General features: G+C 40.6%; 4 protein-coding genes across 6 annotated transcripts; 2 read left to right on the top strand and 2 right to left on the bottom strand.

Annotated features, from left to right (window-relative positions):
- Positions 1-22,586: 22,586 nt before the first annotated feature.
- DYNC1LI1 (dynein cytoplasmic 1 light intermediate chain 1) lies at positions 22,587-48,180 on the top strand. Its single transcript, XM_071429433.1, has 13 exons — positions 22,587-22,810; positions 23,097-23,170; positions 33,818-33,934; positions 35,455-35,685; positions 38,792-38,961; positions 40,099-40,192; positions 41,851-41,986; positions 42,366-42,477; positions 43,868-43,927; positions 44,054-44,098; positions 44,629-44,749; positions 44,918-45,076; positions 47,226-48,180. The coding sequence occupies exons 1-13, from the start codon at positions 22,644-22,646 to the stop codon at positions 47,336-47,338; spliced, it is 1,599 nt and encodes a 532-aa protein (XP_071285534.1). The 5' UTR covers positions 22,587-22,643; the 3' UTR covers positions 47,339-48,180.
- A 6,763-nt stretch (positions 48,181-54,943) lies between these two features.
- Positions 54,944-62,740, top strand: CMTM6 (CKLF like MARVEL transmembrane domain containing 6). The gene is made up of 4 exons (XM_071429432.1): positions 54,944-55,544; positions 60,372-60,548; positions 61,490-61,585; positions 62,575-62,740. Exons 1-4 carry the CDS (start codon positions 55,083-55,085, stop codon positions 62,728-62,730), a joined length of 891 nt encoding a protein of 296 aa, XP_071285533.1. The 5' UTR covers positions 54,944-55,082; the 3' UTR covers positions 62,731-62,740.
- An 11,556-nt stretch (positions 62,741-74,296) lies between these two features.
- CMTM7 (CKLF like MARVEL transmembrane domain containing 7) lies at positions 74,297-101,047 on the bottom strand. 2 transcript variants are annotated; one of them, XM_071429431.1, is made up of 5 exons: positions 100,831-101,047; positions 81,779-81,952; positions 78,896-78,994; positions 77,734-77,815; positions 74,297-77,376 (listed from the first exon to the last, which is right to left on the bottom strand). In XM_071429431.1, exons 1-5 carry the CDS (start codon positions 100,990-100,992, stop codon positions 77,363-77,365), a joined length of 531 nt encoding a protein of 176 aa, XP_071285532.1. In that variant the 5' UTR covers positions 100,993-101,047; the 3' UTR covers positions 74,297-77,362. The 2 variants fall into 2 exon arrangements, with proteins under 2 accessions (XP_071285532.1, XP_071285531.1); XM_071429430.1 differs by lacking the exons at positions 74,297-77,376; positions 77,734-77,815 and having other exon boundaries at positions 78,080-78,994.
- Positions 101,048-104,386: 3,339 nt separating this feature from the next.
- Positions 104,387-140,014, bottom strand: CMTM8 (CKLF like MARVEL transmembrane domain containing 8). Of its 2 annotated transcripts, none has more exons than XM_071429952.1 (4): positions 139,642-140,014; positions 111,997-112,170; positions 108,032-108,148; positions 104,387-105,420 (listed from the first exon to the last, which is right to left on the bottom strand). In XM_071429952.1, exons 1-4 carry the CDS (start codon positions 139,810-139,812, stop codon positions 105,337-105,339), a joined length of 546 nt encoding a protein of 181 aa, XP_071286053.1. In that variant the 5' UTR covers positions 139,813-140,014; the 3' UTR covers positions 104,387-105,336. The 2 variants fall into 2 exon arrangements, with proteins under 2 accessions (XP_071286053.1, XP_071286054.1); XM_071429953.1 differs by having other exon boundaries at positions 112,015-112,170.
- Between the last annotated feature and the right edge of the window lie 4,059 nt (positions 140,015-144,073).

Raw genomic sequence — 144,073 nt, 5'->3', positions numbered from 1 at the left:
TGGCAACAGAATACACACCCCCAGCCACATCTTGCAGCCTGAGACAATCCATCATGCCATAATTTTACCACAGGACTTGTTTACCTGAGAGGTACTTACAACAAGCTTTGGTATAACTTCCATCATCTTTTTGCCATGTCTGTGGCTTGTAGTTCCAAAATAATTTCTCTTTTTCCATTTCTAGGGGGCAGACAAAGCAATTTTTATCAGCTGGACTTTTTTTTTTAGAATGGATTATTTTTAAAAGGAACTTAAATAAAATCTCTTCTTATTAATACTCAGTTGCTTATGTGTGTGGAGGTTACTGAAGGAAAGAAAGAGACCTGCCCTTTATTACAATTCAAACACGCAGTCATGCAATCAAAAATGTTGACATTTTTCCTTCAAAAATATTGTGGTAGTGTCACTACTTTCCTGTAAGGAAAGAGGAGCAGGTTCCTTGCATAATTGTTTCTTATATTATACTATTGTTTCTATGTTATACGAGTTTCTTGTATCATTTGCATGCTGCTTGGGATCTCTGGTCTCAGGGAGGCAGGCACGCCATCTGCTGTGGAAGATACAGAATAAAATCAAATACCATTTGTGAGAATAAAAAAAGTGTATGGGGAAAAAAAATACCCACTCCTAAAATATTACCTGTCCTGGAATTTTGTCTTTTCAGGAATGAAATTACCACAATTCAGGCTTTTAAAACAAATCTAATTCTGAAGAAAATAAACATGATACAGAGATGGGCATTTTTCTAAGTTTCTTTTGTCCATTTCTAGGTTAAATTGTTAGAAGTCCAAAGGAGCCAACTGTAACTTGTAATTTCAAGGACAGTGGGGGAAGTGTCAGGATAAAACCTATCTGCTCTCAGACAGAGTAGTCTCAGCATCTCATTCCTGCCTTGTACACTACCTTCCTTTAGCAGACTAGATTAAGTAGAAGTGGACCTGGGTTTTCTCTCTGCTTTTGGCCTCAAAAAGCAAACTTTTCAAGGCTCTCTTTCAAGTCCTTGGAAACCCAAACAACAGCAATACAGCAATCTCCTAGCCAGCCTTACAGCTGTAATGAGATGTAGATAACCTCTCCACTGATCATACCAGCAAGACCTGCCTAGCAGAGGAGAAAACCGGGATTTGTGGCATCCCCAATCACTGCCAGAAGAGATTTCTCTCACTATGGAAGAGAGAAAAGAGTATGGGCAGCTCCAAAGGGACCTGTGAAAATTACAGGTTTTTGCCAGATTCCACAGTATGAAAATCTCAGCAGCACTTTGTCTGCCTAGTATATTCTGAAAGAGAATTTAATAGAAGAAATTCTTTCTATGTTATTATTAAAGCTCCCTCTCCTTTGCCACTCTAGTTTAAAAGCCATTACCCCCCTAGGTGGCACTGTCCAATAAAACAAGGCATGTTTAAACATGGAATGATCATTAAGAATGAGTCATTAAGGTTGGAAAAGACATTCACGATCAACCTGTGGCCAAACACCACCATGTAAGTAATCCATAGCACTTAGTGCCACATCCAGTCATTTCTTGAACACTTCCAAGGATGGTGACTCCAGCACCAGGAGCAACAGGTTGTACCAATGCTTGACAACCCTTTCAGTGACAAAATACTTCCTGATGTCCAACTTGAACCTCCACTGGTGCAGCTTGAGGCCATTTTCTCTTGCCCTGTCACTGGGCCTGGGAGAAGAGGCTGACCTCCACCTGGCTACACCCTCCTTTCAGGGGATTGTAGAGAGCAATAAGGTCCTGCCTGAGCCTTCTCTTCTCCAGGCTAAACACTCCCAGCTTCTTCAACTGCTCCTCATAGCACTTCTGCTCCAGACTCTTCATAAGCTTTGTTGCCTTTCTCTGGACACGCTCCAGCACTTCGATGTCTTTCTTGCAGTGAGGGGGCAAAGACTAAACACAGAACCTGAGGTGCTGAGTACAGGGGGACAATCACTGCTCTGGTCCTGCTGGCCACACTAATTCTTTTACAGGCCAGGATGCCACTGGCCTTCTTGGCCACCTGGCAACACTGCTGGCTCATGTTCATCTGGATGTCAACCAACAAACACCCCCACATCCCTTTCTGCTGGGTCTGTGGAATTCTTGTTTACAATGTAAACTAGTGTAAGTATGTTGAATGTAGCTATTAGTCTCAGCTTGGTAATCCTCTTTTTCTGAATCTGTCTCTCAAAGTCAATAAAACGTGCTGCTGTGAATCTCATTTAGATACAGTGTTTTTACTTTCAGAATGCTATGGAATATATTTTCCTGGAAAATTATTGCATATTGCACGTAGTTGTTCTGTCAGCACTCAGTGATAAACCAGCAGAGGCTGTGCTTACTTTAGCAAGTCATTCAGAGCAGCAGGAGCAGATTGACAGCTGTAAACTGCAGGGGCTGAGGTTCCTCACAGCTCCAGTATATTCTCACACAGAAGTTATTCTGCATCTGGTGGGAATTGGCCCAGTACAGCACATCATCATCATCACCTATTTTGAAACTCCCTGAAAAAATGCTCTCACAAAACTTCCTTGACCATGGGACCTCTAAGAAGCACCAAGTTCCCCTCTCACCTGTCTCCTGTAATATGTTTCACACCTGTCTCCACCATGTACATAAAAATTCTACAGGCAGAAGGAAGCCCTCTTTTCTCACTCCTCCAGGTTCTGAGTGACACTGTTTTGCTTGTTTCATATCCTGCTCTTCCCTCTGGTGCTGGAACATGGATTGCTTGGCAGTGCAGGGGAGGAGGAATAGCCTTTGCCCTCCAGGCACTGTAGCAGTGCCAGGAAAACACCTTGATTGCACCCTTCTTACCCCTTGCTTTCATATACAAAAAAAGGAGACAGGAAATCTTTCTGACAGTGTTTACCACTGTGACAGCTTTGTTCACAGCCAGATAGGGATGCTGGGCCCAGGAGACAAACTTAGACAGGATGTTGGGGATGTGGAAAGAGAACAAGTGGGTGCAAAACTTCTGAGAGCAAGGGGGGGGGGGCACTGAGAAACAGGGAACTGTGGAGCATAAGGGATTTAAAGGAATGATGCCACAATATCCTCAATTAATTTCTGTAATTCCCTTTTGAGAAGAGGTGCTTTGCTTTTCTTCATATTATAGTACCTGGTAAATAACTCCATCATGTACATCCTCTTTGCTCATTCAAGATCTCCTCTGATTTTCCTTGTATATGCTATTATGTATTGTCTCTTCATTTGGCTCTCACAACAGCATCATTATCTTTTTCTGGTAATGGGTTTAAGTCCAGACATCATCCAAATTGTGCCATGTAAGGCTTCCCTAGGATAAGAAACAAAATACGGTTTTTTACAACCTTCTTCATTTTTCTCTTCTGCTGTCATCCAGAAGAAATCTGCCTACTCAATTACAATTACTTTGGCAAACAAAGAGGTTGTGGGAGAACTATTCACATATCACCATTCTTTCGGGGTTGTTTACCTTCCTGTAGAGGAGGCTAGCACAAAACTTACAGGACTTTGGTTTCCAGTTCAACTCTCAAATTGACTGGAGTACCTTTATTTCAACAAAAGTATGCTAAGACCCAATCCATAACTTCAGAGGGACAAAATTTCCAGTGTTACCCAGTTAGGAGTAAAAACTCTCTAAAACATTTTGTGATTACATCAGTGCCTTTTAGTGCAAGCAGGAATTGATTTTTTCCTAACAGGAGGATGTCTGTGTGATATATGTGTTTATGCCCAATGTGTCAAGCACTACTTTATGCCCTTCAACATTGCAGTTTTAAGACACAGAACTAGAAAGCAAATGTACCTGTGATGAATCAGAGGCTTTGAGGAAACATTGGTTCTTTCAGCCCAGCCTTAAGAATTCTTCCTGTGCTGGCCCAAGCTGATATGCACACTTAGTAGGAAGCTCTAGGATGTCTTTGGTTTGCAACAGCTAGGAGGCTGGAGCTTATTAGGAAATTATATTATGTCTCCAGGCACTGAAAAGGTAAATTCTTACTAATGACTTGTTTATGGTAGTTATTTTTCTCAGTATTTCTCCAGACATTCAGAAATAATTATTTCTCTCTTGAGAAGTATAAAGCATTTTTTTTCACTAAAGAAACAAATTATTTTGCTGATCAAGCCTATATGAGATGTTGCAAAAGCCAAAAAATATGTTCAGTACAGTTTTTCTACCTTACCAGTGTGCAGTAGAATTTTTATGTATGTTCTCATTATTTTTCCTTTTTTAAGCTCTCACAGGCATTTGAGTAAATTTTAAGTATTTTTTCCTCCAAATCTTTTAGGAGCTTAGAAACTTAAAACTGTCACACAATTTGTTGAAAGATCTTAATTCTTTAGTGATGGAGTTGGTTTTTTAAGAAATAGGAGGGAATTTTATATATTATATGCCTAAAATTGTAGGCCTCTGTAAAACTTGCATCTAAATGTCATCATGCTGCACATCTGCAGATCATACTGAAATATCCCTTTTTTGTTTGTTGTGAAAAGCAACAGGAAATAGCCTGTTGGCAGCTACTATGTTCTCTGTGTGAGTCTGTGAGGTTCTGACTCAGTCTCCAGTTCAAGTCAAAATCTCAGGTTTTAATGATACATGATTAAATACAAAGGGGGTTTTGTTGGTTTTTAAATTAAAATTTAACTTGCTGTATTACATCCCAGAACAAAATACTGCATGTGATCCTGGATGAATGCAGGACAAAAATCCTAACCCATATGTTTTCTTTATTTATAAAGATTATTGTAGACTTTATTTTATTTTTATAGTTCATGTTGACTCTTGAATTTCCAAATATACTTGACTGCAGTAGTAATTTCTTAAAGCTATTTTAGCTTCTTTCTATCTGTCCTTCCTGCCTAATCTAAGTCAGTTGTAAATGCATGTGGCTTCAAAGGAAGGAGGAAAAAAGCATAATGAAAATAGTCTATGTGCTTCAAAATGTTAAAAAGATGGAAAACTATTTAAAGAACAAAACATGTCTCAGGAGCTCGAGAATCACTGTGGACTGACATATGGTAATCGTATGTCAGCATATGCCTGTGCTGCTCCTACAGCATATCTCCATTTGCTAAATTCTATTTGTGTCCAAAGTTGTAGCAAGAAGATCAAGTTTCAATGCACTTAAAAAAAAGTACAAGCATGATGATATGTTTAATTTTTAGTTTTCTGTAGAAGCAATCCTGCATATTTTTATTCTTTCCTTGTTTCCTTGCTCCTTTTTCTGATTTCATAGACCATCCTGACACTTCAATTTACCCATCTCACCCCGTGTTAATTTCTTAGTATCAGGAAAATTGGGACCAACTCCAAGATTAATAAGTATTTCTTTAAAGATGGCGGGGGGGGGGGGGGAAGATTCAAAAGATGCTGTGCATAGAAACATGTGGAATTAAAAGAGGGGAAACAGTTTCAGTTTCCTGCTCTAAATCCAGTAATTTAATAACCTAATCACTGAGTCATCGTGTGTATCTGTTTCTGGTTTCTAGAACCCAGAAATCCCATTCTTAACTAAATAAATCTCCCTTTGGAAAATTTTGCTGAAGTTAATATAATTTTAATTTCAGTTTAATATGACTGTTAGAAAAGTGCTGGGAAATTTCAGATGCAAACTAGCTGTGAGTTATGAGCTAACCCCAATTCTCATGTTGTTTCCTAAGAAATATTCCTTCCTCCATCTCAAAGCTGAGGATATCTGTTTGTTTCAGTTTTATAACCCATGTTAAAGCTGACAAACTATATATTTGACTCTTCTGGCTACTAGAAAATAGGAGCTGCCAATAATGTTGACAATTATCAGTAAAAATACTGAGTATTGTATATGGGTCTAAGATTCCTTCCATTACTACAGTGTAAATGGAAAGCATTTCACTTAAGGACACTGCATGACAGAGAAATAGGTTAGAGCAAGAAAAGATTCCAAGGGTAACATTGTGTTGTTTGGGTTACACAGATAACGTAAACGGAGCACGTATTTCCTTTCTATCTGGAAACAAGCACTGAAGAATTTCAATTTCCAGTCAGATGGGCAGGGAGTGGATTGTCCTCTCAAGATAAACCCAAAATAACTTTGCCAAAGGAATGTCTCTGGATTGACACTGCTATACTCCAGATGAGAAATCCCCCCACATTTCTAAGTCTCAAGCATGGATGAATGCAGCAGACTGGTGAAGCAATCATTTAATCATTCAGTCCCATTAAATGGGACATTGGTTAGCTACATCCAGCAAGAGCTAGAAAAAGGAGAGCTACTTTGAACATGCACAGGCCTTGGGATTAGAAAACCACCACGATTTCTGCCCAAGGATTGCTGCACTGAAATCTCTTGGAGGTTTCTATCATAACCCAACGCTGTAGTGGTGGCTGAGGAGAGGCTGTGCAATGGTTGCTGCAGTTTCTGCTTCGCTGCATTACCTTGTAATGACATTAGCACATATTTTACATTCTGTGAAGGGAATGCTTCCCTCCTCCTCCTCCCTGCCGCTTAGGAACGGTGAAGAGATGAGATGTGACACTTGAAAATGCTACAGCGCTGTGACCTCACCGGGGTATAAGATGGTCTTAGTGGAGGCAGAAAATTCGGCTGCCTGAAGTACTTTTGCTTCATCCAGCTGGTGTCCTACTGCCTGCAAAGCTGCTTCCAGACAGCAGTGCTTTGTTATTCACTTGACTTTACTAGCCCTTGTCAGAGTTAATTGGATTTGTGACATGGTCAGATGTTTATTTCTTGATTCTGTTGTCCCTTGCCTTACAGAACAGATATGCCAGGGGAAACAACAGTACATCTAGCAAATACCAAACTATGAAGAGATATGTAGAAATGCTATCCAATTTTTTAGGAGATAAAATTTAGGAAATGTGTGCTTAAAATATTTTTCTCCCTCTAATTTATGACAATATTGTCACTTAGCTCTGATTTATTACAATAATTAAAGCAATATAAAATCTTTTGTTTAAATATATCCACAGCTCTCTAGACAATCAAATATCACATTCATTAATGTGGTCATGTATACATTCCCAACTAAACCTTATTGTAGCTGAATGCTGTTTTGGGAAGAATGCACATAAATCACATAAACACAAGCTTACATTTCTATAAAATCTCTTCGTTTATTAAGTATTTGAAAAACTTACACTCTTCATGAAAGCCACTGCCTACAGTCATAATTTTATTATACTTTCCTTTGTATAATAACTTCTGTTTTATATGGGAGATTATATATAACAGTAGTTATACAACTAAATCTTTGCTACTATTACTGATGCAGTATTTTGCTGTAAATGTTTTTAAATACAATGAAAAAATGTTTATGAAGCTATTGATACCTCTAAATGATTTAAACCAAAAAACAAAAAAGGACTTAATTTACAACTGCTACAAAAAGCATGAATTTTGGCACTGAATCCCAGAGAAGGTTTTATTCTGAAATGCAGTCTCCCTTCTTACAGAAGTTTTGGTTGGATGAGAGGCCCACAGGTGACCTTAGAAAACAGATAAACACACGCACATGCTCACAGCACTCTGGAAGTCACAGTGGATGCAGTCTGTTCTTCAGGCTTGAAACAAGAGTAAATCAACCACAGCTCCGTGTACAAGGAGTGTATAGAAATACCTGAACATTCATTCATGTCAGCACGAGCTAAATTTCATAGATGTTATATGATAGTAACAGCAGGAGGAGAGGGGGAGAGAGAGACAGATTGACAAAGCAGTTAAGCATGGGCTTAACTTTAAGTTTGTATCCAAATCCTCATGAAGTCAACAGCTATGTAGTTGGAGCTATGCCAGGATGCAGCTGAAGATGTGACCATCATAGTCTACTTTATGTAAGCACGTTGTTACTAAGTTTGTAAGCAGAAATGGAGTTAGGCAGCTATTGGTAATCTGTAAGTGTTGTGAAAAACATATTGGCAAAATTTTTATATTGGCTAATGCAAGAGAGGAATAAAATCAGAGAAACTACTTGTCATCACATCAGCAAGAAAGAGAATGTACACTTTATTTCTATGTCATTCTAATTTTATTATTAACAGACCCCCCCCCCCATGCTTTCAATACACATAAAACTGCAGTAGCACAGGGGCAAATCAATTGAGCTTGGTGTCATTTTGTGCAGCTATTTGGAAGCATCTGAAAAATGCACAACAAGGTTAACCTCCACTCCAACATATTGTACTAGCTGAGAAACAGGAGAGGAATTTTTTTTTTTGTACTTTTGTACTGATTTTGACAGGCCATTGGTTCCCTAAATAAGGCAGTGTTTAGTCCTTCATCTCTTGCACTGTGAGATAACATTGTATAAGCCAAAATAATGTCCCACCTAGACTCTGAAACTGTTACTCTACCCCACTAGGAACTTCAGGAATAGACTAACTGCCTTTAGTGGGGCAAAGTCTGAAGTAAAATCACAAAGCAATTTTGCTGAAAAAGTTACAAAGCTGGAGAAATTTTATCAGAATATCATCTTCTATTGCATCACTGTTTCTATTTGCCAAATTAATTACAAGACTTTCTTATGCTCTTCTGTATTATGTTAATTGAAAATTCTTCACTACATTTCCTTGAGGGCAGTCATAAAAAAGGTATCATCTCTAGACAACAGTCTATAAAATATTTGATGTATCACAGCTGCTTCATTCCATTCACATGTGTCTTTCAAGATCATTATTTAGGTTCAATAAAGTTGAGATTGATTGATTTATTTACATGACATCTAGTAGCAATCTATAAACAATAGCTGGAACAGAAAAAATAATTCTTCTCCAACCCTCCTATTGTGGAATTGATTTATTTTTGGAATAGAGCTCCATTAGGAAGGATAAGTTTTCTATCAAGCTATTCAAAATGCAGCAAAATATTAAACAATAATCAGGAAAAGGAAGAAAAATTATTTCGTGCACTTTTATTATTTATTAACCTGAGTTGGCACTTACTTTGATACAAAGAGTTATACGTGTCAGAATGCTCCATGCTCTTCAATTGTACTTTTCTCAGCCCTAAAAAGATAGAATAAAAAATACTAACAACCATGTACACACCAGCATAAAGCTTATCAGCTTCTATTTATTCTTACAGATCTTTCATAATAGATTACTAATACCAAGGTTGTATCAACTACCATGAATATTTAACTCATTAAAAAATTGCATATTAGTCCACAAGATATTGCTGATGTCTGATTGAATTTCAAATAAGATTAGATAGTATTTGGGGGGGGTGGGGGTGGGGGAAAATGTCTGTTAAGATAAAAGGAAAGCACAAAACATCAACAAAACCTAATGCTAATGTCAGAAGCCAAATTCCAACTTAAAAAGCAACATTCCTCTAGACATGCTGCTGCATTTTGTGTCATTTCTTCGTGAACCTTCCTCAGAAGCAGGACTGCTACAAAGTGATGTATTAAAGGCATCCATCCCTGCTTTCAGGTACAAGGCCTTCCTTAGCAACAGAAATAGGATGTCCACTTATGAAACAATTTCTTAAAGTAAAGAATGTGGGTTCCCAAAAGCTGGCACAAGACAAAACATTTCCAGGCCTGGAATTTCCTTAGCAGGAGGCACAGCCCCTCAGGCCAGGGTGCCAGGGACCCTTTGGGAGGGAGTCCATGTGGACACCTGCTCAGGGACTGCAGCCCTGCAAGTGCTGCCAGCCCTGCCGCAGAGGCAGCTGCAGCTCTTGGAAGGCTGGGCCACCTGCCAAGTGCATGGGTAGAGAGCTGGCAGGCAACCAGCAAGTTTCTGGCAAAAATTTGACAAGCTTGGGTTCCACAAGATTTCTCTTTTAAAACATAAGAATGCTACCTTCTCTTCACAAGAAAATACTAAATAGTTTATGTTAGGAAGTGCATTTTGTACAAGTCCATTTTCTGCCTCCAAAAATACACGTTGAGTAAAATTTAACTTGACAGTTTGTGGTGAAGTTCAGATAAAACCAAACATTAAGGAATATATGCCTAATGAGAAAAAAATAGTATTGAAACAAATAGAACCACACAATCTACCTGGTATGTCTGTGTCATCTGTTGCTTGAGTAGTGCAATACAGGGCACTGCAGAAATTCTGCAATTAGCTCTAAGAAACACTGAAGTACCACAAGCAATGTATTTGCTTACCCATGGTGCTTCCTCAGGCAGAGCAGGGCCACAGGCAGGCAGACACTGTTGGAACAAGGGGGTAAAATGTAACTCTCACAAGGTTTTGTTGACTTCCCTTAGCTAGAAATAGAAAAAACATAATGTGATTTCCCGATATAGCTCAGTATGAAGTTGTCTCAGCACAATTTTTAATATGTATTTTAGACATAAATTAGCACATATTAATGCTAATAGAGTTATAATGCTTATTGTGTCTGAACTAGAACCTTCAGCTTGGGTTGTGCAGTTTGCTTATGTACTTAAAAGAGCAGGAAAACCTACAGTTCTCTTACTGTCAAATAGCATAATAATAAAGTAATTAATCAGCAACTACTAACTACTTAGCTCTTCAACTAGCTAAGCTAAAGAATTCTAGCAGCCATACTTTTGGGGACTGAAGGCTGAATCCACACAGATGGATCCAATGTTCCTTCTGCACCTGTGTCAGTGCTTTACACAGAGTGTCTGGCAAGCCCAACTCAAGTTCATATTATTCTATATTCATATATTGTTTTACAGTCAGGAGCTCACTATAAGGAATGCTGACAGAGTTGTCCCTTGTGAGTACCTACATCTGACTGAATTTGGTTTTTAATTCAATTCCCCCTTCAGCTTTAAACAAATGCAGGTTTCATGCACTCAGCTAAGTATTAATTAGACTGATGCCTATGACTTGTGGGGAAAATAACTTTATGCCATGTTACATTCCTTCAGCTCTTATAAAGTGTGAGAACCAGTTTCAGCTTTATATGCACTTGAACTTCTGCTTTTTTTTGTGCAGGAACCTAAACAATCTGTTAAAGAAGATAGAAATCACTGTAGCAGAGAATCAGTGTCCCATTCTGTCCTTTGACAGCAAGAAAACACCAACATTTATGGTATCATTTTGCAGCCATAAATTTCTGTACAAGACTTCCAAGAGAAAATACCTGGCAAAAGACTATGGAAAGTGCTAAGTCTTGTCTCAGAGTTTCCATTTTAGATATTGCATTGCACTATAAAATGCAATATAGTGCAATATATAAAGATGTTGGAGTCCAACTCTTCTTCCTTGACAGCCAGCAGGAATGGAGGTAATCAGTACACATTTTAATGTGCTGCTGTCTCCTGCACTCTCCAGACCATGGAGAGAAACTGTGCATCCCCTGTAAGGCTTCCATTTATGGATATAATGATGGATGTAATATATTTGGCTGCCTTACTAACAATATCTAGCAGCATCCAGCACACATGCTTATACTGTATTAGAATATACCAGTTTTGTAAATGTGGAAAAGAGTCTTCTGAAGTCAATTAGTACAGCTAGAAAAAAACATACCAAACAGGAAGGACGGCATTTGCCTTGCAGACCACTTGTATAAAGCAAAGCCTTATCTTCAGAGAAGGACACCTTTATTTCATGAATTTATATTAAGCTGAATTTCTTTGTCCAGCTTGTATGTTCTTGGTCACTGGCATTTTTCATGAGACAAAGCAAATGCTGATCCTCTTTGGGCTGTAAGGGAAAACAGCTGCTAGTCAGAACTGGGGTATTGAGAGCACTTGGTCAACCTAACTTCACAGAAGGTTTAAGTACCTCCAGACTGTATCACATTTGTCAAAGCAGCAGCAAATACAACATAAAATGTAGAGCAGGTCCAATTTTTAGTGTGTCAGTAGAATCAGCCTGCAGTTATTTTTAACTGCCTCGGAAAGCTTAGCAGGCAGATACAGTTAATCCTTTAAAGGATTTGCAGGTATTCATAGCTTAATAAGTAAGTATAGTGGATTAAGCCAATAGGAGATTGAAGACAGTCAAAGACAACCTTTACATGCTAACATTCAAAAAATAAAAAGAACAGTTCCTTTTATATAGTTCTTTCCTGACAATCACCCTTATCTTGTCAGTATGTGCCAGAATCCCATACAGTGAAATATGAAATCAAAATGTTAGTCCTTAATGTCAACATGTGTGATATTTAAATTATCAGAAAGCAGTGAATTTCTTGTCTTCTATTTCCTTTATCCTACAAGTGCTTTGAAAAGCAGATCTGCATTGTGAAAAAAAATTAAAAATGCATCTACTTATGTAATAAATAATAAAACTAAAATAGTAAAATTCATTTTAGTGAGAAGAAAAAGGGCTGAATTATTTTTATAGGTCGTATTTTATATTGCTTGTACTCTTTTTCAGGATTCACTGACTTAGGCTCAGCTGGCAGATGTGGGCCTTCAATATATTCATAAACACTGTGAAAAAGAACACACATAATTAGACAAAGGAAAAAAAATCAGATGACACAAAACTATTAGGCTGAGGAAATCTAGGACTAGCTATGAAAAGCTTTGGAGGTGGTTCAATACTGAATGAGTGATAAAATGCCAGAGGCTATTCAGTGTCATTAAGTGCAATGCACATCAAGAAGGGAAGAGAAAATACACATATATGTATATATATGGGGTGTTAGTATCACCAGGAAAATCTGAAAATATCTGGTGCTTAAAGGAACAAACATACCTTTTTAATTATTTTAAAATGAACATAATTTATTATTTAAAAATTAACAGAAAAACATGAAAACCTGCCCTGTAAACACTCAGGCCCCCAACACTTTATGAATAATTTGGAGCTTTAGTCATTCCATTATCAAAAACACCATGATAGAATTAGAAAAACATCTAGAGAAGAATATGAGAGCAATGTATCAAGTAATGAACTTTATTCAAAAGGTGACCTATTAATAGTAATACACCAGTTTTCCCAATATAAATATTGGAAGGCATGCTTTTTTTTTCAATAATAAACTAAGCTTACTTTCATTACATATTGTGAAGCATAAACTGTACATGGACCAGAAAAAGCATGACTTCATTGATTCAGCAGTTCTATTCAGTAGGTCAGCAGTAACTGTTAAACAAAAGAGTCTCCTAGTCACTGAAGGCCTGAAGAGAATGATGGAAAAATCACTGCAAGCATGACTGCCTCTGGACATTTTTTTCCATAAATATCTACATACTAGGTTAGATAGACCTCTCATCTGGCTGAATTCAGCAGTTCTCAGGTCCTCATGACTAGAATGACTGAAATCATTATGTATATTGTTTGGCATATTGTTACAAGAAATTTGGCCAGGAGCTCTCTGTTTCCATCACTGCTACCTAAAAAGAATCACAATAAAAAAAATTCCTTCATTAACTGTCCAACTGAAGCAGTCTAATTCCCTACACATTTTTAAGGTTATATATTCCGGCTAACAGACAAACCACTGCTTTCACACCTCAACTGTGTTAACTGAAATATAGTTGAAATATATGTAGATAAGAGATACATGAAATAAAAGAGCAGGATATAACTCCACAAGGTTATAATTAGGACCCAGCTCTTCCCAGATGAGCCAATAGTGGGATGCATTGTTGACTCTAATACTTGAACAGAATTGTGAGACATACAAACATAGGACTAGAATGGAACTCCTAAACCACTGCAAGTACTCTTACACTTGCAGTTGTATCACTTAATTTATTTCAGAAGCTGACCAAAATCACTTTAGTAACTACTCTATCAGATGGCAGTCTCAATGTGAAAATTCTGTTTTGATTTTTAGAGTCAGTGTATTCCTAGTCAGTTGATGACTTATGCTCTTCTACTAACACAGTTCCTTGGCTTCAAGAGAGCTTTACCTCTGTGATGGTACGTTCAGAGAAGGAAATTATATCATCTGTTAATACTCATTTAGCTTGGCTCATTGAGGCAAGTGCTTTCACAGCACATCTCTCCTACCATGGTATGCAATGTGAAGAGGTCCCAGCTGGCTGTGACACCAGGCCTGTCAGAGCAGAGACACTGCAGACATTCCACACCCACATGGCCTGATCCCAAGAGCTGTGCAGATAGGTTAGCACATTCCTTTCAGGCCAATGTGCCCTGTCATTGAGACAGCCAGTCTTCCTCAGCATGTATTCAGAGCCAAACTAAGGTGGCTGCACTAATTCACTTCTGGAAACAGTTTAGTGGTGGTTAGATCAATTATTTATATACTTATACTTCACTGTGTAGTGTAATTACACTCCTAGTTTCCCATTGTACACTTCCAATCCCATGGATCACCAAGCTCTTTCTCCTCACTGACTCTGTACTGATTTGCCTTTCTGGAATGCCAAATTTCCATAGAACAGACTCCAGTTTTTCCATGCATCTCAAAGCCCATGATAACTTTTGACATGCAAACTGAAAAGATTTTCAACATTTGCACTAAGGGCTTTGCTGGAATGCTGAGCCCTGCACGTCACTACAATGACTGAAGCTTAGTGACAATTCTATTAAGAGAATGACATCACTTATCACTTTGGAAGAAGCATCTTAATGTAGTAGTGGCAGATAACTGACATCACCATCACCAGATCCCTAAGAGATGCCTGAGAAGGGAAGAAATGCAGTTAAAAGAGTAGGAAATCAGGATTGACAGAACACTTGACAATGGTTCTGTACTTTTTAAGAGCAGTCTATCTTAATTTCTCACACATTCCAATCTTTCCCCTTTACAATCCAATTTGCTTAGGTAACCTGGACACCTTTCACTCCTCGTGGTTTCTCTGGCTCTTCTCCATCCTGCAGATTTGTTGCTGCAAGTCATTCCTACTAACAGACACTGCACAGAGAACACAGTTTCAGGAAGTCTATCACTTATCTCACTGAGTGCTTCACTGTCACATCAGCACCTTTTCTGGATTCAGGAAGGGCAGGGGTCTAGGAGTGGGAATGAGAGAAATTGCTTAGGCAGTGGATTCTATCCTGACACAAGGATAAAGGAAAGGCCAGCACAAAGATCAACATAAACCTCAAAAAAAAAAAAAAAAAAAAAAAAGATTTGAGGACATAAAAGGGCTCCAAAACATGGAGATACCATAAGAAGAGCTTTATCACAGAGGGAATGAAACATAGTATCATGGAATCACTTGGGTGGGAAAAGACCTCAAGATCATTGAGTACAACCATTTACCTAACACTGACAACACTAAATCATGTAAATCATGTCCCAAGTGCCACAACATCAGAAGCTCCAGGACCTTAATGGTCCAGAGTGACTTGGTGGGTGGGAGAATGCAGGGCATTCAAGTTTTATAGATGAGTAAGAAAGGGGTTATGAAAGACAAAATAGATTAAGAGAAAGGACACACAGAAAAACATTTAAAATGAAGATATTTTTAAGGAAGAAATGTGGCCTTCTGCAGAAATTTAGATTTAGTTATTGAATATAATAGCTGTGTATTCATATATAGTCTTATGAAAGCAAGGAAAATACTACTGAAATTGAATATACAGCCCATATATTTACCCCAATATGAAACTATACAATGCTTACCTTACAGTAATTTATACTCTAACATATATTTTGAAAATCTGTAATACATATCTCAAATCAGACTATGTAATTAGAAAGATCTGTGTTTGCTTGGCAGAGGAAGCAGGACAGTGGTACTTCCTCATTCCCTTTCTGCCATCCTAATGTCCAATTGCCACTATACCTGGCTGCTGTGCTCCTTACACAGTGAAGAAATGAATGAATATGAGGAAACAGCCTGCAGGAAACAGTCTGTGTTTGACTATCCTTTCATGCCCATTTTGCTTTGTTGCAATACTTCTGGCTTAATAGGGCTTTCACTTGATTTAGTTCCAGTCAAGGGAAGAATCAGCCCCACAGTACACCTGTCCAACATGGCCTTAACATTCCTGACAAACCTTCTGAGCACCTGTCCAAAGGCAAAACAAAGCAACTGGAGATTTCACATGCAATCTGAATGTAACGTCATGTGAGCCAGACAAATGCTTCAACTGACCTTGATCTCTTTCCAAAACATGGAACACTGCATTAATAAAAACCAATATTCATTTCAAAACCTTCAGAGTACTTGGCTGAAATACTTTCATTTTAGTCCTACAGTCAGTGTTAGCAAATTTCCATCTAAAGATAGATGCTGCATGGGCAGTTTCCAAAAAATTAAGACAAAAAAAATTAATCAAACACAGGAAGCCCCAATGACAAACAGAATTCCAGACAACTATAAAGTTTTTTTGGGGAAAAAACCACCCTGTTTTTCTTAGAAAACATGTAACATTGAGTAAATCAATAATTTTTCTTTCCTTACTTTTCTTTGGTACTTCTACTCACTCAGGTATACTTGCTGTGAATCAATTTCATAGAACAGTACTTCCCCAAATTAAGATTTGATCCTTTTTCTTTATCCTGTCAAGATTCTTACCAAAGTAATGAGAAATTGTTTTTATGGTGCATGAGATGAAAGATTTATTCTTTTATTATGAGCCAATAAATTTATTAAAAAATCAGTCAACCCTCAACTCAATCCATAGATGTGCTCCCATCCTACAGGGATTAAGAATCAAACAGGCCTTTCCCTTGAGTGTGGCATGACTGAGCGAAGGGCAGGGATAAGAACCTGGGAGGGTGCCATGAACAGGACAAGAACAGAGCATCTGCTCCTGTGTGGCTTTTTCTCTCCTCCCACACATTCAAGGGAGAGATGCATATGAAGTGTGTACAGTGCTTATTTTTAACCAGTCAGGCAAAGGGCCATGATGGCTCTGTCCCATTGCTCTGTTTATCTCAAGGACAGCTACAAATGCCTTGTGCTGAGATCTGATGCTCTCCCCTCATGCCATGGTATCCCCTCTCTATTCTTCAAATGTTGCCTTATGTGTTAAAAATGTGTCTCAACAACCCATATTCTTGGCACTCTGCAGGCAGCTCTGCTTGCTGTTTTTGTGCATCACAGCTCTTAATACAACATAAGGACAGATCTCACCAGGACTTAAACAAAAGCCAAAAAAACCCAAAACAATCAGGCCTCCTTCCATGCAAAAGAACCTTCACAATTCTGCTTACTGAATGTACTATTTCTTTTAGGTTTGCTTTCAAGTGAGAACTCTCAACTCTCATTGCCAGTATTTATCTTCTTATCATATTAATAATTTTTTTTTGGTTTTCTGTTTGATATCCTAAGACATTTTAAGGCTATTCTAAGGCAGTTCCTCATATGATCAATTTTTGCTTATTTTCTGTTTGGGCTATGTTTTTCTACCAATTCACAGAGAGCACAGTACAGGTTAGTCATACATTCATAACTTGATTATACTAACCAAAGTCGTCCATTTATACAGTTCTGAGGAGGAGGATGATTTTACCAGGCAATTTTATTGAAAAAGACATCATCCTCACTAAAGATTTTCACAGCAAGAGTAATATGGAAAAGAATATCCTCCTCCAACATATGAAACATACCACTTAGTCAAAATTGTGATTTCTAATCCAGTAGTTTAAATATATTTGAACTCTGTAGGGCTTCAAAGACTTGACTGTGAAAGGAAAAAAATGAGGAAATCACATGTATCATTCTCATTTTGCAGTAAATGGAAAATATCTTACCTTATTCCTATTGAAGGCAGAGCAAACACAAAAATCTTCATGGATACTTTGAGACAACATGCATAAAGTAGCTGCCACACCACAAACACAGATCCTGCCTTATTTTATGTTAGCCTATCCAAGTAGCCATGACATCTGGCAACCAAAAAGCCACTATAAAGAAAACCAGCTACTTGAGAAAGAGTCTTTCAGCTCCCTGAGGTAAAGAACTCCCTGAAAAAGCAGAATTGTAAATAAAACACAAGGAAGTGCCTGCTGCTGACTGCCTCTACATTAATCTGAAAAAATTATTCATCCATATCTATTTTTTCTGAATAAACACCATTGTATTAAAGAACCAAACCAACCAGCCAACCAAACCAACCAACCTGAGACATTTCTCTCTTGGAAGAAATTAACCTGCTCAAACCAATGGAACAATTGCACTTACACCATGTGGCCCTGAAAGAGCTGAATGTGCCTTGAGAGGGAATGTACCTGGTCTCCCAATGGAAAACAAGGACACTCAGATCTTAGCTGATCAGACCCTCCATAGTTATTTATCTTCTGTATATTCACAGTAAGCATATATTTTTAATCATCAATGGAACATGTAAAGTACATTTTAAATCCCATTGATTGCAAGTAAATTTAAGGGTGCACTTAAACATATGTTTAAGATGCTCTGGTAAAAAAATTTACATTCAAGAAACCAAACATTTCTTGAATCTATGTGAAATACAACAGTTTTTTCATTTTCAGCAGACTATAATATACTACTTCACAGTTAGATAGTCCTGACCATTCTTAAAAATTTACAGTGCAGTACATAGAAAATTAATTTAGAATGAAGTGGTCTATAGCTGCACAGTCTGCAGAGCTGCTATTACCAACCAGCACAAACCATAACTGGATGAATAACAAGATTTATACTTGGTGAAGTGAAAAATAGAAATGTGATACATAAAACTGGTCAGAGTCTAGAATTTCTTAGGATTAATCCCAGTAAGGCTCCTGAGACATGTTTGTTATTCTTAAGTATTGTCTATACAGTTTATATTAACAAATTTCAGCATACAGATTGAAATATTAACTCTGTGCTGAAGTAATCTGTTTGCAAATTGTGCTATTGCAACTATTCAGGTAAGTCATACAGTATTTTTTTCATTTCTTCACAGAATAACTTGAATGTTGTAAACAAGATCAGTGATTCACTTTCAAGATTAAGTTTCAGATGACTGGCAGTTAATACTACAAAAAAGCCACTTTCAAAAATCATTACCAACTCCATGAATGCTTTCTGAATATTAACTGCACACAAATTCCAATCAGCAAATAATGACAAATCACCTTTCCCTTTTAAAGACTTAGTTTTATATTTTTGAATACATTGCAGCCAAAGGCAACAAAACATCTTTTTGGAAATTTTATGTATTCTGCTTCTTCATTGCTGCCTTTTCAAAGGGAAGCTTTTTGCACAGCAAACTACAAGCATGTATTGAGCACAGTGACCTCTATAATTTTGATTTCAACAACAAGGTCAACATCACTAAGAAGCCAGTTTTGCCTTAAAGGCAAAAGTCTCTCTGAGAACCCAAACTGGATCTTTTAAATGTAATTGAACTATAACAACTCATTTCCACAGGCTTATGAAAAAAATGCCTTCTAAATTTGCAACCAATTTTATAGTATTTGGCCACTGACAATAGATGCAGACATGGAAGCTGGACCATCACATCTTGAATTTCATACACTGCTAACTCAGACAAAAGTTTTTAAGTGAAGAGAGACAGACAACAAGGAGCTCCCTGTTAAGAACAAGCATTTGTGGAAAGGCACAGAATGTGAGAGAAACTGAGACTTCACTCCTGGGATCAGCAGCCAGCTGTGCACAGGAGGTGTGTCCCTGTTGGTGCCTCTTGGTCAGCACAGCACGGCTGACACAGCTGGCTCCCCTCCCTCCCAGAGTCTGCTCTTCAGCATCACCCCATGGCAGCTCACACAGGGATGGAGAACTCGCCTGTATTAGGAAATGACATTATTTCACCAGTGAGATGCTGCTGCAGTTTACTCTTGTGCATGTGGGTAGTTAAGCTGTTGGCAGCGCTGTTTCCAGTTAGAACAGCTGCAACAATCATCACCTGAAAAAATGTGATTTCTCAGCATAGCTGAGGGACCTGTCTCTTCGTTACCTTGCTATTGTATAGGCATACCTATCTCTGCAAGTGTAACAGCCACTGAGTATAACATAGTATCAAATCAAAAACTTAACTTGAACTTCAAAACTTACAATTTGATAGGAGGTGAGGCCTTGTATTTATGGTCCTTGGCTTAATAGCTACAGGTTGATCAGGTAGGAGAAAAATGAGGCTTTAATGTTTGCTAGGCATCATTAACATCCATTCCTGTTCACAGCCACATTTTGGAAAATGCTACATGGAGTGGTTTTTACTATATATTCACAAGATCATTTGTGCAGACAAAGTTATTTCACAGGGCAGGAAAGGAAAAAATGTATTACTGATTTTCCCCCTGCTTTTCTACAGTTGCTTCATTACAGCTTTCCTAAATTTCCTCTTCCTATCATGCTGTACAGCTTACTCTATGAATAATTTAACTGCACACTGCAGTTGATGAAGGCTCGATTCTCTCAACATTTTTGCTTCCATCCTGATTTTTTTGTAACCTAACCTGAGAGCATGATGACCAAGCATTTCCATTTTCACTTTCTCCTCTGCAGTTCCCAAGACAGAAATAAAATGGAGAGGGGGCAGAATGGGAGGGGGTGAGATGCCTTCTGCTAAAGGCAGAGAACACATCACACAACCATCATCAAAACTTCATGTGTGACAATCTGGTGAGTCCTCAGGGAATTTTAACTATACACATCCCTTCACAGGTACACAGCAAAATCCTCCATGACAAGAGGATGAGGCAGTGAAAGCCACCTTAAAAAGATTCCAAAATGAATGGATGGCAGGGGAAGGAGGAAGGGAGAAAGAAAAGAGGTGGTCTCTCACTGTGAATAATCCTTGGTAGCTTTAAAATTACCAGGTTTGGTTTTTCCCCCCCAGATAGCAATATTAGCCTCTATAACAGTAAAAAATCAGGAAAATTGCACCATCTTTTCTCAACATCAATATGTTCCTAACTCAGCACAAAGCAGCAAGCTTTTATTATCATTCTTCCTTGTAGCCTTTTATTTTCTACTACTTTCACATATTTAGATATCACTTCTGTCATCTACATTCTAATTTCAAAAAAGTCCTGGGGTTATATTATTTATATATCTCAACTGAATATAGTTTACATATGAACAATATGATAAGGAACATAATTTAAAATAACAAGCAACATGAAGTAGTTTAAAACTCTCCTTACTTTCAGTGCCTCTAAGTGAGGTGTTTAAAGCTAATTAATCAAATTTCAGTGATTTTCCCCTTTTAAGTAAAGTTTCACAAAAAATCTAAAATCCACACACCGAGATAAACAGCAATCTATTTCTCATATTATATTAAAAGCAATGTTATCCCTTTTGCTTGAAGTAGGTGGCTGAAGTTTGTACTCTGTGAAGTTGCTTCTGTTAGGAAATGCATTCCAGAATCCATTGGGGCTCTTTGTGTGTTTTCCCCTTTCTCTTAGAATATGAACTCAACCTGCAGCTGAGCTGATCTGTTTATTGTCACTGAAAAAGCATTCCCATGCCACTCCTTCCAAATTCAAACTTTACCCTTCTTTTCCCCTTACTCTCTGGTCTTTTCTGTTCCCCACCCTTTATATTGGCTCTGCCACTTGTCAAACGCTTCCCACAAGCTGAATCAGCTCATTAAATCAGCAGCGTTATTCAGCCATTTCAGAAATCAATTTTTCAGTATTTCTGTGATTTAAGTCAGTTGACCCAACGGTGATGAAAACCAGAGATAACAGGTGAAGGCAGTTTACAGCAGGCCATAAGGAGACCTTGCACGGTGGTCATGCAGAAAGTTTTTTTCTTGGCAGCTTTTCAGCAGCACTCCTCTATTCAGTTGCCCCTGTTTACAGGATAATGCATCAACATCAAAACTTTGCAAGTCTTCTGCACCTACATTCTGTCCATGACAAAATATTTCTGATCAATAACTCTATCTGCTGTGACAGATACTTCCAATTCAGCATATGGCTACCGTTGTTTCATTTATTTTATACCTGAAGTACCTGAAAGAAATACACTTTCATGAATGGTGACCTACACCTTACAACAGCTGATCCCTACCGAAACAACAAACATGTGAAAGAAACATCTGTAGTTTGGGTTGCAAAGCAACAGAAAGCCATTGAGAGAAACCCATGGCTAAGAAAAACAGATTCCCCCCCCCCCCCGTTTCAAAATACTACTTAAAATCAAAATCAGTGTTTTCAGGGGGAAAAAAGTCAACACAGCAGCAAGAAACATAAAAGTACAAACTGCTGGCACACATAAGTCGCTAATACAGCCAATTACTTGCCCTATGCCCAGAGTCTCTGGGAATGTGTATCCTTTGTTTAAAAGGGGGGGGCACAAGGAAACATCCCCTGCGTTAGGTTTTCCCTAAATTCCCCTTAAGGGACCAAACTCACCCATCGAACTCTTACAGAATTTACCACCATCCTCGCGTTACCCTAGGAAACATATAAAGAAAGAGTTGGCACACTTGCTTGCTTCTTGGAACTTCTAGCCAAAGCCGAGCTGTTAAAATGATGGTGATGTGATCCATCTTTTCCGAATTCTCAAGCGATACTCGTGAGGGAAGACCAAGTAACGAGGCCTCCTGGAGAGGACGACCACCCTGACCTCCCCAGCGGGCGCATCTCCCTCCTGAGCTGCACTTACTTCTCTTGGATGCGAGGTGCTTCCTGCAGGGCCGGGGCTGCCCGGGCAACACCTGCCCACGGCAGCACCTCGCACGGGGGAGCGGCGCCGAGGGCAGCCGGGCTGACAGCCGCTCGCTGCTGCTCCGGGCAGCTGAGGGGAGCGGCCGGAGCGCCGCTGCCCCCGCCCCGGCCCCGCCCCCCCAACATCCGGGTCCCCGCCGGCGCCGCGGCGCCGCCGCCCGCCCGCTCCGCGTCCCGGGGAGGCGGCGGGGCAGGGGAGGGAGGAGGAGGCAGCAGCGAAGATGGCGGCGGCGGTGGGGAGAGCTGGCTCCTTCGGCTCCTCTTCTTCTTCCGGGCTCGGCTCGGCTGCCAGCTTTTCCTCTGCTTCCTCCGCCGCTTCTACGGCCACGGCCAACAACAACAACGCGGAGCTGCGGGCGGGCGATGAGGACGATGGGCAGAACCTCTGGTGAGTGCCCGCCCCGCCCCGCGGACCCGGGCGCGCTGGCCGCCGCCCTCGGGGCGCCTCGGTGCCCTGCGGGGGGCGAGGGGAAGGGGGCTGGATAATCCCACCGCTCAGCGCCTCTCAGTCACTGAGCTCGGGCGGGGGGGGGCACCTCCCCTTGGCAGTGGCAGCTCCTGCCCTGCCCCCCGCCCCTCATGCCGTAGCCCCCCCCATCCCCGGGAGATGGCGAGGGTGGGGACCGGGAGGAAGCGGGAGACCCTTCCTAAGCGCTGTCGCCTTTCCGTGCCAGGTCCTGCATCCTCAGCGAGGTGTCCACGCGCTCCCGCTCCAAGCTGCCTTCGGGGAAGAACGTTCTCCTGCTGGGTGAGGAAAGCATCCTGATCCCTGTGCCTTCCCCTCCGCACACTGACTGAGGAAAGCATCCCGATCCTGCCCCCATCCCCGCCGCACACAGGCTGGCTCCTGAGCCCTCTCCTGGGTGCCTGGAGCTTCCCTTGTTCAGCGCCCCAAGGGGAGGGGGGAGTGATGGGTGGCAAGGCGCTGTCTTAACCCTCCTGCTTTCTCCCTTGCGTGGCTTTGCTTCATTTTGCAGATTGTCCACAGATGCTTTAGATACGCCCCTCATCGTAGGTACCTCGCCATAATACCCTACTGTCCTTCCCCCACCCTGGCTCCATAGGCGGGGATGGCTTGGACGGGGAGCTGTTATTGTCTCTCCTCGGGGGGCGTGCGGCTCCCGAGCCCTCCCTCCCGGGGCCGGCGGTGCCGCTTGCCGGCGCTTGCGGTGTGTCATGCGGACACAAAAACCGCTTCCGTGGCCCGAGCGGCATCAATGACGGTGCTGCCTGCGGGCCGGAGGGCGGGGAGGGCCCGGGGAGGGCCGGGCGGGCTCTGCCCTGCCCACTCGCACCCAGCGCTGCCGCCCCGGCATCTCCACCCAGGGCCTTAGTCCAGCCTGGCCCTCGGCAAGGTGACAGGTACGGAAGGGGACTTTGATAGGGTGGTAATGAGACACCCAGCTGCAATTCATGAAGGAAAATGATACGTCAAAATTAAAAGCTTCGTGGAATAGAGAGAGAAATGGATGCTCTCAAGTGTATGTGTATGAATAGCTATTAGTACTATTATTAGTGCGGTGTGATTTTTGTTATTTTGTTTTGGTTTTTTTTTTCCTCCTGAAAGACTATTAAATACTATTACCAGTAGACAACATAATGAGTCCAGGTGTATGGATTTATAACTAGCTCCTTCTTCCACTCCTTTTGCCAACCTCCCTGTCCCCAGAAAAAAATGTGTTAATATTTGGAAACAGGGTTAAAACTCAGTAAAGATATTCTTGCAGACTGTACACACTATGATTCTGCATAGTCTTGTGGCTTACACTCTCTTGAGGTTCTTTGAGTTAGGCTTTTTTTTTTTTCCCTCTGTAATCCTAAAGCAATCACTGTGATCCTTTTCTTCCTGTTTTGATAAGCTGAGTGGTTACTTAAAACTGAGAAGGAGAAAGAGAAGACCGTGCAAGGATGATAGTATGGTCTTCTGAAGCTCTTACAAGACTTACTACCCTTTAATTTGTTGCTTTGTATGTTATGTAATTAAGTAGGATGTTGAGATTGGAAGTTGCAGTGATATTAAACAAAATAAATAGTTTATAATGATTGATAGCTTTTTATGTGACACTTTGAACTTAAATTGGATGATTGTCCTTGCTGAAGTTGGGAGATTCTTCTTCAAGCTGTGATCCTTGTCAAGAAGATTACACTGTTTGTTTTTCCCCTCTCTTCATAGTCAGGTAATCCTTAGTGCTCAGTAACTGGAGACTTCCTCCTTCAGAGCTAGAAAGGATATCATAGATTGTTTCCAATGCTCCTTTAGTTTGTGCTATACAACCTGTTGTGTATAAATCTTCTTTCTTACCATTTATGTAGAGCTCATAGAATGGCTTAATGTAATTAATACCTTTTTTCCTTTATTTGACTAATGTATTTTTTTTGGAAAATGTACAGATTCATAGAAGAAATTCTAATTCTTGCTTAGAAATTGTGTTTTCTAGGAAGGCCTTGATCCAAGAGGGGTTTAAAAACCCCCAATTTTGGCATGTATTTAGGAAAAAGAATACCAGATCTGAGGACTGGCCAGAGAAGAACATGGCCATGTTTTTCATGAGAATACCTGATCTTTGTTGTTCACTTGCAAGTCATGATGCTTCTCCTGAAGCACACCACATCACAGGAAAAGGAGAGGTCTTATGTATTCTGTATTGGACAGATTCAGTAGGTGAAGTTCTGTCTATTTGAATTCTTGAACTGTGTTTACAGTTTCTCTGTTATCAAACATTTCCTCTGTGTTCAAGCTTTGTTCCTTTAGATAGCTTTGTACTAACTTTTGTTACTAATACAGAGCACTTCCTGGCATGATTATTTTCAGTTTCTTTATACTTTCAGTACTTTTGAGGAAAAGGTGTAAAGCTGACCAGCATCTTGATGGTTTTCAGTCAATTTGTGGCAGGCGAATATTTACTGTATAAACAGTCATATTGGTCAAAACTTGCCAGATGAAATATTATTTATAGTAACAAATGAGTGCTTATTTTAAATACAAACTGCATTTAAAAAAAAACCACCTTAAACCTCCAACATCTCATGGCCCCACCCTGACAAACCAACTGGAAAAACCCACCACGTAGTGTTCTTTTGTTTGCTAGGACAGGTTTTCTAATTTGCCTACAGCATTTTTATTTTTCAAACAGTGCATATAGTTGTATGCCTAGTTGTTCTGGGAACCTGTCTGTGTCTGGCATGCTAATTCTGCTATTTCAGTATTTATTTTTAGCTGTGTTAACATCTCATTTTTAAGAACCTGGAAAGCAGTTGGAGTTATCTAACTAAAAGAGACTGGAATGCCAAATGTTAATCTCTAGATACGGCACATAGTTTTGTGAAGGTTAACAAATAATGCTAGTAATCATTTGCTCAAAATCAGCCCAAAATTAGTTGACTTACAGTTTTACTTCTCCAAAGTTGTTTCACTTGCAGACATTTTTTCAATAACTATTTTTCTTTAAAGTTTAAACTCTGATTGGCACAACATGTGGCATGAAAGCTTCTCATCTTTCTGAGCTTGTATGAACAAATAATAAAAGTGCAAGCTTTTCTAAACTTTATTGTAAGTCCATTATGCTCTGATTCCTAGGTAGTTTTATCATAGTGGCCATAGCTACCTTGTTTAGCAAACTATACCAGCAGAAAATGTAAAATGTCCATGCTTTCTTAAGGAAATTGAGTGCTCTCATTGACACTTCTAGCTACTTTTTGCAGATAGCTGAAGTAGTGTTTTTGTTGCACTTGCTTCATTTTTTCTTTTTTTTTTCTTCTCATGAACTGTCTTTTGCTCACTTGTGTAATAAAGGTAGTTGTTCACAGGAGATGGTTTCTGTGATGAGAAAACTGATGCTTATAGCTGGGAGGTCTCCTGTTCATTCCCTTTCTGATACATCAGCGAGTGGAGTAGAGGGGAGCAGCTGACAACTCACCATTGCAGATTGAATGGAATCCATAGTGCTGTAGAATGTGTGAAGGCTTGGATTCAGAGACCTGAACTAATAATGTACCCAATGAACTGCTGCATGCATTCAAGCAGCAATGTTCAAAAGTCATTCCAGGATGCACAGGACACAGGCTTCCAGCTGGAAAGTGAATTGGATGGTTGTTTTCTATCTGGCTTTGTGTTTCATGCATTCCACTGTCTCTGAAGCACAATATATTCTCTGCCTGAAATTTTAACAATGTCAAGCCATCCAGTGACACTCGTATGCCTGATTCTCTGTGTCTGTATTGCACAATGCTTCTACTGAATCACTAGTGTGCTTGGGTTTTTTATGCATTTTACTTGACTTGATGATCAAAGCTTTGAGTTTAATAGGCAGTGAGAGTTCAACTGCCTCATGTCCACATTGTCTCTTTACCCCAGACATCTCACTTCCTAGGGCTAGGCCTGTTTGTTTGAATCTTGGAGCTCTGCTCCTGTCCAGTGGCTGTAAGGATGCTTGGAAAGAAGCACAATCCACAGCTAATTTACGGGTACACTTTTCTGTGTGTACATGTACCATTTTCTGAAATAACAGCCATTCCCAATATATCTTCCAGAGCAGGTTTAGCTTGCTGCTTTCTTCTAGTGGACCTGTGGAATATGAAGAACTCAAAAATTAAGTTTTAATACAGCAAATTTTGGTGAGGGTATAAAATCTGCTTACCTCAATTTGTACTCAACACTATAAAAATTAGGTTTTCTTTTACTTTTTCCTTTTCAAAAAGCTGACCGCTTCATTGTTTGCATTTAAAAATTGAAACTGATAAAATACTGCTTGTTCATACTGTCCATATTATTAATTTCAAGTATTTTTCTTCAAATATATTTCAAATATTCCCTAGTGCTGCAGAAGTTAACTCAGAGGGTTTCTTTTTGTCCTCTTCTTGCACCTTCTAATTCACCTTCTGCAGGCAATGAAAGCCTTGCAAATGTAGTCAAATTGTGTTTAGGTCAGCAGAGTTATGCTTCTAAAGTGTCAATTGTTTTGATGGGGCAATGACCTAGATAAAATTCTAATTGCTTGTTTTGTAGCTACATTTTTTTCGAATTAAGTAGTACTTCTTTGTTATGCCCTTCCTGCTATAATACCCTTTCAAAAATCCAGAATTACAAGGATGTTGTGTAGTAGAAGTCACTTAGAACAGCATGGAAGGTTTTGAAATTCTTGAATTGCATTTATTTTAGTTTGTCTCCTTGGTGTCAAAGGTGCTGCTGGTTACTGGATCTATCTCAGAAATAGCTCCAAAGGTGAAGAACAGTGAAAGGAACTGTGCTTCTGTGTTCTCCAGGCAGGTTAATGGCAGGAGTACCAATAAAGGTGTCCCGTGGATAGTAACATGGGATTATTCTATTTTGGTAGTGAACCTGGATAAAATGCACTAGACAACTTCCTGCTATGTTAAAGGAGAAGGACTGAGTTAGGAATGGATGCTGTTCATAGTCACTGTAGAATTCTCTGCAATATTTGCCTTTCTCTGGCTGTGGGTCTCTCCAAGCACAGGTAGCACCATTACTGCTGTACTTGTTTTCACAGTCAGCTCAAGTATTCTTGTGGTGCAGGACATGGCAAAAGACTTGCTGGAAGAGTTATCTGCAATCTGCTTTCTATCATGTTGAAAGGCTGAAGTGCAATTAAGGTGCTCCTCAGAAAAGTGATTTAATTTTTCAGTGTCACAGATATACCAAGTGAATCATATGTGAGGGGAAAGACTTCTCTGGCAGAGTAAAATAAAGTTGGAGAAGGAGACAATTTTTATTCAATGAGCAAATGAAAATTTAGTGACAAGTTATTTGTAAACTTGTTATGGCCTACTTATTGTGAACTTCCATGTTGGTTTGAGAGATTGTATGCGCTCATCAGCATAATGAATTTTGTTCTTTAATTCTCTGAAAGCAAACTAAATTTGGCTTACTCTGATTATTTTGGTCTTGTTCTGTAAAAGACTTTCTTCAATTAGTACAGAATGTGTAAACAAGCTTCTTTCACTAATATGCAGCTGTAGAAAAGGCAGTTATTGGCTTGTGACAAGTATTTTATCTTGAAAATAGCTATAGTGACATGTGCTTGGTTCTAGTAGGAAGAAGATCATTATGTCTCTACACCACTGTGTTGGGATTCAGGCGTTCCACATGATATGGAACAGAGATTGCTCTGGGATTCTGGGAAGGCATCTTAGCCCCATTCAATAACTCATGTTTAGACTTGATGGCTTTATTCTATCATACCTAAGCAAGATAGATTTTTTCCAATTAATAAAAATACTCAATATTTTATGCTACAGATATTAAATGTTCTGAATTTTCCTACCCAGAAGCTGTCTTTTGCATTGTAAAAAGTATAGAGCTGATTCACAAAAGTATGCTTGGGGGTGTGGGGTGTGCAGAAGATGTTAATTGGGACCATTACTTCTGGTTTTGTGTGGCGTTGTTTGAACATGATTTTTTTTAGAGATGAGTCATAGAATTCCCATATCAAGCTGAATTTTAATTGATGGATTTAAAATGCAAACAAAAAAATTCCTTCAAGGAACCACTAGGATTATAGACTACAAACAAGTAAGGTATCCAGGGTTTTTCAAAGAGCTATTAAAAAAAAAATCACAGTCCTGGACTGAAGAGGGGCATGCTACCAATACTGATGACATAAAAGAAGTATTCACTTCTTGCTTCTTTGCCTTGACATATTTTAAACACACTGGACACTTTACAATGGAGAAACAATTTAAACAGACAGTCAAAGCTCATGTCTGTCCTGCAGATAACACATTGATTGCTCTTCCATGTACAGATTTCTTTAAGAAATGTCTTGTTGTAGGACCAGTGAAATTCTACTTCGGTTTTCATTTGCTAAACTGCAAGAAGTGTGGAAGTAGCATGAGTAGTAAATATTTTGAATTTGAAAATGTTAATTGAAAGTTTGAAGAAGTTCTCTAATGGAGAGCCTAAGTCCTCTCTAATGTAATAGCTTATGGCTGAACAGTTGGTGTAGCAGGACATAGATAAATGCCTGTTTGCCTGCACTTGCAGAAGGAGACTCACTCACCTCATTGCCCACCCTTCCTGTCTGGGGGGACCATTCTGCCAAATTCTGTATTGTGGCAGAACATTTAGTGATACTTGACTTTCTGCTCAGCAAACTTGATTTTTGCCTGGAGTAGTGAGAAGGGAAGAGGAGGCTGGGAAGGATTTCTGTTGTTACAGTTTCCTATATGTTTGGGGGCAGCAGCAAGAAGGATGTTTTCAAAATCTGTTTTGTGAACAGAGTAGCACCTTGGACAGAGGAGCTTTCACAACCTCAAACTGGAGTTTATCAGAGGAATGAAGTAGTGGCAGTGTGTGGATAAAAATGCAACAGCGTTTGTTTAGTTGAGTATAAGACTTTCCATTTTGTTAACAAGACAGTGAAATACTGTGTGTAAGCAGATTGGTTTGGCTTTGTTTCAGCTGCTTCTGAGCCTGACTTCTGTGCAAAATTAAATCTGTTGTTTTTCTTTTACTTGTATTCAGCTTTGCATAGCACCGCTTGCTAGAAACATCACTTCTGTTTCTTCACTGTCGTATTAATGTGTGAGTGCAGTTTGGTATAATGGAGAATTTTTGTTCTTTAGTATTTACTCTGCAAAAGGAGGCCTTTTTATGTTATTTGCAAAAGAAGGATGCAAAATCCACCTGATTTTTATTCTACCTTGAAATGCTATATCAAAAATACTATGTCAGAAATGTTTTGCTCTGTGAGCTTATGTATGGAAGTCAGTTGTTAATTTAATTATCCCACAGTTAAAAATAAAGAAGCTACAGGATTTTCCAAAATTCTGAAATGAAGTGGAGGATGATGGTAATTATTCTTGAAGGTGCATAAAGCTCTGTTTTCTCTATTGCTCCAGTAGCACTTGAGGAAAAATTGTTTCATAATATTAATAGGAAGTGATGTTTGCACCTAGGGAATATGAAATTTTCCTTTTGTCTGATACTAAGCAGCATTACTTTTTCATGTACTGTAGAGGTATCACAAAAAAAAGGTAAATGTGTTAAGATTTGTAATTTGAAAAGCCATATGTGAGTATATATGTATTGTGATTGACTTTTTTCTGAACATACATACTCTTATATATGTCCCAGGTAGCAGTTAATGGTAGCTGTATTGGTATGTTGTGCATTATCAATCAAACCTCCAACAGCTAATAGACTTTAATTTCCTCACATATATTACCCTTTTCTCTGAGAGGGAGAGAAGATTCTGTACGTAGGAAAGGCACTACAATAAAATGTTTGAGTTTTGAGAAGTCTTAAAAGTTGGCACTTAGAATTAATTTGATCTCAAGATTTCTAAAAACTACCTAGGAGTTTTAGATAAACACTGGTTTAAGATTTTCTGCTTTTTATTGTTGCTGAAGAGTAGCTACAAAGCAAAAATCTGCTGCTCTTTCCCACCATAACTCAGTGTATTCAAAGTGTGTTGACTTTTCAAGTGTTTTTTATTGCAGACTAGGTTGGGAAAAAATAATAACAAGGATACAAATACATTTGCAGTTGTTATGATTTCAAAAGGTATATGCAACATACTGCACATAGGAAGCAGAAGTAGATGAAACCTCAGATCTTTGCATGTTGGGTTCCACTAAAGTGGGGTTGGACTAGCTGACCTTTGGAGGTCCCTTCCAACCCAAAGTATTCTGTTATGAATCTGTGTTCTCTTGGCCTAGACAGTTCTCTTTGCCTCACCTTTATGATCAATTGTTTGGGCAAAAAGGAGGAAATCCTTTTCTCATAAGTGATGGTCCTGTTTTTACTTCCTCACAGCTTTTTAAATAATACTGACTCTAATTTGGCTTAAATGTGTCAAGAACTTTGGATCTCCTATGAGGTATGGCACATTTGACTAGGTAGCTAGTTTGTACCTTTGCAAGTGGGTCATCCTGTTTGTAAACTAGTTGGTTTATGTATTAATAACTTCAGACTTCACTGACACATCTTCCAGCTTTCCCTCATGAAAGATGAGTGCTGCTCTCTTCATGCAGTAACTTGTACAGCACTGTTATGTGTGTCAGTGATCCACCTGCCTGGTCTTGATGCTTTGGAATGTGTGTGAGTATTTGCTAAGGACAAGAGAATAGACAGGCTTCCTCATGAAACAGATTAAATTCAAGTTGTTCTTGGAAGGAACTGATGGAAGGCTAAAATAACTGCTGTGTGTGCATATGTGTCCAGAGGTACTAATTTTACATCAAATCAATTTGTCTTGTGCTGTACTAAATTTCTTTCAGTGCAGAGGGGAAAATAAAATTCCAGTTCTTACTTTGCCATAAAGTATTAATTTAACAGTATTCAACTCCAATTTATTTTAGGCATTTGGAAATACGGGGTTGGAGAGGAAATTACATAACACAGAGCCATGACAAGTAAGGGGCTCGTGGGAAGTATATTTCAAGTTTGCCTATATTGCTTAGCTTGAGCACTTTCTAACAATAGTTGTCTAGATATTAGCATCTGTATAAGTATGGTTTAGTTCAGACTGTTTAAGTGTATCTTTTATCAGATGCAGAACCTTTTACAACTGCAGGAGTTTCTTAGACATGTTGCAGCTACTTTAAGAACTGGTAGATGCACACAGGAGATAGTAAAGTTTCCCAAATTCAAGCAAGTTGAAATCTTTATTGTCACCTGTGTGAATCAAACTGTATGCAAAAGAACTTAGCTGGAAGTGATCTGTTCTGAGAAACTCAGAAAGCTCTTAAGTGCCACCCCTCATTAAAATGAATAACAAATTTTGATTTGTCTTACCTATTGAGCCTTCTGCTGGCACGCATTAATTGAAGCTACCAATTCAGAAAGGTGAAATAGCTCAATGAGTCATAAGACATTGTTGGCAAAGTTAAAGCAGCTTCATAACTTGTCAGAGTAGCAGTGAATAAAGTCTTCTCAGTTATTCATACATGACAATTTCAAGAAGCTTGGGTAAGTACAGAGGTGAGGGCAGAGGAGGAATTGTAATTCATCTATGGTGATGAAGCTTAAACTCTTCACTTTTTCATCAGAATTATTTAAAAGATATTTTTACAAGAGGAAAAGCTTGATGTATGACTAGAAAGTAGCATTGCTTTTCAATGGTTATTTAAAACTAGCTGTAATTTTTTGCTCAGGTACATCTTGATTTAATACAGGAACTCACAAATGAACCCTCAAATTGTGGAAAAGTTAAAGGGATACAACTTCATTTTTCATTTAACTTGTCTATACTTAACTAGACTTCAGACTTCAGTTCTGATCTTATCTCTCTCTCTCTCTCTCTCTCTCTCTCTCTCTTTCTCAAAATATATTTCATTTAAAATATGTTCATTCCATTGAGTGACATCTATAAGAGCATGGTCAGTTCTCTTTAAAGGGAAAATGTCATTATGTTTAGCAGTGAAAGTTACTGCCCTTGAACTTTTGTCTTTGTTTTGTGATTAAAAGCCATGTGTTTAGACTCTCCCTCTATAGGAGAGACTTGGGAAAAAATGTTCTGTTTGACACAAAATTTATAACATGCTTCTTAGGGACCTGGGATTAACATTATTTTTATAAGCTGTGAGTGAGTTTCAAGAATTTAGTAATGTCTGTTACACACTCATCATTCTGCAAATAAGAGAAAAAACCAAACTGGCAAACCCCTACTTTGTGTCCAAATTCAGCTTGATTACTCTTTTGAACTGGAAAAAATGCACATGAAGTTTTCCAACTCTGAGACCTATGACTACAAATGAAGTTTTTCAAGAAGGGTCTCTGGCAGTAGTTGTGGTGTTTACATTGTGCGTATGCTGAAAGGTTCAGTGGTTATCCAAGCTCCCTTTGGAGGGGAAAGGAGTGAATGAATCTGGATTGCAGGCTTGTCTCTGTGTATCCGAACATACACACATGTATTGTAAGGCAGTGGGCTTACTATTTGTCACTTCTTTTTAAGGTGTCTTGAGACCTATAACTGAGAAAATATTAAAATAAACCAATTCATAAAAGCTGAGGTAACAGATTTGCCTTATTCAGTGTGCTGTTTGAAATGAGAGAGTTCTGAACTGTTAAGAGGAGTTTACTGTCAATTAAACTCTACTTTAGAAAAACTTTTTTACTAATTTGGTTGTAGTTGAAAGACTGAAATTGTTTGAGGTGTTTAATTGCTCCTTAGCATATCCTTTTAAAGATGGATATAAGAGCCTATTTCAGGTAGCATAGTTGGTGGTATAAATACATTTATCAATAAGTAGAATAGTATTTGAATCTGAAACATGCACTTAGAACAGATGGATGATTTGGGCAAAACCTGCTGTGTTTCAAAACTCCAATGAGCTCAGTCACCCTGTTAGGATATGGTTTTTTTCTTGCCCGAGGTGGTTTTTAATGTGTAACTGTGATTAAAAACTGAGTGATATCTTACTTCTGTCTCTCCAGGTGAAGATGGAGCAGGTAAAACTAGCTTAATAGGAAAAATACAAGGAATAGAGGAGTACAAAAAAGGAAGAGGAATGGAGTATTTGTATTTAAATGTGCATGATGAAGACCGAGATGGTGAGTCTGTACTTGTGACAATATCTTAAACCAGTTTGAAAGCAATGGTTCAGTAGTATGATATTTGAAATGACAATGGGATGTTTTTGTGTCTTTATAGTATGCAGGAATCCAGTTTATGCCAGAAGTGATTTGTATCATAAGGAATTTTGTCTGTGTAATTTCTTCAGTAGATACCAGGAACGACCACTTAAGTGGTAGAGGAGGAGAGGAACCTGTCAAAAGCAAAAGCTAAAAAGAAAAGACCAGGGAAGCAGACTTAGCTGCAGCATTTTGAATAGATGTGTGTTCCTCAGGCCTAAAGGAGGAGGTGCCCAGGCTTCTATCTTCCATTTCAATTGCTGTGACAAGCAGTTATCCTGAACCTACAGAGAAACCTTTGTCTTGCTGGTACACAATTTGCAAGACTACTGTCATCGACTGATGGGTAGGAAATTGTGCACAATGCAAAAGGAGATTTAAAAAACAAACAAGAAAACCCAAAAACTTGAGTGAAGGTATGGTTAGAAAGGAAAAAGTATGTTTAAGATCCTGTTTAATATCCCAGTACCTGGAGTTATAGGATGTGAGTAAGGATATACTGGAAGATTGGAGAAAAATGGGAACTCTTGTGTATACTATTAAAAAAAATCACAAACATGTAGAAGGAGAACTAGAAGAAGTTGGCCCTTTTTTTTTTTTTCTGAAATCACCTGCTTTACTGACATTCATGTCTGGATATTGGTCTCAAAGATGGCTTGGAACCAGATTTAAGAAGGTTGGGAGTTTGCTTTAAATGTCTTCCACAGAACTTCTGTAACAGGTAATAAAAATTTACCTGAAAGGAAATGTAATTACATGAAGCCAACTAATTTTGAATCAACATCTCTTCTTTTACTGCACGAGTGTTTGTGAATTTGTAGTTTTGTGGTATTTTTGGGGGGAAAAACAGTGGGATGGTCTATCTGTGTGGTGATTGTCCTTTTGCAAATTGGAAGAATAAACTGTCTATTAAGTCAAACTCAATCATTAAAAGCTTACAGTTCTTCAGATTTTTTGAGTGGCTGAGGTATATTCTATACTCTAAGAGTTAGCCAAGCATGTCAGATGGAGTTTTGAAGGGGAGATGGCAATCCTGAGAGCTAAGCAGGCCAACACCTGCAAGAAGATGACTGAGTTCACCCACTTTTTCTCTTCAAAGTTGCATGTTGAAGAAAACATTTTTCTACTCAAAAATGGTGAACAACTATTTTGAAAATGTTGAATGCTTTCTCTGGATCAGATTTATCAGATCATTATCCTTTCAGATAATGTATTTAAGATCTTCAGTTATCAGCCATTAAATATCAGGGTTTGAAAGGCAAGGAGCTTGTCTCCCCACAAGCTGCAGATTGCTGTGTCATTATGTGTGTTCAGTGGACTGATAAAACATCATCTGCTTTCTTCTTGTATTTTACATGTCCAAAGAACATTCAATAGCCATTATGGAGTGATGTGTTTCAAGTAAATCTCATGAAATGTTTTTTCTTTCTTTTTTGTAGACCAAACAAGATGTAATGTATGGATTTTGGATGGTGACCTGTATCACAAAGGTCTTCTTAAATTTGCAATGGAAGCAAGCTCTCTAAAGGACACTCTAGTTATGTTGGTAGTAGACATGTCTAGACCTTGGACTGCACTGGATTCTTTACAAAAATGGGCAAGTGTTGTAAGAGAACATATTGACAAGTTAAAAATTCCTCCTGAAGAAATGAAAGAAATGGAGCAAAAATGTGAGTATTCTGCAAATACATGGGAATCCATTTAAATATGCTTAATGCTTTCTGCACCATTTAATCTCTCCATTGCAGTCCTTTTCATTCTTTGGAAGTGTTATTTAAATTTAGAACTTACCAAGCAAGTCTAGATTCAGATAAATCTCAAGTAGCTATGTGAACAATACTAGTACTTCTTTCTAACAAATTAACAATGTAGGGGGGAAAAAAATTCAGAATGAACACAGCTGAAATTAGAGTCTTGCTTTTTATGTATTTTTCTAGGTAAGATGCATCAAGCAAAAAAAAAAAATCCTAAGCATTAATTTTTTCATTTATTTGTTTAAAGGCAGATCACTGCATCAGCTTCTTAACTGTTTCTGTAGTTAGCCAGTTAGAGAATCTGGGACTACTAGATGTTCTGTGCCTACCAAAAGTGTAAATTTGAGAGGATTCATGGCAGCATGGCCATGTCTGGGCCCTTTTCACTTGAAGAGTTTTATTGTAATTATTATCAATGTTAGCAGAGCTATGTGTTTGTTGCTCTGTCAGTGTCTTGTCTTTTTAGTTTTAAACATACAGAACACAAAGATCTTGAAGGGTTTCTTAAACTGGCTGACTGAACTCACATTATAGCTCCATATTACTTTTGAGCAACCCTGGTAGTAGAATTTGAGTCTTTCCCATTCATCTCTCAGTGAATTACTACAAGGAAGAGATTTGAGAAAGCTGTTGAGATCAAATAGCATGATTAAACTTTCTTTTTAAGTCTGAAGTTGCACTCTAACTGGTACATTTTTAAGCAATGAGTGCTTATGCTAATTTAGAAATGCAGGTTGTAGCTGTGCTGTGATGAAGTGGAATGTAAGGTGACAGTTGTAGATACTCTGGAACGAGGTATGGGGAATATTAGTTGTTCTGTTTGTCCCTTAAGAGAGAGATTCTTCTGAGGGAAGTATCGTCCTTGAGAATTGTATCTTCCATCTGCTTTTGGATGTTAGTGCATGTGTATTAAACATCCCCTCAAACACTTTCAGGATAGGATTTTGCTGGATTAAAGTATGGATACAGTATCTATGTTATCAAAGGTGTATAGCTGTTAGTTTTACTTCTTTACAGACTGAACAGAATAGAGAAACTCTACAAAATCCAGAAAATGTAAGCAATGAAATGAGTCAAGAAAAAAATGCTGCTCCATTTAGTTTTGTCTGTTTTGGTTTTCTGTCATCTGGTCTAATTCTTACAGATATAAGTAATCTGAACATTGGGTATAACAGAGGCCCTGGACACAATCCAGATGTGACTGGAAGCTGGTTTTTGTTTTGATCCTGTTGTGAAGTGACTTCATGCATTGCTAGGCGGGCAGGAGCTTGACACTGCCAAAAGGAGGGAGGGAACATTGCTTGCCTGGCTTTTGGCTATGGGATCCCACTAGATTCCTGTGTCAAGCTCAGTGCTCCTGAGAACTGATTTAACTTGCTACTAGGACTGAAATCTACTGAGGGTCTGTGTGTGTCTTCATTTCTAGCAGCTTAACTCCACTCACTCAAAGACAGACCCTGTGAGGGCTAGAACTGATACAGAAAGACATTTGTGGATACATAGCAGCCGTGTGTGAAGGGTTGAAATAGCTTTTCCTCTTCACTGAATTAATCTGTGTTTAATGAAATTGTGTTTCTAAGGAAGACCTGAGGTAGTATTCCACAGTTTTGGAGCTGTGATATACTAAATTAATCCTCCTTTTTACTGCTTTCCCTACTTACATAAAGATTAGTGTGAACTAATTGGGAACTTTAGGGTCCCATGGAGGATTTATGCAATTATCCCAGGACAGGATATATATACATACAGGAAAGACACTGTAGAGTGACTGGCATGTTGTGGTGAGAACTCTGGGTTTCAGATACATTCAGTTAATCTAAGAAGCTCTTTGGAGCAGACTTGAATCAGCAGCATTCCCTAAATTAGGGTTGACAGTTTGAGATGATAACCTGTGCATGTGCTTTTTGTTATTGTGAACTCCAAGATCCACAGAAAAATGGAATAATCTTCCCCTAATATAATTTTTCCTCTAGGGCGTTGAAATAAGTTTTACTCTGTCAATTGCACAGATGTTTTCTAGGAATCAACTCAGAGGGCTTCAGTCAGTTTAGTGACAGTAGCAGTGGATTAACACAGAAGTGAGGATGTTCTGCTGTAGTTCACTGGCCCTGTGCACAATGCAGCTGAGCTGCCTTGCTGCCTGGCTTCTTGTGCTGAATCAGGATGTGCTACTGGTGGAATAGTAGGCAGTGCTGTGGTTTGGTTTGGTAGAGCCTTGTTTCTGCTGTGTGGAACAGGACATGTGATGTGAAAAATGCAGACATTTTATGCCTGACATGGCATCCCTGACTGTAGGAATAGTAAGTGACTGTGTAATTTGAGGCTTGGGCGTGTGCAGCAGAACATGACAAGGATTTGCAACAAGAATTAGGACAAAGGAAAGTTACACTCTAATTTACCCTGCTTGCTACATTTTAAAGTAATAGCTGATCATTTTAAAGCATACCAACTGTTTAATATGCTATTAAGTAATTATAAGGCTAGTTAAAACTAGTGTTTATGTATTCTATTATTTTTTGTTTATACTACTATTGAGTCACTGTAGAGAGAGTAAAGTGTGGAAAAAGGGTCTGTAGGTAAAACCTGGTATACAGTAGTAACTAAGCGGTTTGTGTGAGGCTTAATTCTGTTTTTTTCTGACAAACTGTTCCATTAACATTGCCATAAGAATGGAAGGAAACTTATGTCCTTTAGGAAGCAGATCAAACAGTAATCCTTAGTAGCAACTGCTTAGTGGTTTCACAATGATAAAAAAATATGCTTTCATGTTGTCCTTATGGGCAGTTTTATCTGATCATGTTCTTCTGGCTGCTGATCCAGCAGATCTCAGACTTGCTAGTTCTCCCTTGTGCTGCACAGAGCCAGCAGTTAGCCAGGATTAGGTGCATGCTCCGTTTTTTCAACACCAAGATGCAGAAGTACAGTGCTAGAGAATCAACTGTGCTAGAGATCAATGGCAGTGGAAATCATTGTTGAAATAATAAAGCAGCTGATGTTTTAATGTAACTTTTTTTACTTTCAGTGGTAAGAGACTTCCAGGAGTATATAGAACCAGGCGAGGATTTTCCAGCTTCTCCACAGAGAAGAAATACTTCATTACAGGAAGACAAAGATGACAGTGTGATTTTACCCCTGGGTGCAGATACACTAACATGTAACTTAGGCATTCCAGTAGTAGTAGTTTGTACAAAGGTTTGTTTCATGTTTCAGGTTTTTGCATATTTTATTGAAGTAATTCTGTCAATTGTGGATTGGGGTGGGAAGCACACAGTTATTAAGTTATTCTGAATACCTCACTTAAGAACTCCTTAAAAGTGTTTAATACTGAAGTCTGGTTATCTTCTGGAACCCATTATTTAATGTTATTTTGGAATTAGCTTTTCCTTTAGTTCTACCAGTTTTTAAGGAATTGAGAAATACCTCAGACCTGGTTTTGCTCACAGAAATGAGGTAGTCAATAAGCAACTAGAGTTCCCCTTGATTTCCACAGTCCTCCATATTCTGAAAATATGGGTTTTCTTTATATTTCTGATATTTTTCTGAAGATAAATTTCTTTGAGAATTGTAGTTAGTGAAGCACTGCACTTATAACTTTTCTCAGTTCTTAGGGTGTGATCTGTTTTGGTTTCTGTTAGATATGTAACCATATTAAAGAAAACAATGGTGTGGTTCTCCTGTGGCTATTTTTATATAGTTTTGTTGGTTTTTTCCCCCCAGCTCCTCAGTTCTCATTGGCATTAAGCATACTGCTTCTGCAGCCTCTGCTGGCCCCCAGGGAAGGCATGAACCTTTTGATGCATATGCTGTTCCCTCTCTGGAAGGCTAACCCTCTCATTTGAACACCATTTTTTTTTTTCTCACCTGCTAGTTTCCTTCTATTTTTTTTTTCCACCCACCCCCACACCTTTTTACTTTTTCTGCTTCCATATTCTTTGCTTTTGCCTCCCTTTGCAAAGAGCTAGTTAGTAAACAGATTAAAAACACTGTCTTAATGCCACAGTGTGTAAAAAACTGTGATATCATTTAGTGGTAAGTTTTCAACCAAGATTTTGAGTGGGGCCTGCATTGGAGTGGGAAGGGCGAGTGAATGAAAAGTTCCAGTCACTTGAACTCTCAAGTTATGCTGACTCCATATACATCCACTTATGTATTATCAAAACCAAAAAGGTTCAATTGTGCTTCTAAACCATCTTAGCAGGTTTTTGTTTTCCTCTCCACTACCCCATCCCACTCTATCTCCCTTTCCCCTTGTGAACTGGATGTGTAGCAGCACTGCTATTTTAGCAGATGACTGGAAGCAGTATATTAATTTTGTGTTTATTTTGACAGTGTGATGCCATCAGTGTTCTGGAAAAAGAGCATGACTACAGAGATGAACACTTCGACTTCATTCAGTCACATATCAGACGGTTTTGCTTACAATGTATCCTTTAACACATCACAAAGATGATATAATTACTCAAGTCAATGTTTATATTAATTATAACAAGTTTAAAAGAATATTTGTGTCTGTACCAAAGTAGGATGCAACTATTTTACTGTAGCTTGTAGTCTGCTTCAGCTACCCCTATGGGCAACATTGAATTAAATTTTTTGGTTTTCTTGTATTTTTTTTTTACAGAGCTACTAGAGTTTCTAGTATGAATTTCCCTTACCATGAATTTCCTTATTGCCTCCATTTTCATATTTAGAAAATCAGTTCTCAGAACAGCATATCTTAGCTGACAAGCTCTCTAAAATAACAACAAGATAATTCATTTAAGTATGATCTTGCTCCAGATGCACATAAGGCATATTATTAATTTTGTCCCAAATATGCAGTCTCCTCCATGTTCAGTAATTCTACAGGATGAGGTTAGGATGGAGGGAAAGAAGTGTGAATTGCTGTAGGCAGAGTCCACTGACTTTCCTTGTTTTGGTACAGAGACAATGCACAGAAACTGGTGCTGTGCTATTATTATATTTAAACTTAATTTTTTTAGAAGAAGGGTAAAAAATACTGTCTGGTGTTGTTTAGTCAGATAGACATATTGAAATCTAGATTTTAGATGCCACTAACATGCCTACATTGTGTCATCATTTGTGCTGTGGTGAAGGGAAGTTTAAATTATATTGGAGGGACAGCAGGTGATGAATGGAAAAATTAGTTCAAGAGCCAGAGCTTTCAGTTGAAATGGCACTTTCTTCAAAGGGCTTCCAAGACCTAATTTTTCAAGATAGAATTATGTAGTAACTCTTGTGTGTGGCAGAAGAATATAAAATAGTAGTGATTAGCCTCCATGATTGCATATGCCCTGTACAACTGGAAATTCCATTCTAAATTTCACAGACTAGGAATCAGACCCCATTATATAAGTTTCTTCTAGGATTTGAGTTGCAGGCATGTAGAAATAAATTAGGCAATTTGGTATTTTTACAATCCCAAAGAAAAAATTTCTCTTTTATTAATCCTGTGCATATAATGTGTTAATTTGATAGCAAACTGTGCTAGAATACTAAGCACTCTCTTGGTCTCTTAGTAACTGATACATAGTAAACTCATTTGCCTTCATTTCCTTTAAAAGCAGATCACTGTATAATGTAAGAGTTTGTTCCCCTAATTAAAAAAACCCAGATGGGAAAGTGGAAGATCTTTGGCATTTTTGAAGCTGCTAGTGTTAGTGCTGCAGTGATTGCAGGGTGGGATAATGAGAACATATAAGGATGTGGCATGAGAATTTTTGTTCACTAAAAGCAAAAGACTGTTTTAAAGGCATTGTATTGAAACCATTGGTACTGGGGGGCTTTGAAAGCAAGAAGAGCCTTTATTTTACTTGAAAATCAGTTCAAGTAAAGTTCAGTTTTACTGAAAACCAGTTGAGCTGGCCTAAAACAAATGCAGAAAAAAGAAAGATTGATTTAAATTACTTAATAGCTTATTTCAGAATGAAATGTTGGAAGTTACTTGACCTGTTTTGCTTTGATTTTGTATTCCCTTTCAAAATTCTACAAAGTAGCTGACTCTCTTTTGATAGTTTAAAGGCTACTTAATTTTCTTTTACTAGCCACTAAACTTGAGTTTTCTTTAACATGTTTATTCAGATGGGGCAGCACTTATTTACACTTCAGTAAAAGAAAACAAAAACATTGATTTAGTGTATAAATATATAGTCCAGAAGTTGTACGGATTTCCTTTCAATGTTCCAGCTGTTGTTGTGGAAAAAGATGCAGTATTTATGTAAGTTACCTGCACTATTATGTGTGTGTGTTTACAAAATGTACCTGTGCAATACTTTAAAAAGCATAAACCAAAAAAAGGCTCTAAATGCTGCTTTAGCGTTCCATGTAACAGTCTCATGAGTTGGAATTTGATGAGGGCCAGTGGATGAAGATTACAAACACTCACTGCTCCAAAGGGAAATGTTAAGCCCAGAGATTTTCCTCTTCTGTTATGTTGAACTAGTCTGTACTTGTTCATACTGATCAATAACCAGCTTGCATAGGAGAATGGGCACTGTCACAGCTTTGCTGGCTCTCAGTCATGTGCAGTTCAGGAGTGCATGCAAGAATAGCCTGAAGTAGCAATAGAATTTTAAGCCAAATAATCCTTTCTCTAGTCCTGCAGGTTGGGATAATGACAAGAAGATAGGAATATTGCATGAGAACTTCCAGACACTAAAAGCAGATGACAATTTTGAAGATATCATAACAAAACCACCAGTCAGAAAGGTACACTGAAATGTCTTTGCATTTAACTGCTTTGCTATTTATTTGCCTGCAGTTTTTTTCTCTTTCATTGAGACTACGCTTCCATTTTCTCAAAAGTGTCATGTACCATGGGGTGGTGTTCTTATTTTGTTCTTAAAGTTGCTCTTTAGTTAACAAAAAAGATCATTATGTGTTTTTGTTCTTTATAGCTCTTCTTCAGCTTACACCTTTTTTCCTTCCACTGTTACATTATTCAAGACTACAAATACACTTGTTTTGCTTTTAAGGCGTATTTGGTATTGAAAAGCCTAAACATGATTTACTGGTTTCTCAGTTGTTTTTTTTTAAGAATATTTCATTTTGCTCAGAGTTGTTTATAACTTCATAATACTTTCTGTTTCTTTTGAGTATTTAAAATAAGAAAGCTTGAGACAGTGTAAAATCAAAAATAAACATGTGCAAATAGCTTCTGCATATATTCAGTGTATTTTCCATTGTACTATCTAACAAAAGGCCTTGATAGAATGACCTGTAAACATATGTGAGGTTGTTGAACAAAATTCCTGCAGCAGTGGACTCCCATGCACTCAGAGGTTCTTGAAGGCAAATATTTCTATAGCTTTTTTCTAACAAAGCTAAGATTTAGTGACTGATCTTATTTTCAAGTGGGAATTATTTTAATGGAGAAAACTAATACTATGTCCTTTCTGAAATCTTTAGGGAAAATATCAAGACATTTTAAATAGGTGTCCAAGGAAAATATAACTGACAATATTTCCTTTGCACAGTTATAAACTTCAGGCCTGGATTATAAACTTTGATACTGATATTTACCATGCTTGCTTGGGCAAAATTTTTGGTGAGCTTATTTGGAAGGGGAGTGCTTGCAATTTGATGCATAGAACTGGGATCTGAGATGTCTGTGTCCAGTGCCTGCACCAATGTGATGCAACACAGGTGAAGAGTCATGTGTGCCATAGTTACCTATAAAGTAATACTGAGGTGAGGCCTCAATAGATTACCAGAGACACGGGCATGATGCGGAGTGTGTGCATCCATGAATGTTTCTTACTGATCCTGAGACCTCTGAATGAGCCTTGTAACCATGTACTTAATTCCTTTTTACTGAACAATTAAATGAGCTTTTTTAGTAGGTCTTTCTACAAATGTATCTACAGCTTTATGCCTGACAGGTCAAAGGAGTTAATGATAATTCTATTTCACTTCTAATTAACTTGGCCTAAATCATGAGGCAGCAGTCTTAAATATGAAAAACGTGATATGCAGCAATCATAGTATTTTAGACATGTACTTCATTATTGAATGTTTTGGTCATATTCACTAGCAGATAAAAAAAAACCCTTTCTTTCTTTCTTTTAGTCAAATTTATGGTCATGTTTTTGTATTGCAGTTTGTTCATGAAAAAGAAATTGTAGCTGAGGATGACCAAGTGTTTCTTATGAAGCAGCAGGTAATTTTCTGTCTATAAAACAAGCAACAAGAGTTTCATCTAACAACATTCCCAATATAAATTTGGGGTTGCATTCTTAGTCACTGTAATATCTAACACTCCATGTGTATGTTTGTGTTTTTGCAGTCACAGTTGGCTAAACAACCACCTACTGCTGCAGGAAGGCCAGTGGTTAGTAACAAAAATTTTAAATATCATCACATGAAAAACATTAACTTTTGTATATTTAGAGCATTTCTTTTATCTGCACTGTCAAATATTGTTTGATCTAACTGTTTTTAACTACATAGTATTTAAAGACTCTGTCAAATAGTGCTCTCAAATTATGACACTCCACGGTGAGTCACAACAACTAGTATTGACAGCAATGGCTAAAGGTCCTGGCTTTCCTTTTCATATGTTAGAATGCATTTATGGCCAGAGGCACCTGGATTTTCAGGTTTCTCATGGAGATAAAATTAAAATCTTCTCTTGTGCTTTAGTTACACCAAAATTAATAGTTTTAACAATGTTCTACAAGTGTGAAAAATCTCATACGCAATCAGCAAAATGTAATCCTATCTCGTTTCAATTGCATGAGATACTACATTTAAAATACAAAAGCTTAGGAGGTGTGAGAAATAACAAAAGGCTTCATTTAATCTATTCTTACACTTCAGGTTTGTTGTTCTGTTGTTTTGATTTATTTTGTTTTTTAATAGGATGCCTCACCAAGAGTTCCTGGTGGATCTCCTAGGACACCAAATAGATCTGTAACATCGAATGTTGCCAGTGTTACACCTATCCCCACTGGGTCAAAAAAGATTGATCCCAATATGAAAGGTACCTTTTCTTGTGAGGGCACACATGCAGCTGGAGAAGCAAAATAATTGCTTTGCCTGCTTGCTTTAATGTGCTTATTTAGATTTATTAACACACTAAATAAGTATTTACTTAGAAAATCTGTGTTGGTTTTGTGTTGTGGTTTTTCTTTCCTTCTTCCCCTTGTAGCTGGAGCTACATCTGAAGGAGTCCTGGCTAACTTCTTCAATAGTCTCCTGAGCAAGAAAACTGGTTCTCCTGGTGGCCCTGGTGGTGTTGGTGGCAGTCCAGGGGGAGGTGGCACTGGAGGGGCTGGCAGCAACTTACCACCATCAGCAAAAAAGTCAGGTATGATTAATGACATTAAAGATCGACTCAATCTAAATTGAGTGATGGATGTTCCTGTTAGTATAGTTTATCAAAAGTATGAATACTACTATATTTAACTGAATGTTATATATATATATATATGCTTTTATATTCTATATGGCTTTTTGCTTTTGTTTTCACAGCACTTTAGTATTGCCTTTTTGTGGCTTTCAGAAGATCAAAGAAAAAATCTTCATGTAGTTGTTTAAGCATGAATCGTGTCTACATGAGTTCCTCGTTTTTTCCCTTTGTTTCCACCATTCCAATGAAATGGCTTATGCCATAAGCCTCTTCTAGTCTTAATTAAATAGGTTAGAGCTGTATTTCAAGCTGATTCTTTTTGACAATACTGTCAGTATTAAAATAGCTTTAAATTTTCTTTCACTAGAGTTCTAGCTCTGATGTGATAAGCAATTTGAGTTTGGTGGCAGCCTGTAAAAATACTGATGTGTTTTCTTTTGACAGTTGTTTATATATGAGGCAATTAATAATTACTATTGATCTAGAAGAGTTTAATAGTGACTGTGCTAAAGCTAGATGCAGGACTATACTGGCATTTCTTGCTATTCCAATTTAAAATGTTTCTGTATTACTTAAGATCATGTGTACACAGACACCTTCCTCCCTACTTCCCCAGAGGTCAATAATGCTGCTCTTAGGGGAGAATGCTGGTCTTTCATTGGTGCTTCATACTTCCCACTAACATTTTGTGTAGATTAACCCTGAATTTTTTTGCCTGTGCACACTTCCCTTCTCTAAGTGCAAAACTCAGTGGGCTAAGCAAAGTTTGAGTGCTTCCTAATGTGCTGTAGGCAAAGTCAGCAGTGCCAGTTTGAACAGCATATGGAGATTGTTCAAACAAATGCAGCTGACGCAATATGAGGCACAGAGAGCACCCACTGAAAAATCCTGTGGGGAGTGGCTGGCAGCAGGTTTGGATGATGCCAAGCAAACAGAGGCAGCACTCCAGAAAAGTGTTCTGTCTGGGCTGTGGCAGAAACTTTTAAGGACAAAATTTAATTATTAAGGAGCAAAACAGTTCTCAGATGTTTCCTGCTATGCAACAAATGAAGGGTTAGAGTTACAGCCAGTTTAACTTCAGAAAGGACTATGTTTTCAAGGAACTACCATAAATACAAACAAATATGGCTTAAATGTGGCCTCTTCACCTTCTTCTGTGTTTGCTGTCTGTATTTAGTGATATCTGTGTCACTCACTCTTCAAATCTGAAAACTGTCTGTTAAGACAGTAGTTTGGGATTTGAGAATTACTTTTTCCTCAGCAGCTTTGGGAAATTTCTTCTGCTTAGTAGTTGGAACGTTAGCTGTGTTGATTCTAATGCAGTATTATCTTTTGTTAAATGATTTGAAGGGCAGCAAAGTACATCTGGCCAAAATTACCTTTATGCATAGTTCCCATTAATTTGCATCTTCAGAAAGGATGCTGGGACACTTCTGACACATGTGCAGCAGTAGCACATTCTTTTACAGATGCTGTGCACACTTGTCATATTGTTGGAGTCCTAATCCTGCACTGCCTTTTCCCATGTTGGCTCCTCCATTTTTGCTATAGGACATAGTGGGATAGAAACCTGGACTGAGGAGTAGGAATTAAAAGGGTGGGGGGAAATGGTGTGTTTTGAGCTTAAATTAGGTTAGAGTGTGGCTGCACAAATGTTTGTGCCAGTTCAATTTAGAGAGGACATAAGTGGGTGAGGAGAGAAAGGGATTTGCCATCTGCAGGTCTGTGTGCACCCATGAGGAGTGGTGTCAGGTTTATGCTGACTAAGTACACAAAACCAAAACTGGCTTTGCTGTGTTTGGTGAAACCACTGATTTTTACATTCAGCATTATTTCAAATACAAATTATACAGACAATTGTGTAGAAGCAGTCATAACTGCTAGTCTTAACAATCTTCTTTATTTTATATTTTAACTCTTCAGAAATATGAAAAGATATGACTTTCTCTCTACTGTTTCCTTTCTGTTTCTTTTGGGTTTTGGCCTTATGCCTTAGTTGTGCATCTAAAGCATGCAGTAACAATTACTAGGATTTGTCTGATTTGAGAATTGAAGATACCATAGGCTTTTCATAAATATGACTGAATCATACACATTTATTTTGTAGGTCAGAAGCCAGTTTTAACAGATGTTCAGGCAGAATTGGACAGAATTTCACGAAAACCTGAAATGGTCTCTCCTACATCATCTACATCTCCCACAGAAGGTGAAGCGTCTTGAAGACACCAAATAAAACCAATTGTTCAGTTTTCTGGGATAATTCAAACTTGCCTCTGCCTCTTCCTTCAGTGACTGGAACTAAAGAACTGAAATATCTTTCAGAACACAAACCATTGATGTCTGTCTTTCTTTTATATGTGTTGCCCAACTTTACAAAAGGGAGCTGTACAGATGGAAAACGATATCACATTGTGTAGAAGCACTGCTCACAGTGCAAAACCAGGAAATTAATTTTTTTTCTGGGTTTTGTTGAAAAGTCAGTGTAATTCTGTAAAATTGCAAGTATGTCCACTTAAGCAATAGGGATTGCTTAGAGCAAGAAAACTGATACACACCACAGGCACTTAATTTATATTGATTTCCCAGTCTGTTAGGTAAGTTTAATACTATCTTAAATAGATTTAACCTCTACATGAGAGAACTACTGCTAGTTTTTGAAAGAGAAAAATAATTGCACAAATCTATAATAGCAACAAACTCCAGTTATACTTAAACACTTAATTGGGAATACAGTTAAAAAAATCTGTTTCATATACACTGAAGTTTACACTGCTTTCAAAAACCCATGCAAAAATTCATTCCAGGTATAAGACTAAATTAGTGTCCGGGTTTGTTTTTTTTTTTGTTTATTCCTCTTTGGTTAATTGCAGACACTGAATAAAAGATGTATAAAGAAAAAGCAGAGGTTAAATGTACAGAATATCAGTATCCAGATTTGTCTATATATATATGGCTCAGCCTTAATGTCCCCCACTATGTTTCCCACACTACTTATGGTTTAAAATTGGTCATCAAAACTGTAATCAGTTAATAAAGTATTCTCTGCATTCAAATTTAAATAACTTTCATTGAAGCCATGGTGTTCTTGTTCGTTTAGTTACATCTAAGGATGTGGTGTAAAACATCTTAAAACATGCTTTTATATTTTCACCTCTCAGTTAATAACATCAGTGGCAGATATTTAAACTTCCTTAAAACATTGTTTCTGTAAGGAAGGGGATGAATCTGCAGTGTTTGTTCCTAGGAACAAACTAGGAACTAGCTTATCTGACTTGGGTGGTTTGTGTTGCAGTGTTTTCAGAACACACATTAGACTAAGGATCCTGCTGCTGGCTGCAGTGTGTTGTCTAAGTAGTAGTTGACCAAGGGTAGGACTTGACTTAAGCTTTCAGTACACAAATGTTGGACATCACTTTTTCTTCTGTGAAATTTGTGGTTACTTTCTGCTTACAGCCTCAGACTAGGAAATGTAAAAGATATATCCTGATCAAATGATTGCCAAGACATTTTAATGAGTTCAGGTTTTCTAGGGTTTTTTTTTTGTTTTTTTTTTTTAAATCAGTCTTAATTTCTCTGGTTTGTTAGAAATCTCTCTATTTTGAATATGGTGGTACTCTTCTTCCCCAGTTCCTGCATTCTGTAGTGGTTCTGGTGAATTGGGTCAGGTTGGAAGGGACCACAGTGGGTGGTCCCTGCCCGACCTCCCTGCTCAAGCAGGGCCATCCCAGAGCACATAGCACAGGATTATGTCCAGGGATTCTTGAGTATCTCCAGTGAGGGAGACTCCATAGTGTCTCAGGGCAACCCGTTCCAGTGCATAGTCACCTGCACAGTAAAGCTGTTCTTCCTCACATTCCAGCAGAGCTTTCTGTGCATCACTCTCTGGCTGTTGCCTCTTGTCCTATTGCTGGGCACCACCAAGAAGAGCCTGGCTCCATTGGCACTCCCCTTTAGATACTGGCAGACATTGATGAGGTCCCCTCTCAGCCATCTCTTCTGGAGGCTGAATGGGCCCAGCTCCCTCAGCCTTTCCTTGTGAGAGAGATGCTCCCTTCCCTTAATCATCTTTGTTCTCCTCCATGGGACCTGATCCAGGAGCTCCATCTCTCTTGTCCTGAGGAGCCCAAAACTGGACACAGCACTGCAGGTGTGACCTCCCTAGGGCTGAGTAGAGGGGCAGGATCACCTCTCTTTACCTGAGTTACCTCCATATTTTCAAAATACCTAAATTTATTTAAGAGCAACATTTATCTTGTTGTGTGCTTAACTGCCTCAAGTTAGGCACACTTGTTAAAATAGAAGATTGAATTGTGGACTGAGAAGTTTCAGTGAATGTTCTTAGCTGTCTTTAACTGCAGCCCTGAAAATTTTGCTTATGTCAACAGTTTCAGTAAAGGTTGGGGGGGACACATGGGGAAATGCATGACCTGCTGATGAACAGCTGAATAGAGTAAATTGTTTGGAAGAAAAAAATTAGGCTTCTAATGATGGATGCACGGCGTCCATCAGTATCAGAACAGTTGTCTAGGTTCAGTATGTAAACTTGAAACTGAATTTGGAGTGTGCTTGAGAGAAAGGATCCTCTGATGATGAAAGCAGGACCCATTCTCACACAACTGCAGCGGTATGTATCATTAGGGTGGAACTGGATTTTAAGGGCAACATTTTAAACTAGTGGATACTGTCCATATTTTTGAAAGACAACTGCAGTCTCTAGGTTAGTTACTTTGAGCATCTATCAAAACACAAAACCCTTTATGAAGCTGGGAAATTGGCCATATAATGCATCACACCAGATGCCCTTATTTGGGGAGGCTGGGACAGGGGAAAACCTTACAAATGACTCATTATAATTTCACTTCTTGAAACAGATGTCATTTCTGTGTATTTGAAGCTTCTAAATGTGTTTTTCCCTAAGCCCCTATAGCTTTGGAGGTTTTTGGTTGTTTTGATTTTTAAATTCTTATTTACAAATGCTTGTTTACACAAAGACTGTCCCCTACCATGCCTCTTCATTGTAAAAGACTAAAGTAGCCTGCTTACCTCCTTCAAATTTTCTTAATGCTACTGTCACTTCCTATCTGCAGCCTGCTCATGCTGTCTGGGGGGAAAATTTACCACAAAAGGAAAATACCTGAGAATATTTCTGTGTAACCTGATGTCTTTGGCTTCTTGTTTCCCTCTGATGAGACTAAGGCTTCTGGGCTGGTTGCTTTTTCCTCTTGAGCTGCAGTTCCCCCAACTCCTGCTTTGGTGAGAGTAGACAATTAAGGTGGGATTTACCACAGCTATCATGCAAAACACAGTCTCTGTGACAAGGAGCCCTTTTCACAAAAGGTAGTGCCAGTAAACCCTGCTCCCTGTTCTCCTTTCACCATCAAGTGAAGCACCAAAATAAATAAATAGGGTGAAAACAGTGAAGCTAGTTTGGCAAGAATACTTTCTTGCTCTAGGCTCGGGAGGGGTTAGGTTTGGGATTACCCCAATTTTTGAAAGAGTAACATTACAAATTACAATAATTTTGCTCTCAATCACTCTTCTGTGCCTTTAGTGCTGTTGGGTACAAAGTTTCAGACTAACACATAAGATGCAGAAAGCAAAGAGGTGATACAAGAACTACAGGACACAATTTTAATAACAATGCTTTTAAAATTCTATTCAGTATGAACACTGAAAAAATGCTACAATGTAAATCAACTAAATTCCTTTAGACTTTCAGGGCTAGTTGAATGTAGACAAGTTGCTGATTGGACTGAAACTAAAAGATTTCAGGGGAATTTTGTAAATCTTCTCTTCCTCCTTCTCTAACCTGTTCCCACATCAGTTCTTTTGAGTATACTGATTCTAATAAAGCTGTTCTGCAAATTTTAAGCTTGAAATTTTTGAGTAAATGTCCACTTTGTTTCATATTTTTAGATCATATTTTTCAGCTGAAAATTACAATCTCTGGAACGTGCACATGGCTTTTAGGTTTTATGGACTAGCTACTATAGTAACCTTAAATTTCTAGTGATACTTCTGAAATGCAAGAATTGCTGCCTGTTGGGCTGCAGTCTCTCCTTGGGGAGCAAACAGTTTGCAGTGGGACACCTGCAGCAGCAGAACTGTTGCCTATCAAATACCTCATGGCTTAATGCTTCTCTGTGCCATGCAGATGCATGCAGAAAACCACTGAGAAGAGTTAGCCTAAGCTTGCATTTGGAAAGTGTGGGGATTTATTTCATCTCTGGTGCCATAAGGGATACTTAGTTATAGCTGTTAAAAATGCTAATTCTTCATCTTCAGCTGTTAAAAAATCACACATTCAAGCCTGTTTAGTGTGGTGTCATGGTTTGTGAAGTTCAGTTGCAATACTGAGCACAAAAATAGAGCCTCAAGCACTAAAGAAAGTTCAGCAGATGCAACACATTGAAGTCTTCTCTGAGCTCATTGTTGCAGTACTTGGAATATTCCATTTGCTAGCTAATCATCCTGTATTTACTTCATGTAATACATGGGGATAGTCTTGAACAGAATATGTTGAGATGTCCATGTGACATAAAAATGAAGGAGGGAGATGTGCCTCAGACAGGCTGTCTTCAGTGGAGCTCCCTGAATTGTGCAGTAACACACACTTCCTCCCCTTCCTCATCACTCTTCCAAAGAAACTAAGTCTGTCTCTTTCAGTGGTTTGTGCTTCCAAGCTGCTTTCCCATTTTTCTACTTCCTTCTTCCTTGCCTTCTGGCAAGAAAAGCAAAAAAACCCATTGCAATTATGAAAGTGAGGAAAGGAGAACATGAACTCGTGAGGCCAGTGCTGAGTGTGAGGGACTCAGGCTGTAGTGTTTCATTGTAACACAGCACACAGAGCCTTGCCAAAGAGCCACTGGGGCTCACTTGATGAAAACAGCAATGCAGCTGTGGCCTGGAGCCCCCTTATTGCAGCAGCTGGCATTTCCTCAACTGCTTCAAGGAACTCCAGTCACAGTTTTGGAAATTATTTCAACATGGGGGCACGAAGTGGCAACTGTCATACAGCTATACTGAGTACACTGCCATCTCCTCTGGTGAGGGGGCTTTCTCCATTGGCATTGATTTTTGGTCACTCTGGAGGGTGTCTTGGAGGAGATGTAATGAGGGAGAAAACCAGGTCACTCATCACTAATCTGCTTCCACTGATGTCTCTCTCTGTGCCTGGCTGACTGGAGATGTTACCACAGCTCAGCATCTATCCGTGGGGTTGCTTCTCTGCCACCATGTCCTGCCTTTAGCTCTGCTCCTGCCAGTCCAGCAGAGGCTGTGGCAGGGTAAGAATGACTTCTTTTTCTGGAAAATTGCCAGGTGTAGCACATAACCAAAAGGAAATTAATAGCTGTATACCTGGAATGGAATTTCCATCACATCACAGTCAGCCAGTTACTGTTATTTGCATTAAAGCCTATTGTTACAGTAACTGTTGTTTCAATTCCCTCTTTAAAGGAAAAAAACTATACTGGAATGTTAGAGTGAAAAAAAGGGTGAAGAACACCTGCTGTACCTCTGTGAAGAGCAGCATAATGTAATGTTATAAATATTTTCAAGATATCAACTGCTATGCTGTTGTCCAGTTTTCATTCCTTCTCTGTCACATGACCTTACAGTTCCCTAGCTTTGCTGGAGTTTCACTTTTCCTTAACCTCTTATTAAAAAATAAATAAATTGGCCTCAATAAGTTAGGCTTTAAATGGCAAGCTAACCTTTATCATTCATGCATCATTGATATGTATTTCCTGGACAGGGCCTGAACAGGAAAACCAGCTTAAAGACAGTAGAAACTGGAAAGAGGTTGCCATCTATTTTATCTTTTGTACTCTTGTTTTGTGTTTCTGTGGCTCCCTGAAAAGCAGTCTGTCCTCAGGACAGTTTTCTTCAGTACTAACATCTGTATTCATAATCTTGCAATGCTGCATGAAGCCATTTTAAAGATGCACAAGGGAAGGGCTACAAAATAGCCTTAGATGCTACTGAACATCTTAAAAGACCTGACAGCTGCTTCTATCTTGGTTAAGTCCTGTCTCTGTCAGACCACAGTACAGCCTAGACATATGCTTTGTGGCTTTGAGTTATTCAGCCAGTTGTGAAATATTAGGAAAGAAAAAATGAAGACAAGAAAGAAATTTCCTTCAGAAGAGAGATGCCAGCTTCTGTAACGTAATCTAATTTATAATGTACTAGTGTGAAAAGAGGTAGTGAAGGCACTGGGAATTTATAAGCAGGAACAGCAAATGTTCCTGACTGCACCTACCTGCTCAGTCCTGTAGTCTGGGATGCTGCCAACAGAGCCATGTTGGACTCACCCCAATCCCAGGCAGAAGCTGGGGCACACCCATGGTGATACCTCATTTGTTTTAGTGGAAACGCCCACGCCTTGGGAATCACAGGACTTGCCCTGCTCATTTGCCTCCCAAGCCAATTCCTGCAGCCAAACATTGTTTGTGACAGTGGCAGGTCTGTATGATCCTGTCTAGGGACACTGTATTCCCCTGGATTGTGTTTTCTTACTGGGAGAAGCACACAGCCTGCTGGTACACACTCAGCAGGGAGCACGGCCCAGCTGCTTTGGTCTGGCCCATACTTCTGCATCTGCCCAGTTAAGGGGGTGTCCTGCCAGAGCTAAAAGTAGCCCCAGGCTCATGGGGCTCTGTAGCACATTCCCACTGCACTGTGTGGCTCCCAAAGAGAAGCAGTATCTGAACAGCCTGACCTGTTCCCTAAGCAGGCAATCTGCTCCTATACAGCTAATGTTAAGCAAGCAAATCTCCTCTTTTTCAACCTGTAGCAATTTTCCATTTCTTTGAATTTAAACAAGTAAATTGAACTTGACTACAAAGGACCGTAATAGCTCTGTGGGTAATACATCAATAATATAGAAGCAAACATAACACACCTTTGCTTACGTATAGAAGGTTCAATCTACTGTAGGCCACAAAAACTTTTATAGTTACTTTTAAAAACTGACCTGGGCTAAGGTATGGGAATATATTAGAAGAGGGTTGGTGATATGAGTATTTTCTCATTCACAACAAGGAATGTCTTCAAAGACAATGATTCTTCTCCTGTACTCAGAACTGGTGAGGCCACACCTCGAGTGCCCTGTCCAGTTCTGGGCCTCTCAATTCAGGGAGGACATTGAGGTGCTGGAGTGTGTCCAGAGAAGGGCAGCTGAGCTGGTGAAGGGTCTGGAGCATGATTCCTGTGAGGAGCAGCTGAGGGAGCTGGGATTGTTTAGCCTGGAGAAAGGAAGGTTCAGGGGTGGCCTTACTGATATCTAGAACTGCCTGAAAGGAGGTTGTAGAAAGATGGAGATCAGGATCTTCTCTCAAACAGCTCATGGCAGGACTAGAGGACATAGCCTCAAGCAGCACCCAGGGGAGGTTAAGGTTGGACATTAGGAAGAATTTCTTCCCAGAAAGAGTGTAAGACACTGGAATGGGCTGCCCAAGGAGGTGGCAGAGTCACTGTCCGTGGAGGTGTTTAAGGCAAGACTTAAACACATCACACTCACTGCCATGGTGTGGTTGACACAGTGTTGGTGTTCGGAGTTGATGATCTCAGAGGGTTTTTCCAACCTAACTGATTATGTGAATGTAACCAGGCAAAGCTTTGTCTTAACCCCCCTCTTTTGATACCGTAATCTCGTGTCACAAGTGAATACTCGTGTAAACTTTACTTACCAAACTCCTGTTGGCGAACTAAGCCCGGACTGGGCCTGAGGCGGCTCCGCGGTCCGGGCCGTCCCTCACGCTCCCGCCCGCGGCCGCCAGGGGGCGCCGCCGGCAGCGCCTTTGTCCCGCCAGGACCAACTGTCGGTGCAACCGCCGCCCCCCGGGGCCCCCGGGCTCCCCGGGGCCTCTCGCCCTTCCCGTTCCCGTTCCCATCCCAAAGGGGCCTGCCGCCCCCTTTGTTGCGGTTTTTCCCAGATGGTAGCCGGCGGCCCGGCCCGGCCATGGAGAAGCGGGCCGCCTACAACCAGACCACGCAATCGGAGGCGTCCCGCCGCCTGCCGCCCGTTTTCTTGAGGTGTTTTGCAGCCGGCAGCCGGCGGCCCGGCCCAGCGAGGGAGCACAGCTCCGCCTACAAGCAGACCACACAACCAACGGCGTCCCGCTACCTCCCCAGCTTTTTCTTGAGCTGTTTTCCACCTGGGAGCCGGTGGCCCGGCACCGCCGGGGAGTACAGCTCCGCCTTCAAGCAGACCACGCAACCGGAGGCGAAGACGCCCTGCCCGCCTCTCTTTTGCTTTCGGTTTTTTCCAGCTGGGAGCCGGCGCCCCGGCCCGGCCATGGACGGCTCCCCCGTCTACAACCAGACCACGGAACCCGAGGCGAAGAGGCCCCGCCGCCTCCCCTTGGGCTGCACCCTGCGGCACCTGCGGGGATGGCGGCTGGCAGTCAAGGTGTTCCAGACGGTGAGTGCCTCCTCCCCTCGCCGTGCGGGACGTGCCGGGCCTGGCGCGGAGGGAGCACCCCTGGCAGGATCTCCCCCGGGCCGGGGAGAGACTCACAGTCTGCCGGGCCTGAGCCCGGCGGGGCGGGGGTGCCCCAGTCTGGGATGGAAACGAGCGTGTTGTGGTGACCTTCGCCTTAGGACGGTCCCCTACCGCTTAAAAATTAAACTCCTTGGTGAACCAGGGCAGGCTGAGGAGATGGCCGCACACAGGCTTCGAGAGAATGGATTCTGCCTGTCGGAAAAGGCTCGGCCGGGAAGGTGTCCTGACTTAGGACGTGGCATGGGCATGGAGTCACTAAAATTGTGCAGACCTGTAACTCAGGTGGAAAGCTGGCATGGTGCCTTATAATGCTGGTTCAGAGTGGTTTATGGTGGGGAAGTGGTGGGAGTGTTTCTTCCTCGTGTCCGGGCTGCAGGAGTAGGTGCCGACACCGGATGGTGCCCGCGTCGTGCGCCCGAGGCTCGGTGCTGCAGCCGCCGTGGTCCTTAAACACCGCCCGCCCCGGCTAAAATCAGAGGGAAGCCTCGCAGGAAATGTAGCGGCTTCTTCTGAGGGCCGCATTGTACGAAAACAGGAGGAAGAAGCCTTTGGTTGAACTTCACCATAGGGCAGTAGAACTGGGAAGGGCATTGCTGGGTCATGAGCTCCAGACCTTCCTCTCTTGCTGCTCCTGTAGCCCATTCTAAGCCTGTCAGTCTGGGCTGTCCATGATAAAATTAAGGAGCCTATTTCTCCCGTGATTTGTGGTAAAAAATTGCACCAGAAACCCGTAATCATGGTGGCCTATTGCATGACGCATCACTTCATGTCAGGCAGCCCTGGGCTCACCAGGAAATAAAAGGCTTATTTTCTGCCTTTGATACATATTGTTGCTCCTGAATCAAGCAGCTGGGCTCCTGCTGCAAGGTCCTGTTCAGTGTTTGGTGATGAGCTCTTCCAAAATGTACCAGTGTGAGTGCTGGTAAGGATATGGGGAGCATCACTCTTATGTACTAGCAGGGAATGAGGGAAACCCTTGGTGGTAAAGGGCAGCTGACTGCAAATGTGTGTCAGCCTACATTTTGCAGCCAACACAGTGGCTTTTTAGTCAGACGTGTCATGCTTACAGGAATTGTAGGTGATTTCCAACCCTTTCTCGTTACTTCATCATTGCAGAAAACAGGACGTTTGGGTTTTAAGCTTCATCTCACACACAGTCAAAACCCTCAACCAGAAATGTAATATTCTTTAGTGTTTGTAAAGTGGTAACACTGCCAAAAATAAAGTTTTCTAAGAGTGTTTAAAACAAAAATCACACCCAAGAATGCTTTAAATAAATATAATGGAACATAAACTTTTAATTAATCTACTGGAGATTGTTAAAGCAAGATCTGCTGGGTTCTGTTCCCTAACAAGTGGAACGTTTATATAAATAGGTTCATTGACTAAAATAAAATAAGTGATTATATAGGCAAATCTACTGATGTACCAAAGCCTTAAACTGTTTAATTATTTAAATGCTTTCTAAGTAGAAAAAAAGAAAATTTATCATTATCCTAGACACGATGGATAGCTGCTTAACATGTTCTTAAATAATACACAGTTTGTGGCCTGAACCCATTAGTCAGTGAGAGAAAAAAAAATGGAGTTATAGTTGTCCACCCTCCTAATTTCCAACATTTTTCCCTCCTTTTTTGTAACCTTTATCAAAATGCAGAGATCTGGAGGTCTGGGTCAAAACACTTTAAACAAGCCCTGGAAAGTCCTGAAGTTGGAAGCCTCTGTCTTTGCAGTAAAAGGTTCCTGTTCCGGGAAAGAGTTGATTTTGGAAATGTCAGTGATGGTCATTACCTTCTGGCTTTGTGTTACAACAGTGATTGTTACTGGGATTATGCCCTGATAATTGCTGGGGTGGACTGCTAAACAGGGTGTCGCAATCAGAAAGTGGGCTCTGTTCACTGTACAGGTGATCAAGGGTTTTATAAAACACTCTGAAATCACCTGCAGAAAACTGGCTTCTAGACCTAAGAAATACTTTTCTTCAGATGAATAATGGCATGCTCTGTAACCTTAGCCAGTTCTTTTGAGCAAATGAAACAAGGAAAATGTCGCTGCTAAAAGTCACAAATACGAGTGCCCAAAGGATGCTGGGAGTCATGTTATTGCACAGGTTTCTAGGATGTTGTTGTTTTGTTTGTGTGGGGTTTTTTGGTTTTTTTTTTTGGTTTTTTGTTTGTTTGTTTAAATAGGTGGAATGTTTTCGTTAGTCCATGACTGGTTCAAATTCAGCACAAAGGTAAATGGCACAATGTGTATTGTGCCAAGATTGAGGTAGAAACTAATTCTTACCTAAAGCAGGACAAATTGTCATCAATTATTGTTTAACTTGAGTCAAAATGGCCTGGCTGGAAAGGAAAATTGTAATTCAGGCTTAAAAATCAGCTCCTTTTTGAGCTGTTAATGTTCTGTAGTAGCCTGAACTGTGCAAACTTAATAGAGAATTAATATCTACCTGAAGAAGATTTTGTACAGAGAATCTCAGTACCTCCCAGATGCCAAGCATCTTCACAGGATTGCTGGCAAGTTCATTGATCTGCTCTATTTTTGTAGCAGTTCATTTGTTAAATTCTTTTGTAGCAATTCACTTGTTAAATCTTTATGAAACTGACATTTGTTTAGAAACTTCCAACAGTAATGTCAGTGTCAATGAATAATTTTTTGCTGGTAAGAGACAGATGAAGATGTTTAATTTCTGGTGTATATACAGACATGACTAATAACAAAATTTTAAAAATGCAAAACAAGTGCTTCTCCAACAGTGCTTTTGGTGTTGAAAATTTTTAATTTTTGGTGGCAGGAGGACAACAGAGGAATACCTTTTTTTCCTGAAAGTGATATCAAAGAGCAAGTTAAGAAATCCAAGCAGATTCTGGCATCTTATAAGTGTCCTGCTGATACATTAATTTAATCAAAGCACTTACTCAAAGTTCTTCAAGCCAACTTTTTTTAAATTGATGTACTCTATTTTATTACTCAGCTTATTAATAAAAAAATTGAATATCGACTTGGACAAGTCCCACACAGGATTGTACTTGGTAAATCTCAGTTATTTGACACTGAACCCTTTATAACTGCTCTTTGAGTGGGATTTTTTTCAACTTGTACACTCAGTAGAGAAGCTTTTTTCAGCTATTTAGATCATATTATGGTTATCTGGACACATACTTTCTTTTAAGGACAGGTTTATTTTCTTTCTGCTTTGTTTCAGCCCAAGTGAAAGTGATGACTTTCTGTTTCCAGTGCTTATAAAAAGAGATAAGTTTTCATGTACAGTGCTATCTCATAGCTGACCTTGTGAAAAATGTGAAATTGAAAGTCAATGGATGCAGTTATAAGCCCATGTTTTGAAATGGAAAAAAAAAAAAACAACAACAAAAAAAGCCAAACAAAAAACCCAAACCATAGAAACTGGAAAGTCAGAGTTTAAAACATTCCTGGACATTGTAGTTCACTGGCTTAGGTGCAAGGGCTGCTGAGAAGTTTGTGTTGCCAACCACTGTGGGAGAGAAAGGAAGCATGAGGAGGCCTGATAGTTTCTCCTATTGATGTTTCCCAGCTCCCATTCTTTCTCTTTCTGAGCTCCTGTTTACTTTATATTGTTGCATTTCCAAAACATGGTTCTCCAAAGTGCTCTTATGAACCTGGCTTAGTAAGGGGAATTTACACTTCCTACTGCTAAATTGTTGTTCTTGTTTTTACTGTGAGAAAACTGAAACCAAAACTGATGTTTATTTTCCAAGAAAAATTCTGAATCTTAAATTTAGGTTTTTATTTTTTTTTTAACAAAGAACTGTCAACTTCTTTATTGCCCACATACTCTTATTGAAAATACATGTCATTCTCATATCAGTCTCAGTTTTATGACCCAGTCTGATTCCTGTTTGGGGTTTCATTTTAATTTGGTGAACTCCTTACTATGAAGATCTGTAAAGCTATGCCAAGTTTATGGGATGAAGGAAATGATGCTATTTATGGGATGAAGGAACTAGCAAGAAGTGACCAAAATAAGCAAATGGTTAAATAAAGCAATAATCTTTCTTGTATGATAAAACAGTAGAAAATCCAGCAGCAGGGATATGGTGACTGTATAGGAAGTAAGTCATGTTCTTTTCTCAAAACACACTGTGGGCAGGAAGGTGAAGATAGAGCTCTGCATAGATTAAACATTGTCCAGCACACTTGAACAGAGTGTAAGGTTTCAGTTCCTACAAGAGCAGTTGAGCTTCTGTCATTACTGGGTCACAAACATGTGAGTGTTGGGTTCGTGGACTTTCTCTGAAGTTTTATCAAGTGAGGTAACATCTGCTGTGAACTTTTAGGGAGGTAGCTGAGTGTGTCAGGGCTGTCCAGTTTCCCCCACTGCCCTGAACCCAAATACATTCAGAACTGAGTGCAGCTGTATGTCCTAAGCAGCAGCATTTTACAGGATGTGTGTTCTCCATGCTGCCTCATCTCCTTCAAACTGGCAGTTGCACAAAACAGGAATCTTGTCTGTCTAATCAAGAAGCCCCTGTTTGGCTGTGTGCTCAGCTTACCTGAGTGTACTTTATGGACCACCTTTAACAACCAAGTGTAAACCATGTCATTGTATAATTATTTCTGTCTGTAAGAAAATAGTGTGGAACTTCACCAAACTCTTTGTAGATTGAGAGTCACAGCTAGCTTTATTAATCTTGGTATCAGCGATGTGTGTTTGTTGAAGATGTTAGAGACTTGATCCAACTCAAGCATGTTATTTGTTTGCAGATTTTCTCTTTGGTGGCTGTTGTTTGTGAAGAACTCGTGGAAGAATGCGCCAACTGTAGTGGACTTTACTTCTTTGAATTCATAAGCTGCAGTGCTTTTCTTTTGAGCCTCCTGATTCTGTATGTGTATTGCACTGATTTGTATGAATCACTGGGGGAAGATAAAGTGCAGAAACTGGTAAGAAAACTTTTCTTTTGGAAAAACAAACCATTTCTTCTAAGTGCATAAAGTCTGCTGTTGAGTAAAAAACTTATGCAAAATGAATCTCCTTTTCTTCTCCATATAAAGGGTAGAATAAAGTATCTTATAGTTTAAAAATGAGCCAACTTTGAGAGTTTATATTGTCATATTTGTCAAAGCTGGCTACCTGCAGGATTTTGGGACTTGTGTGGAAAAGTCTTTCCACATTAATGCTGCTAGTACTACAGCATAGCCATTGCTGATCTGTACGCATGTGGAATACAGTTTACCACCAGCATGATGCTTGCAATTAAAAAAAAAAAATTAAAAAGTTTACCCTATCTATTTTCCTACTGAGTGTAGACTACTTCCTTTTTGGCAATAATCATAGCTTGTTACAGTTACAGTTTATGGCTTCGTGCTTCAGATGATCCAGCAGTGGGAGAAAGTTGCTCTGTAAAGTCAGTAGGAACGTTATTCCTTCTCACAAGTGTCCCTTCCTATGTGCCTTCAGAGCAAACAGTGGTGTCTTTATGTGAGGATACAGATAAGGGAGTGTAGCAAAAGGTTTGAATGAGCACATTTACTTACAGTTTTCTGGTTTCTTAAATGTTTTATATAAGGAATAAAGCTACCATGGTTGTCCTGAGCTTGAATTTGATGGTGAAAAAAGGTTAGATGAAATTAATTAAATACTTCAAAAATACAAAAAAAAAGGCAGACTCCTTTAAATAGATGATAATGCTGTTTAAATAGCTGTAATGTTGAATGTCATTTGGAATTTAGTTGTAAAATATATTTTCTGAAGCTTCCACTAGCATCAAAGTATCAAAACATAATTCACAGGCAGGTTAACTCAGCTGTTGTTATGATGTTCGTTCTTTTTAGGTAACCTATCTGCAGTTAAATTATATATATATTTTTATATATATTTGCAGAATTTTTGGGCTATGCTGGTCATAAGTGCCTGTTTTCTGTCAGCATCAATACTGTTTTCTGCAACCTGCAATGAGCCTGAAGAATTTGCTGCATGTGTAAGTCTTAAAATGGCAAGATTTACTTTGTATTTATCTGGTATATTATTTTCTCTCCCCTCTAAACTTCACTCAATTTGCAGAGAAGAAACTGGGCAGGGAATAGACCTCAGTGCATTGTGATGTTTCAGGAGGAATTAGCTATTTCTCACATCTTCCAGAAACTTACCATAGGAAATCCAAAGAGCTGGCATTCCTCAGGGTTGCTGGAAAGTTGATGTGGAAAAGAAAGCAAGATAATTCTGTTCCATGGCAGCATCGGCTATTAGCGATACACACTTCTGTACAGCTATCTTATGTGATGTAGATCTATTTAGACCTAATAGTTTGAGCATAAATTAGGGGTTAGCTTTGCTTTTTTGGTACAGAAAAAAAAAAAAGGACTGTGATTTAATACTTATTAATGTCAAATTACTTTGGTCCAAAACAGTTGTGTAAAATTTAGGTAGAGTTAGAATAATGCATATGTTTCTTTCCTTGTTTGAAAAAAGCTGCCTTCTCTTTACCACCTCTCATCTTGCCATGACTGGTAACAAAATGTCGTTCACAAAATGTCATTTCATTCTCCCTTGCTGACCCAGGCTCTGCAGATCTTATCTTTCTTCATCTTCTGTGTGTTATTCTTCATTTACTCTCATCAATCAGCAGCCCTCTCTTGGATAAATAGTCTGCTATATGCTACTTTAATAACTGATTTTGGCAATGCAACTAATATACTTTTGCTATTAAAGGTTGATTAGAACACAGTATAAGGTTCACACTTGATTAAAAGAATGACAACTGTAAAAACTTCCCCAATCAATGTGCTAGAATTATGATTTCTGATCTGTGTCTAATTTAAATGAAACTATTGATTTAAGGAGGACTATAATCTTAATATTATAAGCGTTATTAATGTATATAAAATGGTACAGTGAATGTTTCCAAACAGTGTTAGAATAAATACTGTTTATGCATTTTGAAATCACATATTTCTGTCCTTTTCACAGGTATTTGGATTTTTTGCAACTGCTGCATTTGCAGCTGAATTTGTTATAGAGCTCTGTCTCAGACGAAAACAAAAACAGAACACCGATGGACGCCCTGAAAAGCCTGGTAACGCTCTGAGTGCCACAGAAAACCAGCCATTGAATAAACAAAGATAACTTCCTGAAATTGTTTCTTTTTTTTTCTTTTTTTTTTTTTTTTAACTGGAGCAAACTAAAATGAACTTTCAGTGCACTGTAGGTAACAACTTCTGTTTCTTTCTTCTAGTCAATTTTGTACACATTGCTCATCACAAACTTTTATGGATTCTTGGTCAGGTAATGGCATCTTGGGCATCATGTTCTAAGGTACCTGGTCCTGCCACCTGCTTGGATGACAGGTACTAAAAACCTTGGGTCTAAACAGATTAACTTCAGAACAGTAGTGTGCTGATTTGATTTTGACAGAGATGACTAATAAAGGTTAATGTCTGAGGCATAAATTCTGACCTATAACCTAAAGATATTTCCTGGTTAAATGGACCAGATGTTTCTGTTGTGAGTTAAAAATTAGCACAGCAGAATTCATTTTTGTACTTCCTGGTGAAACTGAGTGCAAAAGGGATACCTAACTGGAATTTACAGGAATGTTTATCCTTAAGTAAGGGGTTTTGGGTTGTTTTTTACTAGTCCTGTGTCTCAGTTCTGTCTATGGAGATCAGTTTAATGTTATAATGACTGTAGGGAGTTTATGGGGAAGGTAATGTAAATGGTATATTGAGAGACAGTTTTGCACCCCATGATTGTCAAAGTTTGGACTTGTATGCCAGAATCTTCTTTCAGATGGTTTCAAAAGCTGTAACATTTGCAGGAAGAAACTTGAAAAGCCAGCAGTGGGAGGAATAAGATAAAGAATAAGTATTTTACATGAAGCAACCCCAGAAGCAGCAATCTGAATATCAATGGAAAAAACCTTAGAGCATGTTGGTTCTACTCTGGTGAATATTACTTGCAAGGTTAATGCCATATGCAGCTTGTTTATATATAGATAATGCTAAGTTTTGCCAGAATGGTTTTAAACCTCACCATTTTCTGTGTTTATAGATATGGCAGTAGCTTGAGACTCCTTGCTGCTGACTAGCTCAGTTGGTAAACAGGTAAATAAGCACTTGTCTCCTTGATCTGTTTTGCAAGCAACAGTCTGTAGGACTGCAAGGAAAACTATTGATGGGACACGTATCGGACAAGTGACGGATGTGTCAGACCAGATGTTGATGGCTGTAAAAGAAATGAAGTGCTGAAAAAGCATTTTTCTGATGTCTGAGTTAAAAGCAAGACTGCTATGCCTCTCTTAAGAGGAAAGCTTTCAAAAGCAGAGCAAATTATTGTAAGTCAGGAGATGTTCCAAAATAGCCAAGCAAATAAGAAAAACCTGATTGATGCTTGAGCCATTTGCTGTGTCTCCCAGGGGTTAACTGTATTTCACCGGTATCCCAACCTGGCGTGTTCCCAGTCCTGTAACCTATTGTGGCAGCATTGAGACCAAGCCCTCCAGAAACTGCCTGAGCTGTATTTAGGAAAGGAAGAGGAAGCTGTTTTAAGACAAAGGACTGTAGTAGCAAGTCAAAATTGGGTTTTTTCCCATTGCTGCCACTTTCTGATGAGTGTGATTTTGTGATGTTCTGTCTCTCTATGGCCTGAGACTACACTTTGCTTGGAGGATGCCAAATTTTGCTGGGTGGTGTGAAGCACCAAATTAAAGCCACAGCTTGGTTTTAGAACTATACATAGAAGAGATACTTTCCTTCATAGAATTTTCTGTGTTGTAAAGGAGAAATGCTCTTTGGACTGTCTTTTTTTTTTCCTTGTATTTATTAGTGTCTGTTTGCACTAAAGTCTGATTTCAGTCAGTGCTTGCTGTAGCTGTCTCTGATAACTGGGTAGATTAGAGATGTTTGGTTTACAAGCAGTGTTACCGATGATACAAAATACCCATAATGAAAAATATGTCCTCTATGATCTGCAATGTCTTACTCTGGGGACCATGCCCATATAACTAACATTCCAACAGTCTTGTTTTGGTTTCTTTTTATTGCCTAGAGTCCTGCTGAATTTTTTTTCCACACCAAAATATTTATAGTCTTTAAATCTTTATCTGTAATTGGTAGCTGTAAATATAGTGTAAGAGCAACACTGTGCTGCTAAGTATTTATTAAGCAATGCAGCACTGTGAAAGGACTTTTATCTTGAGGTAATTTCTCCTGTTATTTTTCTCAGCCCGAAGATAAGTTAATGGAAGTCTAGGTTTTGGCTGTTTTTTTTTTTCTATAGGCTTTTCCCCACCTAAGTGATGTGTTACTGATGTCCATTCTTGGAGATGCAGAAAGGGATCTGTAACATCATCTCCTGACCTTGGCAGTTTACCTGGCCATAGTCTGTCACATAGTAGTTAAATCCTAGGAGCAAGTCACAGAATGGTTATAGGTTTAAGGCAGTTGCCTAAAATGTTGCTTCCAAAGCAGTTGTTGGCTAACATGCATGCTAGTGCTTGCACCTTGTAAGATGTTTTTGCTCTGTTTTAAAATAGTTGAGAAGCAGATTTGCGCGTGTGTGTGCTGTTTTCTGCTTCTGTGAGGTTATTTTTTTAACTGCTTTATCAGCTTCCTGTATCCTAGTTTTCCTTATCACTCCTAGGTCCTCTGCCCTCCCAGTCTAGGTGGGGGAGAGGCTTCCTTGCTGCAGTGACTGAGCAGACTTGTCTGCAGTCTTGACATGCCCCTTTGATGCCTCTGGTGTCAGGTGCTGGCTTTAAATGTCTGTCTCTTAATTAGACTGATCCTAGAGAATGCTGTTGGAGCTGGATTAAATGTCTGGTTCTGCAGGAGCTCTGTGTGTATGCTGGATGCCTCTTACTCCTCGTGCTCTGTCAGCAAAGCCCTTTGCTTGTTTCCCAGCCTGCTTCTGATGAAATCAGCCAATCTTATTTAAACCACCTATTTAAATTGCTTCCATTAAGGTGGCTGATTTTGGCTTAAGCACATTAAGGATTGTTCAGGAGAGTGATGGGAGCTCTGGCAGAAGTGCTGTTAGATACAACTGCCTCAAATTTCTTCTGTTGGCAAAGTGAACATCTCTGTACATCATAACTAGTAGTAAAGCCTGTTGGAAAGAAGCAGCTGGCCCAGTACATCTATCTGGGGATTGTCTTCTCCATTCTTCACCACAGTGCTTGGCAGTGGTGTTGGAGCCTGCTTGGACACTCAGCTTTGGTGTTTTCCAGCTGAACCTGTCAAGCTTAAGGCTCTGTAACCACTTTCAAAGCTTTTTTGCAGTGCCTTGAGAATCAGTGGAGAGGATTTTTCAGGATACAGTCGCTGGACTGTGAAATTCTGCTCTCAAGATCTGTACTGGGCATTGCATAGATTGTGAATGTTAATTTTTGTGTTTGATGTTTAGCCCACGTTAAAATCACAGTGCTGCCAGTGCCCTTTGGTTCTGAGTATGGGAAGGAATTGTGCCTTACTGCCTGTACCCTGTGCTTGAAAAGAGCAGGGAAACGTTGTGGTCTCCAACCTGAAAGAGCAGTGAATGATCTCACACAATTCTCAGAGCTCTGCACTAGATGGTTTGGCATAATGGCTGTCGTGGTGATCCTTGTTCAAATTTGTGCAATAAAGTACAAGCTTTCAACACAGAAGGGAAATTCTTAGTGAAAATTTTCAAAGGTTCTATAAAATTGTAGCAAATAAAGATGCTGATAGTGCCTTCAAGATGAAAATTCATTTTTGTTTTAGTCTATTGCTGTAAACATAAGCAGCTCTCTTGATATTAAATTTTATGCTGGACAGAGCTATATGTCACTTTTAATACCATTAAGAATTTAAGTGATTTTTTCATTATTATTAAAGCGAGATGATAATACATTAATTTTATATATATAAAGCAAGAATTTTGTAGTTTCCAGTGTTCCCTTGAATTTCCATCTAAATAATTTTTAAATGCCTAAATATTTTTTTATCATTCTAAATCTGTGGTCTTTTTCAACACATTATGTTTTCTTGATCTAAGGAACTTTATAAAATATTTTGTAATCATTTTTTAAAATAAAGGTTTAGTAAATAAGTATGTCTTGTTTTTGCTGCTATGATTTGGTGTTGCTGTGTACTTTTCCCAAAACCAGCCATAGGAAATAACATCATTCTTTTGTTCCTGGTTTGGAGGAAAGAGCTTGCATTGTGTTTGCCTGTTCCTGGGGAAGAGGGTCCAACTAGCTGGATATTCTCACTTGAAGTTCCCAGGAAAAAACGATCTGATAAGGTCAGTATTGCCCCTGACCACAGGGTCCAGCCTAAGTAGTTTGCAGTAGCTTTTACGTGTGGTTTGTAAGTTCCTGTGAGAAGCACAGTCAGGTGCTGCTTCCTATTGTCTTGATTCCATGGAACTGAAAAAATAAAGGGGCAGACTTGCTAAAGGAAGGAGCACAACCTAACAAAAGGTGTTGAGAGCAAATAATTCTGGTGTAGAAAAATGCAGGTCATTGACTTCTTTGGCTGAGGGAGAGCCACCTGATCTTTAAAAAATTGTTTGGCTGATTGTCAGTGGTAAGGGGTGAGGAAAAGGAAGCAAACCTGCATGTTTTGCTTTTTGGCAGGGGAGCACTTTTTAGTTTCATAGTCCTGCAGATTACTTATTACCTGGTGGTCACCTTGTACGCAGGAGGAGAATGATGCTTCCTTCATTGTTGGCACAGAAACTGGAGTGCCACAGTATGATTTCTTTATTTTGTAACACGAAAAGATGAAATCATTTTAAAGATGAAATTGTCTCTTTGATGAAGTTGCCAGAGATGAGTGTAATTGTAAGGACTCAAAAGGGAAAAAGGTCTCAAATACTTCTAATTACCTAGATGCAAGAAAACAGTCAAGGCAAAATGTTGTATTAGAAAGGTATGCCAGTGGTAGATTTTACACCATGAGAAAATAACTCAGAAATACTAGATTTAATAATTTGAAGCTTGACCACACAGTTTAAATTGTGTTATTGCTAGAATCATAACAATCCCCTTCTCAGGAGCCTAATCCAGGCTGGCTCACTGTAAATGACAGAATGCAGTGCAGCAGGGCAGAATATGGGCTGGTAGCACGCAGCTTTCCTTTGTGAGTGCACAGGCACCACCTGGTCACTGTCTGTGCATCCCTCGGCCCAGGCACAGATGTGTTTCCTTGCTTTGGGGTTTTCTCCTTCCAGGGAGGAGCAGAACCAGCCACCTGCTCTCTCACACAGCTGCGGTCATGCAGGAGCCAAGCGCGGGTCGCTGCTTGGTTGGGCTTTGGGCGTGGCTGCCCCTTGGATTGGGAATGGCTATTCTTAGCCCGCGGAAGGAAGCACAGGGAAGGGCAGAAATGTGTTTTGCCTTGTTCCCGCCGTCTGCACAGGAACCTGCCGAGAAGCTGCAGGAGGGAAGGTTGTCCACAAGAGGGCAAAAATGATCCTGGGATTGAAATTCCTTGGTCTGAAGGACTCCGTCTTCCTCCCGCCTGTATTTCCAGTGGGATTGAAGCCCCCAAGTCCCTCCATAAATTGAACTCTGCGTTTTAGGGATACTCTTTCCATTAATTTTCTTATTTCTCAATATGTAGCTTGAAGTATTTTTGGCAATATAATCTCATCAGTATTGTCCCAGGGAGATACTTTGCCTGAGCAGTTTGAAAGGGTTTCACATGCATTACTTGTGTTTTGTAACCTGCCAATAAATGTTTTTAAAAATGCAAGTCGAGCTTCAGCTGCATGACAGCACCAGCACTTAAAAACACTGCACTGCAGTCTTGGTGAACTTTGAGGTTTGTACTATGCTGTGGTTTTCAATGAAAGGTCTGTGGATCACAGGTGGGAGAGGAGTGGAGTGGGGTGTACCTGTGCATTTCCTGGACTCTTAAATTAAATGAGGGAAGCTTATTATCCAAAAATGCAAATTATGCATGCTGGAAAAAAAATCAGGGCCCACAAACAGAAATGTTGGCAAGCATAGCTGTAAAGCGTGCCAGACGGGACTTCTTGCAGTTCCAGTCCTCTCCAGGCATCCCAGTGAAACTTGCTTTGGCCAGCCCACGTGCCCTGATCACTTACTCAGTTTGTTTCTTATGACCTATTATCTCTTGGCTGAATTATTGGTGGGAAAATAAACAAGACTTGGCTGTTTTGAAGTTAGCAAGTCCTGAGGTGAGAGTCAGGCTTCATGAGGAGGTGACAGCACAAACACATTCTTCTGCAGCATGATGCATGCACAGCCAGATGGGGACAGCAAATCCCCAGTCAGGTATGCACTGCCTGATGTGCTGCACACAGGCAGGCACTATTCTGCAGTGCTAAGCTGGGGCTGAATATCAGAGCTCTCTTTTTAGTCCTCACTTGGACTTACAGGAAGCATAACATGGGAAGACAAAAAGGATGACAACTTTTCTGTGACCATATGCTCTACCCTTGCTTAGAGTATGGTGCAATGTTGCTCAAAATAATGCAAGCCTGTCTGCACTACAGCCCTCCTTTTAGCTACTTCCTTTGCACCAGCTGTTCCTCTCCCAGAAATATCAGTGCAGACAAGATTCTGAAATCCCTGCTCATGTTGAGGTCTAGGTGAGAAAAGGGCAGTTACTTAATTGTTCTGTGATCTCTGCACTCCACTAACCAAAGGTGTGGAGCTGCTATCCTGATGTGAGCAGCAAGGCATCCTCATCCTCAGCAAAGAGGACAGACTCATCACTCCTATTTTCATTAACACCCATTTTCAGTCTCCTTTGCCTGCCTGCTCAGTTTCAAATGCTTTCAGAGCACTGGGATTTGATACTCACATTGCTAAAGCCTGGCTTCCCATTCCTGCACCTCAAACCTAAACTAAACCTCCCTATCAGTGCAACTCATAGCAACAAGAGCCTTGGCTAAATCTCTGCCTGCTAAGTTTCTCAAAACAGCTGGGATAAAGAGGCTGTGGAGGCCTTTCTGAGAGGTACAATACAGCTCTAGAAACAACTGGCTCATTAATGAAAGCCTGTTTTCTGCCTCATCGTCCTTTTGCTCAGAAAGGCTTGTTTTATGAATGAACCAATGTTGTCCTTGACTTGATACAGTTTTGGGGTTTTTTTAAATTGTAAATGCTTGTTTCTGGCAATTGTGCGTCTCATTTGAGGGTAACAAGGGCATAATTATTCAGCTCTCATGCATCACAAACTGCTGAGCATGAGGTATTAATGGAGTGCTTTGCTGCCACCATAGCTTAATAGCTACAGCTGCAGCATTGTGCTCTTGTTTGGCAGGGGTTCATGGAAAAGGGGGATGCAGATCATTAAGCTTTATGTTAAGAGTGATTTACAGATGTAGCAATAACAGTAGACTATGCTAGACAGACAAAGCACTTCTGATGGAAAAGGAGCTGTTACACCAGCAGAGCTGTAATTCATACTAGTGGTGGTACAAAGCCCCCAGCACCAGTCCACCTCATATAACCCCCAATAATCATAATAAAGGAAAGTTTTGTTAGTGTAATTGTGTATGTGTGTGCTGGCAGGGGGAGGAGGGGAGTCATACCCTACCATCACAGCTGGCTTGCAGATGTAATAGAAGGAAGCTGCAAATGGGTGCTTCTGGCTGGCTACAGGCTTTGAGGTGGTATCAAACCCCTAGCCTGGTCCCTTTCCATCCACCCAGCTACAGCACCAGCTCTGTTATGTGCTGAGATACAAGTGCTGGAAGTAAAAGGTGAGTGTTGCCCCAGCTGCACATGGGAAGGTAAAAGCAGTGTCTCAGCTCCACCCTGAGATGTTCCAGCTGAGAGGCCACGCTGCCCTGGTAGCTGATGGAGGAAGAGGCACATCTAGAGGGTGAATCAGAGGGGAAGGGTAACTCCTGCACTCTGACTCGCTGCTATGATTCACTCTTGAGAAGAGATTCTTCTCTTCCTTCATCAGATGTGCAGGGGAGAGTCGCTGAGTATTAAAGCTAGTCCCATGCAAATGGTCTCCAAGATACACTGTGCTTTTTCCTGGGACAATGATATTTACTCTCTTTGAGCAGTAAAAATAGTGCAGAAGGAGTGCTGTCTCTAATTTCCTAGGCTGACCTCGTATGCCCAAGGGTTATATGCCTCCAGTCTACACCTAGGGAGTCTTCCTCCCCTCATTCCAGTTCCTTCTTGTTACCATTCCTTCTGTGCTAAGAGGGCTGCCTGTCTGTGTTGCTCTTCCTACACAAGTGCAAACATGTAAGAAAAGAACAAGTGGCTCAGACACAATTTAGCAATGACTCTCCATTAGTGGCCTGGGGATATTCCCCTCTGTGGGGAGGAATGCCCCATCACCCTGCATAGCTGCCACGGCGTTCACACGCACACCAGCTCTGCCTCAACAGCTCGTGTGCTCTCCTGGTCTTTCTGGGAACCCCTTCAGCACCCACAGAAACACACAGGTGCTTCCTTCACCCCCCACAGGACTGTTTGTCTACACATGCAAGCACAGAGCACTCAGCCTGCTCCTTTTCTTCTGTGCTATTCCCTCCTTCCCAGGTGCTTGGCTTGCTGCACACTTGCCTGCCCGCCTTTGCATGGCCCCAGCTGTCTGGAGTCCCCTGGGAGAAGGGCTCTGAAGTGACAGATGTGACAGTGCCTCTGTGCACCAGGCAGGGCTGAAATCACTGCAGGGCCAGGCAGAGTAACCGGGGGCTTTGCAGCACCAAGTGTTGGCACCAGGACACCTGGGCATTCCTGGGTTACATCACACTGCAGGCAGGACTTGTCACCGTGAGGAAGGCAGGACTGCTGTTCTTTGGCTTGGGCTTTAGAGGTGGCAGTTTATTCCTTTCAAGTGGTTGCTTGGTGTCTTGCTGTTATTCTAGGTCTGCAAACATCTAAAGAGCAATAAATGAAATTTACACAATCCTGGGCTCTCTGAATTCAAATCAGTCCAAGCCAGGATTATCAAAAATTAATTTTAATTGAAGAAAATTTTTCTATGCCCTAATACTTTTTTTCTGCTTCAAAAGTTTAGGCCTTTATGGCTGGCTAGTGCTCTGAAGGACATACTTCAGCCAAATACATTTCTCATCTGAGAGCCAGTGTTTACCCAGTGACAAACCTGCTTTTGAAAACCCTGTTGTGCCTTTCTGTAAGACCGTAGTTCAGCAATATGGAAAAACCAGGTGCTGCTGGAGGTGGAGTTATGCTCAGGAAGCGATACAAAAATGTTAATCCAAGGAACAGCACTGTTCTGAGCTGTTCCCTCAGGAAAGGTTGGTAGTGCTGCTACTCTGCAGTGACCCCTGGATTTTAGCTCCTTCATCTGCACTTTCTCTTTGAGCTCTGCCCTCATTTCTCACCATCACCACACAAAAAGCCAAGGTCCCTCACAGCCTCCTTTCAGGAGCCCTCCCTATCATACTGCTGTCCCCTGCAGCACAGTTCAAGCAGCCACAGTCAAATCAGACCTTGGACGATTCAGTGCTGGAATCTTAAAGCCAAGCTTTCACAGCACTAAGCCAGAACAATGCCAAGGATTTTGGTACCTAAATTCTGCCTTCCTGTAAAACTGAAAGCTCACCTGAAAAACTGAAAGCTGGTAGCCACCTCATCCCTGAGGCAGGTAACTCCTGTGATGCTGCAACTCTTCTAATTATTGTTTTCTTCTTCTTCCCTTGTTTTTTTCTTTTTTTCCCCTCTAACTTTCAATCTTCCCCACTGTGAAGTGCTGCTTCTGGGCATGCCAGACAGCTTCACTTTCACTATTAGCACAGCTCAGGCAGAGGTTTGGTAAAGGGCAAAAAGCAGACAGATTTTTTTTTTTGCCAGCTGCCCCAGGGCAGAGGGACTGGTTCAGGCACGTGATGAGGGCTTGTTAAATCCTTAATAAATTGGCAAGTAGAACAGTGCAGATATGAGATAAGAAGAGGATGAATCATCAGTTAATTAGAAATATGGTCTTTTTTTTTTTATTTTGTGCAAGCTCTGGGGTGGTGGGAACCCGCTCTGGATGCTGATCAGTCCCCAGTAACAAACACTGATGTGTACTTGCTACATTGGCTGTGAGAAACCAGTGTGCTGACCCAGGGGACCAGCTGAGGCTGATGGACTGGGCCCAGGGACAGGCAGAACAGAAATAAACTCTTGAGTAGCCTGCTGTGGGTAATCAGTGACCTCTGGAAAGGACATCATTCTTTTCCTGTTTTCCAGCTGCTGTTGTGCTGGAAAAAAGTAATTGTTCCTCTCCAGGAGAGGGAGATAACAAGCACTGGTGCTGCTTTCTGACCTTCTAGGGTTAGCAGGGTTTTAGCAGGGTTAGAAAAGCCCTGGGACCAGGGACTGGAACCAAGAGCCACCTGTTCCCAACAGGATGGCCTCCCAAGTGTGCAGCCCCTGTGTGTGCAGAGGAGTGAAAGGTAAGCCAAGGCCATGGCACTTGCACTTGCCCCAGTGTGAAACTTGAAACAGCCCAAACAGGTGGGTTGCTTGAGAGCAGCCTAGAGCTTTGTGGTGAGGGCTCTCTCCTGCCACTGGGGTGTAAATCTCTGCAGGCAGAAAGAACAGGATGTAGGCCTCCCTTTCTCTGCTCCCCACTTCTCCCTGGCTCACACAACCAGCAGCACCTCCAGGATGCCCAGCAGGGTCCAGAGATACATAAATCCAGCTTTCCTTGGCTTTCTGATGGCACTCAGTCTAAAAGTAGGTCCATACTTTGCCCAAACTGCAGGGATGGCCAAGGCCCCTGGCCAGCACACAGCCTCAGCAGCCCATGTGGCTCCATGCTGTCTCTAAGCACAGTGGAGCCCACAGCAATTTAAAATTAAACAGGGCAGAGCATGTGGCAACTTGATGCCACATTCCACAGCCCGTGGTCAGGTCTCGTGCATCCTCCCCAGCTTTAGCAGAACAGGAAAATCCCAGACACAGGGTATAAAGTGCAGGCAAGCAGTAAAGAGACTTCTCTGTCACTCCAGGCAGATCTGCCCCTTAAAAACCAGCACAGAAACTGTTAATATCTGCCACCACTTCTATTAGTGCACAAGGCACTCACATAAATTTCCCCTCATTAGCTTTCTATGGATGTTTGCACCTAGCTTTCTTCCATGGAGCATCATTTGACACCCCACCAGCACACATACACTTCCTTACCAGTTACCATTATCCTGGTGTCCTGCTACTCCCTTCAAACCCCACATAGAGAACTGTTTCCAAACAGTGCAACCAATTCTCAGCAACAGAAAAAGTGTGCAAGTTATGCAGGTCACATAACCTGCAGTGTCTTCATCCAGCACTGTGGTCCTCAAGCTTTTCAAAGCCACTCTTCCTCTTTTTTAAAAGTTTCATTTCCCCTTCTCATTTTCCCGGTTTCTACCTGACAAAAGCACCATTCACTCTCTAGCTTACCGCATGTCCCCAGAGCTCAAAGATGAGGTTTTGGTTTTCTCACAGTATGAAACAGTTTGTACTACCAAATTTTCTTCTCTCAACATTTACACTTTAATTTTTCAGTAAAAGCTGAATCTCAAACTCTGTGTAAGCTCAAAGGATAAACTACACTCATCTTGGAGCTGAAGAGGATGGACAACTTTTGGATGGGATAGTGGGAGCACATCCAAACACAACAGCAGGTTTTTCTGTGGCTCTTACCTATTTTCCTCCAGTTACAGGATGTATTCTGATACTCCCCTGAGAGAAAGTCACTGCTGTGGTAGAGGAAGGAAAAAAATGACCAGGACAACAGTCTGATTCTCCACATCACCCAGATAGCTAACAGAGTTTATTTCTAAAACAGCTGGAATCCCATATTTGACAAAGTTGCAGACAGATGGAGCTTTGAGAACCAGGTTGACACTGAAGGAGACTTAAAACACTTTTGCTGGCAGAGGTACAGCAGAGAGGTGTTGAATTCCCTGCCAGACGGAGCTGTCATTCAGCAACCCCCGGTGGAGCTGGTGATAACAGAAAATCTGTGCTCTTCTTGGTAGACATGCTTCACAAGGAGGATTTGGGGAAAGCAAGGAAACTTTGGCAGCAGAGATGTCAGTCTTCCAGCCTGAGAGCATCCTGATTAGGAGCATCTGGTGGGCCTATGGACCCAGCGCTGTCACAACAGCCAAAGCTGCAGGAATATTTTAGCCCTATCAGTAGGCACAAAAGCCAAAAGGGAACTGGTAACTTACATCTCTTCATCCAGTATAAGCAAGTGCACTTACAGCAAAACATATTCTTTGGATGATCACAGATCATAGTTCAGAAATTCTTTGGTTGTTAGACTGCATGAAATTCCCCTTGACTTTTTTTTCTCCATATGGTGACAACTGACAAGAGTGATGTGAGAGGCAAAAAAAAAAATCCAGTATAGTGCCAGGAGAGGGGGCATGGCTCCAGGAGAAAGTGGAAACAGCATTTTCTGCAGAGCAAGCTCAGGCTCCAGCCCCAATCCTTAGCAGGTGCTTCTCCCCAGTGCCATCGCAGCGCTGAGGTCTCAGCTGCACTCACCCTGTCTGCAGCACAACACTGCTTGCCACAGCACTGCCAAGTGGGCTTAAAGCTTAATGTGGGAAGGTTCCTACTGTCAATCTGAGGTCATACCTCAGGAGGTGAAGGAGAAATAACACAGCCTTTTTCTTCTAGGGGAACAGGAGAGGTTGTATCATTAAACATCTGTCATATCAGTGCAAATTAAAGTCAGAGTGCTGCTTTCCAAAAACTGTAAAATCAGTCTTGGCAGGAGGACTGGTGATCAAGCACCCCTGCTGCAAAAAATTAGACACACACATATATGTGTGTGTGTGTGTGAGTACCTTGCTCTGCAGGTACTTTCACTCAAAGTGCCCAGAATGAAGTCTCTTGTCACATAAGGCCACTTGACTGGTCCTGTGCTGGCAGCACAAGGAAGGCTGAGCTATCACTGACACTGCTGACAATGGATTCCCAGCTGAGAAGAATGTTTGTTCTCTCTAGCCAGAGAGCCTTTGAGCTATGCTCAATTCTGGTTGTCAAAAAGAAGAAAATGGCTCATTCCTGGCTAAGCATAAAGCACATCATCTGAAGGTAGGGGGCAGAAGTTGAACATTGTAGAAAAATAATAGCCAACATGAAATTAGTGACAATATATGTGCCTGTTATATGGTTCATTTGAATAATCCTCTGTATTAATATTGAAGCACTTTATCTTGGAGTGAATGTATGTACCTTCATCCACTAAAACCAGAATTTTGTCCTTTTGAATTGTTTCCTGCTCTGTGTTGCTCTAAACAGCACACTTTTGAAAAGGAATAGCAAAAAGAATCACAGAAACCGTGCACCATGAGGAGGGGGATTCTTACCTCTTCAAGTTATCTATTTGCATTTACTAACTCAAAATTTTTGACATTTTAGCAGCTGGCCAATTTTCTGTTGTCAGAATTAAAAATAAATTCTAAGTAAAGATACATATATTAGGATGGAAAAAAAAAGGTGGCAACAAATAGCAATACATGTTGACCTGCCATGAGGCACAAAAAGAATTTTCTGAGACAACCATTAAATTACTTAGCATTATTGATGCAGAATTTCAGACAAATAGAAAAAATAAATAGGAGGCCAGAAAATGTTTTTTTTCTTCAGACTGTCCCTGGTAAACTCTATAAACCCAACTTCTGCTGCACCATCATGCAGTTATCCCGACAGAATAAACCGAGTTCTACTTCACAGCTAGACATGATAGGAGAAGCACCAAAGAGGAAGAGAGGCCCATGCTTCCTTTTTTCCTGCAAAGTATTCCCAGCTCACCAGAGATGGATTGCAAAAGGAAAGACAAAGGTGCCAAGAAGGCATTGTCTCAGCACTGAAGTTACATAGAATTTCATTATGATACCAGGTTGGACAAAACTGAACTGTTCTGTCTGTCCAGGCTCTGGGCAGAGTCCCCAGGAGCACAGATTCCAGCTGAGGCAGAGAAGTGACATTACCACATGTAAGAGAGAGAAAGAAGCACATTGCTCCATTCACAATGGGCTTTCCATAAACACTGTTAGATTACAAAGCAAATAATTTATAGCAAATGCACAGAAATTTTATAAAGAAATGGTCTTACTATGAAGAGGAGAAAAAAGACCCCATAAAATATTAAATGTATGTTCTTGGGTGCATATTTTCCTGTATTTGGCAAGGGAATTTTAAAAGAATAATCTTTGCTAAAAATTCATGGAGAAAATCCCTGATTTCATCATGTATTTTGGGGTTAGGAGGAAGTGCTTGCAATGATGTTTTCAAGTTGCAGTTCATTAATTTTTGATGCTGGCTGAGCTGCTGTTAGAAAAAGTCCACAGCTCTGATGGAAAGAGGTAACAAAGGCTTGGGTCAGCTTATCCAGACACAAATTAGTTTGTAACTGTTCACTTGTTAAACATATAATCCTTGGAAGTTAAGAATCAGGTAGGAATTTGCAGGATTTCCCTTGTGTAAACAGATGGAGGAAATCAGAAGGAATTTTTCCATCCCTCTGAAAGGAGAACCAAATGACTGTCCAAATGAGTTTTAAATAACACTTATTGCAAATAGCTGGAAACGGCCACAGCCCAGCTTGAGAGTTAGAAGTTGTCTTTCTCTGAAACAAGCAGATTCTCCATTATAAACTCCTTTTGGTGGGGGGAGCAAAAAAACTTTGGTTCACAACATTGTTTGGCATAGGAATTCAAGTAGATCTTCCAAAGCTACCGGCTTGTCTAGGCTAGTAACAAAATACCCATGTCTCTCTCGTCAGTAGTGGACACTCCTCTTTGGCATCCTGTTTTGTAAGGCAGACATCTTGCACAGGTGTTGGAGTCACACAGATGCACCTTTGAAAAGGAAGACTAGTGTCACTTGTGTTGCCACAAACAAATTCATCCAATTTATTAAGCAACACACTGGAAACCTTTTGGTAAGGGGTGGGGAAGGGAGAAAAGAAAGCACTGCTATGCTCACTATTAGCTAGAAGCAAGTTATTTTGCTCTTGTAGTTATTTGTTAACAGCTGTCAGTAGCTGTGACAACATTTGTGATGACAGAAAATTTGGAATTATTGCTTTTTGAGTAATTCTGAGTCACAGCAACCACGGCATTAATAGATTCTTCCAGGTAGACACAGCCCTGTGCCAGAAAATATAAATATTCATTTTGGGAAGCATTCAGGCAGTTACTAAGCACGATACTTACTTGTTGACTGTGTGATGCACGAAACCTTGTAGGATGACCACATGCTTATAACACAAAGTATTGTAGCCAGGAACCCGAAAGTCTGGATGAGAAAACAAACCAACCACAGATACTTATGGAGCATTAGATGACACATATTCCATGCATGTATGGACACTTTTGCATATTCAGCTACACATTTTATGGGATTAACAGACCCAAAAAATAGTGGGGTTTTTTACTCCATTCTGACAAAAGACTAAAAAACCCAGAAGTTTTTTAGTAGTTTCTGTAGTATAGAAACTACTACTAGTATAGTTTAGAAGTTTCTGTAGTATAATAGCAGCTTATGTCTTGTCAAAACTGAAAGATAGACTGAGAGTTGTGCACAAGGAGGGAGAAAAAGCTGGACAGCAGCACAGAATGTCAGGTTCTAAACTTCTCACTAGGATTCTGCAACAAAGAAAAGACTGTTTCTAGCACCTCTGATTACTGCTCTTTTACTGCCCCATTCAAACAAGTCTTTCCCCGCTGTCTGCCAAATAAACAAGTCAGGTAGGTCTCCTAGTCTGTTTGCACTGTCAGGACTAAGTTTCTGAAAGTAATTCTTTATTCTGGAGGAGTTGTATTTCAGGTCCTGCTGCTGTGAAAATACTGTCACCCACACTTGGAAGTCATGCCTCTCTCTGTGCAGCCTTCCAGCCAAGAGAAGCAGACAGCACCTGCCAGAAGTCAGCTCAGAGCCTCAGTGGGTTTTGGCTCAGGAGAAATTATCTTGAACAGGGCTCTGTTCAGGAGCAGGAAGCATTGAAAGCTGAAAAGTGCAATGAAATCTTTTAGGTAATTTCCAGCTGCTACAACAGTCTTTTGTCAAAAGTTAATTGTCTTAATTCTTCACCTAAACACATTAGTTCCTGTGAGTTAAAGCAAAAGCCTTTGGTTTCAATGCTCTGGCAGGACAAATACCAACATTAGTGATGAGTCCAGCATCTGACAACAAAATATTTTTGTGGCATTGTGTTACAGAACATTCACTGAAATGAGCTAGAAGGTTGTTCACCTAACCAAGACACAACTAAGGCAAGTCTGTAAGAAAACAGAGGTACAAGTGATAGATTTCCAATGGCCTACTTAATATATATTGCAATTTTAAAAGTGTCAAGCCTAATAAACACAGTCTTACCGCTCCAGCCACAAGTCCAGTTATATTGTAACTCTTGGATGCTGCTACAATCGATCCAATGAGAAGCAGAATTGTACCAATTAAGTAATGAAGAAACTCCTGAAAAGACAAGCACAGCATGGATCAGAAAGGAAACTTATCTGCAAAGCATTTTGATATGTCTCAGAAAGAAAGTAAGTTGGCAGAGGTGACTCAAACCCTCAAACCCAGAGGACAAAACATAGCCAGAAAGGAAAAGAAAAAAAAACAACAAAGTAAAACAAAGCAAAAAACCAAAACCCAAAACCCAGCAACTCACCTTGTGAGAGGATTTTATACCAAACCTCAGTTTCTGTTCAAAAAAGAACAGTTTGGGTCAACTAATGTTTCTGGAATAGGATTTACTTGCTGGGTATGGATGCAATCCTTTTAATTCAGCACAGTACATTACTTCAGTGCATCAAGTATGCACCTTACCTAAAGAGATGGTGCTGGAGCAAGGAAGGAGCCTTAAGGACATCTTTCTCTAGCCTATATGAAATGGCATAAGTGGGAAACCAAATGCTCCTACTTCTGATAGTCTTAGGAAGCAAGCACTGGATCTACTGCTGCATTTACAAAAAACTTACATCAGCTGAGACTGGGAACCATAGGGAAGGGAGGGAAGGCCCAGAAAGAACAGCTGCAGTAAAACATGATGCCATGGGGTTTTCTGAAAGGGGACCAAGGCACCATATTTAAATTCTTCTCTGATATGATAAGTATCAGCCCAGGAGTCAATTTTACCTTGTTACAAGCACGGTGTAGCTGTGGATTTAGATTTTGAATCCCCACAAAGCTTATGACAACCAGTACAGGTGTTTAGACACTGAACATGGGTTGTTTCTTGTGCATAGCAGGGTGGGGCAGGTGGATATCTGCTTCCTTTATCTGCATTGCACTACCAACATGAGCCAAGCAAATACAAAGGAAAGGAGAGGAGAGATTCTGTCTCAAACCAGAAGATGGAATACAATCCCAAAAGGAAATTTTCCAAGGAAAGCCCAGAAGATGAACAGTCTACCACACCAGCTTTACCCTGCTCAGGTGTTAAAAAGAGCTGAGGAGGATTTTTCCTGTAAAGTAGGCTCTGAGACCACAAGTTACTCTCCTAATTTGTAAGTTTGTTTCGGGTAATCAAAATCTCAACCCTTGCATTTGCCAGAATAAATTATATGCATAAGGAGGCTTCTCTGACTAGCCCATGACGCAGCAGCAAATGGGACATTCCACTGCCTCCTTAGAGACATCAAATAAAGCAGTGTACACAGGCTACTACTTTAGAGGAATCCAAGGGATGGGCAAAGCTGCAACAGAGTCATCAAAGGCCACACTGGGTGGAGAACCAACCCCCAGCAGGGCCAGAAGAGTGCCCCTCTGGAGAAATACTTCCAAGCTTTAAAAGGTGTCAGCAATGAACAACCTCTTGAAGCACTTCAGCTTTACTGGCTGCAAATCACACCCCTGATTGCAATGTAAAGATCCTGCCAGGAAACTCATCCAAATGCTAGCTGTAGTTTTCCAGACTCTCTCAAGTCTTCCTCTTCTGTTCTAAAGATACTTAAATGTGACTGAAAATGAGGTTGTTTGTTTCGTAACAGAGCAGCAATGTTCAAGCATCACATCCTATAAAGCTTTCTGAAGCTGAGCAGCCACAAACTTCAGTGCCTTAAACTCTGGAACGTTGAGGAATAATTAAACACACAACAAAAAAAAACCCCAGAAGCAGCCCATGCAAAGGCAAAAATAGAATAGCCCTGTTACAGCAATGCACACATTAAATGCTGCTCTGCAAAACTGTCATTTATTAGCTTACTTCACTCCTTTATTTCAATCCCTGCATCTGTACTCTATCTAGATAAATAAGTACCTTTAGAAACAAATAGTGGTGGCACACATTTGAAAAAAAGTCTAGCCATATTCTTCAGCTAAAAAAAAAAAGATAACTAAATTTTTCTCTCTGGTTATAAGTGGATGGATGGACAAACTGTTATCTTAGATCTGTAAATTGCTTACATAGTTTCCATTAACCACCACCCAACTACTTCTTGGGTTTAAAAATTCCTCTCTATCTCTCCAGTTGGCTTTCCCCACTCCTTTGGCCCTTCTTCAGTGGAACTAATATATTGCAAGGGAGGCATGTTCTAAGAGGTTGTTAAAATCCATCATCCCACACTAGGATGCAGAACTCTTCTGTTAGCTGACCTGAGCAGAGCTACTGAGGAAGTTCAGGTCTCACATTTTTGGTGCTGCCTGTGGGTTCTCTGCTGGGATGTGAGAGATGGATGTGTATGGGAAATGCGGGAATGAGGCAGGAACATCCTGCAGGATATCCCAGGAATGGCCAGGCTGTGCAATCAGGCTGAGGCTACTATTTTTTGCTGTTGTTTAAGTTATCTAAAACCATACCAAAAAGAGGCACATTTGATTTAAATAGCACTCACAGGCTTTATTTTGGGACAGGATGTAGTACATGAATTCTAAAGCTTGGTGATGATTTGGTACTTTAGCAATGCCTGAGCTGCTATAAATGACCTGAGCTAGGACCCACCTGCTGAAGGCTTGATGATCAGTCGCTTCCTTTCAATTGTCTCTTAATAAAATTATTGCCTTCCATATAGTAGATCTAGATTTATGTCTGTGCAAAGGAGGGCAGAATCAAATCCAAATCAGCTGAAAATCTCACAGTTACACAACCTGCTGAGCTGAATGCAAGCAACAAAAGGATTTGCACAGGAGGCAAAAAAGAACTGAATGAAAGACAGCCTATCTTGAGTGAGAGTTGAGTGAAAAACAGCACAAGGGAATGGACTGAGAAAGCCCCAGCAACCCCCAGGAGAGGAGAGGAGAGGAGCCCAGGCTTACCGCGAGCGGCCAGCTAACACAAGTCAGCTTCCTATAGACTCTGAAAATGTGCATGATGTAGAAGAACAAAATCATAACCAGGTCGCACATGGTGACAATCTGAAAGAAGCTGTATGCACTGTAATCTGTCCATGGAGAATTATTTACACTGATGAATCCAATCAGCAGCGTGATCTGGAAGACAAAAGGCACATTCAAGGTGTTCACTTTGGTGCTCGGAGGGTTGTGGAGATGATTTTAAGCACAACAAAATGACACTTAGAAACAAAAGACAAATATCTAATGTAAATGGGGTGATCCCAACAAAATGGAGGACAAAGTAACAAGCATGATAATAAGGTTTTATAATTAGCTGATAAATGAGCTGAAGCAACCCCCTGGTGAAAGGGGCAATGGCCAGAAGGAAAGCAGCAGTTTCAGCCTGAAGATCTCAACTTGAAGATGACTCTATGTACAACAGAAGGGGTGTCAAATAGAGAAATGGAACTGGATGCCTGGAGCTGCACCAGTGACTGAAGCATCTGAACCCCAGAGACCTTCAGAAGTCCACTGAAAGCTGTGAAAATTGAGGTGTCCATGAACACACGTCTTTCACTTTCATTTAGTGACATTTCTCACACGCACAATTGGGGGACCTGAGCTAACAGTTTTACTTTTCCTTTTCTGCCACCTATAGAGCAGAAGTATTAGTGGACTGTAAGGCAGTATCAGAGTAAATAATATAAACATTTGGAGGAACTGATTTAATTCACCTCAGCCCCAAACTTTTATAAGTTAACACTGCCACATAAAACTATAAAGCATTATTGTACAACTTCTTTCAGCTGTGTGCTTGCTAAGGACAAAAGCTATTTCCTTTTTTTCTTTAATCTAAAGCTATTTGTTTATTTTACTAATCTTGCTGCTTCCAGCAGCCTGGATAACCTGGGTGATCAAAATAAATCTACCAAGAATATATTAAAATATTTTTTTATTACAGACTCAGTCAATGAATGCTTTCAGCCACTGTAATTTTTAGTTCATCCAAAGTCAGCCAGAAGCTGTAATTATTCACATTTTAAGTGTTTCTCCTGGACATTAAAAAACTATCTGAGGAAGCCAGCACTTCAAGACTGCACCATCCTTTCCTGCACACTCATCTTCCAAACTCCCAACCAACTGCATTCATTATCAGAATAATTTCCTTAAGATTAAAAGAGAAAAAACCCAACCCCAACACCCAAGCGACATAGCTTAGATTCTCCCTAAGTGTTAGCCAGGTTTCACCTGCTCATTTCTGAGTGGACAGGCTAAATATACACATGTACAAGGGCAACCAAAAGGTCTGTATGTACAAACTTCACAAGGACCTGCCACCTTCACCAACCTCCATCCAAAGAGCCACATCAATGTCTTGACAGTGACCCACCTCAAAACAGTGGCTCCACAGAAAAAAATTCAGTGCTCCATATTTCTTCCCACACAAGTGGCTAAACTGTTGTCAGAACTGTTGTCAGAACAGCTCCATTATTTTTACTGTGGCAGTCCAAGGAGGTGATATTAGCCCTGTAAGTGAGCCCTGCTCTCTGAATCTTAATGTCAGTTAAGCAGAGTCATCTGACTTAGCCACTGAATAATAATAACTTAAATAATAATAAAAATAACTTGACCTGAACAATCAGAAGGAGATAATTTACCCTATAAGCTAGGAGCACACTCTAAGTGATGCAAGACACAGCTATTATTTCCATAATTTAAAACTAAATTTAATGAAATTTTATTCTATAGGAAGACTCAACAACAAGTCACAGCAAGCACCGAGCCTTGCTCTTGGATAAAAGTGGGATGAGGACAACATTCTCCAACCACCAAAGGCTAGAAGTAGTTTTCCTTATTTGTCTTCACAATAATCAGTTCCCCATTTCAATTACACTGTAAAAATCAAGAAGGAAATGTTAATTCACAGAAATATTAAATCTGCCCACCAGCTCATTTCATGCATGAACAATTAACTTTAGCAGGTTTTTTTTCAGTGTACAAAGGATAAGGAGGAGGACTGGACTCTTAAGTACAACCACCATTCAAATAATAAAAAGTAGTGGGAAAAAACCTTAGTTTAAGCTAGACCCAGTTCTTTCAATTTCATGGAAGCATAGCAGCATTTTTCTTTTCAGTTAAAAGGTATAAAGAAATCGAGAAGCATAAAGAAGAATGTGAGTCATTCAAGGACAGAAAGTATATCTGAGGTGTCACAATCCTCAGAAATAAGAAGATACATGGTACCAATGAAGAATCTGCTCAACCCCTGACCGGGTAGAACCGTGGATTTGAACAAACATGCTTTCCATTTCAACAGTTCTTCATGACTGAAACAACTCCAAACCCAATTAGTAAAGATTCTCCCTTCTTTGAATTTAGATGTGCCTCAGCACACAGACAGGAAGAAACCACTGCATTGCAAGAGATATTTCTTTCAAAGATTTACTTTCTTAGCATAAATCTTGCAACATGAGATTTCTTAAGAGTGTCCTTGGCTCATAGGCATGTGATTCTGTTTCACAGGACAAGTGCAAAGGGGAGCTCTCCACAACTTCATAAAAAGCTCTACCCCATCTGCCACACTGTATTGCCTGCAGATACAGAGTTTAAAACTCACCTGTTGAAAAAAGAATGCTAACAAATACAAGAGAGCCACACAATGTCACTGGTTCCTTGAAACTGACAAATATTGAAGTTCCTTCACCAGACACTGGTTTATCATGATATACCAGGTGATGACTGTACCTTTTTTCCCCCTGGGATTCTGGTTTCCAGAGAACTGAGTGATAAAGTGATAAATATGTAACTGTCTGGGATACAGCTGAACATCTATCTCAGAAGTCGGTCGGTGGCACAGAGAGCGAGAGAAAGGAATGGCAAAGCACCGATCAAACGTTATGAGTGTTCTTTATGCATCTGTGCTCAGGGGAGCAGGTTTATACACCCTGAAAATAAAAACTGGAGGCACAAAAAACCAAAACCAAAAACAAAAACAAACCCAGGGCACTACTGTTTCCATTTCAATATAGCACTTCACAGGTCATGACAGCAACACAGATGTAATAACCCAGAGCCAGCAAGCCAGTGTGAGCACAAGTACAGGTCAAGTGATGGGCAGTCTCATGAGAAGATTTTGGTGTGCTCCACAATATACACCTGGGCTCCAGACCTGCATTACAAAATGGATGAGGGACACATTGCAGGGTACTATTATTTAAGTGCTTTCTGGTTTCTGAGAACAAAATAAAGACCATATGCATTAATCAACCCCAAGGAGGCATTTCTACATTTAAATAAAGTTTCACATTTACTCTGTTTCATAGAAGTCAATCAGCTTAAATGAACCCACTTCTTGACTCTCCTTTGGACGAGATATTTGAAATGAGTCGTGAAGCACTTTTAGGGACACTGGTATAGATCAGGAACTATCTTGCAGTCAAGGCAATGTGAGCTAAAGGCAGTCAGCACTTAGCAGACAGAAAAGACATAACAGAGCCTGCAAGACTTTTACAGAACCTGCATTCTCTTCCCTACTTGGAGCTGAAGATGAGGTAACCACATCCTCACAATCTGCCTCTTGAATGGTACTGGCATACCTTCCCAAGCTAAACCCCATCCTGACTGGAAATTAACTCAGATCAACCCAAAAAATGAAACACAATTCTTTCTTTCCTGATGTGGTCCTCTTCCTAAAGCAGCCCAGGAAGCTGTTGGCCACCGTCACCACAAAAGCACATAGTTGGCTCATGGTCATCATGTTGTCCCCCAAGATCCCAAGGTCTTCTCTGGAGAACTGCTTTCCAACCTCCAGCCTGTACTGGTGCAGGGGCGTACCCTCAAACATCTCCAGATACAGGATTTGGCATTTCTCTGTGTGGAACTTGATGAGACTCCTCTTTCTCTCCAGACTGCCAAGATCTCTCTCTCTATGGCAGCACAACCCCCTGGCTCATCAGCCACTCCTCCCAGGTTTTTCATCTCCTACAAACTTCTCAGGAGTGCACTCTGCATCATCATCCAGGTCATTAATGAAGATGTGGAACAGTGCCAGTCCCAGTATGGATCCCTGAGGTACACCACTAGTGAGTGGCCTCCAACTGGACCTTGTACCACTGATAACAATCCTCTGGGCTGAGTTGTTCAATTTTAAATCCATCTCACTGCCCACTTATTTCATCCATACCCAGTTTGTCAGCTTGTCTGTGAGGATGTTATGGGAGAACAGAACCTTACCAAGATCAAGGTAAACCACATCCATCCCCTGTCCACCAAGCTAGTCACCTCATTACAAAAAGCAGCAAGGCTGGTCAAGCATCATTTTCCCTTCGTAAATCCATGTTGACTACTCCTGATCACCTTGTCCTTCATGTGTTTGGAAATGCTTTCTAAGAGGATTTTCTTCATCATCTCCCAAGGGACTGAGGGGAAGATGACAAACCTGTAAGTCCCTGGATCTTCCTTCCTACCCATAGATATTACTTCAATCTGTTCAGAATGGCACACCTTCCTTTTGTATTTCTCAGGCTAAAGAAGATAGGGAAAGACTGGACAAGAGGGATACATTCTCCTCCCCTGTGCTATAAAATGCCTCTGGAAGTGTTCCCTGGAAATGCTGCTTCATTTTAAAAATCAGCTGGTTTCCTCCTTGTTTCTTCTTGTCCCTGACAAAGAATGAGTATCTGGAGCCCACTGGTCATTATTACACTCAGTAAAAAACAAAGAAAATGTGTATCAAGACTTCGATGAAATTAATTTTCCACTGCAGGAAAATTCAAAACCTTCTTAATGAAAGGAGAGGAATCATGCCTTCATATTAAGAAGAAATTATATATAGAAGGAAGATCCAACTTCCAGTTATCCTAAGGCAAATGCATACTGGAGAAAAGCCCCATGGCATTAGGCCCAGATGCTGTTGTACTTCTCATTTTAGATGGTTTGAATTCCACCTCTAACTCCCCATGCTCATTCTTGGGTGGCTGCAGTCCTGCAATTAGGCTACAGAGCAAGCTTGGCTCCAAACACCCTGTCCACATGGGAGTGGGCTGGGCATGATGCTGAGACCCAGAGCAAGCCAGCCACACAACCCTCAGCCTCTCTGCTGGCTGGGTGCTCCTGTGGCTCCCAGTCCTGTCACTGGTCCCAGAGGCCACCAGGAACAACACCACTGCCCAAGAGCTGCCTGCCCTCAGGGCTGATGGGCTGGGCTCTCCTGCACCAACACTCGGTGCTGGAGTGCACCAGCACAGAGGGAAAAGCCCAGGCCAAGCCAGCAAGCTCAAAGAACTTAACAGAGAACCACCTGCTCCAAGAAAGGGGCAGGCAGGGGCGCATGCTCACCAGTCCAGAGATTACACATACAATTTTCTTCTAGTGTCCTGAGGGTAACAAAGGAAAGGATTTGTTTTGCTCCACAGGTACCTACTGGTACCACAAAGCATTTTCTGCTCATGTGGTAGAAGATTGTAGTTTATCTGACCACAGAACAATTTTATAACCCAGGAATCAATCTGTGCAAGTGCTTTGTATGATCTTTTTCTACTGTCCTGCTATAATGGATGTCATAAATAAAAGCTCTGGCTTTATTGCCAATACCTAATTCCTCTGTAACATTTGGAGAGAACTAAATTTTCCACAGACACAGCTACCTGCACAAACATAAATCCCACATGATCTCCAAAACTGACAAGAACCTACTCTTAAAGGAAAGCCTAATGTTCTGAGGATGAGAGGCCCATTTCCACTGACACAACAAGGGAGAAATTGTAAGTCACTGACTCTTGAATCCTGACCCCAGTTTTGTAACCCTGTTTCTGTCTGAACTTCAGTAAATCATGTATTTCCCTACTTCAGCTCCTCCAGTCACCAAATTAGGACTAAGAAAGACTTCACATGCATTGTTCTGAAGTTTTGCACCTTCAAAACACTTCAGACATACAAAATAAAGGTGAGAATTTTGAGGATTGCTAATAAATGTCTAGGACAAGATGGCTGTTTTCCTTTACAGAGTGAATGAAAATAGATGCTCACTAAAAATACCCCAACAAGCAAAGAAATAAAAACAGACAAGACGAAACCCCCCAAAGCCATACGAAAATACCCATATCCTTTTCCTCCCTGCTCCCCTCTCCAAAAAGCCCAAAAACCCAAATGGCCAATCAACAGATATAACAGACAAGCAGGTGTGAAAATCATCCAAGGAGGAAGCCACACAACAAGCAAAAGGAGGAAAATGTTCACTTTCTGAGAGCTGCTTTGAGTTGCTAGCTCAGCACACAAGATAAACAAAAATGAGACTACGAGCTCACTGTAAAATGGAAATCAGTATTTACTTCCTGTCTGTCACTTATTACTTAAAACCAACTGTGAGCAGTGATTCAGAAAGCACACCATGCACAAGACATTGCAAATAAACTGGTTTTGGATCTTTAATGCTAGGACTACTTTAGTGCTCATCCTCTTGACCTTCCCTGACTGTTCAGAGCTGCACATTCTCAGTCACCCCTGTGCAGCAGCTCTTTCACCACTCTGCCAGTGGAGCACAGGCTGCCCTTTCCCAGTGTGCAAGCTGTGCAAGCCCCTGCACAGTGGTGATGCCCTGCTGTGGGTGTGTCACAAGCTGCCTTCACAGCGGCTCACAGGGGCTGCCCTTTTTGTGGTTAAAACCACAGAAAGGTGGTTCTGCTGATAACCTATCAGTGCTTCCTGCTGAACTGGGCTCACACAGCAAGCAGCAAGGCTTCCTGACTCTCCTCTCCCTCCCCTCATCCCAAAGCATGCTCACAAGTGGGAAACACACTGGCAATGCCAGCTGGCTCCAGCTGAGCAATGGGATTTTCCAGCCCATATGATGTTGTGTTCAGTGGTAACAGCTCAAGACAAGCAAGCAGTTTTCAGGGGGAATATTTTGGGTTATAGCATTTCTCTTCCCAAGCAACCAGTATGTTTAGAATCATATACTCACAGGATATTTTGGGCTGGAAGGGACCTTAAAGACCATCTATGCCCAGCCTCCTGCCATGGACAGAGGCTCCTTCAGCTAGACCACCTATCCAGCCTGGCCTTGAACAGAGTAATGGAAGAATTTACAGCTTTGCTGTGTGTGCAGCTTTTGCTTTCCTAATAAAACTGCCATTATCTGGATCCATGGGTCTTTCCTTCTATTTTCTCCCCATCCTGCAGGGGAGGGCAGTGAGTGAGAGGCTGGCTGGGTGTTTGGCTGCTGGCTGGGTCACTGCATGTGGTCTACCCCTTATCTGGATATCTAGCTGCTGTGGTAGCACAAAGAACAATATTAAAAAACTTCATTGCAGAAAGACACTGACTATGGTTTTCACAAATCCCAAGACAATGTACTGAATTGCCAGGCTGAAACTGCTATCTGACCATGTAACTTTAAACTCTGGATAATAATTTTCTTTCTCTATATAGAAATAAGATGTGAAATGCCAACCTAACTGCAGGAGGAAAGATAACACTAATATGAAGCAAAATTGCCTCAAGGTGCCCCGTTACAGAGGAACATTATAACTCTTATCTCAAAGTTTTAACATAATACCAGGACATACACATTCTCATGTATGATGCACCCAGCTCTGCGTTATCTTTTCATTTAATTATTTTGCCATGCAATGTATAACCACATCCTCATGTTTCTCAGAGTATTTTTTTCCTTGACTTTTCCCCTCTACCATGTCCTCCCAAAAGAAGAGACAACTTTTTGTCTCTGGTGTTCCCTTTCTTTATTTTTTTCTGCTCCGTATTCCCCTTTCCTCTTCTTTCCCTCCTTTACACTCCATATTTCTTCTCCTTTTATATCTCTCATTCTTTCCTATCCAAATCTCCCTCTCTACATGACAATGCACCCCGATTCCCTCTTTTACTATTTCCTAACGATCTTGCCTACTCTCTTGCATCAGGGCATGTACTGAAATTAGCTAACCAAAAATTAGCACTGTTCAAGGGAAAAATGTCAGGGGACAGGATTCAGCATAGTGCTACACCTGCACAAACACTGCAGGCAGCAGCTCTGGCTCGCCAGTTTCCTTTGGTAATACCTGAAAGTGCTTTTCTTTTTCATCCATTGTACTTGATGGAGGATCGATGAACCTTTGTACTGCTTTAATGTCCCTCCGCCTGAATCTGAAAAGAGGAGGACCCTGAGAACTATTCATAAAATTGATAAAACCTGTTTGATTTCCACTATCTTAAAACTTACCCAAGTTTTAATGCAAGCAATTGTACAGAAACTATGTCTGCAAATTTAGAGCAAGGGACAGCACTGACTCATGCAGTTTCATCACAGTATTTTTTTTTTTAAATATAAGAGCTAAATGCTTTTTGTATTTGAATGAAAAAAAGTCAAAGTTTCCAGCTTGTGACACCAGCCAAGATAGTAACTGGAATTTTCCATCCCTACAAGAGCCAATCAGGATAACTGTGCCCTGGAGAAATGTCACTGATTACAGCTGGACATTTCCAAATGTTACACCTCAACACACTGCAGCAACACCCACATATTATTAAGTTCATACTTCTGGATGGAGTAAAATAATTTTTTAACAGCTTCCCAAATCAGAAAGATGAGCAAAGCACAGATCAAGGTTATGACTGCAGCTCAGGCAAGACTGGTCCAGCTAATCTAAGCAGCAATTGTTGACTGCTGCTGTAAACAAGATTTCCTTCTTCCAGGGCAGTGTTGGAAATGTGAGCTGTAAACCCCCACTAGAAAAAGAAGATAAAAGGCACAGTCCATTTGAAACTTCATTAATGGCAGATGAAATCAGCTGCCTGCAAGTGCATGGTTCTGTGAAGCAGTCAGTCTTTGGTTGCACAATCATCTCTCAGCCCCTGCGTCTGGGCAGATTTCCTTCTTGTCTGGCTGCTTTGCTAAAATAAGGAGGCTGCCTGGCCTCTGATAAGTCACTTCTCTTGTGCACCACCATCCACAGGCTATTTATTGAAGATAAAAATGGTGGGAGGGTGAGAAAAGGCAAAATAATCTTATTCAGACCCTCTACAACAAGATAAGAGGACAATCTGAAGTACAAGTGAGTGGTGTTCTATATCTATTAATATGAAGTTATCTATCTGCTCAGGCCCAGGCCTCAGTGGTTGAAAAGGATGTGGGGTAATCCCAGAGCCAGCATATGAAGGACATTATTAAAGAGCCCTTGATGCTGGGTGTTAGCCATGATCATTAAAAAGGCAATTCTTTGTAATGACTAGCTGCAATTAAGTCCTGTCTGCCACTGATCACAGGGCATGCAGGACTTCAATCCCACCCCTGCCAGCTGAACTAGCTCCCTGCCTCAATCCCACAGCTGCCTGCATACACTGAAAGGCACCACACTATCCTGCATGTCATTTACTGAAAGCTAAGGACTTCATGGTTACATGGCAAAGAATATGCTATATTCCCATCAGACAGTGAATTAGTGAAAAAAAGAAAAGCTTGTTACCCACAACAGCCTCATAATTTTATTTCTTCTTCTCTCCAATTTGTTTAAAAATCTACTTAAATTTAAAACATTCCAACTGTGAAAGCACTATCGGTAAGTTTTTCCAATCTATGTAAAAGCTGCACACATGACCTCTAAGTATTGCAGCAACCGAGTAACATTGCACAAGTGGCATAATGCAAGTTACAAACAATTCCCCAAACACGTAAAATCCACTGCAAAACCCTATTAATGGCACAACTGACTGCTAGCATGTCTGCAAAGGATAGGAAGAGAAATTTTAATACAGCAAATGCCCTAGCAAGGTTCCAGCTCTGCAAAACACAGCTGCTTTCCCTCTAACTTTCAAAGAAGCACCACCTGCAACAACTGGAAATATTACTGTGGACAAAGCCAGGAGAACCCTGCACTTTGTAGCTTGTTTATTTATTAATAAGGAATTAATTCTTTGTGCAGGCAACAGAACACTACCTTATTGCTGCAAAAACCCATATATGCACGTGGCTCCTGCTGTAGCTCACCCCATTGTAGAAGATCATCTATCTTGCATAGTAGGGAGAATCTCTAAATCATCTCAAAAGACTACAGGAAGTAAAAAGCATTGTAAGAGACTTGAATCTCCAGACTCCCCTAGGAGAAACTGGAGTATCTGGTGATAGCAGCCGAAAATGAAGGTAATTAGTATAACCAAATCTCTCCAGATTCAAGAATTGCACAGCAAGCTGTGATTGATACTTCTGTCTTCTACAAGTCAAGCACTTCCAACATCTAGATCCTCCTAGAGAGCCACGTCAGCCGTTCTGTCCATCTGGTAAAGCTGAAAGTCAGACAGAAGGACGGGAGAAGACAGTCCACAGTGTGAGTAGGTTGGTATAAGTGGAGAAGGACTGCAGGAGGCTGCCCACCTCACCTGCCATACTTCTTCTAGCTGATTGGGAAGATAAACTGCTTGCAGGAACCAGACACCTCTGAGACCATCACTCTGAACCATTCTCAGATAGATTGTTTGTCTTGTTTGTACTGCTTGCCCATTAAAAATCCCCAAAGTGAAGTCCCATATTGCCAGTGATACACAATCTAGAAAGAGCTTAATCCATACTTGTGAGCTATAGAGCTCTTGTAGATCAATTCCATGGCTGCCTAAAAATGGATCCACCAACTGTGCATGGCAATACCACCTACAGAGAAGGAGCCCACGTTGGCTGGCCAACCAAGCCTGGCTGCTAGAAGCCCAGGGTACATTGTGCATATTTACAGGCAGCAAAGTTTCCACCATGTTCTGGACATCCAACACGTATCTAGCAGCACACAGCCAGTTAAAACTAAGATAGGAACATACAACACAAAAACCAGTACCCCAGGGCAACGATCATTCTATTTAAAGCTATCAAATTAGATGCATGAAAAAACAAACAGCAATCTCATCTTGCTGGAAGTTGTTGCTGAGATCAAGGGATACCATGTGAAGGGCTCAGTGATGCCTCATGCCTCTGCCTGCCAACCCTCTGTGAGCAATCTGCTCATCACTCCCCCTTAGAGATGCTGCTCACAACACAGCCCCTTCTCACTGTCTGAGTGAGGCATTTAGTGCTTGACTGATTCAGATCTTCAGTTGACACCTGCCATATCTCTCCCTGCCTCAGAGATCACCACACTGACATCTGGCAGTCACAGACAGCACAGACAGCAGTTAAAAAGTTGTTATCTATCATCTCCAGCAAGGGCTTTGCTAAGCCATGGAAACCGTAGCCTTGAGTGGGGTCTCCTTGAATAAGAGGAGGACTCATTTACATCACCCAGTCCACCTTGTTAGCTGTGCTGGCATATCATGATTTTCATCAGGAAAACACAGGTGAGAGCTCCAGAAAACATCAAGACAATGCCCAGATGAACTAGCATCATCACAGCCTGGCTGGATCAGAGTGGGTCTTTGCACACCACAGAACAACCTTTTCTAAGTGTGAATACTCCATGCTTAGCAAGGTGCCAGAGAAGTGAAGGGCACTGAAAGAGGGGGAAAAATGAGAAGAGATGAGATTCCCCCGTGGCACTGCTGCAGCTGACAGCTCTCAGTGAGTGCCTGAAGACTGACAGGCCTCTCCAACAGGCTGGGACAGCACTCCTGTGTCTGCTAGGAAGTTGGATACTCAAGCAATTGCCAAAAGGCTCAACAAGCCAGGTGAGAAGCAGCAAGTGGGGACTGTGCTTTTCCCAAACAAAGAAAAGAGCTCTTGCAGAGCATGATTACAGACTCGAGGAAAATAGGCCAAGTCAGTCTGCAGTTCTGCAGCTGCTGATGGTCATCTCATGTTAATAGCATACTTTTTGCCCAGCTGTCAGCACTTGTGTCTTGAACTCATTAGTGGTACCCCTAAAAAACAGAAACAAACCACAAACTGCCAAAAATATTATGAGAAAATTCCCCCTAAAGTAGCTTCTCAATTTTGTCATCACCACACTTCCATTTTCCTTCAGGGAAGCTGTGAGCAGAAGAGGAAGCCCTAAGCATTGCAGCTGCTGCTATTGTTTCAGGAACAGCAGCCAGGTTTGTTTTGGCTTTGAAAGCTGCTGACAGCTAGCCTTTACCGGTCAGGCACATCTGTCCTTGCCATTACATTCATCAGATGACCATCATCACAGGCCAGGGAGTTGTTTCAGCCACGATGACCCCTTCAGGAATCTCAGTTACACAAAGGAGAGGAAGCTTACAGGTGGGTGAAGGGAAATCACAGCAACTTCAGAGTCTGAGCTCTGTGTACAGAAAATAGCAATTTCTGGCTGCTGCATACTTTACATATGACCACAAAATAGGAGGACAAGACCACAGCACACACAATATGACAATAGCACAGAGGGGACAGCTCAGCCACAGGACTGAGTGAGCACCTCTCAGGGACTCCCCAGGGAGGACAGCAGAGGAAACACTTACTCATAGAAGGAAACACTGTCTGGCTTTGGGGAACAACACCCCACTAATGCAGAGCAGGTACCAGAGCCTCGGGGTCAGGTGTGCTTCTCTCTCTCACTGATGGCTTCTGCTGGATCCCAGGGAGACACAACACAACAAATTGTGCCAGCCCCTGCAGCCCTGGAGCCCAGTGAAGGATGCTTGGAAAGGTGCTCTGTGTCGTGTACAGGCTCTGAGCAGAGGGACACCCAACTTGTAAACAAGGGATCCACTGGGGTCTGTCACTCTGGGGCAGGAGAGGAGGATGTTCAAAGGGACACCAAATCCAAACAAAGTGAGGACAGGGAACACATTGCTCTTGCACATCTTAAAAGGCATTTGCAGAGCAGTAAGAATCCACATTTTTCACCACATCTTATTATCCGCAGACAGCGTGTGACCTAAGATTTTTAAACACCACCTTAAAATTTAACTTCCCATAAAACAAATGTGCTAAGAAACCACTGCCAATATTTCACTCTGCTCGTTCAGGCATACAAAACACATCTCAGGTGATGTGGTAAATTCCTATGCTTCATTTCCCTTTTCTTGTTATTTCAGAAAATGTTATTTGTTGACCCCTGTTCAATCACCTCTACAGAAAGAATCACCTCTACACGCACAGAGATAGCTAATGAATGTATTGCAACAAATCCAAATGGATGCACCAAATAAGCAATAAAAGATGGCTCCAACTTTGAGCTTTTAGAAAGCCTCTTTTAGTAAGTAAAAAACAAAGCATTCACTGACACTTTCAGAGCAGAGATATCCTAGTGTTTAGTAATGACTATAATTGCCTTGGAGTTGATTTTTTTAGCCTTCTAGAGCAGTTTTGACATCAGAAAAACTACAAGTTTCTTTTTTTTTTTTCCCTGAAAGAGGCAGATAGAAATTAAAACAGATGGTACAAAACCTTCCCCTGCCCAAGAGAATAAGCAAAAGGACTACATTCTCAGCTTGTGGTTTGAAACACATGGAACCACTTCAAGCTTATGTATTTCCTGCCTTCCATGCCAGACACTTGTTCTTGTCCACAGCAACCTCTATGGCTGCACTGTTCCCTAAAAACACTTATGGAAAAAGAAAACCAGAGAGCTGAAGTAAATCTCCATTAGTTCCACAGGTACTGTGTAACCTGTGGACTCCTACATCACTGCAGCTGAGAACAGCTGCATGGAGACAAGACAGAAGGGGAAAATTCCTTAAAATGGTGTTCCTTGTGGAATTTCACATCATCAAACAAAAGTGTGTCAGCCTCCCAGCAAGCACTCCTTGGTTAACATGCAGAGAACACAGTGTTTGCTTCCAGCTCTTACGCAAACACCTGGAGAGAAAAAATGGCCACCCAGAGCAGCAGCAGCATGTTAAAAATACCACTGGCTGAGGCAGCCAGCTTTGTGTCCTCAGAGGGGAAATAACAGGACCTCCCAGTCCTACTGGGCTTAATTACTAAGCTTGGACATTCCTTACTCCAGTGCTCCAGCTTACTTTGGAGCCATCTAAGACTCAGACAGGTTTTTTTCTTTCTCTTTGTTCAGCATGCCCAGCAAGGTCCTTTTACTGCAGTTTCCAGCAGAACAACAAAAATAATGAGCAGCTACAACAGCTCTGACCTTGGCCTCCGAAAATGTGTCCCATTGCTTAGCCAGTAGTTTATCTTGCACATTTTTGGGGTGATTTTCCACCATCCCCCAGAAAGCACAGTCTATACAGAACTTACAGACAGGTTTACAATTTCAGCACCTCCACATATCACCAGAATGCCTCTCTTCTGACTGAACAGCTTTATTAGAATAAAGGCAAAATCATGTCACTGACACACTGCTGCACAGAATTAGATGTTTTACTTCAATCACCTCCTTGCAGAGAAAGATGTTTCAGTCTCAAGATCAAGTTAAAAGACTGAGTAGCTCTCAAATAATTCCAAGCATCACTTGCTTTTGTGAATTTCTTTTTCTTGCATCAATGATTTTAATCAGGAATTGTTTTCTTGCACTAACAGATTTTGCTCTCTTTTCATATTTTAAATTCTTCTGAATATGGCTCCCCAGTAAATTTGGAAACACATTCAGAAATGGAACTTAGCTACAGCAACCTCACTACCAGCATTCTCTAGCCTTCAGTGTTAGATGAATGAATATTCTCTTGAATGCTATTATGCAACTTTATGTTAGTATACAAATAACCCAGAGAGGTTTCAGCACACTTCAAAGTTGCTCAGAATTACAGACTGTCTTGTTGGCCATTCACTTGTCAAGTATGTCATTGCTTTTGTCAAGGCATACTTTGGAAATTAAATAGATACTCTGCAGAAAAGCTTTAGCTATTGCTTTAGCATTTTTAACAAGTTAAAATGATGTTGTTAAGTCAGCTTTTATTGAGTTTATCCTTTTTTTCACATTACAATTGCTTGGAAATCTTTTCTTCAGCCTTGAGAAGGTAATTTTGATTTTCTTGTTCTCTGTCTTGTGAAACTGATGGCTCATATTGAGCTGACAGAATCAGCACTGCTTTTAGCTTAAAACCCAGTGTTCTGAGGCTGTGCTTACTCTGACAGAGCTGTAACAGTAACAGTGGTGTCATTGTGGGAACAATGGCCTTCAGTCTGAACTGTGAGCACAGTTAGCTTGGCCCAACCTAGGGGAGGTGAAAGACAGGCAAAGGCAGCCATGGGTCACTGTGCACCTCTCAGGAAAAAGGAGTGGTCCAACAACAGTTTGAGAAGCCTGAAAAGCCTACACAAGCATGTGCTGTGCCATGATGGCTCTCCTACACGTGAGCTCTCAGCTCTTCAATTTTCTCTCTTCAGCCTGTATGGGCACACTCCTGCAAAGCTCTGCAGCAGACACTTTGCACAGGTGATACAATCACTCCTACCACGTGCCTAAGAGAGGGGGACACCTACACAGGCTCCCCTGTCTAAAATGGGCTGGGCTGGAAGCAGGACCTCATCCAGTACAGCATCAGTGGCATCCTCCAGACTTCAGCTGTAAAAATATAAAAAGCACATGAGGCTCCAGGACAAATTCAGTGGAACCAGACTTGTTTCAATCTATCAACGCTGGCACTTGAGCCACCTTGGTGACAATACAAATGCACATTCATACCACTGACCCTAATAGCACAGGATGCCTCAAAAAACTCCCAAGAACCCATCTACTGAGAACTTGCCAGGCTAGCAACAGAGGTTCCTACAAAGGCTTACAATAAAACAAGTTAGCAGTAGCACAGAATTAGATGTTTTACTTCAATCACCTCCTTGGACAAAAAGATGTTTCAGTCTCAAGATCAAGTTAAAAGACTGAGTAGCTCTCAATTCCAAGCAGAACTTGCTTTTGTGAATTTCTTTTCCAAGAAAAAGAAACAAACACAAAGCAAATGTGCCTCAACCAAACCAGCACAGCTCATGCAGAATGCTGGAGAGTGCCACTTGTGTCAATTTTGGCAAGCTGGCAAAAATTCGAGTCATTCAAGTCAGTTTCTCTGGTCTAACTGTATTGTGCACATTGTTGCACACCCACTCACACACTTGCTTAGTGCACTGCTGCTACAGAACCAAGGTGGCCACAGTGGGATCCTGCACATATCCCTAAGAGGTCTTGGCACAACAGCAAATACCAAAAAAAAAAAAAGAGAATGAAAGGAAATAAAAAGCAAAATCTGTATTAACAACATCAAGTTAAACAAGCTGGAGCAAGTTAGATGTTGAAATACTTTGCAATTTTCTGTTAAAATCAGAATGTCAGTTCAGACTGGATTTTGAAAAGAGCCCCAACTAAGGTTAGTGACAGTCACATATGGAAAAGCAGCTTTCAAATAGTCTTACTGCCACATAAAATACACAAGTCTGCATAACTATGTTTTCTCCTCCATTTTATTTTCAACATATTTATAGACTATTCCCTAGGCCATGAAGTCAATGCATAAAATACAGTGTCTTTTAAAGCTATAATAATTCTGCAAGGTTAAAGAAATTCTCTAGCAAAAAAAGTAAAGGAACTTGCATAGGCTTACAGAAGAAACACTTTTTTTCTTCTTAATTTCATTCTATGCTAGACACCACAGCACCCAGAATTTCAACACTCAAAATTAGCAACAATTCAGGCTGCACAATCTCTTCAATAATCCTGAGTTTTAGTCCTTATGTCCTTACAGCAGAACAGCTGTAACATTATCTTCTATTTTCTTCCAATCATTTCCATAGCATGTTGTTGTCATATATTAGATTAATGTCACTCACATAAACATCTAATCATTGGGGTTTTTTATCTTGCAAGTACAGCAAACAGCTCTCAACATTACAGTAAATGATGAAATGTTTCTTTCCTGCTCTCTATAACATCCTCTACTTCTTGGTAAAGGGGACAAAGAAGAAAGAGAAAACAAAACTTGTAACATTTCCTCTTCACAACCACAACCACTCAGAGGCCCAGCGCACAATTTAATGTGATATGATGACCAAATGACCTTACCTTTCCCCTTTGCCAGCATAAGGGTTCTGCTTCTCAGTAAGACTACACCTACACTAGTGCAGGAATGTCTACAGATTTAGCACAAAGAAATCTTTACCAGAAGAAGTTACTGCCAACATTTTGTACTAGGAGAACTGAATGCTCATACAAATGGAGCTGTGGGTATAAATACTGTCTGAGAAGAGATAAAAGAGAATTGTAAAAATATTTAGCTCTCCCTAATTGGATGCAGGAGTATATCTAGAACTAATGTATCATGGTTATTTCTACAGGCTACAGCACAAACATTTGGTTTTCTTATGGAGTTATTTGAGAAGGCGCTACTGTGATATGTGATATTGCAAGAGGTTCATTTGCCCAAAGTTCCTTGAATACCTGAGGTAACTCCTACTGATGTTTACAGGCAAGATGAAAAGCACAAAAATATAAGAAGGTGAAGCTGAAAGAGTGAAACTGAAAGGAGAAATAATTTAGATTATTTTAACTTCTGTTAAAGTCACCACTTTAGGACACTTGCTTAAATTTGGATGAATTTTAGATTGAACGGCATTGATAAAATATGACTTTACGCAAAGTATGTGTAGCATTACATAAAATTAGATTGATTTACATCCAGCACATGAAAATATGTAAAGCATGTAAAGAATGCACGCACTTAATACGCACACCAGAAACTGACATTACAGCACCAATACCCATGCTGTGGCAGCTTTAGGAGTCACACCTCAGAGCTGGAGACACACCAGAGCAGCATGGAGGGCAGAGAGGATGAGTTATCTCTAGTCCATAAAAGGAACTGTTCTTTCCACAGTGGTGAAAGCAAATAGACTTTCATCATATCAGCAGAGCACAAGTCTACTGCTTTAGGGCTACAGGTTCAGCTGCAATGTAGACACATGCTTACTTGTCTCCTGCAAAGACTCCCCAGATCCACTCAGTGGTTTGGGAAGAACCCAGGACAGAAGAAGGCAGCAGACAACTCTTTGTGTTCCTACAGCACAGAATTCATAGTGAGGGACAGCTCTGAGGTCTCACGAGTGCAGGGCAGATGCTCAGCAGGTAGAGGCAGTCATGAACAGTCATGGTCAACTTCATCTCCTGCTACCGATGGTTATTTCTAAGGGCAGCTGACAGATAATAACAAACTGGAAGAAACCAGGAAGCTTTTAAAAAGAAACCTGAGGATTTGATGTTACTACTCAATAACTTAGAACATAATGAATCCTAACTTCGAACGTCAGTTTAGAAATCTAATAATCTACATAACTTTTAAAAATGACTGCACAAATACAGGCATGGTGAAAGAAGGCATTGCGAGCTTACAAAAGATGAAGGCAACAACTCCAGGATAAAACTCTATCAAGGCACAACTTCTTGCAGGATGAAAATGTACATGTGGAGGTATCTGTACACGATATCTTTCATGGTCTTTCCTGAGCATTATCACTGCCACTACCGTAATTAAGCTGACAAATCACCCCACAGATAATTATGGCCCATAAAAATGAGAAAGAGCTTATCCATCTGTTAATCTTCTCCACATCTGCATGGAGCTGAATTTCATGCACTGACTTAAGGCATCAGCTCAAAACCTGGCAGCGTTCCACCATCGACTGCTTTTGAATTTCAGCCATATATCTCCCACATCCCTCCCCGTGTCACTGGGTCACTGCTGGAGGTCTCTGGCAGTCAGGGCACGGAGCCAGCACCCTCAGCTGTGGTGCCCACCTCTACCAGATCGCTGTGGGCACCGCCACTTGGCCCTGCTATCTCCTAAAAGCTTACCCACACTACGGGATGAGCGCGGAATGAGGTGCTGCACTGCACGATGTGCCATCGCATCACGGTGCTACCGCTGCTAAAGGCAAAAAGTTAACACTGCCACTTTGGGCTGGCACACGTCCGTCTGCTCAGAAGGGACCATTGCTGCCTTAGGAGGAGGCAAAGGCAGCTTCCGACAGACGCTCTGCCAGAGGAACGTGGGTTTTTGGTCCTGCTGGCAGCTGCGAGGGCTGAGGGGCCAAACCCGCGCGGAGCCCGTCGGGCTCTCCGGCCGCGCCGCCACAGGAGCCGTCCGGCCGGGATGGGCGCGATTCCCGCGGGCTGCGAGGGCCCCGAGGAGCCCCGGCAGCGGCCCCCGCCCCGCTCGCCCCTTACCATCTGGGCCACCTTCAGCATGCCGGCGCAGGAGCGGAAATAGCCGCCGTCCATGAGCTCCGCGTCCGAGCCCGCCGAGGAGGAGGCGACGGTGACGGGCGGCGGGGCGGCGGGCCCCGCGCTGCTGACCCCGGTGCGGATCACTCGAGCCCCGTGCGACATGGCTGCGACCGCGCTCCCCTCGGCCCGGCACGGGGATCGGGACGGGACGGGACGGGACGGGATGGGATGGGACGGGGCGGGGCGGGGCGGGCGGTGGCGCCCCGGGGCTGGCGGGGCCGGGCGGAGCGCGGCGCTTCCCCGCCCGCTCGGGCCGCGGGGCGGGGGAGGCCGAGGGGAGCCGCGGGGGTTTCCCGGCCTCCGGGGAGACGCCGCCGCACCCAGGCGGGACAGCGGGGACCGGGACAGCCGGGAGCGGGAGCCGCGCAGGGAGGCTGCCCCCGCGCCGTGCAGCCCGCCCGGGACCCATGGAAACAGGCCGGAGGGAGCGGGACCCATGGAAACAGGCCGGAGGGAGCTCCGCACCGAGCAGCTCGGAGGGGACAGTGACAAACCCCTGGCAGGAGAGCGACTCCGGTGCTTTGCTGTGGAGGCACAGCCGCAAACAGCGCCTTCTTACACGGCACCCACTCTTGCCAAACCCCCTCCCAATAATAAATGGTTTTTGTCTTTTATGAGATCTGATTCTCGATCTCATAAAAAATAAAAACCATTTGCATTAATGGGCAGCAACAGGTAAAACTGTAAGGGCTGTCCAGATGTCTCAGGCCCAGTGTTTTCATTAACTCACACAGCAATTGTAATGAAACGCAGCAAAGGAAGCTATGTATTTCTTCACGTTTAAAAATAACTTGTTCTGCTTTCTGACAAGTGAGCTAGCAGCAGGCCTCTGAGCTGGGCATATGCCACTTTTGTACTCATTGCAGTAGTGATCCCATCTTCTGCTGCTTCATTCTGCAGTTACGATGCAGATTCTGCTCATATTTAGTATTTAGTAAGTTCCTTCAGCAACTAAAATTGTCCCAAGAGGGAAGACGTGTAAGCCCAGATGACCCCCAACACACATAAGGCCCCAGCATAAGCAATTTACTTGGAGCAAAATGGGTTTGCCAATGTGGGCAATGGTCCCCCCTAGATTAAGCAGTACATAGTTCTGGACTTCTGTTAAGCCATCTTGTGGTAGCAGTAAAAGGTATTACCTGTCCCACCACACTTTATCTCATGTCACTAGATATCAAAGCTACCACACTGGCTACTGCCACAAGAGTAAAATACTAGCTGCTGAGAAATAAAAAGAAAAATTTGTTCCACTTTTAAACTACTGTTTTTTTTTTTTTTTTCTCCTTACAGTTCCCATTCGGAAGCATGCATGGCTACAGGTTTCTATAAGCCCTGTGGAGGAAGGTTCCAGTAACTTCTTCACTTCCTATTTAGAAATACACAGTTTTACCTGCTGGTTCAGCTTCTTTAGTTCTCTATTTCTTTTGAAAGTGTGTGTGTGACTCAGGCCCTGCTGATCTGAGTTCAGGGCAGTGAAACAGAAATAACTTTAAATTAATACAAGTAGAATAACAGACATGTTTTCTACCCAGCAATACAGGTGTCTTCTGTGAAGCACTGGGACAAAGTCAGCCAAACTCTACTGCATCTGAAGCTTCTATTACAGTTCTCATGCTATTTACTTTGTCTTGTTAGGGGCATTGTGTATGAGGATGAAAAAAGGTACTGACAACTCCTTAATAAATGAAAATTAATGGCCATAAGTTGACATCAAGTACCCTTATGTATGTGACTTAGATTTTTCAGAGACTTTGTCTGAAACAAGTTATTTATAAGTCAAACACCTTCATTTTTGCAAGTTTATTAGCAGTTTGTTTATTCTTCTAAATATCTGTATTAAGCATTTCACTAATGACTTCACTTACCAGTTGTTCTTTTAAGGCTTCTTTCAATCTTACAAGTTCTAACCTACAGCAGATACAAACCATGTTTCAATTGTTATATGATAAACCACAGCTAGCTTATCTTCTTTATCAATATTAGAATATACAAATGCATTAACTCATGGTTTCCAAATCAATATTTAAGATGAGTGAACTGGAAGATTATCTTTTGGGTGCTTATGCCTTTCTTCAGGCCTGAAACTGGAGGAGCAAATTCCAAAAGGAATGGTCAGCTTGTGCAGACTCCTCCAATTTTAATTGGATATTCAGAACATTTAAAAAACAAGACAGTTGGTACCTGGACAACAGATGAGAAAGAGCATGGGAAGTAAGATAATTATCTTTGTGAAAGGACAGAGCAAGACAGGTAAGTTATGGTTTGTGAAGAAAAACAAAAAAAAGCAAGGCCAAGTACAAAGCAAATTTTTGCCTAGTATGTATTTTTTTAAATTCAGAATTAAGGATTCAATTTGCCTTCAGAAGCCATTCTGCAGATCTTCCCTTGAGGATCAGCACTGAAGTCTCAGAGAGTACGTAGGTATTTTGCCAGAATCACTCCTTATCTGGTTTTATCTTACATTAAAGGGCAACTCTGACATGTAACACACAGTTGTCATGACAGTTTTAGGTAAACTGGATGAAACAGAACCTCCTCTTAGCTCTCCTCCCTCTTTCTGCCTCTGTCCACAAATGAGGTCTGGGTTATGAGTTTAGACCAAACCATTGCAGTTACTACAAAATCTTGAAATGTTTGTGCAAACATAGTCACATCCTTTGGAGTTGAAATAGATACATCAAATGTTAATTAAGAAAGAATTTCTATCACTACTGAAGCTTTTTAACTGGTGAGAAGTCACTGATGAAATTTTAATTCTGGCTATATTTCTAGTCACACTTTATCAGTTGGCACTTGGATCATTTCAATGCCTTTGATTCTTTTTACTCCCAGCGATGGAAAAGAGCATACAGGATTTTAATGACACATTTTATCTGTGTAGATAAAATGCAGAGTTGGTAGCCATTCTTCCTTCTCACAACTGGATAAATTTAGCAAGCAGCAGACAGCCTGACCTATGTTGTGTAGGCCAAGTGCAATTTGCAGGCAAGTATAGGTTTTTAAATAATATCTTGGCTTCCCTTACACTGAAACCTTATGACTGATAGATAATCAAGAAGAAAACCATGTGATCAAGAAGGGAATTAGCTGTCTGCTGATATATCTTCTGCAAGGCATATATACAAAGTAACCACACACCATTTATTTACAAGGAGAAATAAAGAATGTTTTTTTAAGCAGTAAGGTTTTTCTGCTACCATATATTATCAACCAAATAAGCTTTTGAAGACTAGAAGGGAATCCAAATCTTCTTAATCCAAGAATAAAAGGTTCACCAGTAGTTTTAAATGAGGAAAGCTTTAAATAACATCATAAAATAATCACAACCTTTCACTCACCATGTAATTTCTGGGAAAAAAAATCCTTAGGTAATTTGTATTTGAAAGTAATTTTCAAAGGTATCTGTTTTGAAAGTCATATTCTGTCATACTTCTGCTTGATTCAAAGTTATTTAAATAGGAGTACCAACTTCATTTGTTAAACTAACAAGTTGCAGATGATGCCAGTAGACAGGAAAGGAGGGAGGAAATTCCTTGCTTGTAGCACTGGTGTCTTGACATTTCTTCTATGGATTTAATCTCTGTATCACTTAATAGGATTTAGAAGCTCAGATTTTAATAAGAGAGAGTAATGGCCTCATCTGAGGAGAAGAAAACCGAAGAAACCAGAGTCTGCTGAGAAACAAGAAGTGTTTGTTACCTTCAGCCAGAGATTTGTGATGCCCTCAGCCGGTTGAGCACTGAGCACTAAGGGGCTGTTGTCTGGGCTCCTGCTTTGGAGCCTGTTGGATCTGAGAAACCTGTTAAGATAATGTGTTCCAGGCACAACATTTCTTCAGCTTCAGACCTACAGTAACCAAAAGCAACCTCATGATCTGAGAAGCTGTTACACTATGCACACCGACAGGATCATCAGAATTCTTGGTAGTATCTATTGTACTCTGAAAAATAAATTTTAAAAAGCAAGCTTCTACTCTCAGTTTACAAAACATGTACAGTTGGAGCATTTATTTATTTATTTTTTAAACTTTCAGGTGTTTTTTTTCTGCACAATGTCACTTTTTCATACATAATAATACAATATCAATCTTAGTTTTGGTAGCCTTCAGTATCAAAAGTATAACTGTAACATTTAAAAAGTTACATTTACATACGTGGCACATTGAGTAAGATTTTTTAAAGGTCTAGTAGTAACAACTATACAATGTCTAGAAAAATACTATGTTAATTTTAAAAGAAGCAGTATGAAATTTTATTATATAGTACAAAGTCGGGTTAAAAACGTCTCTAAAGATGGCATTATTATAAATAATCAATTTATCTCAGTTTATATCGTGTCAGTTCTAGGAGAAATGTTCAAAAATACCTCACCCCTCTTCCAAGCTTTTATCAAAATTGGATAATCCTCAAGGTACTTTACACAACAGAATTCACTTTAACAAAGTATTTACTGCAAAGTTCGTGATCGCCAGGATATAAAGCTGAAATATGTATTTCCAGCATAGCAGGAAGTAACCACGAAGGCAAAGAACTGTTGAGAGAGAGGAAAACATAGATTAGGAAATAAATATATTTGAGAGCACTGTAATTTCTAAGGGAAAAAAAAAGTTATGGGACTTGGGAAAAAGGAAAATAGCAAGCTGACAAAAATGGCACACTCTCACCTTGTGCTTGTGTGGCCATCACAGCCAACATGTGTAAAAGTAAGCTTACACTATGCCTAGAAGTATGGGCTTGGAGCAGACAAAACATGACATATTTCAACTTTTTAAATAAATTCCTCATTATATAGCCTCATATCTTACAGACTGGACTGCCACCAATGTAAATACTTGCCACTTTTAGAGGCTGAGGAATTGTCTGTGGGACAATGTGAGCTCAAGCTAGCACTCCTGCCCTGCTGCTGTGTTCCAGATATTGTCTACAGCCCACCTGTACCTCAGCACGCCTCATGGTGCATCTGTCTGCTTACAGAGAAAGCTTGGATTTAAATGCAGACCCAGACGTGTTCTCAAACAGCACTGCTGATTAGGTTACCAATTCCAGAGGTCCTCTACTGATGGATAAAGATATTCCTCAGTGACAACAACCATGCTGTCATATTACTACGTTGTCAGAAATTGATAACATTATAAGCCTTCTATAGCAGGCTAGATTTATTTCATTTGTACTGATAAAGTCCAATTCAGCACTAGTCCTTAAGTTCCTGTTAATCACTGCATGTTGTTCAAAATAGACAATATTCAACATGGTCTTAACGAAAATACCAGAATGTTTTGTGCTAGTAACTGAATCAAGTAAAGCTGTCGCTGCAAATAAGATTAACACCACTTTTCTAAGAGCTGAGCAATGATACGACAAGAAGGAACAAACACAAGTTACAGGACAGGAAATTTCAATTAGATATTAGGGGAAAAAAAAACCCCAACCCACAGTGTGAGTAATCAAACACAGGCATTGTGGAATGGCCATATTTGGAAATACTCAAATTCAAGCGGACAAGGCCCTGGTAACCTGATATGAGTTAGCCCAGCTGTAGGAGTGGAGGGAGTTGGGCCAGATGGCTTCTAAGAAGTCCCTTCCAGCCTAAAAATATTTTATGATTCTACAGTTGTTCCTGGTTTATATGCCATCATTGGCATGGGTAGGCACTGCTGAGCACAGTAGGCACTGTGATGCTCACATGCTGAGCATCCAGGCAGAAATCTAAGCCTTTCAACAGAGGGCTCTTGGCGAGCATTGTCTAATGCAAATTTAATCTCTAACTCCAAAAAACTGTAGATGGTGATGTAAAATCTTATTACAGTAAAATACTGGAGCATTCTTCTTTTTCCAATGATTTTGTTTCTTATTAAATAAAAGCTCCATCTAAAATCTTTCTAACAGAATGACTACTGGGGATAGATGATTTGCTAAATCCTCTATCCATGAAACCCTTAATGGATTTTGAAAGCAAGAATCCACATTTAATAGTTTATTTAGACACTGTGTTAGATAAACATTATTAGGAAGTATTAGAAGAGAATCCAAACCTCCCATGAGACACTGAACAGTCATGCATTTTGCATAAAACCTGAATCAGCATGGAAGCTTATCTAGCAGCAAGCAAGTTCCTGTCAGCTGCAGTGACTGAGTAATAGATCTGTAGTTACAAACTGCCAAGAGGAGAAGACCCTGAACACCACTGAAATGACAGGGATTTAATGATCCAATTCCCAGGACAAAAACAGAGCAGGTGCTCATAGTTCCTGTGTTCATGGCCATACAAAAAAAGCTTCAGACAGGATTTGTGAATAGACAGTAGGACAACTGCAGAAGCATGAACACTCACTAATTTGGAATTCTTGTATACAATTGAATTTGACTCCTGTTGCCACAACATGAAATAAGCTCTTCTACAACTCTCTTCACTTTGCTAGGGAATGTATTCACCTAACTCAAAAAGTGATAAGGTTCTTTTCTATTCCTTTGTGTTTAAAGTTATATTTTATCCACTTTGACTGTTTTGGACTTCTAAATCTAAGCGCTAAGATAGTAATGTCAGACTAATTAGTGATTTGATCACGTTACATGATTTTTCACACATTGCCCTTGCAACTCAAAGGAAAGATTATCAAAAGTTGAAGCTGTAACAGGAAGATCATTGTGGAAACAGCAATACTATTCCAGGGCTTTCCCCAAGGTACTGTGTGGACAATGTGGACAATAGGTCAGCCCACAGAAAGCTGAATGCATCTTATGCATAAGTATGCAAAGTTAGCTGAGTTAGTTTAAACTGCCTTTGAAGTTGTCCAGGTGCATTGGGGTGCTCACACAATCTTTTTTGTCTGCTCTGATGTTCAGGCTCTGACCTCAGCCAGAGAGCTGGTAATAAATGGGGGTGAGGGAGGAGGAAATCAGTGTGATCTTAAAAACTTTACTGCCTTTTCTGATGTGACTGTCATCTCCTGGTGGAATTTCTACTCACCTCTAAAAACTATGAACTAAATTGCAGCTACTTATAGGTTTTGCATGTGACCTCTATCACTCTGCAGCTTTTCAAAATGCAGAACACCTGCAACTTCAACCCATACTTCCAATGAGACTTCATTTGCTGTACCTTTACTGGATGCAGAACTGATTTAAACAAAAAATGAACTCACTGAAGAAGCTGCCCAGCTGTTGTAATTGTGATTGTCCAGATCTTTGGTAACTGAAGATGCATCTACAATGGCAGCAATGAGATACAAAACAAAGGCACTTCCATTAAAACACACACCCTGTTGAAAAGACAAACACATCATTAATATGCACAGGCATTTGTTTTCCACCATTACAAAACTCTCTTCTGAAATACACTGAACACATGCAGTGTACACCAGAAATGTCATTCTTAACTAACACTTTTAACTTTTTGCCTTCTTCCATGTTTCTATCTGTAAGATTAAGATTTAACTGCTTTGAAAATCCATAAACATTGAACGATATTTTGGACAAAGTGTTCTCTCTATCACACTAAATCCAGAAAAGTCTTAAAGTCAGTGTGCTGTGATTTTCCAGAAGTGAAAATAAGGACTCAGTTTGGTTACCACAATCTAAGGGTTAGGCAGTAAGAATATGACTCTACATGATAAAAAACAAACAAAGAAACAAGATCAAACTGCACTTTGATTACACTTCTAATCTACACAAAGATAGGAACCAATAACTCGTGGCATACAGAGAGTATTTATAAAGCTTCCAAAACTTTGTTTTCTACACTACTGAAGGACATAAAGAGAGTGACTTTTTTTTTCTCAGTTGTATTCTTCCATCTCTCAGTACCTTTCCCTTTGGTCTGTTTTTAAGTGGAGAAAGAAACAGGTAAATCCAAGGAGGAGAAGAGTCTGACTGGACTACATGGGTCATCAAGACCCATGGCAGATGCTGCATTTTCTCTTTCAAGAGGCAAAGTGAATGTCTCAGGATACTTACATTTATTACTAAGAAAGAAGCAGAGCAGATAACAATGACCTCACATAACCCTACAGAGAGCAAACAAAAAGTTTGTTTGGCTTTTGCATGTGAGAGAGAACAGGAAAGGAAGAGAGAACAGATGTCTAAGATGTCTAAGAAGATGAAAAATGTATGTATGAAACTTTGTCCTTTGCTCTTTTACTATTTGGTCATAGAAGTTTCTTAAAAAAAGAAAAGTTAAATCCTTTTAAACTCCACTCTGCTACTTGTCTAAGGCATACAAATTTGGTGCCATGTTTAAGTGGAATGCCTCTGATATGCTTTGCATCTAGTTACAATTCCAGGAATGGGTAACTCAATATAGACCTGGTCTCATGTACATAATCAGCTCCCTTCAGCTTCTGACCCCAGTCCTACACTCCAGAGTGTCACACAAATATAACCCATAACTCTGTTGCTCTAGTTGCCTAAATGTTGCCAAGCTGGTACAACTCCAACTTATTAATTCCCACTGTGTGACCCACTGAATGTTAGGAATTTATGCCAATTACCCACAATTTAATTCACTTTTAACCAGCTTTGGCAAAATCTAAAAAAAGCTGTAGCTCAAGAAGAGAAGTTAAGAAGGAACAGTGGAAAATATCCACTTATCCTTCCATCCATCCCTTCCCAGGGAACTGGCCTGGGCAGTGCCTCAGCACTGAGATGGAGTCCAAGGACTGGCACCTGAGATTTAATTCACACACTTACAAATGAGTGAGGGTTCATCTCACCTATATCAGCTTGTCTAATAAAAGGTACTATGTCTATCCACAGATCTCTCCCCTTGCTTTATCTGGGCAGTACAGCAACAAAATATCAAATTGTCAATTTTAGGATAAGATGCAGGTTCTGGCAGGTTCTGGTGAACTTCTGTAAAGCACTGATTTAGAAACCCCAAATTTGATTACCTAAAGTATTTGTTGTTATTTTCAGATTTCCCATTCCAAAAAGACTCAATTACCCTGGAAAGCTACAAATCCCTGCAATATCTTGTCATGTAGAAAAAAGAGAAAAGCACATAATTTCTGCAAAGTGCTGCTCTGGGAAATAACACTGTTGGGGAAGATGGAATGCAGTGCAAGCTGATTGGGCCTTTGCTGCCAATATATTACTCAAACCAAATGGTTCATGCTAAATTACCATCTGCTTCTTAAATTCAAATTCACCAGATTTTAAAAGCTTCCATTGATTGTTTTAGCAAAAAACTTGCACTATGAAGGAGAGTCAGTTTTGAAGCATGTCTTTTGGATAAATTTGCAGTAAAAGTAACTGCATCTTAAGCAATTTGGTAATGTGCTTAACCTGCAAAAAGTGAATTTACAACAGAGATGTCCAGGTGTAATTTTGGATACTGCGTACAATAGGAACAGTTTGAGCTAACTGTCACCTAAGGAAGCACAGCAATAACTGGCAGATACTGAAATTCGGGATTCTTCAGAGAATAGGGTAAAGGTGGGTGTAAACTCACTCAAAAAGATGTGTGTCATGCTCTTTCCAACAAAGACTTTAAAAGCACCTCTCTGAAAAGAGACTCAATGTTCCTCTTGGCCATACAGGAGCAGCAAAGGACCAATTTGAGGGCTGTTCCCAAAAGCTCTGCTCTCAAAAGCTCTACCTTAGGGCAAAACAAGCTAGAACACAAGCATCTTTTATTTGTTTTGTATTTATTTTCTCTTTAAATGACCCTTTTATATGAAAGGAGACTATCTTTTGGACTTACATTTATTTGGAACTCAGAGCAAGAAATATACTCAATATGAAATAGAAACAAATCAAATATTCCAGTTTGTCTGCCACCATAGATCAGGGGAACTCATTTATGTGCAGTTGCCTCATAATAGCATTCAACTGATGAAAGAAGGGTAATGACCAAAGCTTTATTCAAATGGATAAAAAGATGCTTTCTCTTTGAATGTACTTTACTTACATGTAATGCAATGGGGAAAAAAAAACCCCACACCTTTAAACATACCCAGATACATTACTGCGGTAATTGAAATAATCCAACATTTCTATAGCAGTGTTACAGCCTTAATGGTAATTGCTGGTTATGAAACTCGAAAATAGAGAAGCTATCTGAACATAATCCTGGTTGTTCTTATTAGTAATTGCTATAGCTGGCTATTTATTGCAGCAGCAAATGGGATCACTAAAAGAGGAGAGTATTCTAGTATTCAATTTTAGTCACATATAGCTGATAGTCACACAATATAGCTGATAGCAACACAGAAGTCAAATACATTTCATCATAGAAATAACAGAATTCTAGTCAATAATATTTAGCTGTTAAAAAAAAAAGAACAGTATCTCACTGCATCCAACGAATGCAAAGATAAAGTTTATAGTGATTCTTAGATGGGTCACAAATAGCCATTTGGCTAAAATGACAATGACTTTTAGGATCTACTATCCTGAAGACCAGGCTGCTATGCAAATGAGGTAAAAATATACTGTTGAGAGTTAGAGCTGGCCAGGTTTGCTCAAACCATAAAAACTGGATCTGCATTTTAAGTGCCTGTGAAATTTTTCTGTAATTACAGTAGCTGTTTATCTGATTTGCTTTAACTCTTGAGCTCAAAGCAAAGGATTACATGGTACATATTTTACATATAAATAATTTTCAGCACCATTTTCACAGTAGACTACATATGGATTGTCAGAGTGCTGCTACCTCTGAACTATCCTTGCTTTAACTTCAGCAGAGGAAGACTCATGTTTTAAGAGCCTGAGTCCTGCTTCTAATGCATGGTGTTGATTCCAGTAGGGATTTCTGCTGTTTAAGCCATATGGCTGAGTCTGTTACCTCAGAGGCAGCAACAGACTCATTCTTCATGGGACATAACCACTACAGAGAGAAAAAGAGGTCACCGTGCGTAAGTGTCAGTCACACACACATGAAAAATCAAGTCACTACATCAATGGCTGAAAAAAATGGTGAAACGTCATAGAAAAAGTGCTTTGAAAGTGTCTGGGTAGTATGAAAGTTAAAACACTGCAGACACACAGTAATCAGGGAAAAATCTGCAAAGAGTACAAGTAGAGCTGGTAAAATATACATGTAGAATGCATCAATATTTTATTCACTTTGAAACCCAGCAAGCCTGGAACAACAAAGAATGGGTATATTTACCACCATGGTCCATGGCACCTGCGGGATCCTGGTGTAGGTCATTGTCATGTAGATGATCAGAAAGAAGACGGTGAGAACCCAGTAAAATACAGCTACAAACATCACCCAGCCAAAGGCTGGATAGAGAAAGTATTCTGTTCCTGCAATCAGGGTCCACACCAGCAGCCCCAGCACCTGCAAAAGTTAAGGAGAAGAAAGAAAACTGTCACACAGTTCTAGACCTCAGACTGCTGTTCACATGAACCATTCAATGAGCTGAATGGGGATGCTGCACTGGCAAAATACTGATCCAACAAAAAAGAACATATAAAACTGGTATTGCTGTGGCAGGGTGTCACAAAGGGAAAGGCATCTTATCTATTGATTTAGCCCAGCCTTTAACTACTTTGGAGTCATACTTGCAGTGGTTTTACAGCTATGCTCCCAAAAGGATTGATTATTGTAGCTTTCCTGCTGATGCATGAAGGCAAATGCTGCTGTTTTCCTGCCAGCAATGTCACTTTAGAAACAACAGCCTGTGGAAGACCACTGGGATCTTCAGGTTCTACCTGCCACAGTCACAGGTCACTTACTAGTTGGGGTCCAGCTCAGAATGGCCCACACCTGCTCTGTGGATTGGCAGGCACCACAGACACAGAACAACTCCTAAACCCTACTGTAAAAGGCTGTAGTAAAATATCAACACCACTAAAACACACATCTGTAACTGGAGAAGAGCAAGTCACATTGGGAATGTCATTGTACTCCACAGCTCTTAAAACATCTCCCACGTGACTTGACCCTAAGTAGTAGACAAGGACTCACACTCAAGCAAAGTCCTCAAGCAAACCAGTCTGGGAGAAAAACCTCCCTCCTGATGTGGCAGTCTGTTCAGATCTAAGACACAAAAAAATACACAAACCAGAGGTTTTAACATACTCTCTCCAGTTTTCTCCAATGCTAGGTGATCTCCAATGCATTAAAAGGAATGAGGAGCAAGCAAAATGTAAGTCATATGCCACAGGAAAAAAAAAGTTGTGTGTTTTTCAAGTTGTCCAGCAATTAGAAAAATCTTAACCATAAAAAGAAAGTGACATTTTATACCTTAAAAACAAACAAACAAACAAACAGCAAAGCTCACTCCACACACTTTATTAGACTCAGATGTGGGAACTAAAATTCCTTATTTGCAACAAGGCTTAACTCTTTCTGCTCTATCTGGACTATGGTGAAATTATCTAGCAGTGAGAAATGGAAAGATTACAAAATTAAAGCAAATAGCAACACATTTATCACATAAGAGCCACAGCTGGACAGCTTAAAGAACCTTCTACCCCAATATCCTATCTCCAGCAGCAGTTAGTACCAGACACCTGAGGAAATACATTAAAGAACAGACCATCAAAAGTAATATTTCCTTGGACTACCTTCCTCAGCTCTCAGGACTGTGCAGTGAAGGGACTTCCTGAGCTGGTGGTGATATCTTTGTCATCAACAGACCCTGACAGCAGATGATGGTTTTGCTACAGCTTCATTTGCACAAGAGCCAATCCTATTCCCATGCAAGCTGCTGGCCATGGTCACATTTACTCCTCTATTGCAGAATTGAACGTACATATAATGTTTAGAGATTTATCATTCATGTTTACAAGACAATACTGTTACAGAAAAACTTCTTGTCATTGGTCCTCCTACCACCTTGTATCTGTTTATTTTGTCTTCAATTCATCTTCCAAATTGCCACACAAACTTAATTCAACCCTCTACCATGTACTGACAGTAGATTAGATGTATGTTATTTGTACATTCATCTACATCTGCATCATGCATCCATAAAAGCACTGCACAAATGTCTGTTCTATGGTTTGTTTGGAGTTTGCTTTTCTCTCTTAAGAGAGAAAGCATATAATGGTCTGTTTAGGAGCATTTTCCCCCCTAAACGTTTTCACCAACACACGAATTTCTCTCCAACAGGAAGCTCTAGAACTGGAATAAAAAATTCCTGCTTTTCACAGCATACCAGGGGAGGGCAGCATTGCCTAGTAAGAACAGCTCAAACAGCGTTAAGTGGAGCCTTTAAAACACACTATTTTCAATGCAAAGTTATCGGTTCAGCAATGCTTCCCATAGTTCATTTTAATTCTACTTCCAACAACGTTTTACTAATAGTAGCAATTCAGTTAATAGCACCTCAAATTGCAAGAACTACCCACAATCAGATAAAAAGCAACTCAATTTTAGTGTAACAACTGTTTTAAGGCTAAACAATTTTGATAGACTGTTTAGCTAAAGAAAAATACCATTTTCATAGGATACAAAGTTGTTTTTCATTACATCCATACGCTTGAATCCAAATTTAAATTCATCATCCAGAAATTATACAGATAAACAACTGATCTCATGCTTGATAAATAATTACTGAAGGCAGATTTATCCTAGATCTGAGTATCTTATAAAATACCAAGAACAGAAATTTTGAAGGTGAGGAAAAAAAATTTAAAAATTTAATCATTAAATATTCTGCTTAGAAGTGTTGATTTTTAGAACACTTTTAAATATAGAAGTAGATTTTTCATGAAATGCACAGGACTAGGAAAAATTTTTCCTACTAAATGCAATAAGATTGATAAGGATACCTCAGTTTTATAATGGATTATTATTTAAAAGAACAAAATCTTCACAAGTGGCAAATTATTAAAATTAAAAAGGAAAATTCTGAGGTTACATGAGACCACTAATCTTACATAACCACACACTAAAGCTAGCAAGACATTCCCTAGAGCACAAGTATTCATGCTGGGCCCTGTTTTTTCCAGTAGTATTCGAACCTGGAGTTATCCCCCCTCTTCCAAGATAATTTTAATATTTAGGTGGCTGTACACCTCACATGTATTCCGAAGAATTGCTTTTAACCCACGTTTTTAGCTGGCTTGTATCAATGGCAGAACAACTCACCCAGGCAATTGAGATGCACCACAGATGTTACAGATTTATATTCTTAACTGGTTCCTGCATCGTAACTTTGATGGGTTGCATATTAGAGCACATTTGACATTTTCAGTTAGATCCAGATACTCTTACAGCATATTACTGGAGCTGACAGGCTAAAATAATATTTCAGACTTCTTGATTAGACCTGAAAAGGTCAGATCAGCTCATGGTCAACAATTCACTCCGTGTAGTTAAATGATATGGCAAATGGTTTCGCTGCATATGTAAACACATGCAATAAATTGATTCAAAGTTCACACTGGCCGTCAGCATCTACAAAATACCTCAGGAGCCAAAGCAATCCAGACATCTAGACAAGCCTTCCATGATTAGCTGGTATTCTCAGCATGCTAAATACCGAGATTGTTTCTCTGGTGCTAAATGCCTGCCTCGTAATTTTCTGACTGCCCCTTACATGACAGCTTTGCTGTTCAACAGATCAGTACAAACTGGGTGACACTGCTGTATCTGCTGCAGCTGAGAATGCCACTTCTCCTACTGGCTTGGCATCACACCTCCCCACTGGGAAAAAGTGGACTGTATTCACATGTCACCTCAATGAGCATCCAGCGTACAGAATCTGGCAAGTGAGTGATAGGCAAGCAATGCTGGAAAGCCAACATCAGCAACAGCTGGGGAGTGCCTGCAGTAATTCAGTGAGCACAGATGGTGCACAGCCACCTTCACTGCTCCAGGTCAGCTCTAAGACAAGGGAGAAGGCTCCACCCAGGAACTGGGGAAGGCCTCTATCTCACTATGACCAGGTAGGCTAGAGTGTATTAGTAATAGCTAAGTATTTGGTTTTAATTTATGACCAAGTCAGAATATGCTTAATTAGAATTACAGGAGCATACTACTATTCTGGAAAAAATGAGCCCAAGAAAGGGGGAGGGAAAGGCATGAAGAAGGCCCAAGAAAATAATGCATTTTACCATTAATGTGGTAATGGATGAGAGGGGATGCTGGATCCTAAGACTATAAGGGCTCCACCAATGGGTCCAGTTTTTCCAGTCAGATGGGAATAGGGATGTCAGTGCAAGATAAAGGCAAGCAGTTTTTTGTTGTTTATGGCAGGTTCTGATTTCAACTCAGACATTTATTTTGTGGTCATTTGGCTGCTGCTTCATCAGGTACCTGCATTACTAAAATGCATTAATATGTCAGTGCACTAATGCATACTTCAGCAGTTGGCAGACACCATAAAAAGGAAGTAACTTGGTAGCAAAATCCAACATTATTGAGTGTGCAGGTTTAAAATTAGATGCTTAATTACATATTCAAACCCTTAAATAAATGCCATAATTCTTCTGCAGTGCTGAGAACTTCAAAAGTATTGGATTATTTAGTCACTTTTAAAAAAAGAGGGCTTTGTTGTTAGTACATGAGACACTTCTTGTCTCGTGTCACAATTCAGCAGGTATAAAAGCAGGTGTGAGCTTGAATCTGTGTATCCAGCTTTGCTTTTCAAAGCAGCTTAAAAACTGCAAAAGAAAATTTGTACTTGCCACCTGCATTCAAAAGACTACGATGTAACAACTCCTCTCCAGTGACACCAGGGTTTGGAATTCTCCAGCATTTCTCCTGAGTAGTTAACTCAGCAACACAGTTAAAAATGTGTATATGGCCTTTCCACAATAAAAGAAGTCTCATTGTAGCAGAACTGACAGGAAGAAAAACCCAAGGCTCACCTATTTAAAACAAAAACAAACAAACAAAAAAAACCACAAAAAAACAAACCAAAACAAAAATTTGGTACGTTTGCCAGAAGTTTTTCCTATTCTTTATCCAAGAGATGCTTCCTGTGACCATAAGCACTGCAGGATTTATATGGAGTTGCTGCTGGCGCAGATGAAAAGGATGGCAGATGGAAACTAGAAGAGTTGTGCTTTTGCAGCACGAATTGCCTACTGTATGCAAAGCCACCTAAACATGGACAGCATCCAGCAAGGAGAAAGCAGGACATCTTGCCTCCTCTTCCTAGCAGAGGAGATTTATGACTAGAGGACAGAGACACCATTGTAAATTATTGCATATCATTATTTCATTACTAAATCACAAGTTAGGAGCTACCTTATCAGCAGCACAAGCAGCCTGTCAATGTCTCAACCTCCATCCTTTTCTGCCTTGGCTACATACCAAGATGGTGGTGCTGGTGTGGATTTTAATGACAAAAAAAAGAGTGAGAAAAAGAGAAATATCCCTCTACCGTTCCTGTTAAATATATCCAGGACAGTCAGTCATAAGAACAGGCAGATTTAATGGTATCATTTCCAGCTGGTTTTATTTTACAGATTTATTGATTTATTTGCAGATTATTTACAGATAGAGATTTTTTTTTTTAATGTTTTTTCCAGCTCAGGCTAAATGGAGTAAGTGTTTGCACTGCACTTTAAAAGTGTCTTTAAATCAGAATTTTTGTGCTCTCACACATCATCCATGAAGTGACACAACAATTCTGCCTTCTGCCGCTAGAGCGAGCACAATCATTGCTTTTTTCTTCACGGAAGGGGCATTTTGCCCAGCAGTAGCATCAGGGCAATTGCAACCCCTGCAAATCGAAAAGGACCACTCAAAATAAGCAAGATATCTATATCTATATAAATCTTTCACTAGGAGTAATTCCAAATTTGAGTGTCTTCCCAAGGCAAATTCAACAGGTTAATTTCCGTACCAGGTACAACAACAGCAACAGCAACTGCAGGTTTATTCACGAACTAGTCAAAATAAGAACACTTGATGTGTTCAACTTAAAAAAAAGTATAAGAAAAAATAAGGTGAAAGCCTGTAATTGCTGGATAAATCAAACATCAATCCAGACTAAAATACAAAATATAAAAATCTTATTTCTGCTGCTGTAAGAGAAAAGGTGATAAGCATGTTTTTAAATTGAAAGATTCAAACTTCAAATATTTCCACTAACACTGAGTAAAGGTGCAAAGATGAAGAAATTCAAAATTTTTTTTCAGCTATGGTTTTTAGAGATAGAAGAACCTTGCTTAAGTGTCTTTGACAGTTCAAGAGCTATGTGAATGTACTCTGGAACAATCTAATCAATACATTGCCTTAACCTACTGCTTCTCTTTCCCAGTCTCAAACATTTTTTTTTCAAGCACCAAACATTACAGCGAGCTGACATCAGCCACTCTCTAGTGTCCCCCTCTCATTAGATTGTTCATGGTTTTGCCTTGCTAGGAAAAAATTTTAAAATCCACAGTGCTCACAGAAGCATACAGAAGCATGCCAGTGGTCATAGTGGACATACCAATTTTATAATTTGCACAGTACTACTCTTAGCACCAAACTTAAGCAGCAGCTATGGGTCTCAAGTCTCTCCTAGCTTTGAAAACACTTCTGCCTAATCAAAGTCCAAAATTCAGTCTCTTCTACTTTGCCAGAATTTCTAAAAATTTTCTGAATGCCTGTTTAATTACTTTCAAGTGACCAGTTTCAGTTGAATCTTCCCACTAGTCTTCAAGATTTCTGTCATGCTCTTGGCTTGGTGGCAGCACCAGCATACACCCCTCAGGCTAAATGGGCCTGAAACAGTGGCAATACTGACCATTACTTCAGAGAATCACCCCCTCCAGAGCTGTTATTTAGGATAGATTTCCTAAGAAAGAAAACCGCTGGAAGCAGCATGTGCCAAAATATGTTCCGGATGTATATCTTCATCAAAGACTGAACTCTCTTACCCCAGAGTTTAGTCCAAATCCTATGACATGTCAGAAAACCTCCTGACCCAAGATTGAAATGGGTCAAAGCCTTCTGGCAGACACTTCATTCAATAGGGAACACACCTTTTCCGGAATGAGACTTCAGACAAAGCTCTTCGAGGGCTGACAGACCTCTGCTGCCTTTCCCACAGCTCCACAAAGCAGGGAAGTCCTCCCACACCCACCCCAAACCCCCCAGAAAGAGTCCAGGAGCACCTATGCCTAAAAAACTGGGCACCAGACCTCCTCATGTGTGAGCCAGTAAATAAAGTCCAGTCCTGGTGTTCAGCCAGCACTCAGGAGTGCCCAAGAAACTATGAAGTCTCATTGGGAAGAGCAAAGAGAAAGCAACGTGCAAGTGAGAAACTTTTTTGTCTGATCAGAATGGGCACTGCCCAGGCATAAAGACAACAGCACCCAGGCAAAATGCAGCAGCACGCCCAATTTCGTGTCACCTTAGTAATCTACCACCTACTAAAAAGGTGTAAATCACAAAGGTACTCCTTCTCCACTGCAGCCCATGCATGAGGAATCTTTTGTGATACAGTGCTCCAGCTCACTGCATCTGGCATCCCAGAAAAATAACCCAGGGGTGGGGGTCAGTAAGGAAATCGTGCTGTCCATGCCAGCAGCACATTACAGGTTGCTTCACCTGAGAAATATGCATGGAATGTCTGAGACCAGAGCTAACACCAGTAACACAGTAAACTTAAGGAGGTAGCCTATATTAAAAAAACAAGATATGTTTTCTGGAAAACACAGACATACCACATCAAAATTATGAAATCACTGCAACAGATTTCTTACAGTTTCTCAGGAAGCTCTATTAGAGGCAGAGTAGTGGATATTCAGAAGGTAAATAAGAAACAAGAGTTTGTTCAGGTTGTAAATTTTGTTCATGTCATCAAAATGTTACAATGGAAGATTAGAAACTCTTAGGAAAAAAAATAAAAGTAAATAAAAACCTCTACCAAAGAGAAAATTCCAGAGTGCTTTATAAATCAACGATATACCCACACATTGAGTATGTTCTGCTCATTCCTCCCTTCCACTTACAAAATGATTCAGTTGGACTATTCAAGGCACAGAGAACAGCTCCTACAAGGAAAGAAAGTTAAGGCTAGAAAAAAAGACAGATCCAATTTTCTGTTGAAGACTGAAGGAGGATATGAAAGAAGTCTGCAGAATGTCAGGTGGCACAAAGAGGGGAGCGAGGAGTAGATTAGGACTTGCAACACAAGAAGCATCCTGCTAAAATTATCACACAAAAAGATGAAAAACAAACAGAATGAAATGGTCTTTCAAAACAAAACAAAATCAAAAAGAAGGAAAAAAACCCACAGTACATAATCAAATCATGGAATGCCATAGGAAACATCATACACACTCTGGGTCAGCCCTGTCTGTACATATTATGTACATACATGACAGTCAGGATAGTCAGCAATCTTCAGCACTGGAAATTCCTAAATGTGCAGTTTGCTAGAAGTTAGAGAACCATAATAGAGGAGAAAAGCTTGCAGTACATGCTCCTTCTAACATTCCTCCCTAAGTTTTCGGTATCAGTGAATATTAGAGACTGAGCTAAACAAACCACTGACCAGATCCATTACTTCTGGTTTTAACTGGCCTTCCTTTCCTGCAACCCTGGCAACCAAGGACTGGAAGATGTAGAAGTGTTAATAGAATAGGATGAGATGATTACATGCCACATCAATATATCATTTGTTTCTAAAGTAGAATTACAACAAATTATCTCAAGGAACTGTGAAGAATCTGGCTCGAATTATATCATCATGAAATTTATCTTCTCAGTAGAGTGGAGGTTGATCATTAACAGGCCATTAAAATGTGTACAAAGCATAAAGATTGGTCCTTGTCCCAGGGCACTTTCCACATTAAACGCTCTGGAGTTTGAGGGCTGTGTTCAGGAGCACAGTACTGCTTATCCATGCCTGTAAATTCTAACTCAACCTTGTATTTTGCCTGGGGATCTGCACACATGGAGTAGTTTATATACGTTACTGTACACTATGCATACATTAACTTGGTATCACAGTGCTACCATCATTTCATCTACAAAGAGGCAGCAGAAGACAGCCTTGTCTGTGCCCATCATGTTCTCTAGTCTGAAAGTGTCTTGATGCAGAATACAGTGAGATAGGCAGCCAGGAGAAAGACCTGCAAGCTCAGGGCTGCTGCAGCTGGCTGGGACCACACTGGTTGCTGCTATCAGTGGCTCCATCAGGGCCACAGTGTCATGTGAAAATAAAGAGGGGTGGTACAAAATGCTACTGGAGACAAGCAGCCTGACCTAAGCAGCACTTACTCACCTCTCTGGAAGGGTGACAGTGCAAGGCAGTGACCTCCACAGTGCTCAATCTCTAAAGGTCGACAAGAGCATCTAAACACCAAGGAGAGGAGACTGCCTGGCCTCTTATCGAACAATCCCGCGGGATGCTACTGAAAGGAAGGCTGCTGCCACTCCCTTTTCCTTCCACTTCAGCGAGGCCTGCCCGTGGCAGGGGTTTCTCTCACCACCTAGGATTTCCTAGAGAGAAACACTGTGATATTGTGCAGAAATGCTTGTTGATTCCAAATTCACTGCCTCCTCCCAGCCCTGTCAGGAAACCGTGAAGTGGTACTGCTACAGTAAACACTGCAGTATCATGGAGCTGGGAATTACTCACTGGAATTGCTGCTACATTTTGCCCTTGAGCAGCAGAGAAAGGAGAATGTAAAGTAATAGCACATTAGAATAAAATAAAAAATAATCTGCCTTTCCAGTTACTTTCTGAGCAAATTTTCATTTAACCACGCCTTCAAGTATGAATTTTAAAGCAGACAATTACAAGCAGAATAGTCACATAGAGACTATAGAAGGCACAGGATATGTATTTTTGTGTGTCCTAGTGGCTTCTTTTGTGCAGTCTCTAGAGGTGATGGCTTTTTTGAGGAAAAACTTTAAGATTCAGTACAAACACCTTCAGATACAAAAGTAGCGATTAAATTCCATATTCCAATATTTTTTCCTTTTCAAAAGCCTGCTTATAAATCAAGATTGGTGAAACTACAAGGCTGAATGATTTTTTATTTAACACTCAAATATTAATACATTTTGGAGTTCTGAGTAGAACCTGTAACTGATTTCTTTGAGAATTAACACTCAGTTTTAGTCCTCTAAACAGTCCTGTCCCCAAACAGGTAGTAGAGAAGTAAAAATAAATCCTATGTGACTCACAGGAGATCCAGGGGCAATTTACTGAGTCGATTTGTGAGGAGACCTATCATTGCACTCATACAATGTCATATGATTTAATTGATTTAAATTTTAGATCTTCATACTATAAAATTATGTGTAGATTTGAGAGCTCACATTAGTCAGGAACATCAGCTACTTGGTGGAAGGACTTAGGAGAGCTTGGAGTGCTTCCTTGAGGCAATTTAAATAAAAAGAAAAAAAGGAAAACCACATTGGCAAGCTTTTTGAATTCTTGTTTTGAGACATGAACCTAAGATTTGGACAAAGAAAGAAGCTTCCTCACATTCACCAAGAATGTCAGCTGATGATGAATTTCACATCTCTTCTCAAGACAGAACTGACTTCCAGAGTGCAGCTGCAGTTTAACTCTGGGATAGGGTTGCCCCCTTCCACCTCAGGAGCTTGGGTGGGGCAGACAAAATCTTAACATATTCCTTTTCCTTTACACAAATGCAGTGCCTGGTTCACAAACACATGAGAGTTTTCCTGAGAAGTCCTTCCTGAGAGGGACTACTTCAAGCCAAGCAGTAGAGGCATATTTATGGAGGTGAAGACGACAGTATAGCCCTTGAGTTCCGAATACTATTTCTCCTTTATAAAGCACTTATACAAATTAAATGTGCAGGCTTGATCTGCTGTGCTTACTGAATACAATGTTTGTTTCTTGCTTTTCAGAAGTGCATTGTGAAGAAATTATTGTCCTTGTACAGAAAAACTAGGAAAAAATGCAATAACTGTCTGCAATCTCATTTACTTTTTCTTTTATTATTTTAACTGGAAAAGGGCAGAAGCAGATTCTGAGTTCAAAAGATAGAGGACCATTTGTATCTGTCTGAACGTGTCTTCCCCAATGTGGCTATTTACTATTTTTTTTATTACTACAACTACTACTGTTTCTTATTGGAGCATGATGGCAGAAGGAGTTTTTCTTCTGATCCAATAAAATCATACATGAAAAGTCTTCCTTAACCTTGATATTGCCTCTTCTAGAGACATACAAACTCTTCCTTTGAAAGAAGTTTTGCAGCACTCTATCATCCTTTTTCCGATCTCCCCTGAAGGGACATAGCTCCTGAGGGTAGAAAAATACAAGCTTCTCAATAAATTTTGTAAGCTACTTTTAACATTTCGTGCATGTATACATGTGGAGTACACATCCAAGAAAAAAACGAAGAAGTCATTTTGCCATAGTTTTTATATTAATAAAGTAAATTATTTTTAAAGGAGAATCCCTAACAATGGCTACCTTATGAATTATAAATGATTATTTATGTAGTTCACTTTGTTTAAAGGCTGTCTACAAGAGAACAATGCTGTATACAGCTGCTTTATTAATAATGTCACTGGCTCTTTGTTGCTATTTTTACATCTCCATCTTCCTGTTAGGCCATGTAAATAGAGATGCCTAAAATTAGCGGGCATGCAGCATTGTTTCACAAGTCTTAGCTGCTACATTAAAATAGGAAGCTTATTACTTCTTTGGGAATAACTTGTATTTTGCCCCATAGCTAAGATACAAAGTCATAAAGCCAGATATGACGCAATGGAAAATTCAAAAATCTATTGCTGCATTCTTCATCCATTTAAACAGGAGGAAACCCTTAACTGCTTTTTCAAAAAACCTTTAGACTGAAAGTATCTTTTAATTTCCACAGCTGAAAACCACAAAAATTGATTTTGTACAATACAGAATTTTTTCTTGCTGTGAGACAGAATCTTCTTGTCATCAAAAGTTGAAACAATTCCCCTTGCCCAACAAACAGAAGAGAAAATAAGATGATAAAGAAATAAGGAATCTGCATTCAGATTTGTTGTTGTCTGCCTATTTAGAAGCAGATTACTTCTATATTGAGTCCCAGGAATAATAATCCAACCCTAAGGACTGTGATTCACATATTTAGGTAAAGTTTAAAGATTTTACAAAGACTGATCCACTTGTTGTAGAAGCACCTCAATGAAAAATCCTTTTACTTCTCTGGCAAAATCACTTTCTTTCCTGAGTACACTTTGCAATAACAACACAGAAGAACTGCATGCCTATAAATATTTAACACTTGCATATGCTGTTCTGGAGGCATTTATGTTCAAAGACTTCACTGTCAGAAAGGACCATTTTGGCCATGTTGCCAATGGCATAAAGATTTCAACTTACAACATGCTTTTTGGAAAGAGATGACACCTTGGCACAAACGTTGCAATGACAAAATTCATCTTGTCTCTAAAAAAACTGCCGTCATGTCTACTGCTTTCATTGGTGAAAAACCCCAGCCCCATTTCTCATCTGAATTTTTCTGAAGTCAGTTTCAAGTCATGTCCTTTTCCAAAACGTCCATCTGTCACCAATATATCAAAGATAACTTTGAACTAAGGGCCATATTCAAAATTGTTGACAAAACACAACTGAACAAGAGATAATCAGAAATACTAGCATTGCTTCTGGCAACAAGCTACATTGGGTTTTTTAATTCTGCTTTATCTTTCTCTTTATTATTTTTGTGGTAGTAATAGAAAGAGTTGACTTTGAAGGAATCAAGAACAAATCCAGAATTAAGTTTTCAACAGAGGCCTACATAAGACCTATATAAGGCTTGTTACCAGTGTTCCACATTTAATGTTTTGCAGAGATGTTTAGGGTACTAAAGCAACTTTAGGGTGAATTACATGAAGTGTATTATATGAAGGAAGAATTATATGCAAGTGAAAATATTAATACCAAATGAAAAAAAATTAATTGGCCAAACAAGTTAAACAACTCTACACATCAGTCATGCTTTTAGAGAACTCCTTTTTCTCGAGCTCCATAACTTTATTTTCAAGGATCTGAAGAAAAAAGTCCACAAGCCTGAAGGAGACTTCCCGCAGCCTTTCTGCTCTCCATAATAAATACTCAAGCAGTGCATGCAATATAAAAGAACAAAGTAAAAAGGTCTGTGGGATACCTGACACTTGAAATTCAAACTACCAAAGTCATAAATTAAGTATACATGCCTATTTGTGGGGCAGGGTATAATGTTCTCCAACTGCTTCAATGGGCCTTATGTAAACAAAGAACAGAACAACTGGTGACAAATGCCAGCTTTCTAGTGCAAGAAAAAAGTCTTCAATCAAGGAAAAAAAAAACCCCTCAATCCATTGGCTTATCCAGATTTAAATATGTGAGCAGAAATTATTTAATGTCCCTCAGATATTTGCTCTGCTGTTGTGCCAGAGGTTAATGCCCTGCAAGGGTTACTGAAGACAAAGCTGCTCCTCAGTCACTGCACTCTAATGCTCAGTGTATTTGAGGTAAACAAATCTCTGGTTTGTGGTGTCACCACAGGCTAGAATGTGAACTGCAGTGAACAGCAAGGCATGGAGACCTTGTCAGCTGTCTGCATGTATGAGCTATCAGTCTGAAACCAGAAATTCGGTATTTGCCTCCGATAATGCATAAACACAGAAATGCCAAGAGCTGCTGCTCTCACTGCATTCCCCCACATGCTTCACTGTCCCCACAATACAGCTAATATATTTTGGGTTTTCAAGAACTTTTGATTCCACTTCTCCTCTAAATCTGATTTCCCAGTACAGCTCACAAATGTCAGAATGGCTACAAACTACAGGGATTATTATGGATTAATGAATCCCGCATGCCTGAAAGTGTTTAGAGCAATTACACCTCTTAGTGGTAAGGTATTTCCCACACATTCTCCTTCAAGCTCCTCTGTCAGCAGGGCTGTTTCCTCTGGGAGACAAACGTGTTGTCAGACCGAAAGCTGGTACAACCCCCAGATGGATGTAGCAAAGTGTGCCTTCAATCCTAGCCCAGGCTAGAACTTGGTTCTAAATTTCAGGGAAATCTCCTCAGCAAACATGAAACAGAGATGGCACTGCTTGCTCTCCATCCCATCCAGCCTCCACCCATCCCCTGCACTATCAAAGCCCAGTGAGCAGACCAGGACAGGGTTTCATGCGCAGACTGAGCTGTGAGAAGGGAGGACAAGGCTCCCGCAGCATGGACCACTTGATGATGAGAAAGGCAGATAAATGGGGCCAGACCCCTTGTCAGACTCCACCACCAAACAGTTTAGAGTCAACCACCACTGCTGTGCTCAGATCACAGCTCAGGCTGAGGGGAGCTGTGACTGGGTCAGCTGCTGGGGCAGTGCAGGCAGCTGAAAGTACCAATATCCAAAAATGCAGCCACTGGCTTTGTCAAAGGCTGTCTGCATGTGAGCTGTGATTCATGAGCAGCAAGTGATGCAGCACACACACCAAGGTTATGGGGAGGAGAGCTCTAGGTAAGGTAGCAACAGCCAAGTTGCTCAGGGATTACAGGCAGAGTGAGAGTGTGCTCTACACTTGCTTTGAGGGAAAAACACTTTGAAAATCTTTCACTGCACACAAGCTTTTTGAATAAAGTCTCCATATCACTATGCAAGCTTACAGCTTGACCTTCCCACCCAAATGGTTCTTCTGAAAAACCCAAGCCTTTTCCTGTAGTGCTGTTTATATTACTGCATTCCAATATACACAATCAACTAAATTATATTTACTTAGCTAACTTCCACACCTTTTCCCCTTTCTATTTCCTCAGATTTGGATCACTGCTTTCTTCTGCCTAATATTTTCTTCCCTAGAATGACAATAGTGCAGATACAATAATGAGGTGTTACCAGCCTTTTGTTCAAGTGCTCTTTGTTGAGTATTTCAGCTATTTACTGCCCCCCCAGAAGTTCCTGTTTTCCCACTGAGGGGGGAAGGGAAAGCCTGTACAATGACATGGCAGCTTTTTGTTCAAAAAGTCTGTGTGCAGAGATATTTAGCACATTTTCCCTGCAAAGCCTGGTATTACTAGTTTCAAATCAAAAAGGGAAAAAATCTTAAAATAACTTTAAAAATTTTTATACATATATATAAAGTAATACTAAAAAAGTAGTACTTTGCAGATATCCCTTTCTTCAAGCTATGAATTATTGCTATATCAAAATGCCCACATCCACACACACTGAAAGCTCAGCCCGCTATGATGAAATGTGTACAAACACAGAGGCATGTATTGTAATCTCCTACTGCCAACAATATTACAGGTCTTAGCACATAAAACCAAGAAACCAAAAAGGAATTAGGGCACTGAAAAGCATCACAAACTGGGGGCTTTGCTAGTTCACACAAAGGTAAAAGGAAGAGCACAGCATGCACAGCAATTTGATACAGGAAAAGGCATATATCGTTTGATAATCCAGTGATAAGGCAGGACAGCTATGGGACAAACCCATCTGTTGTATTGAATAAACAAATTTAGATTGATAGTTGTGATGCTGAGCTGTTTTGATACACAGGATTTAATAGAATCATGATGTGGATATAAAAAAAATCATCAGTGTTTCATTAAAAAATAAGGTATGTCCTGGGACTGTGGGATACATGACTATAGGGAGCTCTGAAGAAATACATAAATTAGACAGCTGGGTTATAAAAGATCATGTCCAAACAATGGATCTGAACAGCTTCCCCTTTCACCATCTATCAGCTAGATGTTCAAGCCAAAGAAACTGTGCACAAGAAACAGGTAGCATGACAGGGAATTTTTGGGGTAATCTTGGTACCAAGTGGGTTAACTGTGCCTGTTATCCTCCCAAAGTCAATTTTAGCACAATAGGTCAACACGAAAATGGTACAAGCTGTTAATTAGGTTCCTTCTAATCTGAATCTAATTTGACAGTGAGTGCTCCATGCAGGAGGATTGGAGAGGAAAGGTCTTAAGGAAGGTGATCTCTTTTATCAGACTAATCCATGGCCCTGGCAGAAGAAACCAGTGGGGAAAGTTTCTGGGCATACCCTTTTCTTCTGCGCTGAACGGAAGCAACATCAGAGCCGCCCTTCACCAAACGCTAACAAGGGGATAGGAAACGACTCTCGGGAAGGAGCTGCTGTCCTGAGGAGTCTGACAAACAATGCCAGCGCTGATTAGAGCACACAGACTGCACAGTAGGTTGGCTTTCATGTTCCTTTCATGTTCTCTTCATTTCGTGTGCAGATATGTCGGGATGACAGAAGTCAATGGGAAATTCACAACAGGTTGTAAGAGCATCAAGAACTGATTCATTATAACCTTCTCTTCATAACAATATTGTTTGTGTACATTAGATCTTAATCTGATTTTGTTCCCATCAACTATCCGGACTGTACTTGCACCAGTTCTTAGGGTCATCTTCTTGCTCGTGTGCATTGTTCATGCAATATGTAATCTACAGAAACACCAACCAACACAAGTCAAAATAAAGTGTTCTTTTTAAGTTGACTTCACTGCCATTTTTTTAAACTGAGACCTAAATTGAAGAGGCATTTTGAAATTAAGCTAAGTTTTTAAAGTGAAAATTACTACAGACATAGTATAGAGTGGGTTGGGTTTTTTTTTTCCTGGAGGTTTTTTGGGGGGAGGGATTTTTCTTTTGGTTTGTGTTTTTTCTTCCCCCCCACCCCACCCCCCCCCCAAGACTAGCATTACACTGTACAGCTTAATAAGAGAGTGAAAATTAGATGTAACCAACCTTAGAGAATTCCTTTTCATTTGTTGCTGTGTACTCAGTTTAATTTTAACTTGAGCTGGTAAAACACTTTACAAGAGACCCCATCTCACCTTTAACACATTATCTAGACTTGCTTACTTCAGGCAAACATTTGCTAGATAGTTGTCTGTTACTGCATAAAGAGAATGTCAAGTTCTTTGTACAAGCGTCTGGTCACGTTTCATGATTGCCAAAGTCTAGGAAGAAATTCCCAGTTTGAAAAAAAACTGCTTGGAAACCTCATTCTCCTGGGTAAGATTCCTACCATTTTTGCTGAGAAGTTAAACAGAAAATCCTTTCAATATACCAAATGCAACAATGAAATTGTACCTAGTAACATATAAGCTGTTTATCACTGTTTCGCTCACGGCAAGTTCCATCATTAAATTACAGTTCCACTGGCCTGCTTTGTACGTTCAAGATTAGTTTTATACATCTTTACATGGATGCTCATATTTCAAGCAGAAAACACACCACAAGAGGAACCATCTCTTCAAGTAGGTCATTACTTTCCTCTTGCACACTGCCTTTTAAAGTTAAGTCCCAGCAATATAAAAATGTACTCAAAAGAGCAAAATAAGGATTGTGGTTTTCCAAAATTAAATATAGTAGTTTCCCAATGACAATTGTCTTTCCGTCAAGTTTGAATTTTATTTGGCATCCAAACTCCTTCCCATGCATTAGGAGAAATAAAAAGAACACTAATTAATGTATTGATTTGTACTGTGCTATACCTTAGTAACAACATGGGGAAGGGAAAATATTTTCAGCTTGGAGGCCAACTAGCAATGACTGTTGACAGTAACTGTTACAACTGCATTGCACAGTCCAACGAACATGGCTTATGCACATAGAGAGGCCTTGAAGCATCAATCAGAAATTCCAGCAGGGATCTTGTTTTTCCATGCAGCCTGAATCTCTTATATTGAAGAGCTTTTCAGCCTTTTTCATCTTTCACCGAGATCACCACAAGATTGTAGTTGGTCTCAAAAAATCCAGCTCTGTCCAGCCTGCTTTATGCCTTTTGTTTTAGAAAAAGTTGCATTCTGGATGAATGCAAGAACTAAACATGTCACAATATTCACCAACAACCTCCTAAATCACTGTATCACTATCAGTATTTCTAATACTGTTCTAAAATACTATGGTATTTTTCATAGCTTTGTCCACCCACAGCTTTATGAAACCATTAAAGATGGATGTCTCATACTGAGCAGAGCCTGTTCTTTCAGTTGCCCAACACCTCCTCTCCTAAAACAACATTTCCCCAAATTTTTCGTGTAGGAGCTGCATTTTCTACGTTGATTTTCTCTGTCAAGCCTGAAGAAGAGCAGATGAAAATCATGCAAAGCAGGCCTTTGGCAAGTTGCCTGGAGCTGCTGGGCAAGAGGGCTTGAAGAAATGAGGCAGGGAGACAAAACCAAACCAAACCCACCGCAGAAGAGAGATGGGAAATTAGGACTTGGAACAGAGGCAGAGGGGTGGACAAGAGAGAGGGACAAACATGTTGAAATACTTGCAGCTAACTATGCAACACTTCCAGAAACGAGTTCTTCACACATCTTAATTCTATCCTTGGTTAAATATACATTATGCTATAGCCTATAATTTTCTGACCATATACTTTCCCCTTCTCCACACCACTACCTGCATGCAGCAACAGAAGGGAAAACCTCCTTCAGAACTAATGCTTCCCCTTATTTTGCTTTCTGCCTGTTTACTTGCATGGCCTGCAGAACTGCAATTCAGCTTTGCATTTGGGCTCTTGAAAAACACTGTGTTATCTGTGTTGCCCCACAAGTCCATCAATAAACTATTAAACACATCTCTGAGATAGAGTAGTATGCTATCCTAATTTTAGACAGTGCACTAAAATTAGAGTCAAAAGCCAATTCTTGCCAAATTTCTGGAAAACTCTTTTCCTACAGCATTTATTATGGCACTGCATTTTGCATCTTCAGAACACAGAGCTCCTACTGACTTTCAGACACATCTGAGAATAATTGCTTTTTCTGCAACTCAGACCCAAAGCTGGGGATTCAGCAAACAAGGAGTAGAGTGAACACACTGAAATGTAGGGCTTACTTGCCTTGTCTAGCATCCCACAGGAATATTGTGGTTCAAGGAGAAGATAAAAATCAAATTTTCCAAGGAAGCAATTAGCCAAGAGACCATCCTCTCCCTTTGAATAATCCCTTTCCTTACTCACAACATGACTTCCTCCAATGCTGTGTGCACAATATCCCAGTCACGCCTAGAAAAGCTCTTCTGTGCAATGACCATGACAGAAGTTTCTTGATAAAAAAACCACAATCAAGCAAGTTTTGACTGGATTCCAGTACCTGCACACAATTCAATACAAAACCAACACTGCCAGGGTGAAACTAATTTTGGTGCTTAATTTCCAGGACTTTAATAACATAATAATGTTTTTTAATTGTTAATTATTAAGCACCTATACACATGCAAGCTCTTTGAAACAGCACATGGGGTTCCTGATAGTAAGGTACGTCACCGTTTATAAATTAAACTAATACCAAATCAGCACAAATGCTGTCATTTTTTGGTCTTTTTTCCCCACTAAGGACTGAATTATAGCACCACTCTCCCCAGCATGTATCATAGCTGTGTCCTGATCCTGTAAAAGGACGATTGTGCATTTGTTTATGCTTTCCAACCTACAGCAGCAGTAACAGGCAATCACCACAGACTCACCTTCTCCTCACCTGATCCTTGTCAGTCTGCCCTGCAGTGGCTGTCTCTGGCTGGGCGCAACCAAGGCTGATGTTATCAGCTGAAGTATCATTTTAAAGGTACATTGGAGATGTTTTCCTTTTGATAGAGGATTATTTTTTTAACCTCTTCCACTGTCCCTCAGTGCTGAATTCCTGCCTGCAACACTGTCTCAGTTTTTAAGTTTCACCTACAGTTGTCTCAAAACCATGCTGCCCCATTCAGCTATTACCTGCCATATGAGCTGAAGCCTTTGGAATACCATTATTGTTGAATGCAGAGAACCTATGCGAAAATATATATTAAAGGGACAGACAGGAAAAAAAAAAAAAAAGAAAAAAAAAGAAGAAAAAAAAGAAGAAAGCCAAGAAAGATTAAAAAAAGGGAGCCTATTAGCAGCTGCACAACTTTGAGGCTAAATAAATGAATCTGTGCAAAGACAGTGTCACCTTGAATTTATTTAAATTCAGGCCTGGACATGGCAGCCACATTTAAAGCTAATGATACAAACTGTTCTTATTTTCTGGTATAAAGCAGAGGTTCTTGACAGATTTCCTTTCAAGTTGTGCACATTAGGCTACCAGTCAAAGACCAGAAGTGATTACCAGAGTATGATCAGAGAGGCTGCTTTTCCCACATGGCCTCTTTCCAGGATCCTGCTTGGGATGTTTGCAATTTACTTGTTCTTCATAACTAGATTATGATATATCCAGAGACTGACACCTTACTGATTATTACCACACCTACTTACTTTGTCTCAGTTCTACAAAATCTGGTTTTATCACATCTTAAATCAGACCAGAAACATTGTGGCTGCCCAGAACAAACTGCATGCCTCTAACAACACCAATTTGTTGAAACTGGTTTTGCTTTGCTCTGAAGATTTTTCTCTCAGCAAACCTGTGCTTGCATCAGTGTCATCTGCACACCCACAGCTTGCAAAAATGGTCAGTGTAAACACTCAGTATTGTTCTCTAGCTTGGCAAAAATGCAGTCACGCCCAGGACTGATCCAAGCCTGTGCAGTGAAGAGGTCTGGCAAAGGCTGGATACCTTATTAATGTGTGTAGAACCAAGAGCTCAGCCTCTTTAAGTTCATTAACATAAGCATGACACCAAACTTTCCTTGGACCAGTCCCAGGTGCCACTGAAAGCAGCGACTTGATTCTTTCCTTACTCAGTCCCTCCTTCACTGGAGTTTCAAGAGCCTTATACCTGATCTGGTCCTTTCAGAGGCAGGTGAATTAGTGCCAGCAGCTTCCATGGGGAACTGGCTCAGGCCACAGGAACAGAACTACCTTGCCAAAGGCCTGATGGATGCTAAAAGCTATTTGCTGTTTGACACTAAAAAAAAAAAAGAGCTAGGTCCTCTTTGTAAGGACACACTTTCTGCTGTTTTTCTGGAATTCAAAGGGGAAAAAGTGCAGAAATATCACACAATACAATATGTACTTTATCCAAAGTAAAATGAAGCTAAAACCTATTTATAGATATATAAATGTATGTGTACACATATATATGCATATATGTCTGCATGACCATTATAAACTAAATATATGGCACTGTTACTCCCAGAAGAGAACAGGAAAAAACAGTAGGCTGAATGAGAAGGCAATCAACAAACAACAAAACATCATCATTCCCTCCACACTTCCCATTCTGAAGGGTTCAGAGTCCCCAAGGGAGTTTTTCTGTGGTTTTGAGATTCTTCTTTTTAAGAAGAATCTTTCAGGCACCTCTGCTCCAACCCTGCCTGTTGGTACTACACAGGAGGTTCAGAGCACAGAACAGAGCAGATACATCAGTGGGCTCCCCAGGTACACAGGAGTGCTCCCATCCAAAGGGCAGGGAGTGAAAGGCATCTGCTTTTGCTCTGGAAGCAGCATTTTGTTAATGGACTCAGAAACCTGGGGCCATTAATGATTTTGCAAGAATCTGGTGTGACCCATAGACAACTTCTTTCTGTGTCCTTTTTCTGCTCACATTCTGACTATGCTGCCAACAAATACACCTCTTCATCATACACTGCATGGAAAACAGGGGTTCTTAGATAGGCATACACCATTTCAAGATCCTCTAATCTGTGGTCTTAACAGAGTATAATAAATAATTACAAACAAAAAAGCAGGAATGACAGTGCAGAAAGAGAAAAAAAAAAGAATATAACACAATGGGAGAAAAAAAAATCCCAACAATCCCAACTGAACAACAAATGAACAACCACAAAGAAAAGAGATGCAGACAAGTCCAGGATCTGAATTAATTTTAGGACAAAATGCACCATTGGGTGTCTCCATCATTATCAGGTATCTGGCATTATCACTGTCTTCCCATAGCATGATTACCCAGGGATTTGGGACTCTTGTGCATATCTGGAAAAAGGCAATTTTCAGGAATGCAGTCACAGTCTCTTTACAACTACATCATTGACCTTTGTCCTCAGACCATGATGGCCCCCTCAGCATTTACCCTCACATAGGACTCACACCCAGCCACAGCATCATGCTAAAGCTAAGCACCTGGAAAGCTCTGCCTATTCCATTAGGAATAATGGGAGGACTGCACATTTCACTGTCATACAGACACAGGCCACTGAAGCCCCAAATTATCTATTTATTTTTTAAAAATAAGTTTGTGCACGTAAGAATTTTTGCAGGCACAAAAGAAAAATAATTTCTAGAGTTTTGGGGGGGGGGGGGGAGATTTGTATTATATTCACTATCCACCCAACAACAAAGGAGATGTTTAAGTATGACTTTAAAGCATTCTTCTCATGAAGAGATAAAGACATTTCACACGTGTTGTACCTTAACTCTGACGTATTGAGAATATTTTGCATTTTTGACCTTTGGTAAAATATCTTCATTCAGTTTAAGAGGCATTTTCACCCTCCTACCATTTTAGCCCTAACACTGTTTCTATCATCACTTGGAGCATGTTCAAAAGGTTCTGTTTTCTTGTGTCCCCCAAACAGTTCTCTCTTCCCAAGGAAACACCCTGATCTTGTCCAGGAAACCAAAGACCTTACAGGAAACAGAACTTAAAATAACTATATGATCCTAAAGGAAGATGGAAATCATATAGATGTGTGTATTCAGTACACTAAAGACAGCTAAGGGTTAGCAGTGAAACAACAGCACCTAAAAAAGGCAGAACTGAAACCTGACTTCAGCAAGAGTTCTGTCTGATCAAGACCAAAGGAGAGAGCTGAGACTTGGTATTGTGTGTTTTCTTATTCATGCATAGGAGCATGAAGCTGCTGGATGAAGTGACTGACTAGTCACTACAGAATTTGGTTTTTTCCATTCAGTAATTCAAAGTGAATAATATTAAGATGGTGCTTGTATACATCTCCTCCAGGCAAAGCACTTATTCAACATGTCAGGATGTAGCTCAGTGTTGTCAACTACTTGCAAGCAGAAATGCTATGATCGGAGTAAAAATCACACTATAAGAAAAAAGTAAAACATCACTACTATTCCTGAAAGAAGAGAAAGTCTTGCTGCCACTCAGGTGAGGAGAGAGGCTCTTTGGAACTCCCTCCATGTTTCTGCTCTATTCTTCTGAGCTTTTCCAAGAAATGGGAGGGCAGGAGGAGGATGGTAAATACACACAAAACTTTGAACTGCAGTCAGAGAGGCTGTATGACTAAAAGAAAAAGCTAAATGCAAGGAGAGCTTTAAGTAAAATTTTTTATTTTAGCTTTCTCACAGTAGATCATCCCATCTGTATTACTTCTGTTTTTCTTAACATGAATATGGCTTTATTGCTGAGTTAATTTAACACTTGAATATCAGTAGATGAGTTTGATGCATCTCTCAGGAAAAAGACAAAGGTGAAAAGTCTGTCAAACAAACACTTGCACATTTCCAGTTGTTCTGGTTTTGGCAACGTCAATATCAATATCAAGATCTGACCTAACTTTCAATATCTATTTAATATTCTGAGGGTCATCAGTCTACTAGAATAAACAAAGTCAACAATGTTTCCTTTATGAATTAAACCTGCAAAGGTCTAACATTTGAAGAAGAATAATGAACCAGTGATCAAAATTATTTTTATTGTCCAGAAACATAAATTTGAACCACAATTTTATGTGGTGCTAATAAAGTAAATGAATTCCTATCAGGCTTCTATTTCAAGTACCTATTTTATTCTGGGCATTTCAAAGAATAATGTGCACGGAACAGCATAAAGAAATGCAACTGTAAATACAATTAACTAAAACTTATGCCATCACAAGATCTCAGTGCAGCAGCAGCAAAGTAACAACCTTCCAAACCTTTCCAAGCTATAGAAGTATTTGTTTTTGTCAAGGTCAAATAGCCATCACAAGCCTTAAAATCAGTAGTGCAAGTTTTACAAGAGGCTCCATCTAGCAACACACTGGTATGAAGCAACAATCTGAAGAGATCAATGTCATCCTGCTAGAAAGTAAATATTTTTATAACTACATCCATAGCAACCACAAAACTCTCCACTTCCCCAAAGTGATCCATAATGCTTGACTTGAGAAGCTGATTTAAAGCTCTGAGAAGGTATCACTTGCCATCATTTTTCTTGGCCATAAAAGTCCCAGGAAGATAAATGTAGCTTTTCTGGGCCATCATTTCACAGAAAAGAAACACTCAAAAGATATCTCTAGAAATTGCTATACTTGCTCATTTTGAAACTGTAAATCCTCCAGGGGGACTGGTGGTGCTACACTGTAGGAATCAGTATCAATTACTTTATATGATGTATTTTTACTTCAGTGTCAACCCAGGCAATTGACATCTCATTTTCTCATTTAAAGACTTTGTGTAACACCACTTACATCTTCTGTGCTACTTTCCACCAATGGATCTCAGTGCTCCTTACAAAGATTAGTACAGATATTCCATGAATGGATGAGACATTCTGAGAAGTTAGAGAGATGCAGATAAATTAACCTGCAGAGTCAATGGCCAACTAAGGCCAGTAAATGCAAGTTTCCAGAGAGAACCCCCTGCCCTGTCCAGCAAGCACCACTACTTCTGTATATAAGTGCTTTGGACAGCCTTCCATGCACCAAAGTTATGTTTTATGCCAGTTTCCAAAGGCCTCTCAGAAACCCAGTGGCATTTTCCACTTTGCTCTTTCCACTGAAATGAACTGACCCCAGCTCTTTCCAAGTGAGTTGCAGGAAACCTTGCACCTGCTCTGGTCATGGAAGCAGACATCAAAGGCAATGGAAATCTGTCAGCACCAGGTAATTTAGCCTACACTTCAGGCTGCATTTCTGAGCTCATTCATGCTGGATGTATGCAGTGCTAGACCAAAAAGCATTACAGAATTAAGATTAACCAGGTTTGGGTACATAACTCTATTACTGCTGAATAGGCACAGTCAGCCTCATCCCACATTTACACAGGCTCTAAAGCAGCTACATAAAGGATGGATAATACCTGATCCATCATAAAACCTGTCTTTATAAAGCTAACTCATTTTGAACAAATTTGAAACAGGAGACTGAGTTAATAGCAGACCAGTGCTTTGCACGACTACAAAGAATCTCTTAGTAGGAACTGTTAAGCTGAATTTACTGTGCCATTAAACCACAGCCTCAGTGCAGATGTAGGCTGGTTACCAGCACACATGGAAACCCACACAGCAGTTAATTCATCTTCACAGTATGCAAATCAGGGACATGGGAGCAAAACCTGATCAAGATCCTCCATTTAAGGGGCTGGAATGTTTCATTTATGGGGTAACTTTCTGCTTTTCCATTCTCTTTGGTCAAAGAATAACACAGATTTGCCCTTTGCCTACACAGAGGAGAGAGCAGAGTTTCAGAGCCAGGAGACACAGACTGCACCCCTCTTGCTGCATGCACATTGCTGACTGACAGCAGCAATAATCAAATATTTATGCAGCCCCACTCTGAGAGTGCAAACTCTCGGAGCATTTACCACTATTGTTTAATGCCCCTAGCTCAGCTTTAACATGGACATGGGATCTGGCAGATGAGTAGCTACACAGATAGCAGATATGACTAAAACCAGTCCTCTTCCCTGTCCGTGTCACAGCTGTCCCAGAGAAGGGGCACCAGAAGCAAAGGGATGCTTCTACCACAGCAGCTGTCCTTCAGAGCTCAGAGTTTAGACTGGAAAAGATCTACCAGGCTGCAAACTCCTGAGACTGAATTACATGCTGGTCTTATTTACAGGTTTGCAAATCCTTAGCAGAAGGATCATGCTATAAGTTGGGGCATCAGTACTGAGGGTCAGAAATATCCTGAAGGGCCAATTGGTGCAGGCAAGGCACAGCAATCAGAACAGGCTGATTTAGGGTACACAGCTCCAGTACTGCTGAATATGCACAGCAAATTTTGAAGTAGAGATCTTGGGATCTCTAGTCATGCTCTGTTAAAGTACATTTTCTCTCAGAAAAAAAAAAAAAAAAGAACATACCAAACTGGTGGAAAATGTTTAACCAAAACCCAATGCCAAATATATATATATATATATATATATATATATATATATATATATATATATATATACAAACACATATAAACTCACTATTTGATTTTAGTAACTGGGGTTCTTTCAGCTAATTCCATATAAAGGTCTTCACTGATATATTTTTCTTTAATTTCACCAAAGAACAGCTACCCTAGCTGCTTTAAAATAAGTGGAGTTAAGAATTAGAAGTATTTCCTTAAAGGGACTATCTATCAGTACTCCACTTCTGTAGGACCTGCCCTACACCTTTCAGCTTAATATCAGAACTGTACTCTGTTCTCTCAAATACACCATTGCAAACCTGTAAAAGTTAATCTACATTAGAGACTTCTATTAGCTCCTTTGAGTTGGCCAGGAACTGCTCATTTCACATTTTACAATTATCCCAGGAGTTAGGAACGGCTGAGAGGAAACAAAATCCCTCTAAAAAGCATCATCACTGTTTAGAAAGGTAAGCTGCACGACATCACCTGTCAACACAAACTAGAAGGCACACTTCCAACAAAGAGTAAGCAAGAGCCTGTCCATGCCCTGTGGCCATGTAGCTCAATGTGAGTGCAGCTGATCCAGCATTCACAGCCAGGATGAATATATGACATTCCAGCAGGGCTCTGGAAAAGCCTTGGGCATCTCTGTAACAATCTGCAGTGGGATCACTCTTCAGATAAAGTACTAGAAAGGTACATAACTCCGTTGTAATTACTAACTGAAAAAGAGTGGAAAAGAAAGCAGCTATTCTTTCAAAGACTTGTTTATTCACAGATCGACCACAGCTTTGACGGTGAAGCATCTCCTGTATTTAACAGCCAAAATAAGCCTACAATCACCTATCTACCAGAGATCGACAGAATTCCCAAAGACACTGGCACACAGGGCACCAGCTGGGAGCAGGCTCTGACCTCACAGCCTCATCACTATCGGCCTCCACAGCAATCTGGCATCTCAGCGTGCATCCCCTCTCCAATGGCACTGCTCCTTCCAGAGGTCCCACATCATACACCAGCCTGAAGCTTTGCCTGGTTATTTTTACTTTGAAGTCAGCAAAACCAACAGCCATTCCACTGCTCTGGTGAAGCACAGTGTTTTCAAGCCTTGAAAACGAATGTGATCTGATAAGTTAATCCTTGAAGCTTCAGCACAACAAAAACTTCACACAGGAAACTCAAAAACTTAGCTGGAGAAGCCAGCTTTTAAAGACCCTTAATTATGAATAGTGTAGATGAATGGAATGAAACACGTAATTTTTAAGAGATGCTGAGTATCTGTGGCTCAACACACTGAGGGCACACAGGCCTGCAATGGGATCCTGGCGTTGTGCTGTTCAGTGCCTACCACTAAGGCAAGTGACCGAATTTAGCACTGCCTGGCCCTCTGTATGTTCATTTACACCTTATGGACTACCTGCAAAAAAAAAAAAAAAAAAAAAAAAAAAAAAATTCACTATCAAGACCAAAAGGCAGCAGTTCATCTCCTACTCTGCACAGGTGTACCTAAGCAGTAAGAATGTAAGGAAATGGGGGTTTTTTTGACCTAGGAAACAAAGATAAATTGTTTAATAAACTCTCACATCATGACTATTCGTGTGCTATCAAGTGCAAAGCATACACAACCAATGTGGTTACAGAAAAGTCTCCAAAACTCAGCTCCCTGTCTGCCAAAACTCGTCTTTCCGCTACGGGACGAGATGATACCGCAGATACCACGGGAGGCTGAGCAGACCGCGTGTGCCCTGCGCTCCTTTTCCAGTTTCCAGGCGGGACAGTTGTGCCCCCGCCGCGGAGCCGCTCCTGCTTCCGCGGGCTCGTCCTTCCCCCGCGCTTCACCTGCGGGCAGGGACCCGCACGGGGTGATGCGCTGAGGGACACCCCAACCCCTCCTCATCCCAGCGCCGGCCGAGGCTCCCCCGCCCCTCCGCGCCCCCGGGGCACTCACAATCTCGGTCACCATGAGGAGCCCGGGCACGGTGCGCAGGAACTCCCTGTCGTAGGCGAGGGTGCTGGAGCTGGCCGACAGGTTGGCGGTGAAGGAGCTGCTGGTGGTGGTGACCGTGTGCGAACGCGGGCGCGGCGGCTGCTCCTGAGGCGGCGGCACGGGCGGCTCCATGGCCGGCGCGGCTGTCGCCGGACGGGCGGCGCGGAGGCACCGCCGCTCGCCGCTTTGTGTGGCCCCGGCGCCGCGGGCAGCCCCCGCCTGGGCCAGGGGGAGGAGGAGGAGGAGGGTGCTCGGCGCCCGGCCCCGGGCGGGGAGGCGGGTCCCGAGCGGGGCCGCCCGCCCCGGAGACCGCCCAGCCCTCCCGCCGCTGCCCCCGGGGCGGGACAGCGCTGCCCGGTGCGAGGCTTCCCCAGCGCCAGGGAATGAGGGTCAAAGCGCGTCCCCTCTCAAAACCATCTCCTCAAAACCATCTCTGACCTCGCGGACTTTTATACACTCGGGATCCCGTCTGCTTCCAGTGCGGCCGAGGAGCCAGGCTGAGCCACTGCTGTCTGTGCCACAGCCCTTGGAAGGTCCAGCCTCATGCCCCGGCCGTCATCGTGGCTCCGGGCTGTCACCCCCGGCTCCAAAGGCCCCAAAGGCTGGCAGGGGCCGTGCTGTGCCGCAGGTGGCTGTCACCCCCGACTCCAGAGGCCCCAAAGGCTGGCAGGGGCCGTGCTGTGCCGCAGGTGGCTGTCACCCCCGACTCCAGAGGCCCCAAAGGCTGGCAGGGGCCGTGCTGTGCCGCAGGTGGCTGTCACCCCCGACTCCAGAGGCCCCAAAGGCTGGCAGGGGCCGTGCTGTGCCGCGGGTGGCTGTCACCCCCGACTCCAGAGGCCCCAAAGGCTGGCAGGGGCCGTGCTGTGCCGCAGGTGGCTGTCCCCGCTGGCAGGGGCCGCAGGTGGCTCTCCCCGCTGGCAGCCAGCGCCTGCGAGAGGAACCGCCACGAAGTGCCGCGGGCGGGGAACGGGAGTCTAGGAGCTAACACAGCCCTCCCAGAGCTGGAAATGGGGGTTTGCTGGGGTCCGCCAAATAACCAAGAGACTGAACAACGCAAAAGACTTTTAAATGCCCTAAAAGTCACTGGAAATGTAAAGTATGAAGTCATTATTTACCCATGGCAGTGCTGAGCTGTCCCTTAACCTGTATTTTTCAGTACTCCAGTCTGAAGTGTCATTAAAAAAAACAAATCCAAACACTTCTGGATCTTTTAAAAGCTTCTAAAGAGATCTTCCATTCCACAAAAACCATGGGGTTTCAACAATAAGCAAGCAGGTTATAGTTATTTTCAACATTCAGGAACTCTAATTAGCAAAGGATTTTGTGGCCATTCAGTAAAAATGAAGTGTTTTCCACATGTCTGGTGGCTATTGTCCTTGAATTGTTTACTGCTGCTCTCCCACTGGATAACAAAGGCTGGATTTTGTGGTATTACCTTTCAGCAAGGGACTGAAGCAGCTGGGAAGGGAGGAGGAGTATGGGAGAGTTTCTCCCAGAAATACAGGAAACATGAATTACCCAAAGGAACTGTTCTTGTGCATTATTGTGCCTCCACTCACAGCGTGTGTGTGTCACAGTACAGGCTCCATGGGCTTCTTGGAACGTGTATCTTGGCTCAGGCTCTGTGGAGCCTTCATGCCCTTTACACTCTGACTAGGAAAAGAAGTATACTCTGATTAGGTCAAAATATGCAAGTTGGTGAAGCCTTTCAATGTAAATGTTTTAGACACTGGTGACTTTTTAATTTAAGATGGCAGAAGAAATGTGGCAGAGTTTTGCAAACATGAACTGCAGGTCATCATAACACGATGCCTGTCACTTGACATGATAAGATATACAGATAGCATCTTTTTTCTTTTGTTTTTCTTTTTTTTTTTTTTTAAGGAAAAAAGAGACCATTAATACACACTCAAACCACTGAACACAACTCCTTAATCATGAAACAAGGAATTTTATACTTTTTGGCAAAACCTTTTTTTTTTTTTTTTTGGTTGGTGACATTAACAGGACTATGGGCTTTTTTGTGTTCCTATTTTATCTCTTTCTTTTATATAAGAGTTGATATTTAAAGGTACAGAACACACCTGTGCACTGGTCTGTCTGGAGGCCTGCTTCAACTGGCTTGCAAGTAAAAAACGCTTTATCTGATTGTTCAGCACTGCCAAGGTTCCTTCCAATGCCAGAGCTGCTTTGCCATGCCCCTGTTGCTGTTTGTGAGGATCCATTGTAACTGCATCAATTTTCCTCTCTGAGAGATTCCTGTCTTTTCAGTTTTCCACCTAGAAGATCAGTAAATAAAAGTGAGGAAATGTGGGGCTAAAATTCATGCTGCTATCAAAATTAACACTAATTTCAGTGTTTCAATTTCAATTTTGTTTGAGCCATTCACATCACTTTCCCTTTGAGAGCCGGTTTATTTTACACTAGATGTATATTCTCACCATGTTTCCAGGATGTTATTCACTGGTCTCAGTGTTCATGCATAATTCTAAAACTCTTTATTTATACCCTAAACTCTTGAGGGTCAGTGTTGGTTTTCTTTCAGCTATCAGAATCAGAGCAGTAAATTTCATTGCTTTTGGTCTGCACATCTGTTGTTTGAGCATCCCAGCTCCTGTAGGGGAGAAAAAAAAGTAAAATAAAAACACAGATAGGGAACCAATTCTTTTCTGCTTCAGCTCTATTAATAAACTGTACACTTTCAATGTCTGTTGTAGAGGTCTAGTATCATGATTAATTCAACAAGAACTGGAGGGCTACACTAGTGGGCAATTTCTCTGAACACTGGCTGCCACTCTGACTTCCCTAGTTAGCTTATTTTTCTCCAGCAAACATATTCAAAGAATGAGTTTCACTAAAAAATGGGTAAACACTCCAGAAGCTTTTCTGTATCTGATATTCCTGGAAGCAAATTTCATTCTTTAACTTGACAACATAATACTTGACATTTTGAATGTTAATTGTGAGGCTCTAATTTTTTTGTTTTGCATCCTTGCACTGAGGGCTAGAACTGGAAAGCCTTCAGGGACCAGCTAAGCCTAGCTAGATTTTTTTACATGTAGATAGCATCAGAAACAGAATAATTGAATGCTGCTGCTTGAACAATCAACCTTTTATTACAGAACTACCAAGAGAGAATAAGGTGGCCCATTTTCTTTATTTTAAATTAACCTTTCAAGGGAAGGATCGGCAAGGCTTTTAAACACCAGTCAAGATTGTAGCCTCTTATTTGTCAACTGCTATAAGGAAGTAAAGTCTGATTAGGAAAAAAATATGCAATGTGGTGAATGCAAATGCTTTAGTAAAAGCAGAATAGTGGATAAAGGTATTATCAGGTTTCTCAGTAAAGGGATTATTCCTGAATGTCTCATTATCTAATTAACAGAGTCTTCCATTTAAGCTGGTTTTGTTCTCAAATCCTGAGGTATCAACATTTTTAACATTACTGATCAAGCCCTCTAGAACTACTTTCTTAGCAACAATCTGGCCAGCTGGAAGTGCTAATTAAAGTAGACTCACAGGTCCAAGGAGTGGAGCTGACTGGAATTTCCTGAACTGTTTTTCTGATTTTGAAATACAGCTTCCCTTCCCCCTTCCCAAATCCTAGAATTTTCAAATGTGAAACTCATTCAGACTATTTTTAGGTAAGTAAAACACATTAACATATAAAAGATGAGTGAGATTTTTCAGTGGTTATCAGCAGGTTTCACCCCAAACAAAAAATTTACTATATTTATACCACCTGAGTGAGCTAAGAAAGCTAAGGAAACTTAATCTGAAGAGAGCAAGAAAGGAACTGTACTTTCCATAAAACCCAGGTCTCGCACAAGGAACGGGGATTTATGTCAGATGTCCAGGACAAATATTCTCACCCTTGACATCCTACTGTGCAAATAATCTGAGGATGAGTTATTTTTAGTTAGCATTAAATCAAGAAATGATTGGAAATTTCCTATTGGCTTTTCAGAATTAGCAAAGTGTAGGCTTTGAGCTACAAAAGTATTCAAGTAAATAATTTATAACATATTTTACCCTTCAGCAGTTTACAACCATATGGAAAAGCTGATTTATACTAACCCAAACCAGAAATACTTGATTTGTACTTTGGTAGTAACATGTGCCATAGGCACATGATCAATCAGGGCAAATGTCTCTGTGTAGGAATCCATATTTCACAAAGAAAAGATGGTTTTCATGACTGAGATACCTGGATTTTCCAATGCTGCTGCAACAAAGAGAGAATAGGTGAGATGCTCATATTTTCAAAACAGCCATTATTTGGCAAATCCATAGAGAATCCTTTTTTGTACATGGGGTCACTGAACATGAAGCTTGTTTTGTTTTGCAGCTTGGGCACCTAAAATTAAAGAACATAAAATCAATACCAATTGAA

The sequence above is a fragment of the Agelaius tricolor genome, unplaced genomic scaffold (genome assembly GCF_023055355.1).
Source record: "Agelaius tricolor isolate 1412-34295 unplaced genomic scaffold, bAgeTri1.0.p SCAF_6, whole genome shotgun sequence".
NCBI classification, from domain to species: Eukaryota; Metazoa; Chordata; class Aves; order Passeriformes; family Icteridae; genus Agelaius; species Agelaius tricolor.
Note: the sequence above shows the minus strand (reverse complement) of the source record. Positions and strands in the feature narration are given on the sequence as shown.

Bases quoted from the DNA above. Each gene is read 5' to 3' on its own strand.
- CMTM6 (XM_071429432.1), top strand. From the start codon at position 55,083: ATGGAGAAGCGGGCCGCCTACAACCAGACCACGCAATCGGAGGCGTCC. The intron at 55,545-60,371 runs GTGAGTGCCTCC...ATTTGTTTGCAG, and splicing joins CAGTCAAGGTGTTCCAGACG to ATTTTCTCTTTGGTGGCTGT. The intron at 61,586-62,574 runs GTAAGTCTTAAA...TCCTTTTCACAG, and splicing joins CTGAAGAATTTGCTGCATGT to GTATTTGGATTTTTTGCAAC.
- CMTM7 (XM_071429430.1), bottom strand. From the start codon at position 100,992: ATGTCGCACGGGGCTCGAGTGATCCGCACCGGGGTCAGCAGCGCGGGG. The intron at 81,953-100,830 runs GTAAGGGGCGAG...TTTGTCTTCCAG, and splicing joins TGCTGAAGGTGGCCCAGATG to ATCACGCTGCTGATTGGATT. The intron at 78,995-81,778 runs GTAAGCCTGGGC...TTGTCTTTTCAG, and splicing joins GTGTTAGCTGGCCGCTCGCG to GAGTTTCTTCATTACTTAAT.
- CMTM8 (XM_071429952.1), bottom strand. From the start codon at position 139,812: ATGGAGCCGCCCGTGCCGCCGCCTCAGGAGCAGCCGCCGCGCCCGCGT. The intron at 112,171-139,641 runs GTGAGTGCCCCG...TAACTTTTGCAG, and splicing joins TCCTCATGGTGACCGAGATT to GTGCTGGGGCTGCTGGTGTG. The intron at 108,149-111,996 runs GTAAATATACCC...TCTTTTCAACAG, and splicing joins AGGTGCCATGGACCATGGTG to GGTGTGTGTTTTAATGGAAG.
- DYNC1LI1 (XM_071429433.1), top strand. From the start codon at position 22,644: ATGGCGGCGGCGGTGGGGAGAGCTGGCTCCTTCGGCTCCTCTTCTTCT. The intron at 23,171-33,817 runs GTGAGGAAAGCA...CTGTCTCTCCAG, and splicing joins GAAGAACGTTCTCCTGCTGG to GTGAAGATGGAGCAGGTAAA. The intron at 42,478-43,867 runs GTACACTGAAAT...TTTGTATTGCAG, and splicing joins CAAAACCACCAGTCAGAAAG to TTTGTTCATGAAAAAGAAAT.